The sequence below is a fragment of the Loxodonta africana genome, chromosome 22 (genome assembly GCF_030014295.1).
Source record: "Loxodonta africana isolate mLoxAfr1 chromosome 22, mLoxAfr1.hap2, whole genome shotgun sequence".
NCBI lineage: Eukaryota > Metazoa > Chordata > Mammalia > Proboscidea > Elephantidae > Loxodonta > Loxodonta africana.
The window spans coordinates 56,436,475-56,559,707 of NC_087363.1; the positions used below are offsets into that span (position 1 = coordinate 56,436,475).

The 123,233-nt window shown below is 40.2% G+C and overlaps 1 protein-coding gene and 1 long non-coding RNA gene across 8 annotated transcripts; both read right to left on the reverse strand.

Annotated features, from left to right (window-relative positions):
* Nucleotides 1-31,772: 31,772 nt before the first annotated feature.
* PPP4R2 (protein phosphatase 4 regulatory subunit 2) lies at nt 31,773-109,799 on the reverse strand. 7 transcript variants are annotated; one of them, XM_064275009.1, is made up of 10 exons: nt 109,669-109,798; nt 108,606-108,687; nt 53,659-53,829; nt 40,446-40,539; nt 38,406-38,443; nt 37,238-37,312; nt 36,841-36,984; nt 35,834-36,123; nt 35,424-35,579; nt 31,773-33,711 (listed from the first exon to the last, which is right to left on the reverse strand). In XM_064275009.1, exons 1-10 carry the CDS (start codon nt 109,700-109,702, stop codon nt 33,698-33,700), a joined length of 1,098 nt encoding a protein of 365 aa, XP_064131079.1. In that variant the 5' UTR covers nt 109,703-109,798; the 3' UTR covers nt 31,773-33,697. The 7 variants fall into 7 exon arrangements, with proteins under 7 accessions (XP_064131079.1, XP_064131080.1, XP_010588349.1 ...); XM_064275010.1 differs by having other exon boundaries at nt 31,773-34,374; XM_010590047.3 differs by having other exon boundaries at nt 35,404-35,579.
* On the reverse strand, nt 54,581-94,699 carry LOC135228497 (uncharacterized). The gene is made up of 3 exons (XR_010319066.1): nt 67,543-94,699; nt 64,294-64,390; nt 54,581-54,683 (listed from the first exon to the last, which is right to left on the reverse strand). It is a non-coding gene; the product is annotated as an uncharacterized LOC135228497 (long non-coding RNA).
* Nucleotides 109,800-123,233: the final 13,434 nt, after the last annotated feature.

Genomic DNA, 123,233 nt, shown 5'->3' on the forward strand with positions numbered 1-123,233 from the left:
AATCTAGCTTATTGGCCAGAGAGAATGAGGCAAGTTTGCCCAGAGCCAAGGTGTTCGGATGAGCTCCAGGAGATACAGCGATATCCTAGCAGTAAAGTTGGGCCCCTTGACCTTGACCAACAGAAGACTAAGCTAAGAAGAAAAGCACCATCCAAGCTTCGGTCAAAACAGGCTCCACCGCAAGGGGCCGCGTGACTCAGCAGGAAAGGGAACTACAGTATGTCAGTCAAGCATCAAGTGCGATTCATATTCTCTCATTACTAGGGTGCTACTGCAATTCTTGCCTTCCACACAGGAAACCCGAGTTCAATTCTCGGCCAGTGCTCCTCTTACGCAGCCATCACCGGCCTGTCACCGGAGGCTTGTGTGGTGCCGTGAGGCCGAACAGGCTTCAGCAGAGCTTCCAGACTAAGACGGACTGAGAAGAAAGGTCTGGTGATCTATGTCTGAAAATTAGCCACTGGAAACCCTATGGATCACAACAGCCCAAACTGCACCTGATCACGGGGGTAGTGCAGGACCAGACATTGTTTCGTTCACTTGTGCGTAGGGGTTGCCATGAGCTGGGGGCCGACGTGACGGCAGTTGACAACAACAGTGCTCATCAATCCCAAAGTCCAAAAAACTCAGTTTCTATTCCCCCAAGTTTTGACCTCTGAGGACTGCAGTTTCTATAACAAGCAGGAAAAAGAAACGGTAGTGGCTTTTCCAGATTTTGCGGAATAAGAAACATGAGTCATACTGAAAAGCATCTTCTAAGGCTCACCAACTTCTTCAAATTTATTCAAGGAATATTTATTGCACCCTTATATGGGTTACTATGAGTCGAAATCAACTCGACAGCAATGGGGTATCACGTGCTAGGTGCCATCTGAGGACTGAGATTAGGGCAGTGAGCTCACAGACAAAGCCCTGCTCTCAGGGGGCTTTCAAATGACCCACTTTGGGCTCTGCGTTACAATGGCTATTTGACCAGACAGAGGTGGTTTCATGGATTAAATTGCATTGCCTCAAAATAATGTGTTGAAATCCTAACACCTATGCCTGTGAATGTAATCCTGTTAGGAAATAGGGTTTTCTTTGTTATGTTAATTAGGTCATGCCCAAGTGTGACCCTTCTGAGTTATAAACAGAGCAGATGAGACACAGGAAGAGACACACACCGGAAAGAATATGCCACACAAGGATCACCTACAAGCCAAGGAAGGTTCAGGACTACCTGCAAGAAAGGAATCGACCCCCTGAGACACTGATTTGAACTTTTAGTCTCCAGAACTGTGAGAAAATAAATTTCTGTTCTTTAAAGCCACCCACTTGTGGTATTTGTGTGACAGCAACACTAGGTAATGAAGACAGAATTGTGTGTGACTAGGTAGATGGGTGAACACTCGTTATGAATGCTCGCTGGGTACAGTCCCTGTGCTAAGCACTTCACGAGCTTTATCTCATTTAGTCTTCACAGCAACCCTATGCGGGCATTCCTACTTTCTCCACTTAATACATTCAAACAGACTCAGAGAGGTAAGACCACTTGCCAAAAGCCACACAGCTGGTTAAGAGTGGTGCTGGCAGGGACTGACTTCTAGGCAACCTGACCCCAGAGCCCACATTCAACCAATCCACAGCTTCCAAGAAAGAAATTGACGTGGAAATGTTTCATTTTTGCTTCTTTCCTTTTTTCTCCAAAATGTGAATGGCTTTAGTGTTCTGAACCCCAAATTTACATAATAGGGGTAATCTTTTTCTGAGTTGTTTTACATTCTTACAATAATCACATATTACCAGAAAAAAAAAAAAATTTTTTTTCCAACAAAGCCAAACCCGTTGCCCTTGAGTTGATTGCGACTCATAGCGACTCTCTAGGAGAGAGTGGAACTACCCCATAGAGTTTCCAAGGACCATCTGGTGGATTCGAACTGCCGACCTTTTGGTTAGCAGCCATAGCACTTAACAACTAGGTCGCCAGGTTTTCCTTTTTTCACAAAGGAGGGATAAACGCTAGTAGTGACAGGGCAGACAGCACAGATAACTTTTTGTGTCCTTCATTCCACAGAGCTCTAAGCAGCTGCTCCAGGCTACGCCCAGCAGATCCAGTGGAGCAAGACAGACCCATCCCCCCTTTTCAGAACAAATGTTGTGGCAAGGGAGAATGGCTGGCATTTCATCTCACTGGGGAGGGTGGGGCTCCAGCAAGACGTTCAGGGGACTGTGAGAATGTATGGCAGGGAGCCTGGCCTGGAGGAGTCAGGGCAAGTTCTCCAAGGAAGTAATCATTGAGCTGAGAAAGCAAGGAGGCGCAGAGCAGTGGGGAGGCGGGGGCTGTCAAAAAGGATTACTGGCAGAGAAAAGAGGCTGTGCAAAGGCCCTGAGGCTGGAAGGAAGGAGGCTGGTTTGAAGAAAGGAGAACCAGCCTGTGGGGCTTCCACAGAAAGAGTAAATCAAGCTGGTGAGACAGGGATGAGGTCAGGTAATGCAGGCCCTCCTGAGTTCATCCTTAGAACAGTGGACACCACTGAAGGGTTTTTTAATTATTATTTTAAAAAAACAGCTGTCAGGCCAATTCTGACTCATGGTGACCCCGTGTGTGTCAGAGTAGAACTGTGCTCCATAGGGTTTTCAATGGCTGATTTTTGGAAAGTAGATCACCAGGCCTTTCATCTGAAGTGCCTCTGGGTAGACTCGAACTGCCAAATTTTTGGTTAGTAGTCAAGTGTGTTAACCATTTATACCACCCAGGGGCTCGTTACCACTATTGTAGTGAAATCACATTAACATAAAATTAACTGTTTTAAAGTGAACAATTCATATGGGTGCTACCATCACCAGCATCTAGTCCCGAAACATTGTCGTCATCAAAATAAAGCTCCTTGCTCCTTAAATAGTTAACTCTCCATTTGTTACGGATTGAATTGTATCCGCCCAAAATGTGTGTCAACTTGACTAGGCCATGATTCCCAGTGTTGTGTGACTATCTACCATTTTGTCATCTGATGTGATTTTCCAAAAAAAACTACCTGTTGTAAATCCTACCTCTATGATGTTTTATGATGTTAATGAGGTTGGATTAGTGGCAGTTATGTTAATGAGGCAGGACTCAATCTACAAGATTAGGTTCTGTTTTAGGTCAATCTCTTTTGAAATATAAAAGAGAGAAGCGAGCAGAGGGACAGGGGACCTCATTACCACCAAGCAAGAAGAGCCAGGAGCGTGCATCCTTTGGACTCAGGGTCCCTGCTCGGAAAAGCTCCTAGACCAGGGGAGGATTGATGACAAGAACCTTCCCCCCGAGCCGACGGAGGGAGAAAGCCCTCTCCTGGAGCTGGTACCCTGAATTCAGACTTCTAGCCTCCTAGACTGTGAGAGAATAAACTTCTCTTTGTTAAAGCCATCCACCTGTGGTATTTCCGTTACAGCAGCACTAGATAACTAAGATTCCATTCTTCCCTGTCCCTCAGATCCTGGCAGCGACGAATCTGATTCCTGTCTCTATGGATTTACCTAGTCTGGATATTTCAAATAAACGGAATTAAACAATATGTGACCTTTTGTGTTTGGCTTCTTTCTCTTAGGATAATGTTTTCGAGGTTCATCCACATTGTAGAATGTATTAGAATTTCACTCCTTTTAGTGACTGAATAATACTCCATTATAAGTATTACAATTTGTTTATGCATTCAACCAGTGATGGACATTAGAATGGTTTCCACATGACTGAAGGGTTTTAAGACAGAGAATGAAAGTATAAAATCACCAGACGCCACCACTTGGAGAAGACAGCTGTTAATATTTTGCTGTGAGTCCTTCAAAACTTTTTTCTAGACCCATCTCTTCAAAAATGTAGAGCCATAAACCTGTTCCAATGTAGAACCATTCCATACAATCTCTTTTCTGGTCTTATTTCTCTTAGCAATGTATTGAGATCATCAGTTCATGTCTTTGGATATGGCACCATGTCATCATTTTCATGGCTGCTTGGTATTCCATTATATTAAGGGGCCAAAATGTAGTCGACCATCTTCTGTGACCATTTAAACAACTTAAATGTTGCTTCCAATTGTTCCTGCATCTATGGTCAACCCCACAGTGAACGCCTGTTCACAGGCACCACCCTTGGTTTTCCCTTCAAACTCAACGTGGGTGCATTCTCTCTTCCTTAACTCTTTAGTCATCCCCAAGGCCTGGCTTGCCCTTGATCAGAAGGTTGGTGTCTGGGAGCCAATTAAGTGAAAAAAGATGTAGGGCTTTACTTGGCAGAGGTGAGGATGGCAAGTTCTAGCCTGATCCAAAGCAGATGGAGGAGCCCAGAGAGATATTAGAATAGAGGGAATTGGCAGCTGGGTCTTCCTCTGGGAATCAGGGGGGCCAGGAACAATGAATTAAATGTTTAAAAAAAAAAAAACAGGTGAAATGAGCTGAAATCCAGCCACAGGCTCGTCTTGCATCTGACAGTGGCGCATATGTCTGGGGAAGCTGGACTCTGACTTGTACAACTTTCCTGGGGAGCAAGATGGCACAGTGACGAAGACCACAGGGTCTAGCAGCACGGCCCAACTCACCCACCACGCCTGTCCTTGTTTGCTGTGCTCCAGCTACCCCGGCCTCCTTGCTGTCACGCACCTGCCACACTGGTCCCCATGCCAGCACCTCTGCACTTGCTGGGTCCTTGACCTGGGATGCTCTTCCCTGTTTATTTCCATTGTTGGAAACTACTTGTCTTAGTTATCTAGAGCTGCTGTAATAGAAAATATCTCAAGTGAGTGGCTTTAAAGAACAGAATTTTATTTTCTCACAGTTCAGGAGGCTAAATGTTCAAACTCAGGGCTCCAGCTCTACAGGAAATCTCTCTCCCTGTCGGTCTTGAGGGAGGATCCTTGTCTCCTTCAGCTTCTGTAGCCCCAGAGTTCCTCCGTTCCTTGGCAATCTTCACGTGGCATCGGTCTTCCCCCTGCTTGTGACTGCTCCTGAGTCTAACCTGCTCTTTTATGACTCAGAAATGATTAAGTTCAGAGCAAACCCTACACTTACATGGCCTCACTAACATAACAAACAAAACCTCTTCCCAAATGGGGTTACACCCACAGGTACAGGGGTTAGGAGTCCAACTTATATTTTGGAGGGACACAGTTCAATCCACACCACTTCTCATGACTCAGATCTATCTGACTGGCCCCTCTCCAGTGAGGCCTTCACCAAGCATCCTATTTAAAGCAGCGCTTCTTCCCTGTCCCCGTCACTGTCTATCCAACCCCCCTCTTTGTTTTCTTTAGAGCACACATCAAACACATCTTGTTTTTTCATTTTGTTTACTTGTTAGAGTCAGTCATCTCCTACTAGAATGTGAGCTCTATGAGGCCAGGCATCTCATCTTCCTTATTCCTTATTTTATTCCCATCACCAAGTACACTGCCTGGAACAAAGGGAACACAATATATGTCGGATGGATGGATAGGTGTGTAGGTGGGTGGGTGGATGGATGAATTCACAGAGAACTGGGTTCAAATTCCAGCTCTGCTACTATAAACACTGGGTAGATATTTAGCTTTTCTAACTCAGACACTGGGCAGTACAAATGGTTAACACACTCCATCGTTAACCAAAAGGTAGGAGATTCAAGTCCACCCAGAGGCACCTCAGAAGAAAGGCAAGGTGATTTACTTCTGAAAAACCAGGCACCAAAAACCCTGTGGAGCACAGTTCCACTCGGACACGCATGGGGTCGCCATGATTTGGAATCAACTTAACAGCAACTAGAACTGGAAAAAAAAAAAAAAAAAGCCAGTTCCTTATTTTTTAAATTGGGATTTGGAAAGGTCTCGCCTTAATAGACTGGGTGCCCAGAGCCCGGTGCCCACTCCCTGCGAGGGGTCAGTGCAGGTAACTGACCAGCAGAAGCCTTGATAAAGGAAACCCAGCTACACCGGGCACCACTGCCAGCTCAGTTCTTCCTGGGTGCCCAAGTCCATAATTCTAAGTAGGACAGGTACAGCACAGGTCTCTTTATGGCTGTAGACAGTTGAAGATAATTATCAAACAGGTTCTGGGGACCAAAATGCTATTAATTGCCACTTGTTTACAATCCTGCTGAAAGATAATTTTTAACAATTAACGAGGCCTCGGAGGCAGGTTCTGGCTTATTCATTAAGGCAGGAAACAAGCCTCTCTCTACTGTCCTCTCATAGCTTTAAATCCAACTGACTGTGGCCAACCAGGCCCAGACCCATGAGCTGACCACTGTTATTAATTATTTACAGAACTTAATGCTTATATTATTGGCCGTGTGCCTCCTGGAACTCTCAGATCCCCAGGAGAAGCCTCTCGCTATATCTCGTTAGCTCTCTCGCATGTGGAAGGGAGATGACAACTTCTACATCAAATTGGGATTGGGAACAAACCAACCAGTTGCCGTCAAGTGAACCCCGACTCATCACGACCCATGTGTGTCAGAGCAAAACTGTGCTCCACAGGGCTTTTCTCAATGGCTAATTTTTCAGAAATAGATCACCAGGCCTTACCTCGGAGATGCCTCTGGGTGGACTCGAACACCCAACCTTTGGTGAGCAGCCAAACACATTAATAACCATTTGCACCACCCAGAGACACCAACCCAAAAATTCATTGCCTTCGAGTCTATTCCAACCCACAGCGACCCTATAGAATTGCCCCATAGAGTTTCCAAAGCTGTAATCTTTATGGAAGCAGACTGCCACATCTTTCTCCCTTGGAGCAGTCTGTGGGTTCAAACTGTTGACCTTCAAGTTAGCAGCCAAGCATTTAACCACTGTGCCACCAGGGCTCCTTCTAGAGACTCCCCCCAAAAACCCACTGCCATTGAGTTGGTTCTAACTCATAGCAACCCCACAGGGTTTCCAAGGCTATAAATCTCTAAAGAAGCAGGCTGCCACATCTTTCCTGGTGGAGTCGCTGGTGGTTTCGAACCACCGATCTTTTGGTCAGCAATCAATCGCTTTAACCACTGCCCCACCAGGGCTCCTTCCAGGGACTCCAAAACCAAACCAAACCCGTTACAGTCGAGTCAATTCCAACTCATAGCAACCCTAGAGAACAGAGTAGAACTGCCCCATACAGTTTTCAAGGAACGCCTGGTGAATTTGAACTGCCCACCTTTTGGTTAGCAGATGTAGGTAGCTCTTAACTACTAAGCCACCAGGGTTTCCTCCAGGGACTCCAGGCCTTCTTGTTTCAGAATGCCAAGAGGAATCGGCTAGTTTTCAAAGCGTCATGCGCCCTCTCGTGGCCATTATTCAACTTGCAGGACCAACATCCACATCATCCCTTCCCTGTTGCTAGTTCTCTTGGAACAATGGGAATTGGCTGTGGGGACACAGAGATGAATTTTTACTCCAGCTGGATGAAGAATAATCACCTCTCACACGTGACTTTTGTTAACCTATATGGAGCAGGGGGAGGGTAATGGGTACAAACCCTTAAAATAAGGGAATCCAGGCTTTTCCTAAAAGGTCACACCAGGAATCCTTTGCTGTGGCTTTCAAAGCAAACTTGAACTGTGAGGGGAAGGACAGGTGGGGGGAAGCGCTTGAGTGTGTCTATACTGAGCAAGAAAGGGCTTCCTGTTGCTAAGAAGATCGGAGATGAACCGTTCAGAGCCTCCTTGGGCTGCGAACATTTCTTACACAAACTACCTTGATGACTCTGGTACAAATTAATTCAAAGGCATGGAGGTGATTTCCCTGGAAATCCACCAGGGGTGGGAATGAAGGGAAGTCGAGGCTTGGGGCAGGAAGACGTTGTTGGGGTCCTGCCAAGCCTGAGACAGATGGCGGCAGTGGGATGTGTGCCTGGCCCCAAATGTGGCCAAAGCCAATCCCGGGTCATTTGAATATGGCTGGAGTGCCAGTGGAAACCCTGGTGACGTAGTGGTTAAGTGCTATGGCTGCTAACCAAAGGGTTGGCAGTTCGAATCTGCCAGGCGCTCCTTGGAAATTGTGGGGTTTGTTTTTTTGTTTGTGGGGTGCCAGTGCTGCTGGTAATTCGATTGCTGGAGTAGCTCCATCAAGTGCACTCCTCTTAACGGTTTTGTTTCATTTTTTGTAGCCATTTTCTAAACAGAAACCAATGTTTCCCTCTTTCTTAATAAAAAATGGAGTTTTCTGTTACTAAAGGTAAAAATGCTGAACTTTCTTCCTTGCCCTTTTCTGAACAGCCAGGCTTCTTGCAACTCCTTCTCATCCCTAACTATCAAAACTCCATTGATTATTCAGCAAACACACAAGAAAAAAAAGGGCCGCATAACAAGAGAGTCCATCAGCCTGAGACCAGAAGAACTAGATGGTGCCTGGCTACCACCAATGACCACCCTGACAGGAACATAACACAGAGTCCTTGATGGAGCAGGAGAAAAGTGGGGTGCAGAACTCAAATTCTAGTAAAGGCCAGGCTTAATGGTCTGACTGAATATGGACCCCAGTAGACATGGCCCCCTCAGGCTCTGTGTTAACCCACAACTCAAACCATCTCCAAAGCCAATTCTTCAGACAAAGATTAGACTGGACTATAAGACATAAAATGATACTCATTAAGAGTGTGCTTCTTAGTTCAAGTAGACACATGAGACTAAGTGGGCAGCTCCTCTCCGGAGGTGAGATGAGAAGGCAGGGGGACAGAAGCTGGTTGAATGGACGTGAGAAACAAGGGTAGAAAAGAAAATTGTGCTGTCACATTATTGGGATAGCAACTAGGGTCACATAACAATGTGTGTATAAATTTTTGTATGAAAAACTAACTTGAGCTATAAACTTTCACTTAAAGCACAATTTAAAAAATAATAATTAAAGGAAAAAAAAAAAAAACTCCAGAGACTGTTTGCCATAAATGGCCAAAACTGGACACTAACTAGGTTGAAACCCATCGCTGGGGGCATAGGTGACTTAGTTATGGTACCCTACTCTATGGAGTATTATACGCTATTAGAAAGAATAAGTACAAGCTACACCTACAGACCTGGGAGCCATGCATATTTCTGAGTGAAAACAACAAAAAAGCTGTAGAGTTCTACACAGAACACCCTGTGAGTGGACACTTGTACTTGGAATATATTCGTATGAAGATGAGAAAGATACACTCTATCTCAGTTATCTAGTGCTGCTATAACAGAAATACCACAAGTGGATGGCTTTAACAAAGAGAAATCCACCCTCTTATAGTCTAGTAGCCTAGAAGTCCAAACTCAGGGCATCAAGTCCAGGGAAAGCCTTTCTCTCTCTGCTGGCTCTGGAGGAAGGTCCTTGTTATCAATCTTCCCTTGGTCTAGGAGCTTCTCCACGCAGGAACCTCAGGTCCAAAGGACGCACTCTGTTCCTGGAGCTGCTTTCTTGGTGGTATGAGACTCACTTCTCTCTTTTATATCTCAGAAGAGATTGGCTTAAGACACTGTCCAATCTTAAAGATTTTATCAATATAACTGCCACTAATCCATCTTATTACAGCATAGTGATAGGACTTACAACACACGGGGAAATCACATCAGATGACAACATGGTAGACAATCATACAGTACTGGGAATCGTGACCTAGCCAAGCTGACAGATATTTTGAGGAGACACAATTCAATCCATGACACACTCCAGACAGTTAACACTGGCTATTTCTGGGACTGCAGTGGTGGCTCAGTGGTAGAATTCTTGCCTTCCACGCAGAAGACCCGGGTTTGGTTCTTGGCCAGTGTACCTCATGTACAGCTACCACCCATCAGTGTATTCTCATTTAACCTCTATGAGGAAATTCTTTTTACAGAAGAGGAAACTGAGGCTCAAAAAGGTTTAAATAACAGCGACAGTAGCTGAGACAAAAGGAAACTCAGACCTCACAAAATCTTCCTTAGCAGGGCATTCCTCCCCATGGCCGCCCTTTAAGAAGGACATTTTCTCAGACTCAAGGGAAGTTCAATGCAAATGAACCTATAAGATCAGCTCCCTCACCCTAGAAGGCAGACTGCTACCTCAGTATTTCTTCTGTTATACCTAAGGTTAAGAAGCCTTGGTGGCACACTAGTTAGATGCTCAGCTGCTAACCAAAATGTTGCTGGTTGAAATCCTTCAGTGGCTCTTCTGGAGAAAGACCTGGCAATCTGTTTCCATAAAGATTACAGCCTAGGAAACCCTATGAGGCAGCTTCACTCGGTCACATGGGGTCGCTGTGATTTGGAAATTGACTTGACAGCACTCAACAACAATATATAAAGTTGCCACGAGTCTGAGCCAACTCAACAACAACCACCGCCTCTAAGACCCCTGGAGTCAACACTAAAACCAAGATAGATGGCATTTATTGGGCTGCAACCTGGAGCTGGGTGCCATGTGGGGTACTAGATGCACATTTCTCACTTAATCTTCCTAGAAAACCCATGAGCTCCATACTGCTCTCCCCATTTTACAGATGAGAAAACTGAAGTCAAAGAAGTTATATGACTTACCTGAGGTCACACCAGGTGTTTCATTTTTTTTTCTGTTTGTAAGTAAGAGTCCCCAGCTGTATTTTCTTTTGCTTGTTTTCCAAAATAAAAGGTGGAATTTCAGGCCCAGGTGGGTCTGGTTCCAGATCTGGGGTCCTCCCTACTCCATTGCACCTGCAAGTGAACCCCCAAACCGTCCCCACTCTCAGGGCTCAGACCTGGGCCCCACACAGGGGAGCTTGGGTGGGAGGGCTTGGTGAGGCCCAAGTGGTCTGGGCAGGAGGGCAAGGGCAGCACGCCGGGCAGCCCGCCCCTCAGGCGCCTGGGAAGATGGCTTTCTCTGCTGCCCTGGTGTACCTGAGCCAGCGCTGTGAAATAGGGCCAGTTGTCTGAGTGCAAATGGGAGGAGAAAAAGGGCCCGTTGGGTCAGCCCACCCTCCACAGACCGTAGAGGCTGCCTCAGGGAGATGTTGCTCAGGCCCAGCCTCAGAACTTTCCCTCATGCCTATGGAGCATCCTGCTTGAATGGCCAGACTTACAAACAGGAGCTTGTGTACAAACACAAGTACATACGTACACATACAGGATGCCCGGTTAAATGTGAATTTCAGATGTGGTTGTTGCTGGGTGTTGTCGAGTCAATTCCAACTCACAGTGACCTCATATGACAGAGTAGGACTGCTCTGTGTAGTTTCCTAGGCTATAATCTTTTTTTTTTTTTATTGTGCTTTAAGTGAAAGTTTACAATTCAAGGCAGTTTCTCGTACAAAACATATACACACATTGTTATATGACCCTAGTCGCTCTCCCTACAATGTGAGAGCACACTCCTTCTCTCCACCCTGTATTTCCCGTGTCCATTCAACCAGGCCCTGTCCCCCTCTGCCTTCTCATCTTGCCTCCGGACAGGAGCTGTCCACATAGTCTTGTGTCCTTGTATGTCTTATAGTCCAGTCCAATCTTTGTCTGAAAAGTTGGCTTCGGGAATGGTTTAGTTTTGGACTAACAGAGACTCCGAGGGCCGTGACCTCTGGTGTTCCTCCAGTCTCAGTCAGACCCTTTACGTCTGGGCTTTTTACTAGAATTTGAGGTCTGCATCTCTAGGCTGCAAGCTTTACAGAAGCAGATCACCAGGTCTTTCTCCTGGGGAGCAGCTGGGTGGGTTCAAACCACCAACCTTTCCATTAGCAGCCAAGCACTTAATTGTTGTACCATCAGGGCTCATTTTGAATTTCAGATAGCCAACAAATGAGTTTTTAGCATAAGTATATTCCAAGTAGTACATGGGATATACTTATACTAAAGAGTTACTTGTTGTTTATCTGAAATTCAACGTTAACTGGGTATCCTGTATTTTATCTGGCAGCCCTATTCACCTGCCTCTCCAGACCTCAAAGGGCTGAGGACTGAGCTCTTGTACAACTGGCTGGGACTCCCCTTAATAGCCTTCACATGCCCCCACCTCCAATCATCGCCTCAGCTTATTAACTGATTTGCTCAGGGTTAACCCAAGCACTGTACTAAGCACTTAAATTCCCATTATAATTTCTTCTTTGACCCCTACGTTATTTAGAAAATGTCGCATTTCTAAACATGTGGGACATTTTTTATTTTTTGATTATTAATTTCTAACTTAATTTAGAATGTAATAATGTGTGTTATGTATGTGTATGTAATGTTACATATATATTGTTGTTGTTAGTTGTCATCTAGTCAACTCCAACCCATAGCAACCCCATGGGACAGAGTGGAACTGCCCTATAGGGTTTTCCAGGCTGTAATGTTTACGGGAGCAGATCACTGGGTCTTTCTCCTGAGAAGCAGTTGAGTGGGTTCAAACTCAACCATTGCATCACCAAGGCTCCTTTATATATACGGTACACATATATAATATATATATATAGTCATTTATTTATTCACGCATTTGCACTCAAGCTTATTTTTAAAAATAATTTAAGGTGACGGTATTGTGTTTTTTTTTTTTTTAAATACAATACCAGTTAGCGGCAGGGTTGGATCCCACCCCTAGCGGCCTCGCTAGAATTTCCTTATTTTACCTCTTCTCTGCTTCACCATCATGTCCTAGGAGCTGAGCTGTTTGAAACAAATGAACAGCAAATGGCAGCCTGCCAGGATGGGATCCTAACCACCAGACCTTGGTGTGGGCCAGGCTGTTTCCACAATACACAGCATCTCTCTTTCATCCTCACAGCAAGGCCAAGGGGCACAGTTATGATAGTGTCCATTTCACAGATTAGGAAACAGAGGCCTCAAGAGGACACCTGATTTGGCTGGGCCCAGGCAGACCTAGGTCACCACATCACTGCTGCCTCCCGTTCCCTAATAGCTAAGCCCACCTGCCAGATGCTGGTCTAAGCCCTTTACATATGGGAACACAGTGAAGTGTCCCATGGACTCATGCAGTAGGTACTATATTGTTTCTGTTTAACTGAGGATTCCCTGGAATAACATGTAGTGAGGCCTATTACGGAGTAGGTATCTTCTGGTGTCTCATGCCATGTAATCCTTTTAACACTAAGTCCTGTTACTGTTCCCATTTTAGAGATCAGAAAACTGAGGCTTAGAGAGGTAAGATATGTGCCCAAGTTGGCACAGCTGCTAAGTGGCACAGTGGAGATTTGAACCCAGGGCCTACCCTTTTATGCCTTCTGCCGTGGACAGTGTACTACCTTCCTCTGGGGAAAGTAAGCTGCCTTAGGCAGGACTCTGGCTTCAGATGCTGTTTAGCTCAGTACCTAGCACAGTGTCTGGCGCATGGTAGGTCTTCAACTTGTCCAATTCAATCCAACTCGATAAGACAAAGGCTGAAGTTGTAAGCCCTCCCCAAAACAAACAATACCAGCCACCACACCTCATCCCCCAGGGCCTGGAACAGGGTTTTACCCACAGTCGGTGCTCAGAAAATAGGCAGCAATAGGCAAGTATGGCTTCCAAGGGAAAGGACATTTTCCTCCTGAGTGTCCTTGAAGAGGACCTACAGAGAAGCTTCTTTGTGAGCAGCCAGGTGGCAAGGCCCAGAGGAGGCTTCAGGCCCTTTGGAGAAAGTAGAGCAAAAGCCAGGCACATAAAATATTATTTAAAAAAAAAAAAAAACAGTCAACAATTACTTTAACACAAAGGTGAAAATGTAAAGGGGCAGGGAAACTAGATTAATGGAATCAGAGCAACCAGAACGAAAATAATAAGAATGTGTGCACATTGTGAACAATGTAACCAATGTACTGAACAACCTGTGTAGAAATTGTTGAATGGGAACCTAAACTGCTATGTAAACCATCACTGGAAACACAATAAAATGTTATTGAAAATAAAAAAGGCTTTTTTTTTTTAAATGACAGAGGTAGGGGCTTCCTTCCCCTTGGGCCACCCTCCCTCAGAGGCAGTTCCCTCTCCAGAGCCAGCAACCCCAGGGCCTTCCCACAACCTCTCCTGCCACCCAGGCAAGTACATCCCCCAGGCTACAGGCTCTGCAGTCTCCGTATTCAGTCCCTTGAAGGGACTCAGCCTAAGCCATGTGGTGTTTCCATTGAGCTCTTTAATGGGCTATTGTCTGTCCTGCCACCTTCCCTGGAGAGCAGGGCCTTCTCAGGTCCCTTGCTTGGCAGAAGATTTTTACCCTTGTGAATGATTTATTTTGCCACTCGGGGAAATCCAACATAAGGTTATGAGGGAGTGTGGTGCCATATGTATTTCAGAGTGTGGGTCTCGAGTCAGGGATATGTAGGTTCAAGTCTCTGCTACTCCGCTCAGATGTGGGTGAGCTTCGGCAAGTCTTGTCTCCTCCCTGGTCCTCAGTTTCCCCAACTGTAAAATGCAGGCAGTGCTTTACTGACCCCAGAGTATCAACACTGTGAGGAAAGATGTATGAAGAACAAGTGGCCCAGGGGTGGGTACAGGGAAAGTGTATGGGCTGAACTCTGTCCGCCAGAAAAAGGTATGTTGAAGTCCTAGCCCTGAGTACCTGTGAGCATGACCTTGTTTGGAAATAGGGCATTGAAGGATGTTATCAGTTAATGTGAGGGCATACTGGAGTAGGGCTGAGTAATCCAATATGAGTGATGTTCTGGAGAAGAGATACAGAGAAGACGGCCATGAGAAGATGGAGGGAGAGATTGGGGTGACCCACAAGCTGAGGAATGCCAAGGGTTGCCGACCACCACCAGAAGCTAGGAGAGAGGCATGGAGAAGATTCTCCCTTAGAGCCCTCAGAAGAAACCAACACAGCCAACACCCTTATTCTGGACTTCTAGTCTCTAGTAAGGACTTGAAGCACTTACTGATGAAGGTCAAAGACCACAGCCTTCAGTATGGATTACATTTCAACATAAAGAAAACAAAAATCCTCACAACTGGACCAGTGAGCAACATCATGATAAACACAGAGAAGATGGAAGTTGTCGAGGATTTCATTTTACTTGGATCCACAGTCAACACCCAGGGAAGCAGCAGTCAGGAAATCAAATCACGCGTTGCATTGGGCAAATCTGCGACAAAAGGCCTCTTGAAAGTGTTAAAAAGCAAAGACGTCACTTTGAGGACTAAGGTGCGCTTGGCCCAAGCCATGGTATTTTCAATTGCCTCATATTCGTGTAAAAGCTGGACAATGAATAAGGAAGACGGAAGAAGAACTGACGCCTTTGAATTATGGCTTTGGCAAAGGATATTGAATATACCATGGACTGCCAGAAGAATGAACAAATCTTTCTTGGAAGAAGTACAGCCAGAATGCTCCTTAGAAGCGAAGATAGCAAGACTTCATCTCACATACTTTGAACATGTTATCAGGAGGGACCATTCCCTGGAGAAGGATATCATGCTTGGTAAAAGAGAGGGTCAGTGAAAAAGAAGAATTGAAGATTCTCACTGAAGAATCCATCTTCAATGAGATGGACTGACACAGTGACTGCAACGATGAGCTCAAGCATAAAGTTTGTGGGGATGGTGCAAGACCAGGCAGTGCTTTGTTCTGATGTACACAGGGTCACTATGAGTCAGAATGGACTCGATGCCATCTAACAACAACAGTCTCCAGAACTGTGAGACAATAAATCTCTGTTCTTGTAAGCCACCCAGTTTGTGGCACCTTGTTACGGGACTCTAGGAAACCAATAGAATAAGGCCACAGCGTGTGGTCATTATCCCATCACCTTTAGCCTTGTGTTGTGGTTGTAACTGATGCTATACCAATGTGGACCTTACTGGCCTTGTTCACATGAGGTGTCAACAAGCACTTGTGTGTCCTCAGTGCCACAGTGGCTGGTGGTTTCTCATACGAAGTGACATTTAGTGAGGGCCTACTATGTGCCAGCCAGGAGTAAGACACACTTCTTGCCCTCTAGAATGGTACAGCCTAACAGGAAGGAAAAAACAGTGCAATAAATGCTGAAAAGACAATTTATGTCTTTGTTTATTGATACTCCATCTTGGTTAAAATAAAGAACAGAAAGGATGGATTTCACTGATTTAAAAAAAAAAAAAGTTTTGGCAAAAGGGAAATGATAATCAGAAAGAAAGATGGCCCCGAATGTGAGCTTGGCACACCACTTGCGTGCCAGGAATCCTCGTGTCAGGAATGTCGGTCACCAGGCCTGCCCGGGGGGCGGATGCCACCACTCAACTGCAGCACTCTTTTGTGCGGAGCCCAGACACAAACTCACAATCCTCAACACATGTCTCAGTGTTCAGTCGAAATTATTTGCCATCCCTGTTCCATACAGTTACTGGCTGAGTCTCCCAGATTTAACTCTTCCTTTCATAACAGCCCGCTCTAAAAGTTGTGGTGGTGACAGGAAGCACAGGAGATGTCAGGCCGTGGGTGTGAGGGAGGAACAGCGATACCTGAGCAGGTCTCACAGGGAGCAGAGGAGGTGACCACAGGAAGAAGGCGGGGAGGGCACTCCAGGCAGCTGGAACCTTGCCATAGGGAATGTGATCTCAGTTGGAAATAGAAAATGACTGCACTGGGTCTTTGTGTTCCAAACCAAACCCACGGCTGTTGAGTTGATTCCGACTCATAGTGACCCTATAGGATGGAGTAGAATTGCCCACAGAGTTTCCAAGGAGTGCCTGGTGCTTCTGAACTGCCGACCTCTTGGTTAGCAGCCGTAGCACTTAACCACTACACCACCAGGGTTTCCGGTTCTTGTGTTAGCTATTTGAAATGCCTAAATTCCCAGCAGCTAAAAAACAGGGTTTCTAAATGGCTAACTGTACATGGACATGGTCCCATCCCCTAGTACAGTATCAGAGCTGTGCCTAGATTATCCAGAATCCCATTAAAGAGTCCATTCAATCATAAATCCAGTTGGTCTTTAAATAACTAAATACATAATCTCACGTTATGGTTTGGGTTTTGTTGTTGTTTGTTTTATTTTTTCTAGAGAAAACATGAAAGTTGAAGTTGTCAATGATTTCATTCTACTTGGATCAACTATCAATGCCCACCGAAGCTGCAGTCAAGAAATCAAATGACATATTGGATTGGGCAAATCTGCTGCAAAAGAATTCCTTAAAGCATTAAAAAGTACAGTCGTCACTCTGGAGGACAGGTTTTAGTAGCGCTTCCAGGCTAAGACAGGCTAGGAAGAAAAGCCTGGCAATCTACTTCCAAAACTCAGCCAGTGAAAACCCTATGGATCACAACAGAATATTGTCTGATAAAGGGTTGGAGCATGAGCCACCTAGGTTGGAAAGTACTAAAAATATACAGCAGCCACAACAATGGACTCGAGCCAACCAGTGATCACGAAGATGGTACAGGACCAGACAACGGTTTGTGCTATTGTACATGGAGTCGCCATGAGTCAGGGCCAACTCACCAGCAACAGCAACAATGACTCAACGTCTCACTTGGTGGTCCAGCCGGCATTGCAAACTTACAGCTTTCAAGACATAACTCCTGACACCGACTGTGTTCGGACTCTTTCTCACTGCAACATATGGCAATAGCTCAGGCCAAAAAACTTGGAGCTACACTGGCTCCTTTTCCTCTCAAAGTCCACAGCCAACCTGTTAACAAATCTCATCAGCTACGCCTCCTCGGAATGTAGCCAGGATTTAATCCCTTCTTTAAGTCTTCATTATATACGTATCGTCCCCAACCTGCGACATACCCCAGTTAAGACAAACCACGCTTACAACCGTCTGTTTTTTTGTTTTGTTTTAACATCTATTTTTTACTAAGGAGCCCTGATGGTACAGTGGTTAAAGCAATAGGCTGCTAACCAAAAAGTACGTGGTTTGAAACCACCAGTGGCGCCAAGAGAGAAAGATGTGGCTGTCTGCTACCCTAGAGATTTACAGCCTTGGAAACCCAGTGGGGTCTCTATGAGTAGGAATTGACTTAACCATAGTGGGTTTGGGTTTGGTTTTATTGTTACTACATACAATGTTAAAATACATCTGTAAGTTTATACGTAATGTTTCTAACCCCCAAAGACAAATAAAGATTGGATCTATAAAGATACTGATAATAAAAGGCAGTAACAATGAAAACTAAAAAAAAGGGGGGGGAGGTGGTATTCGACTTAACGTCAGAACTGACTTACAACGGGGTCGTCTGAATGGAACCCGCTGCAAGTCGGGAACTACCTGTCTGTCTATCTTTAGCTATCTTTTTAGATCACCCTCTGTCTTTCTGTCTGTCCCTGTCTCTCTCATTATGTTGTTTTATTTTCCCCAAAGCACTTACCACTTTCTTAAATTACCTTGTTTATACATTTGCTTATGTGTTTATTTTCTGTCTCAATGTACGCTCCAGGAGACAAGAGACTGTCTTGTTCATGCGTGGCACAGTGCTCAATAAATACGTGATGGATAAATAAAAGAATGAATCACCGAACTTGTATTCTTTAAAAAAAGAAAGCAAACCGGGTAGGAAACTCAGCTTCCAGCATCAGAAAACCGAACTTCTGCTCTGCCTTTTCCTTAGCGCTCTGCCTCTATTTATCAGCTGACTTTCTGCTGGGTCCCTGTCCTAATTCTCTCACACCTGAATGTGACTCACCCCACTTCCCTTTCAGATCTTAGTGTTTATCCTTTAAAATATTTTTGGCACATTTCACTGCAAGGCTCTGTCGACGGCTCTTTAAAATGTTGTCTACGTATCTTCTGTTGTGGTTACTTTGAAGTTTGTTGAATTATATTGTTTTGACAGAACTGTCACATCTCAAAACTTGTTGCTGACTAAAAACATATGCAGGACTTTTTTTCCTTTTCCTTTTTTTTCTTTTTTAAGAAAAACTCCACCATCGCCATGCAACTAATCATGTGGCCACAAGAGGGCACCATGAGGCTGCATTTCTGCTCCGTGTAAAGTGGACTGTGAGAAACGCTGGGACCTTCCCTTATCGTCAATCTAATTTTTTCATTCCAGTGCCTGAGTCTCTCAGTGATAACACACCCTCAGGGAGCAGGCTTGGAAAACCAAACACTGGCACAACATTAATAATATGCAGCAGAACGCCTTCCAATTACTAGGAACTTCACAAAAGTATCACATTTACTCAAATATAACTTTTTTCTCTTTTACTAGGGTTGAGTGAAAAGGGTACAGTTAAACAGCTACAAGCATACAGTGAAGAAATATGAGACGCCAGTAAATGTCAGCCCTCGGGGGGAAAAATTGCCTATAATATAACCTTCAGAGAAGTCTGGTAGAGTAGTTGAAGGAAGACTCCGGAGGTTTTGTAATAAAGGGGGTCAGTCATACTCTGTTAATTTCTTACATTGTGACAACCTCAAAGGAAACTTTTTACCTTCACTAATACTGTAAACAGGATGATTTGATGATTTGGAAGAAGCAGGGAGAGGGTCTTAACAGAAAAATGTTTCCATTGTGCGAGTAATTGGTAAGAGTTGCCCATAGGTAGAGTTGAGGCAAATGAGGAAACTGATACTTTGAAGTGAGAACCCCACTTAACATTTAACTAGCTGTGTGTCATTAGACAGATTAATTTGCCTCTTTGAGCTGTCAACTTTTTTTTTATTTATATAGTGGGGATAATAACTACATACTTCAGGGTTATGAAGATTAGGGAAAGTAACTCTAAATCACCTGGCACGTAATAGATGTCAAAACGGCTATCCTAATCACCAACTATTTCACATACCCGGGTTGTACAGGCTGTATGACTTAAGAAATGCCACTTCTTGGTGCCAATTTAAAAAGAAACGGCCCGTGTTGCCATGAATTCTGAATGGAGTCCTCTATGACATTCTTCAAGAGATGCCAGGAAAGATTTCATTAGTTTTGAATTCAAATAAATGTATTAAAATGATTACAATGCCTTAATGATTGTCATTGGCTTCAGGCGTTCCCACCACAGATGATTAAGATGTATTTTAGCACCTCCTTTTAGGCTTTATTGATTTCAACATCAGGTCAATAGCTGAAATAAAAGCATCTTCAAAATACTTCATGGAGCATTTGAATGATAGGAGTTTCATAGAACATCCAAAACCTGTTTTGTGCAAGGTTTAGCAAGAGAGAGAAGGGGGGTTTAGGGAAGAAGGGAGGGAGGGAAGGAGGAGTGGGGAGAGAGAGAGAGAAGGAAAGAAGGAGGAGAATGAGAAAGGTGGAGGAAGAGAAGGGGGTGACGTGACCCATCTCCTGCTTTAAAGGAACCTCTCCATTAAAAAAGCATGAGTTTAAGCACCAAACCAACAACAAACGATCACAAGAATTCATCGAAAAGTTACATCAGCAGGTTTCCGGTGTCTATTGACCACAAGATTTTGTGGCCAAGGCTGATAAAATGCTACTCGGCGAATCCATCAGAAATTATGCTCGTTAATAAAGTAAAAAAGCTTTTGGAACCAAACAATGTATCAAAACCAAAAAAAAAAAAAAAAAAACCAAACCTGTTCCCATCAAATTGATTCCGACTCATAGCAACCCTATAGGAAAGAGTAGAACTGCCCCCTAGGGTTCCAAGGAGCGGCGGGTGGATTCGAACTGCTGATCTTTCGGTTAGCAGCCGAGCTCTTAACCACTGTACCACCAGGGCTCCAAAGTGTGTTGCTTTTCTTCCATATTCTAGTCTCTTAGTTGGAAGGTGGCTGTTGGTGTCAAGACTTGGGTTACATGTAGGAAGAAGAGGGAAGAAAAGGTACAAACAGTAAAGGGCAGAGAAACAAAGAGCATTCTCCTAGCAAGGACTGGAACTTCTCCCTCTAGCTCGTTGACCAGCGCTGTCACATGGTTGCTCCTGAAGGTAGGTGGCCAATATTTCAGCTTCCCAGCCTCACAATAAAGGTAGACAAGGGAAAAGCACATTGTAATGGCTTTGGGGTAGCCAGTTAATAGACTGCCAAGGGGCCCAACTAAAGATTTTCAATATTTTATTTTACCAATTCAAGAGAGACATTAAAACGCCACAACAAACTCTCACTACCCCCATACTAAAGCCTCAGTGTAAAGATTACACCTCAACATAAAGAAAACAACAATCGTCACAACTGGACTAATAAGAAACATCATGATAAATGGAGAAAATATTGAAGTTGTTAAGGATTTCATTTTACTTGAATCCACACTCAATGTCCATGGAAGCAGCAGTCAAGAAATCAAACAATGTATTGCACTGGGCAAATCTGCTGCAAGAGACCGCTTTAAAATCTTAAAAAGCAAAGATGATGACTAAGATGTATCCAGCCCAAGCCATGGCCTTTTGCAATTGCCTCAGATGGATGCAAAAGCTGGATAATGAATAAGAAAGACTGAAGAAGAATTGATGCCTTTGAATTACAGTGTTGGCAAAGAATATTGAATATACTGTGGACTGCCAGAAGAACAAAAAAATCTGTCTTGGAGGAAGGACAGCCAGAAAGCTTCTTAGAAGCAAGGATGGCTCCTGTACTTTGGACATGCTATCAGGAGGGACCAGCCCCTGGAGAAGGACATCATGCTTGGTAAATTAGGTCAGAGAAAAAGAGGAAGACCCTTAGTGAGATGGATTGACACAGTGGCTGCAACAATGGACTCAAACATGCTTACTATTGTGAGGATGGCACAGGACCAAGCAATGTTTCATTCTGTTATACATAAGGTCACTATGAACGGACTTGATGACACTTAACAACAACACTACCCCACCATTCCAAAAAAGAAAGGACTTTTAACACTGCAAAAGAGGGATAGACAATATCAGAATAAAGATCTGTCCCATACACATTCCCCACATCGCTCTTGCAAGTCTTCACTACCCAGTGAAAAGTTCAAAACAAATTGGTGTCAGTCCTGGGAGCGGCGTTGAGGAACAACTGCACTGCAGGTATCTGCGGTGAGAAGCGGAAACCACAACACTAGAGTCTATGGCTTTTGGAGATATAACACAGAAAAATCATTTTTCAGATTTGTTCCTGCACATGACTGTGGAATAAATTTTAGTGGATTTAAGTCCTATTATAAGCTTTTACAAGCTGTCTCATTCGGACCACACCCATACCATACCCACTGCCGTAGAGTTGATTCCGGCTTATAGAGTAGAACTGCCCCATAGAGTTTCCAAGGAGTGCCCGGTGGTTTCAAATTGCCGACCTTTTGATTGGCAGCTGTAGCTCTTAACCGCTACGCCACCAGGGTTTCCGCCATAGTTGGAGATGTATATTATTTGGCCTAACTAACACATCTGTTTCTGTTCCAGGTGGTGATTAATACTCCATTAAAAGAAGCCAGGTAGGGACCGAGATTCCTGACCCTAGAATGAGGAGGAGGTAAGGTGGGAGGGCGGGGAGATGCCTTCACACAGGGCACGTGAGCAGCCAGCTGTCAGTCATCCCCACAAAGAGAACAGCATATTGTGCAAAGTCTTGACAGAAAGCGAAGACACAGTCACTCCTCTGAGGACAGGGACTCCTGACACTGGGCAAGTGGCTGCTCCAAGCTTGGGTTACTAGAACTTCGGCTGATTGCAACTGAACGAAGAACAACTTGGTGGGCAGATAGCTCCAAGGGGATGTGTTGTTTCTATTCTGCGAGTAGCTTACCTAGCTAGGTAGTTTGAATCTTTCCCTCCTTTCTCCCAAAGAAGATTCTGCATGTCTCACAAGAAAAAATCCCACTTAAAGGGAGAAAGCAAATTTCACCTGGAAGAGAAAACTGAACTGGAACCTCCTGTCAGTGGTTACAGGGTCTTTCTCCACAGGACAAACTCAAGGCATTTCAACACTTGGTAGCAGCCCTTCAATGTTGTTTTTCTGCAAATTTTCCCTCAAGCTAAGTTAGGTTCTGAACTGTCAAAAGTAGGACCAAGCCTGTCTGAGTGACTACGAACTTGGAGTCTTACATATGCATTAAAACCACAGAGTTTAAACAGGGGATTGTAAACTTTTTCTGTAAAGGGCCAAAACCAAACCCACTGCCATCAAGTAGATTCCAACTCATAGCCACCCTATACAGAGTAGAACTGCCCCATAGAGTTTCCAAGGAGCGCCTGGCAGATTCAAATTGCCGACCTCTTGGTTAGCAGCCGTAGCACTTAGCCACTACACCACCAGGGTCTCCTGTAAAGGGCCAGATAGTAAATATTTTAGGCTTTGTGAGCCACGCAGTCTCTGTAACAAATACTGTTGTTACAGCATGAAAAGAGCTGTAAAAACCAAAAACCAAGCCCGTTGCCATCGAGTCAATTCCGACTCATAGCAACCCTATAGGACAGAGTGGAATTCCCCCATAGGGTTTCCAAGGAGCACCTGGTGAATTCAAACTGCCGGCCTTTTGGTTAGCAGCCATAGCTCTCAACCACAACACCATCAGAATTTCCTAGAAGAGCAATAGACAGTATGTAAAGGGATGAGCCTGGCTCTATTCCAATAAAACTATTTTATGGACACCAAAATTGGAATGTATATGATTTCCCTCAGGTCACAAATATTTATTTTTTTCAAGCATCAAAAACGTAAAAATCATTCTGGCCTCGTGGACCATACAAAAACAAGCAGGGAGCCTATAGTTTGCTGACTCCCCGAATTAGAAAGTGAACTAGATAAAGCACCCAAGAGCAAACTTAACAAGAAACATACAAAACCTACATGTGGAAATTTTTTAAAAACTCCTGAAAGTCACAAAAGCAAACTTGTACAAAAAAGAGAAACTATGTTCTTGGTTAGAATGATTTAACATCATTAAGATGTCAATTGCAATCAACATTAAAGTTCCAACAGATCTTTTTTTTTGGGGGGGGGGACCAAAAAAGTTGATTCTAAAGTTCATATGGGAAAAAATAAATAAGCAAGATGAGGTCTGGAAAACTCACAAAAAGAAGAGCAACGAGGAGGAAACAGCTGCACCAGAAAGTAAAACACACAATTAAACCAATAAGGTACTGGCGCACGGTGGACAGATACAACAATGGAACCAAGTGGAAAATGCAGAAATGCACCCAAATACACCCAGGATTTTTTTTGCAGTGAGACTTGAAAAGCACTTGGCAGCATATCAAATCAGTGCAGTAAACATACGCTTCTTAATAAATGGTACTAAGCCATAAAAATAAAGTTAGGTCCAAACCTCACGCTATACACAAGGATAAACTCTAAATGGGTGAAATATTAAATGTAATAAATAAAAGCATATAACTTAAAATGGGAGAAGCCTTTTCAAAATAATTTGAAATCCAGAACTCATAAATTGAACTACATAAAAATATTTTTGTTTGCTTATGATGTTTTTTTCATGCAAAATCAAAAGGAAAAAGACCAACTAGAAAATATGTTTGTCACTCATATCACAAAGTAGAGGTTAATTTCTGTAATGTATTAAGAGTTCCTAGAAACTATGAAGATCAATAACCCAATAAGGAAATGAGCAAAAGGCATGAACCGAAAGGTCACAGAAAAAGAAACACTGCAATATACAGAATATATAAAGAACTTCTACAACTCAAAAAAAAAGACAAAAAGTCCAACTTAAAAATGGACAAAGGACTTGAATAGACATTTCTCCACAGACGCTATGTTGTTGTTGTTGTTAGGGGCCATCAAGTCAGCTCCGACTCCTAGTAACCCAATGTACAAAGAACTAAACACTGCCTGGTCCTGCACCGTCCTCACAATCATTGCTATATTTGAGTTCATTGTTGCAGCCATTGTGTCAATTCATCTCACTGAGGGTCTTCCCCTTTTTTGCTAACCCTCTACCTTACCAAGCATAATGTCCTTCTCCAGGGACTGATCCCTCCTGATAACAGGTCCAGAGTATGTGAGACAAAGTCTCACCACTCTTGCTCCTAAGGAGCATTCCGGCTATACTTCTTCCAAGACAGATTTGTTTATTATTCTGGCAGTCCATGGTATATTCAATATTCTTCACCAACAAAAGAAGATATACACATGGCCAATAAGCACATACAAAGATGTTCAATGTCATTAGTCATCAGGGAAATGCAAATCGAAACCATGATGAGCTATTTCACATCTAGCCACTAGAATGGCTATTAGAAAAACAGAAAACAACAAGTGTTGGTGAGGACGTGGAGAAATTGAGACCCTCGTGCATTGCTGGTGAGAATGTAGAATGGTGAAGCCACTGTGTAAAACTGTGTGATGGTTCCTCAAAAAGTTAAATATAGAACTACCATAAAATATACATATATATAGAACTACCATATGTACCATAAATTCCATTCCTAGTAGATACCTGAAAGACTTGAAAGCAGGGACTCAGACAGAGACTTGCACACCACTATTCATAGCAGCACTATTCACAATGGCCAAAAGGTAGAAACAACTCATGTTCATTAACAGATGAATGCATAAACAAAACGTGGGATGTTGTTCAGCCATAAAGAGAAATGGAGCTCTGGTGGTAAAGTGGTTAAGAGCTTGGTTGCTAACCAAAAGGTCAACAGTTCGAATCCATTAGACTCTCCTTGGGAACCCTATGGTTTACTTTTCTGTCCTAGAGGGTGGCTATGAGTAGGAATCAACTCAATGACTTTTTTTTTAATAAAGAGAAATGAAATTCCGATACGCTCTGCAACAAGAATGAACCATGAAAACATGCTGAGTGAAATAAGTCAAATCATAAAAGGACAAATATTGTAATAATCCCAGTTATACAAAACATGTAGAATAGGCAAATGCAGAGAACAAAAGTAGATTACTGGTTACTTGGGGCTAGGGGAGATGGGATAAGGAGTTATTGCTGAATGGGTACAGAGTTTCTCTTTGGGGTGATAAAAAGCTTTTGAAAATGGGTAGTGGTAGATGTCTACTTGGTTTGTTTCCAGTCTTTGGCTTTGACAATCAATGCTTCAATGAAAAACCTTGTAAACTGATTATGTCAAAGGAAAAGGCTGGAAACAAGCCAAATGTACATCTACCCTTGTTTTATATGTGATATAAAACAAGACGATCTGTATGTAGAATGCAGAGTGATTGCCTGGATATATTAAGTGGAAAACAGCAAGATGCACAACAGTATATTTAGTATACTAACTAAAGAAAGGGAATTAAGACTATGTATTTTAATTTGTTCATATTTGCATGAAGAAACTAATAAAGATGGTTACCTATAAAAGGTTGTCTCTAGGAGCTGGAGTTGACGGCAACGGGTTTGTTTTGGTTTGAATAGAGGCTTGAGGATCCCCTGTACAGTGCAAATGGTTAACGTGCTCAGCTGCTAACCAAAAGGTTGGAGGGTCCAGTCTACCTACAGGTGCCTCAGAAGAAAGGTCTGGTCATGTACTCCATTAGCCACTGAAAATCCTATGGGCAATTTTACTCTGACACACACGGAGTCACAATGAGCTGGAGTCATCAAGACAGTAACTGCTTTGCTAATACAGAGAGTTGGAGGACAAGGGGGGTGAAGACAAGGGTGCGAGAGTGTTATCTTGCCATTTCAATTATTTATGTACTGCCCACTCATAAAAAAGAATCTAATTGGAAAAAAAAAAGGATAATTTTATTTATTCACTTAACAAACATTTAGGTCCCAGGTTCATATAGTAGGAGTTGAGATTTGGGGAGGTAGGTAGATATGTATGGCCATAGAAATGTATATTTCTATATGTTAAAAAATATATCTTGAAAGATCTGCTCTGGTGCAAATGCAAGACAATCAAGTTCCATGATTAAGAAACCAAACCTTGTTACTAATTTTAAGTGCATGGCCATGAGGAACGAAGTCAAAGAATTAGAGACCCCATGCAAGACACAAGCACATTCTCAGAGACGGAAGCCCTGCCTTTGATGGAGCCGAGCTTCTCTTGAGGCACAGCTGCCACAGTCAACAGGAAATGTCATTTCAAAGACACCGTATTTAAAATAGAACTACCCAACCCCTACTCTCTCCTCCTTCCCTGCTGTGTTTAGCTCCATAGCACGTATCCCCAGTTGGCATATATCTTTCCTTGTTTGTCCATCTTCATTAATTGCTCTATCCCCAAGGCCAGGAGCGTATGTATTCCCTTAATAAATATTTATGGACGAACAAATGAGCAGATCACTGCTTGGATTGATGGCCGGCCCTTTCTGGGGTGTTTGATTCCAAGACACTCTCCCTCTTTGATCTCCGGCTGTGTCTTTCAATCCCGTTGGCCAGGTCCTGACAGGTGCCATGCAAGAGCATATGCAAAGTCGGTCATTGCTGGTCACACCGTTGCCACTTCAACTGAGTGATGTGCACGGCTGGGATACAGTATGTGGTGAAATTAATCACTACTGTTAATGTCTTTAAAAGAATTACACTCTGAGTCTGCGTTAACACAAAGAAAAGTTATCATGGCTCTCCAAAAACAATTACTATGTCCTGGAAGTCACAAGAACAGAGCAGCAAGGAGTGAATTTGACATTAGTAAAGCAAATATTTGTCATGGCAAGAATGAATGAAATTTTGTATTTTCTTGCCATGCAAAAACCAAGAGTTCTTCAGAGCCTAAGAAAGGAAAATACTTAACAAATGGATCAATCTGTGTCCTGTTTTATTACATGAGGTTTGGCCTATCACAAGCCAGAGAAATGCAAACATCAGAGAAATTGCCAAATTACTCAGAATAAATGAAAATGCCAAAGCCAAGGAGAGACTGGCTGGCTCATGCAACGTGCAGATGACCACCAAGACGTGAGTCATACGTATCTCCGTCGGCTGTGTATTTTCTTACTTTACATAAAACAACGGTGTATCCTAGTCTTAGATGGCTTGAATGTGGTTTGCCTGCCAGATAATGCCTGGCCCCTCCACCACATCCCCAGAGCAAGGATGTCTGTTTCACACTTTAGTTAATAATTCTTTAAAGAATACTTAGTTTAATAATTTGTTTAGGGTGTGTGTGTGTGTGTGTGTGTTTGGGGTGGTGGTGGGGGTAGGTGGGAGTTGACTTAAAATGTCCTAGTGTCAAACTGCTCCAACTGAGGTGCAACTTTGGCCACGGGTCAAAACACCGTCACAAAAATGTCATCAAAGGGCTACAATGAATGGTTCAGTGGTTTAGAATTCTCACCCTCCATGCAGGAGACCCAGGTTTGATTCCTGGCCAGTGCATCTCATGCACAGCCACTGCTCATGTCAGTGGAGGCTTGTGTGTTGCTATGGTGCTGAACAGGTTTCAGAGGAGCCTCCAGACTAAGATGGACTAGGAAGAAAGGCCTGGCAATCCACTTTCAAAAACCAGCCAATGAAAGCCCAGTGGATCACAACGGCCCAATCTGCAACCCAAGGCGGGGATGGCACAGGACCAGGCAGCATTTCTTCCCATTGTGCGTGGAGTTGCCGTGAGTGGGGGCCAACTCACAGCAGCTCACAACTGTCCAAAGGACTGCGGCAGCTTCTAAGTACTGATGTAGAAGTATGCCAAAGATATGTTAAATAGAGAAGAAAAAACCGCAAGGTGCACCTCAAAGTGTGCAGTGTGCTTCCACTACAGAAAGGAGAGTGGGTGACAAGCACTTTGTGCTGTGAAAGGATATACAGTTATCTCCGGAAAGATACATTTTTTAAAGGCTGTTTTTTAAATTTACATACTTGTAGTGCTTACTATGTGCCAGGTACTTTTCTAATGTTAAATCCTCGAAACAACCCTATGCGGTAGACACCTCATCTTCCTTACAGAGCTCACACACCTAGCAAGCAGCAGAGCTGGGATTCAAACCCAGAAGTCTGGCCCCAGAATCTTTGCTCTTAAACACATCCCATTTGCCTCTGGGGGTAGGGACTATAACTGGGACATTTGGAAGCAAGGGTAGTGGGGAGGTAACAGTCCGTATTCTGTTCTATTTGAATTTTTGCCAAGTGTGCATTATCTAATTTAAAATATAGATGTCCCCAAAATACCTAGCTGGATTTAGGAAGTTTTGCACTGCAAAAACATTGGGTGATGCTTTCAGAAAAATAAGGTAAAAGCCAAATGGTGAAGTACATGGGGTGTGAAACCAAGAGCTTGGGTTTGTTTTAACTGACGAGGGCTCCTTTTGATGTACCTAATGTGCCAAGTCTAAGCGGCTCTGAGAACCTTTGGGTGCCTGAGATGGCTTCCTCTGCTGTCCACCTCATCAGTACACACCCTCGCCCTTCTTCTACGGGCCTTCCTAGACAGCACCTACGCAAAATGTTCAAAATCAAAGGTGTCATTTTGAGGACTAAGATGTGCCTGACCCAAGCCATAGTATTTTCAATTGCCTCAGACGCATGCGAAAGGTGGACAATGAATAAGGAAGACCAAAGAATTGACGCCTTTCCATTATGGTGTTGGTGAAGCACATTTACTATGGACTGCCAGAAGAACAAACGTCTTGGAAGGAGTACAGCCAGGACACTCCCTGGAAACAAGGATGGCGAGATTACGTCTCATGCGCTTTGGACATGTTATCAGGAGGGACCAGTCCCTGAGGAAGGACATCATGTTTGGTAGAGTCAGGGAAAAAGAGGAAGACTCTCAACAAGATGGACTGATACAGTGGCTGCAACAATGGGCTCAAACACAGCAAGAACTGCAAGGACGGCACAGTACTGGGCAGCGTTTCATTCTGTTGTACATAGCGTCACTATGAATAAGAAGCAACTCGATGGCACCTAGCAACAACCTATACCCAGAATACACTTCCAATGTTCAGTATCGAAAATATCAAAACCACCACTACGGACTCCCAATTCAATTGAATTCTGAACCACCAAATATTAAAGATCTATTTAGTAGTTTGTATTAAATTCACAATCCTAGACTGATGTATTTGGTGAGCTGCTGGGTCCTCCCTCACATACCTCCATCTATGGGGTCGTCCCTTCCACAGCTAGAACTGTGGGAGCAGCATTTTTCACCACTCACATTAGGAATGGACCCATTTTCAAATTGAAATGTTATAAATGCTAGACTTAACTGCTATAATTCAATCACATTAAGGACTAAACAGCTTCTCGTACAATGGCCTGAAAGTCTAGCCCCATTTTTAACAATTTATATGGGAAACTGTTCTGAATTCTGACCAACTAACTTAATTGAAAGTGAGATTGCATGCATTCTGAAAAGCACATGGGAATTGTTGGTCACCATCAACTAAGCTTACTCTTCCATTCTGTTAAAATTGCAAACAATGCAAACAAAACCAACATGATCCAAAATGAAGATAGCACAATACTAACCACGTATTTATCCCTCAAATTCTCAGCAAATATATTAAAATCCACTCAAGTCTACTCAGCTGGAAGTTTCTCAATTCAAGCGTCTGTTGACCTAATATCAAATCCCATCATCCCGTGTCTAAAGCAGGACTGGTCACACAACTTGCCACTCCCAGAAGGACCTATCCCCTGACCACCAGGTGAAGGTGTATTGCCTTTCTATAGGTACAGACCAGGGGCAGCTGGTCTTAAGGTCATGCCATGTCTCCTGTTGTTGAGATACACATTTCCTGATGACACAGTCCAACTACTTCCCACGAAAGTCACCCAACAGTGAGTACTGCTCCCAATTCCACAAACCTAGCAACAAAGAAAGCCTTCAAGGGTCAACTCAGCACCCTCCCAGTAGACACAAAATAGACACAGGAGCCGCGGGATCCATAAAATGTGCAGGTTGTTTAGACAAGGTACAATATAGTCCACTTGCTTTTGACTTCACCACTTGCCAGGCACAGGGCTAGCCTGAGAGAAGGTAAAGATGAGAAGTGGAGTCTTCAGGGAATTGCTGGCATTTTTGTATATTCACCATTATTTTCAGTAAAAAAAAAAAAATTGCCTTCACGAGAAAAAAACCTGAAAGCTCACAAATAGACCCGAAGACAAAGCCTCAATGGCTAAATTTTAAACTAAACAAAGGTCACTGCTCTACAACTGTTAGAATAAAAAAGGGAACAGTATTCTCTTCATTTTAGATAAGCAAGTGGACAGAAATCATGTCTCTTATTCCTAGTCCTTGGAAAAATCAGTCTGCCTATCATTAACCCAAAACTTCGTACAACTCTACCATTTCCTAGTTAATAAAGTTAAGTGCGAATAAGTTAGAGATCAGATATGAATGAGAAGCTAAACTCGAAAAGATTTAGCTAAGCCAGCTAACATGCTGATTAGTACTCCCATCTTCAGAGCTGGGAGCCACAGATGCTGCCATCTGCCGTCACCTACTGTGTAACAATGTAGGAGAACAAGAAGCCAGAGGTGAAAACCGGAATATCCTCTCCCCTTGGGGGAATTCTACGCTGCTTACCTTGTAGTTGTGTGAAACGTGGTATTTCAAAAATGACTGTAACTCACATGTTGTAGAACTATGCATGCAAGTGCCGTATTATGCCAACAGAGAAATTTTAAAATGATAAATCTTGATTTTACCAAAAACTAGGTTTGCGTTATCCACAAAGAACCACAACTGTCCACTCAACTCAGCTGTATCTGCTGAAACACCCTGCCGCCATCACTCAAGGAACAGGCATGTTGAAGTCCTGCGCTAAGCCTTCAGCCCCTACAGACTGGAAAACGGCCTGTGGATTCTGACTATCTGAGGTGGGTGGGTGAAGGGGGGAGGGGAGAGTGCCAACTATTATGGCAAAAAAGTAATTCCACACATGAAGATATTCATCTAATTTATATTTTATTGCATTATGAAAATAATACATTTATTTGGCAAAGTAATCTAGGCTCCAAGTTAAAATAAAAGAAAATTCTGAAGTGTATTGAGTATTTTTTAAATGTGAAATATTAGATGTATTCTAACCAATACATACTAGCATTCTTATTAGGCCAATAATCCAATAAACCTAATTTTAATAATTCCATATGAAATTACAAGGTGACTTTGCATTCATCCATTTTACGATTAGCACAAATCTCAAAAGAACTGAGCTTCATATCAAAACCAATGAATTTAAGAAACTCCTGTTGAGAAGACAATTTGAAACACTACCCCAAATTTTTATTTCCTTTGGTTCTATACAAGTTGCAAAATTCATCCTTACCACGAGTTACATTTTTCATAATCAAACATTTTAGCAGCATTAGATTCTGCCCAAGTACCTTTATAAGTAAACTAGTATATTACATTTACATTATTTGAAAAATTGCTGTCTGATTTTACAAATGCAAAAATGCATAAACACATGCCTATCTACACCAGCAAAACAAAGCACTCTGAACCTCAGTGTGTTAACAGGCCATGCTTTCTGACCCAGGATTTCCGGGACCCCTTTTCAAAACAAAAAGGTCATGGTTCCCTGACTGGTAACTCTACTGTTCGGCCCACACTTTTGAAAGGTATAGTTAAGATAACCCCAAATCGAATTAAACTTATCTAATAATCAACATTGAAAATGACATTTCCACTACTTTTTCAGTGCTGCTACGTTTTCAGAATTGAAAAGATCTATTTTCAAAAGCATACTAGGACAATTTGCTTTTACTTTTTTTAAAGAAAAAGTGCTAAAAACACATTAAATATATACTCTTGCTTTCCTCATCAACAACTTGAAATTATTTTTACATTTTGGGTTCAGAGTCTAGAGTCTAACAGGTAAACAATCTGTTCAAGGCCAAAAAATAATATTTTAATCACTGAGGTCCTTATTCTTCATTTAGATCTTTTAATGACTTTGCTTGATGTACATTAAGGACCAAACCAAATATCCACTGCTGTCGAGTCGATTCTGACTCATAGCGACCCCACAGGACAGAGTAGAACTGCCCAAGAGAGTTTCCAAGGAGCACCTGGCGGATTCAAACGGCTAACCGCTTGGTCAGCAGCCACAGCACTTAACCACTACGCCACCAGGGTTTCCATATTAAGAACATGTGCCTAAAATTAGCCTTTCAAAGATTCACAAGAGTCAGTTACTACTAGAACTGACATTTTCCTTAAGCAAAGTCTGTGTAAGTGCACCTATGCATACTTGAGGAAATTTACTTCCAAATGGCCATCAATACCTTAAACCAGTTGAACAAGGTTTCCCAGTTTAACTACAGAGATATCCCACCTATCCTAAAAAAGATATTCCATGAGCATTCAACAACTATCTGTATAAACAACAATAAGTTTGATCTATGATCAACATATGAATATCTAATAAATAGTAAACTATAGATTAAAATGCAGATCTCTCATAGAGTTAAGTGATGGTATTTTGGTACATTTCACCATTATTTTACTTTATTTAATAAAGAAATACATTTGCCCTTGCAAAAATCGTAATTGCAAGTTTACAAATAAAACCACAGACCTCAAACTCATGATGCTAAATCTTCAACTTAAAACCAACAAAAGTCAATATTGGTTTGTTCACAAATGGTCCATGGCACTACAATTAAAATAAAAAATATCAAAAGGTCTCAGAATCATAAAGAATAGGTTTATTGACAATAATTTCATAAATAGTCTAAAGAAAATTTCAAAATTTCTAAACTTAAAATGTTTAAAATCTGTTCTCATTGGCAAAATATCCCTCAACAAAATAAAGTGACAGGTCACTAAAAATGAAAGTCACATTTAAAATTTGCTTCATCTTAACATTTTTGCAAAAATTAAAAAAAATTACAATGTTTGATTTTTCATCTCTCTTGGGTACAGTAAATCAATATGCAGTTTCCATTTCCACTACTAGACGTATTCAGAAAGGTTTCATCTAGCTGCTGTGAACCTGACAGTCAAGTCAGTCAGTAGTACATTACCCTATAAACACAAGCGGAGCCCCATCAGTTTGGTATTTCTTAGTCACAGGAATTGAAGTAGTCAAAATGCAACACTTGTGTTTGCCCCTCAATCACCCCAGCATATGATACAGTGTCAGAAACTGTTTGCATCAGTTTTATAAGTTCATCTGTGTACTTCAGGTATCTGAAACTAAAAAACAAAAACAAAAGAATCTTCTATATTTTGATAAAAATGTACTCAAATATTTCATAACATTAATATTTATTGCTTTATATGAATACTGTATTGAAAGCCCAAGCATTCAGTTTACACACAGAAATTATACAATTATATACCGCTTCACAAAGGCAGTGAACACATTACAGTCTACAAAATCTACTTTACAGAAATTTAAAAATTCTAAATATCAAAAGGTACAGCTGAAGAAACAGGTATAAATTTGGCAGCCAGTAATTTTTGACAGGGAAGTTGCAGCTTGCATGACTTTAAATATGTGAATTTGAAAATATTGAGTTTAGAGTAATCATTGTGCTTTGTGTTCATTTGAAAAATATAACACTGGCTGTCCAAGAAGCATGTTCAAAAATATTTAATTCACTTCAAAATGTCATACAAATTGTGTTGGTTTCTATGTACCCCTAAAGCTTTAGTCATTTAGCCCAGGTACATTACTAAAGTAATATATTAATTCTTCCAGTACAGTGGTGTCTCATACCATTGGCATTTGCATACTCTAGAATAATTTAGAAAGAAATGCGTAATATTCACAATGTTAAGAAAAGCAAGCAAAAGGTCAAGGAACCTGTCCGGTTCTTCTGAGATGGTCTTATGTCAGCTTCGTAAGCATTCATCCTACAAAACAGTAAGCTAATGTTTGAACACAATTTCCAAGATAAAGCACATTTTCTCATAAATAATGAAGTCTTTTTCTCAGGCACCTCAGAAGTATACAAAAGAATTTTAGTTTGAACAGATCTCTTGGAATGTGTTTAACCTGGTATTTTCAACAGACTTAAGATTTCCAGGGTTTCACAAGGGCCAGATTTTATCTGAATTACTCAGAAGAGAAAGAAAACTGTCTTCTGAAAGAGGTGAACTCAATCATTACCAATAAAAAAGTATCCACTGTATTCATCTCTTTATAGAAACAGAAAAATATAACATTTCCCCCCTTAGAATAATATATATATATGTATATATGTGTGTGTGTGTGTGTGTATATATATGTATGTATGTACGTATATATGACTTAAAGTTCCATTGTACAAAGTCAAACAATAAAATCTGGAAACCAACATGAAACCCTATTAATTCACACGTTAAAATGTTGAAACTGTGACCAAAACATGAAAACTGCTAGAGCTGTCAGAAAGAGACAAGACAAAAAGCCTTCTTGCATATGTATAAACTAAATGTGATAATTTCCAAAAGGTTTTCAAAATTATAATTATTACCTTCCAGTTTAAAAACTTTAATTCTAAATTAAAAAAAGAAAAATCTATACACAAACCACTGATTTGACCAGACCAAAAAAAGTCAGCGGTAAGCAGGACCCAGAGGAGCTGATATTCACAGTTCTTACATGTACAACTCTTTCAGGATTTATACCATAAAGTACTTAATTTTACAACCTGCTTCTCCTGTAAAACTAAAGGTCCACTTTATTACATAAAAGTTTTTCTTATACAGTGTAAAACCAGAACTGTATGTAAAATACTGCATCTAAACGTTTCTAAATAGTTAGTCTTGTTCCATGGGTTCATCTGTGACTTCTGTGGCTTCCTCATTTTCCATGAACGACTCTGAGAGAACCTCTCCAGTTTTACTGGAACTGGACCCTACTAACGGTCCTGTTTCATGGCAGTCAGAACCACTACTTACAGGGCCTGTATTTCCACTACCTTCAGAATGTAAATCTTTCTCAGCTTGAGACAGATCAGATTCCTCCATTTGATTATTTTCCTCAGAAGTCTCTTCATTCACAGTTAAGGCATCATCAGATTCTTTTTCTTGATTTTTTCTTTCTGGGACCATTTCTCTTGATGTCATAAAAGACTCTAAAAATAAGCAAACGTTGTTGTAGTTAAATTTTACTTTCAAAATACTTCCACAGTTAAGTTTCATGAATTGTGATATTCTACAGTTCAAATCCTATCCCCTGAAACTCAGCAGCAACTACATGCAGGTAGGAGATAAGCCCCACATCAGCATTATAAGGAGTTCCATTAGGTTAAACTCTTTCACGCACAAATGAAGTACAAGAATTTGAGGATCTCCTTATTCCACCCTTTTACAGATGGTCTCTAAATACCTTCTTCCTCCTCTTCATCCTCGTCTTCATCCTCTTCCGTACAGTGCTGTCTGGCACGGCTACTTTCTTTGTCTTTATCCTGAGATGAAGGTGATGTTTCTGTCTCTTCCACCCTAACTGAAGAAACTTCACCGGAAGCTGTCTGACTGGCTGTCTCTCTTCCTTCACCTTCCTTGTCAAATCTGAGTCTTTTCACCTCACGCCCCTCAGCTTCCACAGCATCTTCATCTGGGTGTTTATTTTTTATAGGGCTCACCGAGGAACCTTCTGATTCAGACGTCGGAGAGTCACTGTAAATGGTTTTTAAAGTGTCATTAATAAGGTTATCTTCCTCATCTCCTACACGCTCACTTTTAAGGACTAATAATTTCTTAAATAGTATTTCAGTGTCAAAGTTAAATTATAACATCTAAACAAAGAAACAAATAATTTTAAGGGAACTCAAATTGTTTCATAAATATTTACCACTAGGAAACAGTCAGCATTTTATACTTTTCTGTTCAATTCTCCAGTAAGTTAAATGTCTTCCTAGAATAAAACTACAAGTCTCCATATGGACATACTCTCTATGGCCTCTTGCTTACTTAACCTTCTTTCCCTGAATGTAATACAGAGAGTTTGAATTAGGAAGTAAATAAAAGGTCAGCTGTTATGATCTACAATGAGAAACTATTCACAAAATTTCAAATTATTTACAAAGCTCTTATCTCAAGTAACTTTCAAAAATAAGAAATAAATAGAATGTAGCATGACTACTTAAACTCCTAAGACCCTATATACAGAAGATCTCCCTAAAACAGCATTTAAGCCTTTTCTAGGCCCATCCTCAGCATGTGCTGAGGCTGCAAATGGAAGCCATAGCTCCTATAACCTCATTAAAATCCTGTTTTGTCCCTCAAATAAAAAATTGTAAATAGTGTACAATAAATGCTGAAAACCACTAATAATTACTTCTGAATTAAAAAAAAAATAAAATATATATATATATATAGAATCACATAACAAACCTGTGATTTTTGTCCTCATTTTGCTGTAGGTTTGACTCTTTGCTGTCTGTGTTCTCAGGCAAACCATTTGTCGTCATGGGGGCTGACAAAGGAACCTTCGGTCGATTAAGTGGCCTGGGTGTTCCAGGCCCATTTATATTAGACCTAGGGTAAGACAAATGTGCATTGTTTTATCATTTTGGTAAAAAGGCATCCCTCCTAAAGTATGTTTATATAAACATGTCATAGAAGTATCTGCTATAATTATGACTTTTCAGGTCTGTGGGATGCCAAATTAACTAATTCTGTTAAATATATCAAATATCCTGCATAAAATGCCTAACTTCAAATACATATTAAACCTGCTACTCAAAATTAGAAAAATGTGAACTCTTCAGATGAAAATCAATAATCTCACCTCTCAGTATAACTTGGTGAATTTCCAGGAAACATGACACCATTCATTCGATTTAAACTATTGGAATTGTTTTTCCTATAAACAAAGAAAAGGCATAGTTATGTATGGTTTAAGTTCTTTAATTTTGATAAGACTCATGGGTTTAAAAGATCTTTTGTAAGGTTCTCACATTCACAGAACTAAACAAGAAGACTTTTGTGAGAAGTAACAGGCATACACCATGAGTATAAAGGGGGGGATTTGACTTTGCACTTCTTTCCAAAATAGCTCACACTCATTAGCACAACAAAAAACATTTTAGCAAAGTTAAATGAAAAATGACTCTTGATTAACTTTCATAAAGTTAAGCAGCTCCTTATCATACACCCTTTCTTAGGAGTTTTTCTGCCAAGAAACACATGACATTATGAGGTTATCTTAGTACCTTATTTAAAAACACAGGTATGCTCTTAAAAGAATTTTAAAAACTAATTCACTGTTGTTCCCATCTTACTTTATGCAATCTCAGGCAGTCTAACTTTAAATTAATGGTTCTAACAGGGTCATTCCTCACTCCCCAGGGGATATCTGGCAATGCCTGAAGACATTTTGGTTGTCACTGCAGGGGGTGGGGTGGGGTGGGTGCGGGGTGCTACCAGCATCCAGAGAGCAGAGGCCAGGGATGCTGCTAAACAATGCACAGGACAGACCCTACAACAAAGAATAATCTGGTCTAGCAATAGTGCCAAGGTTGAAAAAAACCTGTCTAAAATGACTTCTTAATGTCTTATATAAATCTTGATAACTGGAAATACTTTACCAAAAAGAAAAGATGTGTCATCAAGTAGCTATTCCAAACTTAGGAATCATGCCCTAGAGATTCCTAGTAAATGTATCCAGGATAAGATCGCAGAGCTCAGAGTGTCACAGACAGTACATAAATCCAACAATGTTAAGATTAAATTGCCAATCTCTTTAATCCAAATCTCTTCACTGAAGAAACACATAGGTAATAATGTTGGTAATATTCTAGTCCAGAGACTGGGTGATGATAGGTTCACAAGTGTTTACAAATGTTATTACGCTTAATTACATATAAGATAAAAAAAATCTACTTTAATATATTAGGAATAACACAATTAGAATATAGTAAGTATATAAGAAATAGGGAAAAAACCTCCATACTTACTCTGAAGAAGGATAAACACAGCTAACAACCATCACATTCTGCAATAACAAAAATCCGTGATTCAATATGAAAAAAAAAACTACAAACGTAGTTTAATAATTTATTTTAATTTGTCAAAATCATCCTGATGGGTTAAGTTTCCATTTATTATGACTTACTAATAGAAGAAAATGGTTGAAAATAGAAACTCCTTACGAAACAACAAAAAATTAAAACAACTAACAAAAAACCAAAATGTGATATCTTACTAAACCATTTATTTTTTGGTAGTCTTATTTTTTTACCCTAATTTGTTACTCTGGAGACCTTACATTACATACTGTATGTAATAGAGTGGAACCATACTCTTTCATTTTAGATAGAGTCACCCAAAGATGTTTAGAGATTAAAGTACTTATGCCAAGAAAACCTAATTATAATGATTTTCCTTATAAAACCAAACCAAAGGCAGTGCCATCGAGTCGATTCCGACTCATAGCGACCCTATAGGACAGAGTAGAGCTGCCCCACAGAGTTACCAAGAAGTGCCTGGTGGATTTGAACTGCCGACCCTTTGGTTTGCAGCCTTAGCACTTAACCACTATGCCACCTGGGTTTCATTTCCTTATAAAGCAGTACCCAGTTCACAGCTTGATGTGTAGCACCATATACCCCAAGAAAAAAGACTCAAGCCTTTTTGTGATAAAATACTTAAAATCTTCCTGGTAATAACTTTAAACAGTCAATGAAAAGAACCCGCTGCCATCGAGTCAATTCTGACCCACAGCGCCCTATAGGACAGAGTAGAACTGCCCCATACAGTTTCCAAGGAACACCTGATGGATTCCAACTGCCAACCTTTTAGGCAGCAGCCGTAGCTCTTAACCACTATGACGTGACGGTTTCCAGTCAATATTCATTGAAATTTAATTGTACTATGAGCCAAAATAAGTGCTTTATGTTTAATCTTCCTCGCAGCTCTATTATTATCCATATTTAATGGATGAGGAAACTAAAGCTTAGATTAAGTAACCGGCCCAAGGTCGTAACTATGAAGAACTGCAGCTGTGATTTGAACGCACAGCCCCCCGATATAACTACAACGATATACTGCCTCTTCATCCAAAGATCACCAAATTGAAGACAAGGAGGATCAACAAGACATAGTAACCCTCTAAGGCCCTAACAGTGGCACAGTGGTTAAGAGCTAAAGCTGCTAACTAAAAGTCAGCAGTTCGAATCCACCAGCTGCTCCTTGGAAACCCTATGGGGCAGCAACTCTACCCTGTCCTACAGGGTTACTATGAGCAATGGCAGTGGGTTTGGCTTTTTGGCTTTTTAAGGCCCTAAGATTTCTTGCCAATCTCTAAGCAACAGTTTTAGACTCCTGCTCCAAGGACAACAAACTAAATTTAAATCAGAACCTCAAAATGAACGTTGGACTATGTTTTAGGATTAATCACCAATTAAAGGAATTATCAACCCACTGGTCCAATCCTGGTTCCCACAGGGCTCCTTCGTTCCTTCACTCCACGCCAGTTAACTTCTTTTCATTCCATCAAGCACCTTGATGTTCTTGTTCATTAATGCCCTTCCATTATTACTAACAACCCTCTCCCCCTTACCAATTCCCTTTACCTACAAAAACCTAAGGCTATTCTCACTCTTAAATGTGACCTGAATCCTCCAACTCCAAAGCTACTTTATGTAACTTCCCAAACTTGTGTGCCTCGTTTTAAACCCCAGACCTGAGAAAGTCAACTCCATGGGCAAATGAATTCCTGCAAACACTTGAAACTGTAGACCTTCTGAGGACCTTGAATATGTTGATGTGTACCGTGAATTTCCAAGACAGTAATAAGCTGCTTCTCTGAAACTGACCACGCCGGTTCTCCTCTGCCCTCCCTCCTCTCTAAAACACACAACACAATCTGGGGAAACCTTCAGGTAGGCCTGACAAACCTGCCTGAAGAAAAACAGCCCGAAACAGACCTTACTCAGTGTTCTTTTTGCAATCTATTAGGCTACAATTTCATCTAACTCCAATCATAAAATAAATACCTTTTCTACTCCTCTGAGAAATTTGTCTGTTCCTGTATAGTTTCTCCTTGGATCTGTTAGCAGTTCACAGAGTCGCTGAATAGTAAATGGGATACTGCAAAAGAATGTAATTTTATAGTTTGAGGTCATTAATAATCAAGAAAATTAGAAACATTTATTACTCTTGCTATTTAAAGCTTCATCTAGTCACGTGTGTGTTAAACTGCAGAAGTAAAGGCTACAATAGGGTAAATGGATGAGCTGCTTAAAATGTAAGACAATAACCACACCTGTCTTTTTACTTAAAAAGAAAGCCACTGTCCCTTGCCTTAACAAAGTTAATAAAAAGAACATTTAAAATGAACAGAAAACTTGAAAACTGATTATTAAGAAAAAATACATATTCTAAATCCTGATAAATTCATTTTTAAGCTTACAAGAGAGGCAACGCAAATAGTAATCAAGTAAGAATTTATTACAGAAGTTTTCCCCAAATGTTCTGTTACGGGAATAAGACAAATGACTCCAATGAAAAAGTATTTCAAATAAGGTTTACTTTATACTTAAAATCTTATATGCCACCTAAATACTTCATCAAAACTTAAAATACACATGAACATACTCGAAATTTTAGTAAATACCTTATTGCTATTAACTTTATCAAATACTGTCAACCATAATCAAATTTTCACTTGATCACAGCAAATACAAAACCGACACTAATTAGAATTAAAACCATTTTATATGTATAAAAAATAGTTTTAATCTTATATAACTATTAGCACTCACCAGAATCACAAACTGAAAAGGAAAGATCTAAGCATTACACATGATAGCAAGTAGCTAAAAAGTACAAACATAAATGTTCACTCTTCAGTGTTTGCCATACAAATCTACTTATTCTGCTTACAAAGAGAATCACACACAGTGCCTCAGATTAATAGTTAAACATTGACAAAGTCCTTCATTGCTTACTGGCACTGAGGCAATACTCCTACCACAACGCAAAATAGCTACTAAGTAACATTGCCAGTTTCTCATAACTTCAGATCCCGTATCTTCTGCACTATACCACACACTCTCAACAAAATCTTAACAAAAATTATTTATTTCCTAATTAGATAAACTACATTTGCTTCCAGTACTCTTAGCATCAATATTATGTTCTTTATAAAAGTCAAGACAGTATTTACAATGTTTTAACAGGTATTAATTTATTAAAAAAAAAAAAAAACACATTTGTTATTTGAGAAGCCAGGAATTCATCTTTTCTCAATTAGCATCCAAAACAACTGAGGAAACTACTGTTCTTCTAAGAGACAGAACACAAACTAAAACTGAAATGTCTGTCCAACATCGCAAATATTCTTAAGAAGCCAGAAATATAGAACTTCTTGGATGTTCATCATGACTGCTACAGGAAACTCCTTTGGGTTTTTCTGAAAGAATCGTCTTTTCCTTGCTTTTGGAAATAGTCACGATGAAGTATTCTGTCAGAACTATGAAGCTCCGAAATGGAAAAAAGCAGCCCAACCACAGCCACCACTTTACTACAGTAGTCCCCCCTTACTCAAGGGGGGTTCACTCCAAGACCCCCGCGGGATGCCGGAAACCATGCGGGTAGTGCCAAACCCTGTATGTACGTTTTTTCCCATACATACACACCTAAGATAAAGTTTAATGTAGGAATGAGGCAGAGTAAAAGATTAACAATAACTAAAAATCAAATTACAAGTACTTTAAGTTTTTCTTTCACATAACCCAACTGCTGAGGCCACTGTTAAGTGTTACGAGTTACTTGAACATAAGCACTGTGGATGGCAGCTGACCACGGGTGAATGAAACCACGGAAAGCAAAAGCGTGGATTTGGAGGGGGGGGGGCTACCCCAAACAGTAAGCTTCCACACATCTGTATGGTTTACTCTTATAAAGACAAAACTGTAAAATTTATAGCTAATATACAAAACACCTGTAACGCCATTAAAAAATTTTTTTACAAGTGTTTCACCAAGCTACTTATATAATGGAAACCCTGGTGGCATAGCGGTTAAGAGCTACGGCTGCTAACCAAGAGGTCAGCAGTTTGAATCTACCAGGCGCTCCTTGGAAACCCTATGGAGCAGTTCTACTCTGTCCTATAGGGTCACTATGAGTTGGAATCAACTCGGCGCCAATGGGTTGTTTTTTTTTTTTTACATATATAATAAACAGTTTCTTACTGTCTGTCTTTACTCAACACTTGACTGAAAGCCTAAGGGCAGGACTTCTTCATGTATATTTTGCCTAATACTTATTTTTAATATACACACATCTGAAACACAGGATCATCATGGATTTTAGAATATTAGTGGTATGCCTGCACCTTAACCCTTCTTCTACTTCACTCTCCAAACCTAAAACACACAGACCACACCTGTATTATTCCTTATTGAATGTCTCATAAGCCAAAAAAACAAGCTGCCATTGAGTCAATTCTGACTCACAGCGACCCCACATGTGTCAGAGTAGAACAGTGCTCCACAGGGTCTTCAATGATTGATTTTTCTGAAGTAGATTGCCAGGCCTTTCTTCTGAGGTGCCTCTGGGTGGATTCGATCACCAACCTTTTGGTTATTAGCTGAGCACTTCAGCATTTGTGTCATTCAGTGACTCCAAATATTTCATACTGATACTGTAATTAAAACAGTTTATACATTACTCAACAATAAAAAAGCACCAAGTATTCAGATATTCAAATACTTAACTGACAAATATTGCCTACTTATGTTTTTTCTTCCAATTAAAATTGTTTCCTAGGCCAAAAGTTTTTTGTTTTCTTAAATTAAAATTGGAAACCCTGGTGGTACAGTGGTTAAGTGCTACGGCTGCTAACCAAGATGCTGGCAGTTCAAATCCATCAGGTGCTTCTTGGAACCTCTATGGGGCAATTCTACTCTGTCCTACAGGGTCACTATGAGTTGGCATCGACTCAACGGCAGTGGGTTTGGGTTTTTTTTTTTGGTGAATATTTACACTGTTTTTGGGGGGGGGGGAACAACAGCACACGTTCACACAGCAATGCCAGCACTAACAGCTTATGATAACATGAATTCTCATTCCTCAGATACTTCCAGAAACTTCTAATGTCATTTTGCCAACTGTCCAATAGATGGCACTAAAATGTCATACAACACTCCTCTTCCTCACATGGATTGTCTAAAATATAATTAAACATTACCTGTAAATAAAAGTATCCACTAGAAATATTACGATAATTTTCTTGCAACTGCGTTCTTTGCATAGAGTTTGTAGTTTTTAACCTTTTTCATGAACACGAAAGCCTACTATAAGCTTCACCACCACCTGACAGCTCATCCTACTGCGGTGGCTTACATGTCACTATAACGCTGGAAGCTATGTTGCTGGTATTTCAGACACCAGCAAGGTCATTCACGGTAGACAGGTTTCAGTGGAGCTGCCAGACTAAGAAAGATCAAGGAAGAAAGGCCCTGTGATCTACTTTCAAAAATTAGCCAGTGAAAATCCTATGAATCACAAAACAGTGTTGGATATAAGGCTGGAAGATGAGCCCCCTAGATTGGAAGGCACTCAAAATACACAGTGACCACAAAAACGGACTCGAGCAGACCAACGGGTGTGAAGATGGCACAGGACAGGCAATGTTTCGTTCTGTTATACATAGGGTCACCATGAGTTGGCGCTCACTCTACAACAACTAACAACCAGTAGATACAAAACCCCACAACTGCTCAATAGCAGAGCCGACAAATGTACATAATTACAATAACATGTGAGTGAAGTTGTGTACAGGATGCTATGGAGACAGAATAAACCGTATGCCAGGGAAGTAAGCATGAACCGGGCACACTTAATTTGAGTTACGTCTTTAAAAACAATGAGTAAGAAGAACGAACATAAACCAGTCAGAAATAATTTCATTTAGTATAACTTATATGAAGTTTGGCAACCCTGGTGGCGTAGTCGTTAAGAGCTCAGGTGCCAACCAAAGGTCGGCAGTTTGAATCCACCAGGCATTCCTTGGAAACTGTATGGGGCCGTTTTGCTCTGACTTATAGGGTCGCTATGAGTTAGACTCGCCTTGACAGCAAAGAGTCTGGGGTTTTTCTTTTTTTTAATAAAGTTTTGCTCTCTGTTACTCTTTGATTAGACATTGCACACAAAACAGTTTATTCCAACTTCTAAAAATAATAAAGCTTTTCTCAATAAAAATCACTAGCTAGGACACACATATTAATGAGGAAGATATTTAGAAGAATAAAAAGCAAAAATGGACAAAAGATTTTAAACATGCACACTACTAACTCTCAGTGAAAAACCTGAACCATAATCCCTAAATTGGAGGCAGGTGAACACGTGTTAACTAGCAAAAGGGTATAGTAAAATAACCTTGTACAAAAACATTCTGGATTAAAATTTCAAATAAAATGTTCTCAGTTTACTCTGCAGTGAGATACCTGCCCATATCATTAAAAAAAAAAAAAAAAAATTTTTTTTTTTTTTTAAGACAAATACAATTATATAAGGAACGGAAAGAACTAAAAAAAAAGGCCATTATTAGCTGGCATTCTGGGGTCCTTCAGTGGCACCAACTACTAAGCCACTCCACTGCTAACCAAAAGGTCGGAGGTTCAAGTCTACCCAGAGGTGCCTCTGAAGGAAGGCCTGATGATCTATTTTGGAAAAAATCAGCCACTGAAAACCCATGGAGCAAAATTCTACTGACACACCCGGGATCACCGGGAGTCAGAATCAGCCTGATGGCACAGGTTTAGTTTTGGCTTAGCTTTTTTTTTTTTTTTAAGTATTTGCCTACAGGATTGAATAAAAACAATTTTTTTAAATTGTACTTTAGATGAAGGTTTACAGAGCAAATTAGCTTCTCATTAAACAGTTAGTATACATTTTGTTTTATGACACTGGTTAAGAACCCCACAACATGTCAACACTCTCCTTTCTCACCCTTGGCTTCCCTATTACCAACTTTCCTGTCCCCTCCTGCCTTCTTATCCTTGCCCCTGGGCTGGTGTGCCCCTTTAGTCTCCTCTTGTTTTATGGGACTGTCTAATCTTTGGCTGAAGGGTGAACCTCAGGAGTGACTTCATTACTGAGCTAAAAGGGTGTCCTGGGGCCATAGTCTTGGTGTTTCTCCAGTCTCTTGTCAGGCCAGTAAGTCTGGTCTTTTTTTGTAAGTTAGAATTTTGTTCTACATTCTTCTCCAGCTCTATCTGGGACCCTCTACTGTGATCCCTGTAACATTTTTTTTCTTTTTTAAGAGAAAGAGACCATTAAGTAAAGGACCCAAACGTAACAGGTACTGTCAAATGATATTACTTAGAAACACTACAGACAATTGTCAATCAGTCCACTTTTAATGTACACATTTATAAGGCAGTATGGTTTGGCTAAAAGTACTGGTTAGCCCACTGAGAAACCTTGGCGAAGCTGAATTTTTATCTCTATGCCTTCATGCCTTCATCTGGAAGACAAGGATTCCATTCTCAAAATGCACTCCTCATTAGGATTATCATGAGGACTAAATGTGACAATGAATAAGGAAGACCAAAGAATTGACACCTTTCAATTCTGGTGCTGGCAAAGAATAATGAATATACATACCATGGGCTGTGAAAAGAACAAACAAATGTGTCTTGGAAGAAGTACAACCACAATGCTCATTAGAAGCAAGAATGGTGAGACTATGTCTCACACACATATTTTGGACATGTGATCAGGAGGGATCAGTCCCTGGAGAAGGACATCAAGCTTGGTAAAGTACAGGGTCAGTGAAAAAGAGGAAGCCCCTCAACAAGACAGACTGACACAGTGGCTGCAACAAGGAACTCAAGCATAAGAACGGTTGTGGGCATGGCGCAGGACCAGGCAGTGTCTCATTCGGTTGTACACAGGGTCTCTAGGAATTGGAACTGACTGGACAGCACCTGACAAGAAATGTGACATAATGTACAGAAACTACTTAACAGTGTTTGAAGTATTTTAGAAAGTGCTCAATAAATCTAAGTTCCTATACCTATCATCCTAATCCCATCTACCATTTAATGGAGATGGCAGGAAGGCACAAATACACCAAAAACCAACTAGGGCAAAACAAAGCCAAGTGTCTCTGTCTTTAAAAATATTCCTTTTAATTAGAAGGACGTCACCTCACTTGGGAAAGAGCAAAGAGTCTGGAATTGGAATTCCTGGATTCAAGTCATGTTCCTGCTCCCTTACTCATCTTGTATCCTCAGCAAAGTCCCTGAACTGAATAATAAACAAGGAAATACTAGTCAAATTACACATACACACACAAAAAATCCTTTTAATTCCACAAAAAGCAATTAGCCCCGATTAATAGGAACACATGTTTTGCATTGGCTATATATCCAAAACCGACTGTATTCTGTCCCCATTTAATGATTTAAAAAATAAAGTCCAAGTCTTGTGTATGTCAAAGGAATTCAAATATCATCAAGAAAACTGAGTATCAGAGAAACATATCCAGGCATAAAGTAGCAATTCAATGTTATTTGAAAACATACGAACTTTAAACAGTAAAGCTAAACACGAAATTATTTCGTTTTGTATTTTAACCTGAGATTATAGTTTGACTAAAATTTCTTAGTCTGTTTAAATGTTTTATCATTAAGATACACAAATATTCTGAATATATATATATTCAGGTATTAAGTTAGAAAGAACGCCCTAAAAAAATAGACATGTACATCATTTCATTTAGATTCTAAGCTAAAAAAATCAATTAACTACCTCAAGTTCCCTCATGAAAAAGATAAAGGAAAACAAAATACAACACAGAGGCTATAAGGGCAAAAAGCTAAAGAGATGACCATAAACTCAGAAATTCTATAAGAAAATTAAAATAGCCAATTTTTGTTTTGTTTTATGCATAAAGATTTTTTTACTTTGGCCTGGGGACACGTCCTTATTTTCTGACTATAAAGGGCCACACTAGCTGTTTCTCAGTTAAAAGAAATACTTAGTCTGACCTGAACTATTTAAGTGGAAACAAACTTACACATCTGTTATCAAAGGCTGACTGGACTCATAGTTTTGCTTACTGTTAGGTCTTACAAAATCAGAAATGCCACTGCAATCTTATAATATTATCTTCACCTGAAGTGATATGCCTTTTCTGCACTCAGGTTCAGGTCATAACATTTGTATAAACACACACACATAAATATTCATATGCACACACTTCAAGTAAACTAACGTCTATACCAATCCCCATTTCAAAACAAATCTACAGCAACTGTCAAAGTTTTTAATCAAGTTAATCTCCTCTTCAAGTGCCTACTGTAGTCTCTTTATTTTACTCACATCAAATAAAGAAAAAATTAATTAGCTTTCTGCTAGTTTCAAAAATTTTATTAGAGAGCATCATTTCAAACCATATTACTGCTGAGCAAGGCAAGGTGGGAGTACAGGGGGAAGCTACTAAATAATGCCCATTTTCAATTAGCTATGCTAAGAGAAAGGATCCCTTGTGGTACTGTGGTTAAGCAGCTCTGCTGCTTACTGAAAAGTCGGCAGTTTGAACTCACCAGTCACTCTACAGGAGAAAAGACTTGTACATCAAAATAACTTTAGAGAAGAAATTGGTCAGAAAAACCACCATACCAAAAAATATGCAGTCCTCTCAGCTTAACTGACTACCTGCCTTAGAGATAATTAAAAGATTTTTAGGCATCAAATCGTTGCGCAAATTAAAAGCTAAACAAACTTTTTCCAAATCCCCTTATATATACATGTTGTTGTATGCTGTCGAGTTGATTCCAACTCATAACGACCCTGTACGACAGATCAGAGCTGCCCCCATAGGGTTTCCAAGGTTGCAATCTTTACTAGAACAGATAGTCGAGGTTTCTTCTCCCCTGGACCAACTGGTGAGCTTGAACAGCCAACCTTCTGGTTAGGAGTCCAGCTCTTAACCACTGTGCCATCAAAGTTCCTTTAACATATACAGCTAGTCCCTGACTTACAACGGGGTTCCTGTTCCAATGACTCCATCGTAAGTAGGTTCTGATGTAAGCCGAATACTTTTTAGTCTTTATTATTATTGCCTTTTATTATAAGTATCTTTATAAATTCAATCTTTGTTTTGGGAAGTTGGCATGAGAATGACGAAAAATCAGCAAATTACGGGGTACAACATTGTATGTAGTACATATTACTAAGATGCCAAAAAAACAAAAAAACAGACAGTCCTAGGTATGGTCCATCATAACTCAAATACGTCGTTAAGTCCAGTCGTATTATACCCGTATATCGTTGTTTTGTGCCGTCAAGTCGATTCTGACTCATAGCGACCCTATAGGACAGAGTAAAACTGCCCCTTAGGGTTTCCTACGCTGTTTACAGAAGCAGATCTCCAGGTCTTTTCTTCCACTGAGCTGCTGGTGGGTTCAAACTACTGATCTTTCAGGTAGCCACCGAGCACACTTAACTGTCTACTTACCCATGAGTATGACTTACTGCTTATATTAGGGAGGTCTCAGATCTAACGGCATTGTCAAAAGAGTGGCACAACTTAAGTGATTAATTTTAAATTCATTACTCTTCCATTCTGAATAATTCACGGGGCATCAAATGATACCGTCTTAAAACTACTAGGAATTTAAGTGATCTCTACCCCCCAAAATCTCTCTTTGTGTGCCATTACAGGAATGCGTCACCTAGCTACTAAAAAAAATATATATACTCATGGTATCTATGATAGGATCTTCATAAAGAGTCCTAGTCTGAGTAAGCCCGTATACTCAGATTTATTACAGTCCCAAGCAGAGGGCATAAAATGGAAATAAGTATCTTTTAATTGACCACTCCATGAAAGCTTTTAGTTTGTTTTGTTGTTGATTTTTTTTTTTTTTCAGTGTTTCTCACCTAAGAAAATGTAACTTCAGTTCTGGACAGTAGCTATAATCCATCTTCTCCTAAAAAATGTTTTAAAGTTCAAAAGTAATTTTAAAAAGACAAGAAAATATGACTAAATCAAAACTTTAAAGAACTTAAGTATTTAACTTATATAATTCTTCTGTGCCCATTAAACAAAATACAGAATTAGAAATGTTTTTATTCCTTTCATTCATTTATTCATATGTGCACCCAATAATTATTTGTTTGAGGACCTATAATGTTCAGACACTCACTCTTCTAGACCTTGTCTGGAAAAGACAGTTATTTATCCCTTTTCTTCGGAAGCTTACAGTACAAGAAATCAAGCAAACAAGTGAATAATTACAGCTTTGATGGGAGGAAATTTACATACTGACAGTAGGCTAAAATTATTTTAGAAAATGGATACTTTTTTCATGGCAAAATGCTATAAATCATTTAATACAGAGGCTTTATAAATTAAAAGCAAAACAACAAACTTACCAACGAGAAAATCAAAAGATAATGGAAGAGCAATTCATAAAAGAACCAATTAACACATAAAAAAGATATTCAATCTCACTTGCAATCAAAGAAATACAAACCCTCCACACACAAAGATACTAAAAAATACACTATCCAATATGTAGATATGCTGCATTTATATCCACGGAAGCATAATAAATTTTGTAAGATCAATTTGGCAGAGTCAATAAAAATTTTAACTGTGCATGTACTCTGATTTAGCAATTCCATTTCTACAAATTAAAAAAAAAAAGCAACAACCAATCTATAATATGTTCAATTCATGAAATTCAGCGACACAAGGAGATATGTACAAGGATGCTCATTGTAAGCACCGCTTCTATTACCCAGAAAAATAATTCCCACCATTGATGGGGACTAGCAAATTATAACCTGTTCATGTAATAGAAAAGAATGTGGCCATTTCAAATTAACAGACAAGTAAAAGTAGCAGCTTTGTTGTTGTTACTTGTCGTCAAGTAGATTTTAACTCATGGTGATCACGTGTATGGAGTAGAACTGTTCCATGAGGTTTTCAAGAATGTGAACTTTCAAAAGCAGACTGCCCAGACTGTCTTCTAAGGCTCCTCTAGGTGGATTCGAATTGCCAAACTTTGAGCTAGTAGTCAAGTGCTTAACCATCTGGGCCAACCAGGGCCTAGAAGTAGCTTTAAATGTAATGATGTAGAGAAGATGTCAAAGCTCTTCTAAAAGGGAAATACAATTAGCATATAACATGATCCCACTATCATTCTTATCACTGTATGACTCTTGGGGATTTTTTAAAAAATACGAATACACATGTCATGGATTGAACTGTGTCCTCCAAAAATAATCTGTCAACTTGGCTAGGTCATGACTCTCAATATCTGATGACTGTCCACCATTTTGCCATCTGATGTGATTTTCCCATGTGTTGTAAATCCTATCACTATGATGTTAATGATATGGATTAACGGCAATTATGTTGACTAGATCTACAAGATCAGATTGTGTCTTAAGCCAATCTATTTTGAGATATAAAAGACAAGTGGGCAGAGAGACGGGGACCTCATACGACCACGAAAGTAGTACCAGAAGCAGAGTGCAACCTCTGGACTGGAGGTTCCTGTGCTGAGAAGCTCCTAGACCAGAGAAGATTGATGCCAAGGACCTTACTCCAGAGCCGACAACGAGAAAAAGCCTTCCTCTACAGCCAACGGCCTGAATTTGGACATGTAGCCCACTAGACTGTTAGACAATAAATTTTTCTTTGCTAAAGCCATCCATCCACTTGTGGAATTTCTGTTATAGCAGCACTAAATGACTAAGACCATATATCACTTTTGCAGTTTAAGATGCTCTAATGGGTGTACCAGAACGGATAAATACTCAAAGTAGCTGAAAAAGAACAAAATGCTACTTCTACTCACTACTCTCAGTAAATATTTTTTAAAAAAGAAAAAAAACTATGACTAATCTATACATATTCAAGACATGAAAATAAACTTGCAAAAGATTAGATTAGACACATTTCAATGTATCAATACATTATCACACAGATCAAAAAAAAAAACTCTTCATGTATCACTGATAAAAACTTGGATTTTGCATGATCGAGGAAAATTATAAACTACTGTTCTGAAAAGTCAAATTAAAAAAACCTAAGAAGTTAAAAATACTTATGTTCAAAGATGAAGAATCTTTTAAAAGTAATTACATTTAAGTATGCTTAGGCATTTAAAAACTACTCAAATCATTTTCTGAAGTAGGTCAATTATCTGTTTTACAGATTAAGAAATCACAAATATTTGGATTTATTTAATAACCTACATATCTGTGTCTAGTTCAACTTAATTTGAAAGTACTGAAAATGGTAACTGCTATTACTAATTCAGAAACACAAGTAAATTAGTATAATATTCACAAAAACCAAAACCAAATCAAACCCAATGCTGTAGAGTCAATTCTGACTCATGGCGACCCGACAGGACAGGGTAGAAATTTGGCCTGTTTCACTTTAACTCTATTGGTAGCCATAATTTATTGAAATAAAAGATGCATCACTATTAAATTCTAAGTACTACCTAATAGCAATTACACTATTTATAAACATCCCTAAGAGAAGTCATCTTAAACACATTTAGTTCAATAATAAGTCTTATGTAACACACTTCTAACATATAGCATGCAACTTCCTTCTGGGTTTTTTTTTTTAATTAACTAGTATTGAAAAGGAAAGGTATGCATATGGTTAAATAATTTTTGACAGTAGAAGACGGTACCCAATGAAAATTAAGTCTCCTTCCCATACCAGACCACAGGGGCAACTATAATTGATGGACCTTGAAAAGGGAGCTACGATTTTTCCTAAGTATCTTGTAACAGACCTGCAACCAAAGTATACAAATTGATATTTTAAGCAAGATTCCTAACCTTAGAAACAGAAGAATAATATAAAAGAAGGTTAGTTTTATTACTCAGTCCTGTTGCTAATCCCATGTGATTAAACACCTGAAGCAAAAAATCAGGCCATTTATGATAGTTAAAAATACTCACAACTGAAGCCCCTTCCAATGAAATCTACCCCTAAGTATGAATTCGGAAACCCTGGTGACGTAGTGGTTAAGTGCTACTACAGCCGCTAACCATAAGGTCGAAAGTTCAAATTCACCAGGCACTCCCTGGAACCTCTATAGGGCAGTTTCTACTCTGTCCTATAGGGTCGCTATGAGTTGGAATCGACTTGACAGCAACGGGTTTGGTTGGTTTTTTTTTAAGTATAAATTCGCGGTTAGCTATCCCCCAATCCATTAAATTTAGCACAGATAGTCCCTGGGTTACAACAGGGTTCCGTTCCCAAGACTCCCGTGTTAGCTGGTTCTGACGTAAGTTGAATATCTTTTTTTTTTTTTTTAAGCTGTCATTATTATTGCTTTTTATTACCCACATCTTTACGTATCTGATCTTTATCTGTCTTTAGGGGCAGGCATGAGAACGATGACATCAGCAAATTATGTGCTGCAACACTGTATGTAGTACACGCTACTAATGAGAAGGTGTACAAAAGGCGGGGAAGGTGGGCATAGGTCCTAAGAGCAATTCATCATAACACAAATAACGTCCTAAGTCAGGGACTACCTGTATGGTAATTCTATACTCCACATTGATAACACCAAGCTCAATACTGAACAACTCAATTTCACAAATTTTGTTTTTCATCAATAAAGGAAATCCTAAAAATGCAAAGTCCTAAAAAGAAAGTATTTCAAATGACACAGTATGAGACACACCAACACTTTTTAAAAGATCAGCTTTATTTTAGCGAGGGCTGTCTTTCCAGTGCAATGTTTTACAAATGGCTAAAAATGATTACTCATTGAGGGGGAAGAGGGAAAGTAAAAAAAATTTTTTTCAAACAAAAACTTTCTAAGTAGAAAACTTTTATAACTTGGTATTTTTCATTTAAAAGAAATGTAACATCTCTGTTGTAAACAGGTTCTATACAAAGTATAAACACATAATACCATTAAAACATTTCCTGAGAAATGAATGTTTCCACTGTCATACCCACTTAGTCTCAATGCCACTGACAACCAAAAGCAAGTAATCAGAAACAAACAACCTGTAAAGATTTTAAATACTTGTAAGCTAAAAATCAGTAGATACTACACGTCACTAAAGACACAGAACTTAGCCTCTGATTCTAAGGGATAATCAATTATTAAAACAATGAAACACATCAAAGCTTTAAGAAAAAAAGAAGTATAATGTCTTGCTAAAATGTAAACCTTTAAAATAGTATTAAGTGCATACCCATTAAATCCAGTGACAATTTTCAGTATTCTTTCCTTCATTTCATCAAAGGGAATATATTCGACATTAGGGTTGGGAGGGCCTCTTGGTTCAGGAGCTGAAGTTCTGAAATCATCCATCACTTTCTCCAGTTTGAAAATAAAATAGCCTTTAAATTGGGACCACTGAATCCTACAAGCAAAAAATTAAGAAAATATAATTCCATGTAGTTTTACAATTCTTGAGCACAAAGCATAAATACAGAAAATCTGGCTTCATTTACCATGACGTAATGCTAACCAAATTAACACCTGAGTAGGCAGCACAGGTAGGAGCCCTGGTGGCCTAAGGTTGGCAATTAGAAACCATCGGGCAGCTCTGTGGGAGAAAAGGCCTGGCGATCTGCTTCTATAAAGATTACAGCCTAGGAAACCTTCTGGTTAGCAGGCTGCCCTTACTGTGCCCACCAGGGCTCCTTTAAGATGAACTACCTGTGTGCTAGGTACCATTCTTAGCATTTTTAAAACATTATTTCACTTTCACTTTCTCCCTCATAACAAACCTAACCAGGGAGGTGTTACTGTTCCGTTAAAAATGGATTATTAAGAAACTGGCCTATGGTCACATTTATAATTAAGTGAACAGGTCAGAGTTATTTCAAAACCCAAACTCTTTAATATCCAACCTATAATGTTTATATATAATAGTAAAGGCTTCCTGTCATTTATCTGTTAATAGCAAAATAAGCTTTAATTTTTCCTTTATTCTTTCCCCTTTTAGATAATTATTTTCTGGCCCAATGTACCTCAACTGTAGCCACCGTGCATCTGTCACTGGTAGTCTGCATGTTGCTGTGATGCTAAACAGATTTCAGAGGGGCTTCCAGACTAAGACAAACTAGGAAAAAGGCCTGGCAATCTGATTCCAAAAATCTGCCAATGAAAAAAACCCCATGGATCGCAACAGTCTGATCTCATTGTGGCTTCCGGCAACTAACAACAGGTCACTTAGAAGGTACGTTATCATAGGTTTTATCCAACAAGCACCTGCAAGTAACAACACATTTTCTTTTGTGCTTTCATGTCTATTCACTGATTAAATTAATACAAACAACTTTTTATCCTCTCTCTTCACATTTTATGACTAAAATAAGAGGGAATTTTGTGATACTTGCCTGAATATCCTACATTACAGAAGACAAAAGTGTCAGGAATGCCAATCATTTCCCCAGGCAGAAAGTGCAACCTAGCAGCAGTAGATAGAGCTCTCACAGAGGTAACTCCTTAAAATTAGACAGGGTACTCTGGATGAAGGTGGTGCCAATCTGCAATCACTCTTCCATCCCCACCCAGCGATCTTATAAACTAAGGCAGTAAGTAGTGCCCAAAGTGTCCAAAAGGTCAAAGCTATTTTTGTAAGAATGACTCATTTGCCTTTTTTCAGTGCATGAATGGTACAAAAATAATAGTGGGTAAAACTGCTGGCCCTTTAACATGAATCAAGGCAGTAACAACAAAGTGTACCAGGAGTCATCATTTTCTTCACACCACAAACGCACAGTAAAGAAGTCTATTTCACTTAAGTTAAATGTCATCGTTAGCTGCTGTTGAGCTGGTTCCAACTCACAGCAACCCTATGTACAACAGAATGAAACACTGCCCGGTCCTGCACCATCCTCACAATCACCGCGAAGTTTAATAAAGCAATAAAAATTATAATTTTAAAAAATTTCGACCCTTGAATAAACATCTTTTTCATATTCTGTGTAACAAAATAAGAGCATGCACAAAGTGCTTCCGCTGCTTGCCAAAGTGCTGTGAAGTCTCAAGAAACACTTAAGAATTGTTTGGTAGACAGTTTCTCAAAAATGAAAGAAGCGAGCCTGTTATTTCATGAGAAACAACTGATGGTATGCCGCCAATGATAAAATTTGAAATTTCAAGCAAAGGGTTAATTAAAAGTCTGGAAATTTTTTATTCTCCACTGTGAGCTTGCAAAGCACCCAATACTTTCCCAGGACATTTCTAACGCAACTCATTCGGATATAAAAGACACTTGGATTTTTTTAATATGGTACAGTGAGATGCGTCAACGCTAGAAAGATCTACTAGCTCAGTGACCTTAATGATCAAATCATACAACAGTACAAAAGATCCATTCAAAGTGTAAGACAGACCAATAGATTTTAATGTAAAGAGAATGAAAACTTTATTGATATATTTCAGATTCTACATTGTGCTTCATCTTTTGAAAAACCACCACTTGTGACTCTTGGTGCAGTACTAGAAAATATGCACAAACACCTGAAAAGGCCGTTAAATTCTCCTCAACTTTTCCAACTATATCTGTGTAAGGCTGGGTTTTCTGTATATACTTCAACCAAAACTCACTGCAAAAGATTAGATGCAGAAGCAGCTATGAGAATCCAGCTATTTTCTATTAAGCTAGACATTAAACATATTTACTGAAGTGACCTCTCCCCCCAAAGAAAGCCAGTTTTTTCACTAAATTTTGTTTCAGTGGAAATATGATATAAAAATGTTATTTGTGTATTATTGTTACTTTAAATAGGCATTTAAAAATTGTCTTGGCTTTATTTGTATTGATAGATACAATCCACATAAAACTGTGCTGGGGTTCTCATTAATTTTTTTTTTTATGTAAAGGGATCCTAAGACCAAAAAGTTTGAGAACAGCAAGTGAGAGAGTAATTCCAAAGATTCCCAACTGCACTTAAGCAGAGAAAGGCATGAGTCCCTTTACTTACAAAAATAAATTATATAATCAAAATGTAAATCATGAGGGTTTACTAACTGCAGGGGAATAATGTTGCTGCACACACACTTAAAAAAAAGAAACCTGACCAGCTGCCTCCAAGTTCATTCCAACTAATGTCAACCACATGTATTAGGGTAAAACTGTGCTCCATTGTTTCAAATGGTTTTTCAGAAGTAGATCGCCAGTCCTTTCTTCCAAGGTATCTCTGGGACAGTGTTAGCCATTTGCACCAACCAAGGACTCCAAGTGTCTGTCGGTCTGTCGTACTGTGGGGGCTTGTGTGTTGCTGTGATGCTGGAAGCTATGCCACCGGTATTCAGATACCAGCAGGGTCACCCATGGAGGACAGGTTTCAGCTGAGCTTCCAGACTAAGACAGACTAGGAAGAAGGAACCGGCAGTCTACTTCTGAAAAGCATTTGCCAGTGAAAACCTTATGAATAGCAGCAGAACACTGTCTGATATAGTGCTGGAAGAGGAGCCCCCCAGGTTGAAAGGCACTCAAAAGATGACTGGGGAAGAGCTGCCTCCTCAAAGTAGAGTCAACCTTAATGACGTGGGTGGAATAAAGCTTTTGGGACCTTCATTTGCTGATGTGTCACGACTCAAAATGAGAAGAAACAGCTGCAGACATCCATTAATAATCGGAACATGGAATGTACGAAGTATGAATCTAGGAAAATTAAAAATCGTCAAAAATGAAATGGAACGCATAAACATCAATATCCTAGGCATCAGTGAACTGAAATGGACTGGTATTGGCCATTTTGAATTGGACAATCATATAGTCTACTATCCTGGGAATGACAACTTGAAGAGGAACGGTGTTGCATTCATCGTCAAAAAGAACATTTCAAGATCTATCCTGAAGTAGTACGATGCTGTCAGTGATAGGATAATATCCATACGCCTACAAGGAAGACCAGTTAATACGACTATTATTCAAATTTACTCACCAACCACTAGGGCCAAAGATAAAGAAATATAAGATTTTTATCAGCTGCTGCAGTCTGAAATTGATCAAACATGCAAATCAAGATGCACTGATAATTACTGGTGATTGGAATGCAAAAGTTGGAAACAAAGAAGGATCAGTAGTTGGAAAATATGGCCTTGGTGATAGAAACAATGCCAGAGATCGAATGATAGAATTTTGCAAGACCAACAACTTCTTCATTGCAAACACCTTCTTTCACCAACATAAACAGCGACTATACACATGGACCTCGCCAGATGGAGCGCACAGAAATCAATAGACTACATCTGCGGAAACAGACGATGGAAAAGCTCAGTATCATCAGTCAGAACAAGGCCAAGGGCCGACTGTGGAACAGACCATCAACTGCTCATATGCAAGTTCAAGCTGAAACTGAAGAAAATCAGAGCAAGTCCATGAGAGCCAAAATATGACCTTGAGTATATCCCACCTGAATTGAGAGACCATCTCAAAAACAGATTTGACGCACTGAACACTAGTGACCGAAGACCAGACGAGTTGTGGAATGACATCAAGGACATCATACATGAAGAAAGCAAGAGGTCATTGAAAAGACAGCAAAGAAAGAAAAGACCAAGATGGATGTCAGATGAGACTCTGAAAGTTGCTCTCGAGCATCGAGCAGCTAAAGCAAAAGGAAGAATTCATGAAGGAAAAGAACTGAACAGAAAATTTCAAAGGGCAGCTGGAGAAGACAAAATATTATAATGACGTGCAAAGAGCAGAACACGCTCGGTGTTTCTCAAGCTGAAAGAACTGAAGAAAAAACTCAAGCCTCGGGTTTCAACAGTGAAGGACTCTATGGGGAAAATACTAAATGATGCAGGAAGCATCAAAAGAAGGTGGAAGGAATACACACAGTCATTATACCAAAAAGAATCAGTCGATGTTCAAACCATTTCAAGAAGCAGCATATGATCAGGAACCGATGGTACTGAAGGAAGAAGTCCAAGCTGCTTTGAAGGCAGTGGCGAAAAACAAGGCTCCAGGAATTGATGGAGTATCAATTGAGATGTTTCAACAAACGGATGCAGCACTGAAGGTGCTTACTCGTCTATGCCAAGAAATATGGAAGACAGCTTCCTGGCTAACTGACTCGAAGAGATCCATATTTATGCCTATTCCCAAGAAAGGTGATCTAGCTGAATGTGGAAATTATAGAACAATAAAAATATATATTTTTTTATTTTTTATCATTAATATCACACACAAGAAAAATTTTGCTGAAGATCATTCAAAAATGGCTGCAGCAGTATATCGACAGGGAACTGTCAGAAATTCAGGCCGGTTTCAGAAGAGGACGTGGAACCACGGATATCATTGCTGATGCCAGATGGATCCTGGCTGAAAGCAGAGAATACCAGAAGGATGTTTACCTGTGTTTTATTGACTACGCAAAGACATTGGCTGTATGGATCATAACAAATTATGGATAACGTTGCGAAGAATGGGAATTCCAGAACACTTAATTGTGCTCATGAGGAACCTTTACACAGATTAAGAGGCAGTTGTTCAGACAGAACAGGGGATACTGATTGGTTTAAAGTCAGGAAAGGTGTGCGTTAGGGTTGTATTCTTTCACCATACCTTTTCGATCTGTATGCTGAGCAAATAATCCGAGAAGCTGGAGTATATGAAGAAGAACCAGGCATCAGGGTTGGAGGAAGACTCATTAACAACTTGCGTTATGCAGGTGACACAACCTTGCTTGCTGAAAGTGAAGAGAACTTGAAGCACTTACTAATGAAGATCAAAGACCACAGCCTTCAGTATGGATTGCACCTCAACATAAAGAGAACAAAAATCTTCACAACTGTACCAATGAACAACATCATGATAAACAGAGAAAAGACTGAAGTCGTCAAGGATTTCATGTTACTTGGATCCACAATCAACAGCCATGGAAGCAGCAGTCAAGAAATCAAAAGACGCACTGCATTGGGTAAATCTGATGCAAAGGACCTCTTTAAAGTGATGAAGAGCAAAGATGTCACCTTGAAGACTAAGGTGCGCCTGACCCAAGCCATGGTATTTTCAATCGCATCATATGCATGTGAAAGCTGGACAACGAATAAGGAAGACCGAAGAAGAGCTGACGCCTTTGAATTGTGGCAATGACGAAAAACACTGAATATACCATGGACTGCCAGAAGAACGAATAAATCTGTCTTGAAAGAAGTACAACCAGAATGCTCTTTAGAGGCAAGGATGGTGAGACTGCGTATTACATACTTTGGACATGTTGTCAGGAGGGATCAGTCCCTGGAGAAGGACAGCATGCTTGGCAAAGTACAGGGTCAGCGGAAAAGGGGAAGACCCTCAACGAGGTGGAATGACACAGTGGCTGCAACAATGGGCTCAAGCATAACAACGATTATAAGGATGGCGTGGGACTGGGCAGTGTTTCGTTCTGTTGTGCACAGATAAGAGTCGCTATGAGTCGGAGCCGACTCGATGGCACCTAACAACAACAACAACAGGGACTCAAGCACACAAATAGAGGGTAAATTTCATTCAGCGAAGTTCCAAATATGACAGAATAATGAGAGAAGGATTTGGTTTTGTTGGTTCCATGTCTCCTGTATATATCTAATGTATACATCTGTTGAATGCAGGAAACTTTAAAAGACTCCATAAAAATAAGTATACATTACTACCACTCTCTAAAATAATCTCCATTTCCCTTTACTGTCTTGTGAAGAAATATTTTTAAGGAAACATTTTAATTTTAACTCAATAGATGAGGTTTTAAATCTCAGAAGAACAACTGTGGCATTACATGACTAAAATTAGCAAGAGTCACCCTCAACACACACTCAACAAACTAACAATATAGTCATGCTGGTAAAAGGACATTTAAGACATCATACTTCTTGGTAAAAAGCTAAATGCCTTCTCCCTGAGAAACAAGAGAAGGATGTCTGCTTTCATTATTTCTGTACTAGAAGTTCTAGCCTGGACAATCAGGCAAGGAAATGAAATAAATGGCAACCAAACTGAAAAGGAAGCAGTAAACAATCTCCACATCCAGGTGACACACTGAAAATCCTAAAGGCTCCACAAAACTAATAAAGGAGTTCAGCAAGGCTGCACGATTGTTAATATACAAAAACGCACTGTATTTCTTTACAACAGTAATGAACAAAACCAAAAACAAAATTAACGACTACATTTATAATATACATCAAAAAGAATAAAATAATTAGGAATAAATTTAACAAAAGAAGTACAAAATGTATACTCTGAAAAGTACAGAACACCGTAGAAAGAAATTAAAGAAGACCTAAACACACCTACTCCTCACTTCGACTACCTCATTATTCAACATTTGGCATCTACGACAATAGTAAAAAATCTCCTGAGTATTTTGCACACTAACAAGGCAGCAAGCATGGTGAAAATGGCTTGGCATGTTTCTTCCCTCAAGGAGGGTCTCTGGGCGGCCTCTGGAAAGCTGGGCTGCTCTGTGCGGCGCCCTCAGCTCCCTCCTGGCAAAATAAATCCTCACATTTACTGTCAACTGATTTTAGATAAGGGTGCCAAAACAAAAACTATTTGAAAAACAGTAGTTTTTCAACAAATGGTGCTGGGACAACTGGACAGGCCAAAAAAAAAAAAAAAAAAAATGAAATTAACTCAGAATGGATCAAAGACATAACTAGAAGAGCTAGAACTATTAAAAACTCTAAAAAAGAAAACGGGTAAATCTTAGTGACCTTCAATTTAGCAAAGGTTTCAAAGACATGACAACAAACAAAAAACAAACCAGACCATCAAAATTAAAAACATTTGTGCTTCAAAGGATACCCTCAAAAAATGAGAAGACAGTCCATGGAATGGGAGAAAATACTTGCAGATCACGCACCTTATCAGGGGCTTTGGTCTAGAGCACATACAACTCTGAATATACCCAAGAACGCTGAATTGTGCACTTAAAGTGGGTAAATGGTATAGTATGTAAATTTTATCTCAATGAAGTTGTCATCCCCCCAAAACCGGTGAGGGTGATTAGTAAAAACTATCTGCATGATGACCATAGAGACGCAAATGGTTAACTTGTTCCATGGCTAACCAAAAGGTTAGATATTCAAGTCTTCCCAGAGGTGTCTCCAAAGAAAGGTCTGGCGATCTGCCTCCCAAAAAACCCGCCACTGACAATTGCACGGCCCGGAGATCGACGGAGATGCACACGGGGTCGCCAGGAGTCAGAGCCGACGGCAACTGGTTTACTCGTTTATTTCCAAGATTCCTTCTTCCTTCCTTTCCCTGTTTCTAGAGGAATTTAAAGCTTTATGAAGCAGAGGCAGCACGTTATAATTTTAGATGTGCTGAATATTAATTTCTGATTAATATATAATTGTCAATAGTTCCTAAAACTTGCCTTTCAATTCCCCTGTACTATCCACATGCTGGTAGAAGGTCGGCAAAAATGAGGGCGACACTCTGTGGGACGGACTGACACAATATCCACAACAATGGACACCTGCGTGCCAACGATCACGAAGATGGCACCAGGACCATCTCTGTTCTGTTATCCATTCTGTTATCCATTGTCCTGCCAGAAGTCTGAACCAAATCCACAGCCACTAACAACCACAATCCACATGTATGTATTTAACTAATACTAAACCCACCAGGGAAGCTCGTACTGACAATCATCAGTATAACAGAACGCCTACGCTTCTCATTTCTTAAGAGTTCTTAGCAGTTTGAATTATCGCCCACTAATTCATAAGCTGTTAATTCATAAGCTGTTTTATGAATTAGATTTTCCACATACACAGGGTATTTTTTTAACCCTATTTTTGCACTATTTGCTAATCCATCTGTGATATTGAAAAATAAGCACATGAACAAGAATAGCCAGACAACAAAAAGTGAACAATGCCTGGTAAGGAACACTATGGGAAGCTTCAGAGAACCTATGACACTAACTCATGAGACAGGATCAAGCCCCATCAACTGAAATGAATGATGTAAACACTGTATTATAAGTTTCAAATGGAACAAGCATACCAAAGCCAAAACCAAACCCACTGCCGCCGAGCCAATTCCAACTCACAGTGGCACTAAAGGACAAGGCAGCACTGTCCCACAGGGCTTCCAAGGCTGTACATCTTTAAGGAGGCAGACTGCCACGTCTTTCTTCCCAGGAGCCACTGAGTGGGTCCGAACCATCAACCTTTCGGTTAGCAGCAGAGCACGTAACGCTGCGCCACAAGGGCTCTTCACACCATATATAGATTAAAAAACAAAAAACCCTTTCGTAAAAATTGAAAGACATAGCTTTCTGGTAGAACAAAACTATTTGACAAAAATAAAAACAGAAAACGCCTCCCTGAAAACTATATAATTCAGGAACAAACACAGGCTATAAGCAGATCAACTAAATATTTGGCAGCAAAAATAATTTTCTTAGGAATGTATTCATTAGATGAGTAGAAACTAAAAACAACCAAAAAATCCTTTTTTTCAATATGGAAATGAAATTACTCTAAACAGATGCTCATGAAACAAAAACATTTTCAATTTTAGAATTAACTCCTCCATGGAAAATCTTCTAGTAGAAATAAAATACATACTCGGAATTTAAACCAAAAATTTACTGAAATTCTTTTCCATTAGATTTTTAAGCAAGCTCACCCCTTCCTTTTCTTCTCTTTCCCTTTTTGCAGTTTCTCTTCTAGGAAGGTAAAACAAGTCATCTCATTAGTAAATACAGCCTCTTCACACTGGACTCTCTCTCTCTCCACAGACACTCATGAGTCCACACTAAATCAAACATGCTTCCCTGATAATCCCCTAAAGGTTAAAGATATTTATCAGGGACTCAAGGACAGAAAACCCATCTTTTATTTTCCCAGCTGGTTCTAGAACATGTTAGTGACCACTGGCCAGCACCTCAACTGGTTGTCTGTCTCCTACTGTTCCAAATTTCATTAGGGTTATGGGAGTCCTTCAATGCCTTACTTTCCTCTTCATATCTGGTCTCTGTCTACTCTCAGCCTAATTGCATTCCATACAGAACGTGTGTGGAAAGCTGACACAAGAGAGCCCTACTACTCCCAAACCCATTAAACCTGTTGCCCATCAAGTCGATTCGGACTCATAGCGACCCTACATGACCAAGTAGAAATGCCCCCTAGGGTTTCCAAATTGCCGATCTATTGGTTAGAAGCCATAGCTCTTAACCACTTCATCACTTGTAAATACAAAAGGGGAATATGGGAAAAATGAATAAATAAAAACAGGAAGAAATCTAATGGGACTGATCACTCCGGCAAAGGGACAGGCTTATAAAATGCTTAATCTTCAAAAAACTGGTACTGAATCAGGAGACTTACAATGTCATAAAGATTTGGTTTTAATTATATGACTGAAGCAAACAAGTAATTTAATCTGAATACCGAATTGAGAAGAAGATTGGTAAAAAGTCAGAACGCATTATGAATTGTTTACACAAATCATTATAACATTTTTAAGAACTAATTTTAAATACAAATTACTAGCTCAGAAAACCTCTACAGAGAATTGGAGAATGTTCCTTTCACATTATTTTACATTAACATTGTCATATTACACTACATATATATATATATACACATACACACACGCATATATAAATAAAATCAACTAACTGACCAAACATTAAAATAGAACAGTGAACTCAAACACAGCCCAGAGGCAGACACATACATATATGGAAACTCGGTATATGGGAAAGGACAGCTTATTCAGCAAATGGTTAGAAAACCAAACCCACTACTGTTGAGTCGATTCCGACTCTCAGCGACCCTGCAGGACAGAGCAGAACTGCACCACAGAGTTTCCAAGCAGCACCTGGTGGATTCGAATTGCCACCGTTTTGGTCAGCAGCTGTACCTCTTAACCACTATGCCACCACTGTGTTCCATGGTATGTGCGTATATAATAACATCTGTTTTTTTTCTGACTGCATCACTGCAAAAAATGGAAGATACTGAAAGATAAAAACAAAATGGAAATTATCCACAATCTGCCTAGTTAACAATTATTGAAGTATATTTTAGTGTATTTCTTGCCGATATTTATTCCATTCTATATATGTTTATTAAAATTTGATGTCCTAATTTAATATCCTGCCCCCTCATGTGATTTACAGTGATATTTTTCAAGAGTCAGTCTTTGAAAGCAAGATTTTAAAAGATATCACCTAGTTATACCATAATTAGTAATGATAGCCACCATTTTCCCCTCAAAATTTAGTTTGCTCCCAGCTCTCTGCAATTAAAAACAATTTTGTGGTTAACATCCTAATAATAAATTTTTGTATGCATCTACTTATCACCTTAGCATAGATTACTCAAAGTGGAATTACTGAGTCACAAGAATGAAGTACATATAACAAACCTCTAACATAAACTTTCAAATGCCCTCCAGAAAAGCTGTACCACTTAATACAGTCCCGTCAGCAATGTCTAGAAACATTTACTCTGTTCGAGCAGTATAATCTTTCAAAAATTTTGTCAATATGACAGTAGAAAACCTTTACTTTAATTTGCATTTCATTCACTGCTAATGAAATTGAATATTTTTACCTGTGTTTATTGGCCGTGAGACACTTGTATGTTTGTGCAGAGATCTTTTGCAAGCTCTCCCCCCAGGGTTTCTCGTCCTTGGCGCTACTGCTATTTTAGGCCAGATAATTCTTAGTGGTAGGGGACGTGCTGTGGATTGTAGGAAATCAACCAGCATCTCTGGCCTCCTCCCACAGCAGCCGGTAGCAGCACCACTTTCACCCCCACTCCTACCACACCCCCATGCTGTGACAACCAAAAATGTCTCCAAACATTGCTAAATGTTCCCGTGAAGACAAAATTACCCCCAGTTATGTCCCCCAAATTGTCCCAATGTGCCACCCTTACTCCTTTAAAACGGCTTGTCTGTTTCTTATGCTCATGTATTATTGAGAAGTAAATTACTACGTGACACAGTATGAATGTAACTTTCAGGTTCTCTTTTTCTACTGGCTGCCTCAAGACTGAAAACTTCTTTTTGACACAAATTGTGAAGTGACACTAAAACATATTAGTCTAACTGTTTCCATTTTGAAACTACCTTTGAAATATTACATATTTTCTTACTCAGAAACTCCTGTCTAGCTATCTGAAGATGGCACGGTACCTGCTCCAAAGCAATGAAGTTCTGACACAAAAAGGGAAAGTATCTGCCTCTGAAAGTCTATTTTTCAAATTAGAGTGCTAAATATCTAATGACGGCTATACACAAAGAATCCAATCAGTCTCAGCTGATAACACTAACTTTCAGATGATAGCTCACTGTAAACTTGGGTTTCTTTTTTGGCAACTTGTATATTCATGATAAGGATTCTAACATGCCTAAAGATTCCAGTTACTATCCTCCACTCACCTCCCTACCAATTAAAAAAAAAAGTTCAAGAAATAGTGTGCCCTGGTTAACCTGACTTATGCTTAACTCCTCGCTAGCCTTTGAGCCCTTGTTGAAAATCTTTCTCAAATCTATTAATATACCAACATGATCACTTCCCTTCCACATGAACAGCTAAATCAAAGATACATTTCAAATGGCATGGCTCAGGCTGACAACAGCCAACTGAGGGGGTACTTACTGGGCACCAGCTAAATGGCTGAGGCCGATCTACTCTCCTCCCTGCTACTAGGGAACTACTGCATTTCCTCCACAATCCGGTTGATACCAATTCCAACCAGCCAACCGACCCCGCCCGACCCCCTCTTCCCTTCCTACCCACTCCTTCATTTTACCAGAGCCTAGGTAGGGCCTGGAGCCCTGGTGGCATAGTGGTTAAAAGCTCGTTTGGTAACCAGAAGGTCAGCAGTTCGAATCCACCTGCTGCTCCTTAGAAACCCTAGGGGGCAGTTCTACTCTGTCCTATAAGGTTGCTATGAGTCGGAATTGGCTAGACAGCAACAGGTTTGTCCTCAGTTTTTTTAGAGAGGCCCTGGGCCCTTTTTTCATTCTATTAACTCACCCCATAACATCAAGGTCAACAGCAGTTAGAAAGTACAGAAGATATATAAGATATATGGTCCTTGACTAACAAAATTAGTTTGGAGAACAAGAAGAAAATAAGACATCACAGAATATTAATTATAGAGATTTCAGTGATAGTACAATAGAACCAGAAGATCAATATAGGTTTAGAGCCATGAAGGAAAGGCTTCTGGACAAGTTGGGACTTTAAGCTGAACTTAGACGAATAGATACAAAAAAAAAAAAGGTAAAAAGGTAGAGAAATTAAGTAAAGGCAGGAGGACCTGTTGGTGTGCACCAAGTCGATTCCAACTCATAGTGACTCTATACGACAGAGTAGAACTGCCCCACATGGTTTCCTAGGCTATAATCTTTACGGGAACAGATTGCCAGTTCTTTTCTCCCACAGAACTGCTGGGTAGGTTTGAACCAAGGACCTTTCAGCGAGCAGCCAAGCATTTAATCACTGTACAGTCAGATTTCCTAAAAGACAGGAGAATAAGCTTCATGTAGACAACTAATGAGTTTCTCAAACTCATCACTTTTGACATTTTGGGCTGATGAGTTCTTTGTTGTATTGGGTTGCCCTGTGCACTGTAGGACGTATAGTAACATCCCTGTCTTCTACCCACTGATGCTAGTAGCACCTCCCAACACCAAGTTATGACAAACCAAAAATGTCTCCAAACCAAACCCACTGCCATCGAGTCGATCCCTACTCATAGCGACCCTATAGGACAGGGTAGAACTGCCCCATAGAGTTTCCAAGGAGCGCCTGGCGGATATGAACTGCCAACCTCTTGGTTACCAGCTGTAACACTTAACTACTACACCACCGGTTTCCAGACACTGGCAAATGAACCCAAGGAGGAAAACTGCCCCTGTTGAGAACCACTGCAATACACTACCCTTTGTGTTGAGGATTACTGGCTCCTGCAAAGTGGTGAGGCTGGCCAAACAGAATTTCAAGACCAAAGTCTTACAAAATTTGAGGAATAAAACAGCATATATATATATATATATATATATATATATATATATATATATATATATATATATATATATTTTAAAGTGGAGGAGGAGTCTAAAAGACAGGTAATTCACAAAAAAAAAACTTACCTGCATTTAAAAACTGTCTCATAAATCACTTACAGGTGTTCAGGAAAATGCGATGTGGAAATCTGACCTAGAACTGTTTCCTTGGGTGTAATCTTCTCTGTAGTGAGAAAGGAGGAGTGAAAAAAAACTCCTTTCTGAACCAACCGAGAGACCAACTCATTTGGTTTTACAGCAAAGTAAACACTATTGTTCAGTTTTTTAAGACTGAAATGTCTATGCATAAATGGTTAGGGCTTTGTAATTTCTGTTACTGAAATACAAAAATGAGTCTGGCATAGCCAAAGGTGGTGAGAGATTACTAACTATACAGTTTAGAGCACAAGTTGCACCCTAGAAATTCTGGAGTTTGAAGGTGAGGCCCCAAGTGTCTTGAACAGTACTTATAATACTGGTTTTTAATATTCCACTATTTGTCTATTTTGTGTTATTTTACATACAGACTATTTTTTACCTGTGTCTCAACATGTACCCCAAAGTTATATGCTAATTTTAGATTATTGATCAAATAAGGACATACTTAGAAAGTATTTTTTCCATATCTACAGACACTCAGAAGGAAGAAAAAGTAACAATTATTCAGACCAAAGCAGAATCGTTTGTACTCTAGTCCAAAGACTCTCTGAACACATGGAAAATGAACATGTCAACACTGAAACCAATAACCCTTCCAGGAAATCTGCATCTATATCTACATATGATGCAATAAAAAAGACAAACTGGAAACATTTTGGAACAAAACTTCAGTTTGCTATTAATAAAAAGACAATCTCTGGTCTCAACCCACCTGGATCAAAGGAGAATGAAGAACACCAAGGACACAAGGTAATTACGAGCCCAAGAGACAGAAAGAGCCACATAAGCCAGAGACTACATTATCCTGAGACCAGAAGAACTAGATGGTGTCCAGCTACAACCGACGACTGCCCTGACAGGGAAGACAACAGAGAACCCCTGAGGGAGCAGGAGAGCAGTGGGATGCAGACCCCAAATTCTCATAAAAAGACCAAACTTAATGGTCTGACTGAGACTAGAAGGACCCCGGTGGTCATGGCCCCCAGACCCTCTGTTGGCCCAGGACAGGAACCATTCCCGAAGCCAACTCTTCAGACATGGATTGGACTGGACAATGGGTTGGAGGGATGCTGGTGAGGAGTGAACTTCTTAGATAAGGCGGACACTTGAGACTATGCTGGCATCTCCTATCTGGAGGGGAGATGAGAGGTCAGAGGGGGTCAGAAGCTGGCAGAATGGACACGTAAAGAGAGAGTGGAGGGAAGGAGTGAGCTGTCTCATTGGGGGGGAGCAATTAGGAGTATATAGCAAGGTGTATATGAATTTTTGTGTTGAGAGACTGACTTGATTTGTAAAAACTTTCACTTAAAGCACAATAAAAATTTAAAATTAAAAAAAAAAAAATCTCTGTAGCCCCATTCTCCCTCCCCCAAAAAAGTTGTTCAAAAATAACTACTCAGTGTCATCAAATAAGAGGTGGGATTATTGAAGATGACAACTTGGAGGAAAATATGCCCAATTAGTTTATAGCAGTCTCCACATTCTATGTAAGGTGAGATGGATGGCTTTTGTGTGGCCTTTCTCACCATGGTCTTGTAACTCCCATGCAAGTGACTGGGTGAGACTATGCAAATAGGGTAATTGTGGCCCATCAAGGGAACTGGTCAGTTTTGCCATCCTGCTGGACCTGGAATGAGCAAGGAGAGGATTCCAGAGCACATCCTTTGGACAGGGATCCCTGTGTTGAGAAGCTCCAGGCATCAGGAGGAGGAGAGAGAAAACAAGGAAGGCAGTCAGGGGTGGCGGGGGGGGGGGGGGGGAAGGAGGGAGAGAGGAGATGGCAGAGAAATAGCGGTGGGAGAGATCAGCAGGGGACAGTGAGGACTGAGAAAGACAAGTGCCTTTGGACAGGAGGTTTGCTAGCGGAGTACAGCTTTGTAACACTTGCTTGAGCAGGGCAGAGGCCAAGGGCCAGGGAAAGGTCTGCCTGCAAGCACCGCTGGGAAAAGGCTGTCCTAATCGAAAAGTTTTTCCTGTGTGTTCCTGAACCTAAATTGTAGCCTGTTACTTCCCTAATAAGCCCCATAATAATGAATATTGTCTTTGATTTCTGTGTGGCCACCAAAACGAATTACTGAACCCAGCAGAGAAGTAAAGAGTGCCACGAGAAGGACGGCTGGTGTAGAGGGTGGAGGCCAAGTTTGACGGGCGCCTCGTTAAAATCAGCCTTCTCACCCCTGAAGTTACAGGAGGTAGGATGCCACCTCCATGCCATTTTGACACAGTGATAATGGTTGGTGAGTTTTTAATCTGGAAAATACTGCACAAAAAGATTACTGATTCAATAAAGACACCATTTAGCACACATTTAAAAGATGGCACATTGTTTAATAGAACTTTTATTTTCAAACACTTGGTTTATTTTTTAAGTAATATATATATATATATATTTTTTTTACCATACTGCTACCAGAATGGCCTTTAAAAAACATATCCTCTATGAATTTTAGAAAGAGACTGGGGGTAGAATGAGAAGTTGGGGTTGGTGGTTTAAGTCAATCACAAAAAGCTGAATGGCAGAAATTCTTTTTCTGAACAAGTTTATAAAGAAGGCATAGACAGTACCCTGAATTTAAAAAGGCATACAGAATGAAGTCTGATTATTTGAAGCTTCTGGTGACGATATAATTTTGTGCTGTACAATCTTTAGAACAATTATGCACACTACACTCTTGTTTCTCTACATATTCTGCAATGGGCTGGTAACATTCTCTGACGTCCTTCAGGCCTGAAATTATTTCCCTGATTTTTTTCCTAGCCTTATAAATAGATGATGCTAATATCTACACTAATATCTAATAAGGGTAATTATTAAATCTAACGAGGGCAACATCTTTGAGGAAGTGACATATTTAAGAAGTGCAAAGTATGTTTTAAAATCTGTTAAGGGTGGTAGATAAAACCAAAACACATACACATGTCTTGAAATAAAGACTGGGTAAAACAACATAAGTTTTTTCTTCAATGTAAAATGATCAAACCCAATTTGAAGAGACAGTAAAATGGTTCAGGCACACCAGCATTGTTTGATACTGTTTTTGTATTAAACAGTATCAGCAATAATTGAAAACCTGATGGAAAAACATAGTTATTATCAAAATTTTTCTAAAATTAAACCAAAGAAGAAATGTAACAACTCAATCCTTTAAGCTGCCCAAGCCTCATCATTTTTTATTATAAATGAATGTTTAAAGTGGCCCATTAATACTCAATTATCATTTAAATTTACTATCTGACATCTGCCCAGTGTACTAATAATTACAGTGCTATTAATAGTAAAAATTAATCAGACAATTCACTGTACATTTTAAGTAAAACCACCTAGTCTTTATTATAGAATTTATTCTCAATAAGTACAAAGATGAATTTTCTAAATTCCACATTTTTAAAAGAGAAAAGCTTGGTTTTGATCGAGCAAATAACATAAAGATTTTGAAGGGTCTGCTACCCAGGAGGCAATAACTGGAAGTGATGGGATTCTGTCTAAAGACAGAAAATTCAATATTGGGGGAGGAGAGTAAGAGAAATATCCATTCCTTCTAGAAATTTCATTAAAACAATTCAAAGGGGATCTTTTCATAAAAGCATAAACCATAAGAACAAAGACAACTTGGGGAACAAAACTGCAACATTCTGGAAACAGAAGGGGACCAACGTTCAATCCTTCAGTAGTGGAAAGAGCAGACAAACAAGCGGATTTTCATTACAAAATCTCAAAGGTACATGAGTTGGGAAACTCGGTAGAAGTGAAAACAATCAATTCCGATTCATAGCGACCCTACAGGACAGAGTAGAACTGCCCCATAGGGTTTCCAAGGCTGTAATCTTTAAGGAAGCAGAGTGACACATCTTTTTCTCCCTCAGGGCAGCTGGTGAGACAGCTGGTGGGTTCAAAGAGCTGACCTTTTGGTTAGCAGCGGTGCATTTTAACCATTTTGCCACCAGGGTTCCTAAAGTAGACGTGAAGGTGGGGCTAAAAATAAAAGGTTTGGTTAGGCTTGAGCAGTCAAAATCCCAAATCTCTTCCACCAACAACACAGCAGGAAGACTGCTCCTTTCTTCCATTCCCTACCCCTCTGGAGTTTTATTCTCTAAAGAAGATAAAAGCATTGAAAATGGGGGAATGTGCTAAAAATAGGAAGGGATTAAGTGACCAAAAGGAGGCCTGGTGGCACAGTGGTTAAGCATTCAGCTGCTAACCAAAAGGTTGGTGGTTCAAACCTACCAGCCTCTCCCTGGGAGAAAGATGAGGCAGTCTGCTTCTGTAAAGATTACAGCCTTGGAAACCCTATAGGACAGTTCTACTCTGTCCTGTAAGGTCACTATGAGTGAAAATCAACTTGATGGCAATGGAATATGACCAAAATTAAATGCTGAGATCCCCAGGTCCCAGAAGATAAAGAGCCAGGCAGATATCCAACTAGCAAAGGCTAGCCACAGACCTTCTAATCAGTTCTTTGGGTGTGCCTCTCTTAAAAATGAGCTTGCAGTCAAGGAGCACCAGGTAATTCTGGAGAACATCTAATATAACAGAGAACCAAAACAAATCAATAAAATGAAGGCAACTTGAAGGAAACCAGATTATGCCAGGAGAGAAAACCTCAAAAGAAACTAACACTGATATCATCAAAGAGATGTAGGTATTTCACCTATAAACAAGATGACACAATATAGGAAATTAAAAAATAACAATAAACCTCAGAAATTCAAAATACAGTAGCAGAAATTAAAAGTTTGCAATTTAAATATAAACTTAAGAAAATGTTAAGTACAGTAAAAAGGCAGAAGACAATAAGGAAAGCAATCTTAAAAACAGAAAAGCTGTACAAAAAGTCTAAAATCTAAATAACCCAAGTTAAAAAAAACAACACCACAGACATCAATAATTAAAATAAATCAAAAAACTTTCCCCAAATTAAAGGACATTAGTTTTCAATTGGAAGATCCCTAGGTGGTGTATTATGATTACAGGGTCTCTATGAGTCGGAACTGACTCAAGGGCAGTGGGTTTGGTCTAAGTGTCGCGAAAGGCCTGGCGATCTGTTTCCATTAAGGTAACAGCCAAGAAAATCTCAGGAAGCAATTCTGCTCCGTAACACACGGGATCGCCATGAGTTGGAACTGACTCAACAACAACAGTTTTCAAATTAAGTCAACAAGAGTTGTTGAGAGTGGTCAACACAGGGTTAAAATACAGACCTAAAGCAAGGCACATCATAATTTGGGGATCAAAGGGAAGACTGCACAAAATTTCAGGGATCTAAAACAGGTTACATATAAAGAGGGCTTCAGATTTCTCAATAACACTGTACGAAGAAAGCAATGCAGAACTGCCTTCAAGATTCAAAGAGACAATTATTTTCAGCCCAGCATTCCATACCCAAACTACCCGTTAAGTGGGTAGAATAAACACATGTTCAGACACTGAAAATATTTAAAAAATGTATTTACAATTATGTCTTCTCTTAGGAAGCTATTGGAGGCTGAACTCCACCAAAACAATGAAGTAAACCAAGAAAGAACACAACATGGTATCTAGGAATCTGAAGACCCAATAAGAAAGTGAACTCCGGAATATGGTGAACGGAGACCCCCAAGATAATTAAGGCAGGTCTGGAGATCAACCAGTTGAGAATACAGTAGATAAGGTGGATCCGGAAGAGATTTTTCAAAACATGAAATTGAGAGAAGACCTAATATAGCTCAATATATTTCAATGACATGCATGATGGTGCAGTGGTTAAGAGCTCACCTGCTAACCAAAAGGTCAGCAGTTCAAATTCACCAGCAGATTCTTAGAAACCTTACAGGGCAGTTCTACTCTGCCAACAGGGTCAATATGCATGCGAATCTACTCGACAGCAACAAGTTAACCCACCACAACCAAACTCACTGTCCTCTGATCAATTCCAACTCACAGTGACCTTATAGGACAGAATAGAACTGCTCCATAAACTTTCCAAGGCTGTAAATCTTTATGAAAGTAGATTTACACATCTTTCTCCTGCAGAGCAGCTGGTGGGTTCGAACTGCTAACCTTATGGTTAGCAGCCAAACGCTTTATCACTGCACCACCAGGGCTCCTTTGGTGATTTCCCTAACTCCCCTGAATTACACAACTTCCCCAGGGCAAAGTCCTAACTTATTACTCCCCTGCTCAAAAACCTTCAACAGGCGCTTCCTTAAAAAGCTAGAAATAGAACTACCATACGATCCAGCAATCCCACTCCTTGGAATATATCCTAGAGAAATAAGAGCCTTTACACGAACATATATATGCACACCCATGTTTACTGCAGCACTATTTACAACAGCAAAAAGATGGAAGCAACCATGGTGCCCACCAACGGATGAATGGATAAATAAATTATGGTATATTCACACAATGCAATACTACGCATTGATAAAGAACAGTGAGGAACCTGTGAAACATTTTATAAGATGGAGGAACCTGGAAGGCATTATGCTGAGTGAAATTAGTCAGTTGCAAAAGGACAAATATTGTAATAAGACCACTATTATAAGAACTTGAGAAACAGTTTAAACTGAGAAGAAAACATTCTTCCGTGGTTACAAGACGGGGGAGGGAGGGAGGATGGGAGAGGGATATTCACTGACTAGATAGTAGATAAGAGCTACTTTAGATGAAGGGTAAGACAACACATAATACAGGCAAGGTCAGCACAACTGGACTAAACCAAAAGCAAAGAAGTTTCCTGAATAAACTGAATGCTTCGAAGGCCAGCGTAGCAGGGGCAGGGGTTTGGGGACCATGGTTTCAGGGGACATCTCAGTCAATTGGCATAATAAAATCTATTAAGAAAATATTCTGCATCCTACTTTGAAGAGTGGCATCTGGGGTCTTAAACGCTAGCAAGCAGCCATCTAAGATGCATCAATTGGTCTCAACCTATCTGGATCAAAGGAGAATGAAGAGCACCAAGGACGCAAGGTAATTACGAGCCCAAGAGACAGAAAGAGCCACATGAACCAGCGACTACATCATCCTGAGACCAGAAGAACTAGATGGTGCCCAGCTACAACCGATGGCTGCCCTGACAGGGAACACAACAGAGAACCCCTGAGGGAGCAAGAGAGCAGTGGGATGCACACCCCCAATTCTCATAAGGCCAGACTTAATGGTCTGACTGGGACTAGAAGGACGCCGGTGGTCATGGTCCCCAGACCTTCTGTTGGCCCAGGACAGGAACCATTACCAAAGCCAACTCTTCAGACAGGGATTGCACTGGGCAATGGGTTGGAGAGGGATGCTGGTGAGGAGTGAGCTTCTTCGATCAGGTGGACACTTGAGACTATGTTGGCATCTGCTGCCTGGAGGGGCGATGACAGTGTAGATGGGGTTAAAGGGGTTAGAAGCTGGCAAAACGGACCCAAAAAGACAGTGGAGGGAGAGAGTGGGCCGCCTCATTAGGGGGAGAGTAACTGGGAGTGTGTGGCAAGGTGTACATGGGTTTTTGTGTGAGAGACTGACTTGATTTGTAAACTTTCACTTAAAGCACAATAAAAATTATTTAAAAAAAAACAAAAACCTTCGATAACTTCTAAGGTCCTTCTAAATTTAAAAATCTATGTCTCCCCATTACCTAATTAATAAACCGTAATCGGAAACCCTGGTGGCATAGTGGTTAAGTGCTACGGCTGCTAACCAAAAGGTCGGCAGTTCAAATCCACCAGGCACTCGCTGGAAACTCTATGGGGCAGTTCTACTCTGTCTTTTAGGGTTGCTATGAGTCGGAACTGTCTGGACAGCAATGGGTTTTTTAAATTTTTTTTTAGTCTGCGTAATACCACTACCAAGGCGCACTCTGATATATCCCAAATCTAGCTCCACAGCCCTGAACTTTTTCCTATTTCTCTGCTCACTGCTCCTTCTGCCTGGACTGAGCTGAAATGTCTCTTGTCCCATGGCCAGTATACCAGCTGCCATCTTCCAACTCATTACCATTTACCCTTACCTAATCAACTTGCCAGAAATCAACTCACTCTGCTCTCAAAACTCTGTGTTTGTAACTCCCTTAAAGCAACTATTATACTCTGCCCATACCATAGTCAGTAGTTCTGTGGCTTTTTTTCCTTTATAAAATCAGATTCCATGAAGCCAAAAATCAAGTACCAGAATTTCTCTTTGGAAGGGAACTGTCTTCGTCATAAAAACACTTTGATACTAATTTTGCAGAAGTAGTAGTTTCAAGGAATGTAAGCTTTTCAGCAATTTGTAGAGACCTTGGTAACAGCATTTAATTTCCCACAATTACAGCACGAGGGATTAGAAGTAATTTATTTAGATTCTTGAAGGTCAAGGTGATTTCCTGCTGACATCAATCAGTTTTAACTTTCACAATGGTTTCCAAACAACAATTTTAATACACGTGACCTGTATGATGAATTGGGAGTATTGTATAGACATATATATTCTGGTTAGAGTACACCAATGAGGTGGTGCCCCAGCTCATGGTTCCCCTTTCCCAGAAAGAGACCTAATTCACAAGCATGGGTCTGCAGTTGCTAGCTCTGTTTCCCTGCTCACTCCCTGCCCCTGCAAAAGTAAATTAATCCTGGGGTAAGCCAGATATTCCTCCCATAAATGTGAAATATGGAAAGAACCCAATACTAGAATTCATTGGAGCCAAATCACCCCTCTGTCAACAACCTAAAGAAATAGTCTAGCTACTGCTAAGGCCCATGAGGTGCCCCATCCCCATATCCTTGGCTTGTCGGTATAGTTCAACCCTTGATTCTAAGCGCTACACCTCAGTATCCTTCCAATAATTTTTTCTTTTTGTTCATTTTTGACTTAAGTGAACCAGAATCCATGCAAGCCAAAAAAAATCAAACTACTTTGATGCTTTTAAAAAGCAAAATTACTCTTCTGTGATTAAATCTTTAATGTTCTAGCTTTAGTAGGTATTTGAGCCTTGGAGGGAGGACAAAAATCCTCTTTTGGACTTTCAAATTACAACTTAAAAGTTTATCTCTTATAAATTAAAATGTTTTGAGACTAGTAGATTAATTCAAGGCTGAGTGTGTATTCCTAAATGAGAATATACAGTCTAGCAAACGGCTCAATGCCTAAAGTTCCATCAAGGTATCCTGAGAATTTGGGTAACCCTCCAGAATGTCAAAGGTCCTCTATGTTGTAATACACAGATAATGTATCATGTACCACTGCAAATGAAGTTAATTTTATTGCTATTTTCCTTTATTAGAGCTTTATCCACTGATTACAGTTAAGTGAATTTTATCTTTTTCCAACATAAATATTCTAGGTCTTCAAAATATAGGACTGTTCCTGCACCAGACGATAAAGCTTGATTTTCCTACATTAAAAATTGAATCTGAATTTATAAATATGTATTTCTATGAATTTGAAAGTTTCTAGTCTGAAGGCTATACATTCCAGCCAATCACATCTACAAAGCTATTCTCTTTTTAATAACATGTCACTTTACCTTTTAAGAATACACACAATAACTGTTTACACTCAGTGAAATTATAAATTGAGAATTAAAAGTTAACTGAAACTTTGTAATTCAGAAATAAAAACATTCAAACCGAATACCAAAAAGCAAAAGTTGATCAAAGTTTAAGGGGCTATGTGGGTGGTAACTCTTTTTCAAGTATATTATGCCTGAAAAACCTAAATTTAAGTTTTTAGAACACAAAGGGTCATTCAAGTATATCTTACTTTTTTCTGGTGACCTTTCTTCTCCCCCCACCCAAAGCTATTTATTAAATGCCAACCTCCATTTTGTATTTTACTGACTACATAAAGATACTGAGCATGTTCAAAATTAATATGCTAAATTACCCTGGGGAATAGAAATGGAGAGCCGGTCCCGTCTTTGATGAAATCTGCCATCATTCAAGGAAACCCTGGTGCTGCAATAGCTAAGTGCTACGGCTACTAACTGAAAGATCGGCAGTTCGAATCCACCAGGTGTTCCTTGGAAATTCTATGGGGCAGTTCTACTCTGTCCTATAGGGTTGCTAGAAGACGGAATTGACTAGACAGCAACAGGGTTTTTTTTTGGGGGGGGGTGGCATCATTCAAATTATTTTAAATAAAATATTCTTTTATAATAAAAACATATTTAAATATCTGGTCACATTTTTAAACTCTCTATGCCTCATCTCAATAACAAATCCAATAATTTCAAAATTACCACATTTAGAAAACTGCATTCCACTAATGCGGTTCAATAATTTTTTTGTATTGTTTACAAATTTTCAAAAAGTGAAATCTTCAAATAGGCAGAAATCAAGGGTACAAGTTTCTTCCACAAATCCTCATACTGACCTGAACAACTAAGAAAGGATACTTTCTAAATATAAAAGCAATGTATTAAAATATTTCTTAAAATCTTTTAAGTGAAACATGCCATCAATCTACTTACACTGAATACTCAATAAGTCACTCCTTCAAGAGTGAACGAACAACTCTTTTAAGCAGTCCATACTAGCTATCCAGCACATTTAATTACCTGCGCCTCCTAAACCTTCAAAGAGCTAATAATACTGTATTTATTAAATCATACTTAGCATCAATTGTAAGATTCGCCATTATTTTATGAACCACTAAGAAATTAAAATGCTGCCACCTATAATTCTAGGACACTAATGGTGATTTAAAGTCATTTCAGTTTCAAAGATATTAAAATGTAGAAAAATAAACATATGCAGATAATGCAAACTTACTAACATTTTAAAATGTCTTTTTGGGTATCATATCAAAGGGAATCTGGGGTTAAAGTTTTATTTTATGAAGTTTGTAATTCTGTCAAAATCTTAAGAAATCGCTATAATTTATAAAAATATTTTTTAAAATTCTAGGAGGCAAAATTTAAAGCAATTTCCGTTTTATTCCCATCTAATCTGACCAAGTTCTCCCTACTGCACTCTACACAGAATAACACTAGTATCACCTGACACAAAGCTTTCACTCCCCCCACCAAAATTTAAAAAACAGAAATAACAAAAATAATCATTATTCCTTGATTCCCTTCTATACATGATTAGTCCTGGGCTCAAAGCACATGCTGATTAAAGAAGCACCTGCAAAACTATTACCCTCTTAAGGAACTACAGGCAGTCCCCAGGTTACCATCAACAACTGTTCCTGTGTCCTTAGGTCGCATCTGTAGGTAAGTCGGAACAAGTGCCTATTTATTTAGCCTAACTTTAGCGCAAGATGGTTAACCCACTCAACTGCTAACAGAAAGGTTGGTGACTTGAAATCACCAGCAGCTCCTCGGAAAAAAGATACGGCGATCTTCTCCCCCTGCCCCCCACCGCAAGATTTATAGCCTGGGAAAGCCTATGGGGTCGCTGTGAGTCTGCACTGACTCGATGGCAGTGGGTTAGCGCAGGAAAAGGCTCCAAGACTTTTCACTGATTTAAAAGCCGCACGTGCAGCAAGTGAAGGTGATCGTGATGATGACTTTGCTTCAAGCAGAGCTGGTGCAATCAGTTCAAAGTGAGGGCAAATCTACATAACATTCAAGGGCACGCGCCAAGCTGTCCCCAGGTCAGATGTCGGGAACCTGGAGACTGTAGAGTTATAAAAGTTTCCTCAGTCCTAATTTTTAAACTGAACTTAACACACTTGGCACAGGCAAATGCTGATAAAAGCAGTGGGCGACATATTAAACAAAATAATATTAAATAGAGGAGGCAGAGCCAAGATGGCAGAGTAGTCAGATGCTTCCTGTGGTCCCTCTTACAACAAAGACGCGAAAAAACAAGTGAATCGATTACATATGACAATCCAGGAGCCCTGAACATCAAAGGCAAAGCTGAGGAATCGGACTGAACGGTAGAGGGAAGGAGAGACAGTTCAGAAGCAGTGAGAAGCTGACAGACCTGACCTGATGGGAACCCGCACCCCACAAGCCACATCCCCTGGTGCGAGCACAGTGAGGCAAGCAGTGGCATTCAGGACACGTTTTCCACATCGGGACAGACAGAGCACGGAGAGCCCACTCACACCTCCAGAATCAATGAAAAGTGGCACTCAATCGGCAAAAGATAAGTACTTGTGCCTAACCTACCACGTGGATCAAAGAATACCCCTTTGGGGAAAAACCTCTCTCCTATTTACCTGCCCCCTTCCCGCTCTGCACTGGGTCAGAACTGGCTTCAAAGACTGCTGCAACCCCTGGGCCGAAAGTAGGACCCGTCATGCACCGTGAGCTATTCTCCAAGCCTTGGAGAGGGAATAAATTAACAAACAGGAAAAAATAGCCCGCCGGCGCCCCGAAGCTGACAACTCAGGGCAGAAACAGCTCCTTTGCCTGGGCACAGGCGTAAGAGGTCCAGGGACTTTGAATACCTTTCACCCTTAAATAGGCAAGTGTGGGCCCATCACAACGGCGTAGGCCCTCATTAGCGCAGTACAACAGGGTATATACCTGAAGTCTAACCTCAACCGTATCAGTTATATGGTGGAGTGGTAGGTTCATGATATTTGACACCACTCTGCCTATGAAGCAGGGTCCTCACCTACCCACATCATCGGAGCCTCAGGACTGGTGGTTCCACTCACGCCACCTAGTCACCGGAGACAGGGGTCCAAGAATAAGTACACTTAAAATGTTTCCTTCACAAAACTCAACATATAAGTTTTCAAGAATACATCTACATAAAGTAATCCACATCTGAATTTACTTAGTAAATACAAAGAGAGATGAACTCATTGCACAAATCTTTAGTTACTCTATGGTTTTCAAGGAACACTGATACAAGACACATATGGATATAATGATCAAAAAGAAATAATATTTACATTAAGATATCCGTAACACAGAATAAAAAATGATAAAATGAATTTAGAGAGATACTATTTTCTTTGAAAATCTGCGAAGGCTTAGATAAGAACTAAGTTGACACTTAAAGGATAGACAGAAATCTGTAAATACAGAAACTGAAAGGGAAAAGAGAAAGCAAACATACCTCACTCGGAATATTTACACGCAGCAAACAAGCTAAGGATTCTGATACCAACTAATAAAGTTAAAAAAAAAAAATTCTTTGCAGAACAGAATTTCAAATTCTCATGGAATCCAGACTTTCTGGAGTCAGGGTAGCTGGATGATCCCCCAAAACTCCTGCCCTGAGATAATCTTTAAACCTTAAACCAAAAATATCCTCTGATGCTTTCTTAAAACCAATCAAGAGTTTAGCTTAACTAGTAAAGAATGTCTGCCTTGAGCACTGTGGTCTTTAGGATCTATGTTGTTCTTAGGTGCCGTCAAGTTGGTTCTGACTCAGTGATAGAATGAAACACTGCCCGGTCCTGCACCATCCTCGCCATCCTCACAATCACTGTTACGTTTGAGCCCACTGTTGCAGCCTCTGCATCAGTCCATCTCACCGAAGGTCGTCCTCTCTTTTGCTGACCCTCTACTTTACCAATGATGTCCTTCTCCAGGGGCTGGTCCCTCCTGATGACATACATGTTCAAAGTACAAGAGGCAAAGTATGCAAAAAGCTATGGCAGAACACACGACCAATGCATATCAGAAAAACGGCATTTTCTATGGAAAAAAAGGGTTTTATTAGGTTAGTATGTATTATGAATGGCGTTGTCTGGGCAGTCCTAAAAGACAAGCTGTAGTTATCCCATGAGGAAGAACTTCTGAGGCAATGCATGGCAAGATGCTATTAGGATGTAACACCAGCAAAATAGAGTACTAGTTCAGTGGACTGCAAGTAATTTGGGAAAGTTAGGGGCAGTAACAGGAGACAAGTCTGGAAAGTTAAAAAGCCCCCAGATCACGAAAGCATGTTAAATAAGACAGTATTTGTTTCACCAATAGGAGAAAAGTTTAAGAAGGAATGAATGGTATTAACTCCTAATGCTGTACAAAGAGACTTCAAAGGGAACAATTAGAATGGTCATTCATAGTCTGCCCAGGAATGTTTTGGTCTACACCCATACAGCTTACTGCCTGTACCAGATTTAACAAAGTGTTATTAATAGCTGCATTAAAATATACTGGTATATTAATAGTTGTATTTCTAACTTTTACCATGGTCTTGTCATGTTGTGTGAGATGTATGTATGATGAAGAGTCCTCACTTTAATGTGCAGTTACATCTGAAAGATGACAGAACCAACCAATCTCTTTCTTGTCCTTTCCAGACACAATGTATCCAACCCTTCCCCTTTCAAGGACAGCAAGCAGGGGTATTGCCAGCGGCCAGAGTAGCTAGCTCCTTTGGGTCCTGACTGGAGGTGAGAGAAGTGGTCAGTGTTACTGCCACTAATGGCCCATTAGCATATTAGCCAGTTGTGTGGTGGTCTGTGACTTGGTCTGTGAGATACACATAACTGCCAGCTTTCTGGTGGGCAGAACTGACAGGAAATTATGTTAGGTGTATGTGGAGTCGCTAATGAAAACACAACTAATCCATCAACAAAGTGAGGAATCAAAGGTTCTCTTTCCCATATACATATATACACACACACACACACACACACACACACACAGGACTGGTACAGTGAAGGCAGCTAACAGAGATCATATTTGATTAGATAAAAGGCAAAACATCTGGGACTTTTCTCTTTACTGAAAAGCAGGAAAGATGGCATTTACAATTAATGGGCTATGAATTTTCAACTAGTATTTATTTCTCGAATTAGACTTTTCTAAATTTCTCAAGTAGAATTTTGAAAAGTAAAACTACAGACCCTATTAAAGACCTGAATGACTTTATTACACTTGCTATTTTTTTATTTCAAAAGTCACAGAACAAATGAAGTATAAGATACTTTCTAAAACCTAAGTATGCTTTTTCCTATTAAAAAAAGGATTGCTCAACCTCAGCAATACTGGCATCTTGGACCAGATAATAGTTGTCCTGTACATTACAGGATGTTTAAAAGCATCCCTGATCTCTACTCACTAGATGCCAGTAGCATTCCCCAATTTTAACAACCAAAAATGACTCCAGGCTTTGTCACCCCTAGTTGAGAATCACTGCATCTTTGGGTATTGAAAAGGATACTCATCTAAGTACTGAATAGAAAAGTGATAAAGAATATTACAGAATTATGTGAATTTTCCAGAAAAATCTTACATCTCAAACATCTTCAATTAACTGCCAACAAATCTGGCAATTATCTTCGAATTTGCTGCTAAGTCTTATTAACTTAAGTAGACTTCATAGGTCAAATTAAATATTTTATTTACACTTAAATAAAAAATTTATCCACAACTAATTTTAAGATAGTAGAGAGCAATCTTAAGATATGCCATTTTTCTGTGTGTAGTATTTTCATTCCTTCAAGCTTAAGAGGACTTTATGACATTTCTGAGATCTCAGAGAGGTCCCAGTTTTCAGTCAACCTAAGAGCAGAATACAGATTCTTTGTTCACATCTTAACTGGCTTGCTTTAGCTTATTGCCAAATAGGCCAGGACTTATTTAAAAAAGGATTTTTTTTATTTAAAAAAGGAGCCCTGGTGGCGCGGTGGTTTCAAACACTCAACTGCTAACCAAAATGTCTGCGGTTCAAACCCACCATCTGCTCCACGGGAGAAAGATGTGACAGCCTGCTTCCTTAAAGATTAAACAGCCTTGAAAACCCCATGAGGCAGTTCCACACGGTCCTATAGGGTCACAATGAACCAGAATCAACTCAACAGCAATGGGTTTGCGTTTCTTTGGGTGAGGTCATGTATTTTTAAAAATTTTTTCTACAAGGACAGAATTTCAAGTCCTGTCATAAACACAAACAAATTTAAATATGTTACTCATAATTTGGAGTGAAGGCTACAGAGCTAGTATATACAACTATTTGTCTTTGGAATATAATTGAAAAGATGAATATATGCCAAAATAACATTTCAATCTACCAAGCATTGGGAAGACTATCCTTTGCTATGTGATCATGTCCATCCTTTTTAAACAACTTGCAATATAAGACTGTCTTAAACTCAGATTATTCCTAGCAAAAGTATAATTTATTAAAAAGTAACATTATCAGGCTATTTTTTTGTTTTTATCAATAAAAACCAAACCAAACCCAGTGCCGTCGAGTCGATTCCGACTTATAGTGACCCTATAGGACAGAGTAGAGCTGCCCTATAGAGTTTCCAAGGAGCGGCTGGTGGATTCAAACTGCCGACCCTTTGGTTAGCAGCCGTAGCACTTAACCACTATGCCACCAGGGTTTCCATCAATAAAAAAATAGTGAAAAAAAAAAAAATTTCAAAAAAGGAACAACTCATAGGTTGATGAGTAAAGGACAGAAAACTACAAACGGCAATTAACAAATGATAAGATGCCAGCACAAAATTAAAGAAAGCAAACTAAAATGAGATGCCATTTGCACCCATGAGAATTTCAGATTTAAAAGTCTAATAATGTTCAGTGCTTACATGGATTAGCGATAGGTATCATACACTGTCAGCAGAAACGTAAACTGAAAAGGCTTTTTTGGCAGGCCAGCTGGCAATCTCTGTCAAAAATAACAATATACGTATCTTCACTCCTTAATTCCCATTGTCCTGTCTGTGCCAGAGCAAATACATCACTTAAGCATTGTTCCTAATTGTTTTTAACTGTCAACAGCCTAAATGACCAACCAAGAAGGTAGGTATACCTTATGGTACCTTCTTACAGTACCTTGTGCTACACTCAACATGCAGCCCATAAAAACAAAGATGGCAAATAGATCAAAAAGGCAAACTGCAGAAGTTTGATACAACGTGTACTTTAAAAAAAAGGATTAACATATATACACTTTTATATGTGTAGAAAAATTTTGTAAGAATATACAAGCAGGTAGAATAGCAGTTTCTCCCCGCCAAGAGCACTTTCATAATAAAAAACTCATCCATAAAAAAGAGGCAGAATTTTCTAAAGTAGTATTAATTTCAGTAATCTCTGTACATAGGAACTTTTTCATGTTATGAGCACAATATTTAAACTATGTGATCCATTACACTCAAAATGCAGTTATTGTCCCCGAAGAACTCCTTAACTAAAATGGAGAAAAAGAAAAGGCATGTATATGATATTCTCCATATTTAAGAACCTTAAAACTATGACAAAAAAAAAAAAAAAAAACTACATTCTACAGCAACTAGGAAAACTTGGTAGTGTAGTGGTTAAGTGCTACGGCTGCTAACAAAAAAAACCTGTGACGCAATTCTACCCTGTCCTACAGGGTCGCTACGAGTTGGAATTAACTCAGCGGCAATGGGTTTGGTTTTTTTGTTTTTGTTTGTTTGTTTACAGCAACTAGGATAGCAAAACCAAAGGCCATAGAAAATATTTACAAGAAAGCTAGGTGACAAGGTAACAAAACATCCCCTCCATGCACTTTCTAATATGAACAGCTGGAGCAAGATAAGAGAGACATCAGTATCTCTGTGGGAAGAGGACAAGTTGGCTTGCAAGGGCCCTGTGAACAGGAAAACCTCGAATTCACCACCAGTACTGACTGGGGGGGGGGGGTGGGGAGAGGGGGAAACTAGGCCACATCTACCCACATCGCTTCTTACAGAAACACTCTTGTGTGCAAAGGTCTTAGAAAAAGTGAACCAGTCTCCAAGCACTCAAAGAACCACTCTATTTTTGGCCACAATCTCAAAAAGCCTCCTAAGAATAACTGCAGACAACAACGTCCCTAAAAGAAGATGGGAATAAAACAGTCTCCAAAAATATTAAATTCACTTTAGCAATTCTGAATATAAATGCTCTATGTATCTATTAGTATACTGCCAAAAAGCTACCTCAGCCTTACTCCCAGAGATAAACCAAAAAAAAAAAAAAAAATCCATTGCCATCGAGTCCATTCCGAATCAAGCGACCATACAGGACACAGTAAACCGCCCTGTAGGGTTTCCAAGGCTGTAATCTTTAGCAAGCAGACCACCACACCTTTCTCCTGCAGAGTAGCTGGCAGATTTCAGTTGGCAGCCAATCAATTAACCACTGCACCATCAGGGCTCCTTCAGATATACAACAGTGCAAAACTTATAAATGCACTCGTATGAAGAGATCTATCATATCCCTTAAATTTCAAATACCTCTACAGTATGTATTTCCGCCAGTTCCATCATCTGTAAAATGGGAGTATCACCATCTACCTCCCAAGGTCGTTATGAGTGTAAGATTTTTGGTTGACAGTGAATAACAAATCTAAGATGCAAATACTAAGGAGATAGCTAGGCTCCAGCTAAAATATACACATCAGTCTCACTGCCCGTATGGTTCAAATTTATGTCACTGCAAAATTACAATTACTGAAAGTTTTTACCCTTTGAGGTCACAAAATTAGAAAAGTTAAGGGTACATCAGTCATCTATCTTACTGACCCTTCTGGTAAATATATAACAAAGCTTTTCTTAAATCGCAACCCACAACCAACCCCTTCCCCAACTAAGCGACACAGTACAGTGCAGTGAACTGCTATTATATGACCCTTAGCTCTAACCATGGTCATTATAAAAAATAATTCCCACAAAATGACTGGGTAAGACTACACAAATAAGTGCTTACAGCCCACCAAGGGGACTGGACAGTTAAGCCATCCCACTAGGCTTAAAGGAAGCCAATCCCAGAGTAAGGAGGGACCTCACTACCAGGAAGAAGAGGAGCCAGAAATGGAGCAAGTCCTTTGGGGCTGGGGTCCCTGCAGTGAGAACCTCCCAGACCCAGAAGACAGAGACAGATGTAACACTGGTGATGGCTTGAGAAGCAACAGAGCCAGACCAGCGCTAGACAACATGATGGGCTTCCTGGCCCACAGAGCCAGGCAGCTACAGTGGGTTGACTGAGCACCTTCAGGCAGAAGGCTTCCTGGTGGGGTGACGTGCCTCCAAGCACTTATCGGTGGAGAAAAGATCTTTGTAACACTTGCCTGAGCAGGGCCAAGGACCAGAGCTAAGTCTGCCTGTGAGTATGGCCAAGAAGCTGTCCTGATCAAAGAACTGTATCCTGAGTAGTTCCTGTTACTTCCAAGTTGATCCTGAACCTGAGTTACAGCCTGTTACTTCCCTAATAGACCCCCATAATCCTGAGTATGGTCCGTGAGTTCTGCATGGCTATTGAAACAAATTACTGAACCCAGAGCGAAGCAGAGAGTGCAGTGAGAGGGACGGATAGCATCAGGATTGGTAAAATGTTTGGAGAGTGTAGGATGTCTGACTTCCACCTCATAGGAATCAGCTTTGAGCTTATGTTGATTATCTTCTCCCCTCATGAAGTTAGAGGACCTTTGACACATCATTTTTATACACAGCTTAGAAGGTCACACTGTGTTGGGCCACAACAAAAGGAAGGCCGGACAGGTACGTGAGGTCAGGTTTAGGTAAGCAGCATGAAGGTCTCAGATATTACAGAAATAATAGTGATAAGCTACACTCCCATCAAAATGCATAGCTTCAAATTCTAATGGAAGTTTTGAAAGAATTCTGAAACCGCTACAGTAAAGGGGAAAGATGTGAAAAGGCAACTGAACAAAGGACACAAGCTATAAAGTACAGGTTATGAGAGGCTCTAAAATTAGACGCCTGAGTCTAAATCTAAATTTCATCACTCACCAACTGCACAACCTTGAGCTACTTAAGTTCGGTATGCCTCAGTATCCTTATTTTTAAAAGAGAGAGATACATATTTCAGAAGGTACTTGTAAATTAAATTTTGCTATGCATTTGAACATCTGATAGTGTCTGGTACAAAACAGATGTTCACTAAATGTTTGCCTCTTAGATTAGGGTCATGATCTTATGGGACAATCCAGTCAATGGGCATAACATAGATCTTGAAATTTATGTGCTACCTTCTAGTATGGTGAGCAGTGGCTGGGATCTTAAAAGCTTGTAAGAAGCCATCTGCAGTATAAACTAGTGGTCTCTATTTGTCTGGAACAAAAGAGAAAGAAGGAAACCTAAGAATCAGAGAAGGAACTGGACTATAGGACAAACTGTATTCATAAACCACTACCTCCTCTACCTTGAGGCAAGAAGAACTAGATGCTGCCCAGCTACCACTACTGAATGTTCTGATCAGGGACACAACAGATGGATCCATATAGAAAGGGAGAAAAATGTAGAACAGAGCTTCAAATTCTTAAAGAATCCAGACTTTCTGGACCTACTGAGGCTGGAGGAGTCCCAAGACTACTGCCCTAAGTTATTCTTCAAACCTTCAATCAAAACTATTCCCTTAAGTCACCTTTAAACTAAGTAGCAGTTTAGCTCAAAAAGCAAAGATTGTCACTCTTGAATTTTTTTTTTTTAAATATAAAATCACATGGACAAGAGCTATTTTAAAGCACAGGCAAGAAGTTTGGCGGGGTGAGGGCAGGGAGTTTAAGTCAATCAGAGTGAAACAACTAGAACAGAATTAATGGGGATGTTGACACAATGTGAAGAATGTAACCAAAGATACTGATTGTGTCCAAGCTGAAGTAAAGTTCTGACAAAGCAAAATGATTGACTAGCTTATCAGCCATGAGTATATCAAGAAACTTGATGAAGCTTAGGCAAGTACTGGGCCTGGACAGAAATCACTATAACCAGTCAACGTTTTCATTCTTAAAACTTCATTTCGGTGAGGTCTAAGATTTTAGGTACCAAAGTTGGCATTAAGTAAATGTTTTTTTTAATAACCTATGAGTGACTGGAGTACCAGAACAGGGAGGGATAAGAGAAAATTGTTGAAGATTTATTGGCAGAAAACTTCCTTAATATCGTGAAAGTTGAGAAGATATCTATCCGAGATGCTCATCGACTCCACATAAAGTAGATCTGAAAAGAAAGTCACCAAAACATATTATAATCAAACCTGCCAAAACCAAAGATAAAGAGAGAATTATAAGAGCAGCAAGAGATAAACGAAAAGTCACCTACAAAGGAGAGCCGATAAGAATAAGCTCGGACTACTCAGCAGAAACCATGCAGGCAAGAAGGCAATGGGATGACATATCTAAAAAACTGAAGGAAAAAAATTGCCTGCCAAGAATCATATATCCACCAAAACTTTATCTTAAATATGAAAGTGAAATAAAGACATTCCCAGATAAATACAAGTTGAGGGAATTCGTAAAACCAAACCAAAACTACAAGAAATACTAAAGGGAGTTCTTTGGTTAGAAAATCAATAATACCAGGTATCAACCCAAGACTAGAACACTGGGTGGAGAAATTAGAAGTCACCCCAGACAGGGAAATCCAAAAAAACAGAGCAAGAATAATAATAATAAAAAGCTCAAAACAGGTAACAGTGATATTACTATATAAAAGAAGACAACATTAAAATAATAAAGAGGGACTATGAAATATAATCATACACCTTCCATATGGAGAGGAAGATACAGCAATACAAAGAAATAAAAGCTAGGTTTAAATTTAGAAAAATAGGGGTAAATAACAAGGTAACCACAAAGGAGACAAACCATCCTACTCATCAAAATAAAACACAAGAAAAAAATAGAGACTCGGTAAAAACAAAATCAACAACAACAAATATGAGGAAAGGACAATACATGATCAACTCAGCACATAAAATTAACTGGGAAATGAAACTGTCAACAACACACAAAAAAAGACATCAAAATGACAGCACTAAATTCATACCTATCCATAATTACCCTGAATGTAAATGGACTAAATGCACCAATAAAGAGACAGAGAGTGGCAGAATGGATTAAAAAACAAGACCCGTCTATATGCTGCCTACAAGAGACACACCTTAGACTCAGAGATACAAACTAAAACTCAAAGGATGGAAAAAAATATATAAAGCAAACAACAATCAAAAAAGCGCAGGAGTGGCAATATTAATTTCTGACAAAATAGACTTTAAAGTTAAATCCATCAGAAAGGATATGGAAGGACACTATCTATTGATTAAAGGGACAATACACCAAGAAGATATAGCCATATTAAATATGTATGCACCCAATGACAGGACTGCAAGACACATAAAACAAACTCTATCAGCATTGAAAAGTGAGATAGACAGCTCCACGATAATAGTAGGAGACTTCAACACACCACTTTCAGTGAAGGACAAGACATCCAGAAAGAAGTTCAATAAAGACACAGAAGATCTAAATGCCACAATCAACCAACTTGACCTCGTAGACACATACATAACACTCCACCCAACAGCAACCAAGAATACTTTCTTTTCTAGTGCACAAGGAACATTCGCTAGAATAGACCACATAATTAGGTCATAAAGCAAACCTTAACAGAATCCACAACGCTGAAATATTACAAAGCATCTTCTCTAACCATAAAACCGTAAAGTGGAAATCAATAACGGGAAAAGAAATCAAACAGCTGGAAACTGAACAATACCCTCCTCAAAAAAGACTGGATTATAGAAGACATTAAGGATGGAATAAAGAAATTCAGAAAATCCAATGAGAATGAAAACACTTCCTATGAGAACCTTTGGGACACAGCAAAAGCGGTGCTCAGAGGCCAATTTATATCAATCAATGCACACATACAAAAAGAAGGGCCAAAATCAAAGAATTATCCCTACAACTTGAACAAACAGAAAGAGAACAACAAATGACACCCACAGGCACCAGAAGAAAACAAACAATAAAAATTAGAGCTAAATTAAATGAAACAGAAAACAGAAAAACAACTGAAAGAATTAACAAGACCAAAAGCTGCTTTTTTAAAAAAAAAAAAATCAACAAAATTGATAAATCACTGGCCAAACTGACAAAAGAAAAACAGGAGAGGAAGCAAATAACCCGAATAAGAAATGAGAGGGGCGATACTACAACAGACCCAACTGACATTAAAAGAATCGTATCAGATTACTATGAAAAATTGTACTCTAACAAATTTGAAAACCTAGAAGAAATGGATGAATTCCTAGAAACACACTACCTACCTAAACTAACACAAACAGAGGTAGAACAACTAAATAGACCCATAACAAAAAAAGAGATTGAAGAGGTAATCAAAAAACTCCCAACAAATAAAAGCCCTGGTCGGGAAGGCTTCACTGCAGAGTTCTACCAAACTTTCAGAGAAGAGTTAACACCACTACTACTAAAGGTATTTCAGAGCATAGAACAGGACCAAATACTACCAAAAAACTCATTCTATGAAGCCACCATATCCCTGATACCAAAACCAGGTAAAGACACCACAAGAAAAGAAAATTATAGACCTATATCCCTCATGAACGTAGATGCAAAATTCCTCAACAAAATTCTAGCCAACAGGATTCAACAACATTATCAAAAAAATAATTCACCATGACCAAGTGGGATTCATACCAGGTATGCAGGGATGGTTCAACATTAGAAAAACAATTAACATAATCCACCACATAAATAAAAGAATCACATGATTTTATCAATTGATGTAGAAAAGGCATTTGACAAAGTTCAACACCCATTCATGATAAAAACTCTCAGCAAAATAGAAATAGAAGGAAAATTCCTTAACACAATAAAGGGCATTCATACAAAGCCAACAGCCAGCATCACCCTAAATGGAGAGAACCTGAAAGCATTCCCAATGAGACCGGGAACCAGACAAAGATGCCCTTATTCAACATTGTGTTGGAGGTCCTATCCAGAGCAATTAGGCTAGATAAAAAAATAAAGGGCATCCGGATTGGCAAGGAAGGAGTAAATGTATCTCTATTTACAGATGACATGATCTTATACACAGAAAACCCTAAGGAATCTTCCAGAAAACTACTGACTAATAGAAGAGTTCAGCAGAGTATCCGGACACAAGATAAACATACAAAAATCAGTTGGATTCCTCTACACCAACAAAAAGAACATCAAAGAGGAAATCACCAAATCAATACCATTTACAATAGCCCCCAAGATGATAAAATACTTAGGAATAAATCTTACCAGAGATGTAAAAGACTTATACAAAGAAAACTACAGTACACTTCCACAAGAAACCAAAAGAGACTTACATAAGTGGAAAAACATACTTTGCTCATGGATAGGAAAACTTAACATTATTAAAATGTCTGTTCTACCAAAAACAATCTATACATTTAATGCAATTCTAATCCAAATCCCAACCACATTCTTTAATGAGATGGAGAAACAAATCACCAACTTCATATCGAAGGGAAAGAGGCCCCAGATATATAAGGCATTACTGAAACAGAAGAAAAAAGTGGGAGGCCTTACTTTCACTGATTTTAGCACCTACTATACCACCACAGTAGTCAAAACAGCCTGGTACTGGTACAACAACAGACACACAGACCAATGGAACAGAATTGAGAATCCAGACATAAATCCAACCACATATGACCAGTTGATATTTGACAAAGGCCCCAAAACAGTTAAATGGGGGAAAAGACAGTCTTTTTAACAAACGGTGCTGGCATAACTGGATATCTATCTGCAAAAAAATGAAACAAGACCCATACCTCACTCCATGCACAAAAACGAGCTCAAAATGGATCAAAGACCTAAATATAAAATCTAAAACGATAAAGATCTTGAAAGAAAAAATAGGGACAACGTTAGGAGCCCTAATGCATGGCATAAACAGTACACAAAACATTATTAAGAATGCAGAAAAAAAAACTAGGTAACTGGGAGCTCCTAAAAATCAAATACTATGCTCATCCAAAGACTTCACCAAAAGAGTAAGATGACTTACCTACAGACTGGGAAAAAGTTTTTAGCTATGACATTTCTGACCAGTGCCTGATCTCTAAAATCTACATGATACTGCAAAAACTCAACTGCAAAAAAATAAATAATCCAATTAAAAAATGGGCAAAAGATATGAACAGACACTTCACTAAAGAAGACATTCAGGTAGCTAACAGATGCATGAGGAAATGTTCTCGATCATTAGCCATTAGAGAAATGCAGATCAAAGCTACAATGAGATTTCATCTCACTCCAACAAGCCTCGCATTAATCCAAAAAACACAAAATAATAAATGTTGGAGAGGCTGTGGAGAGACTGGAACACTTACACACTGCTGGTGGGAATGTCAAATGGTACAACCACTTTGGAAATCAATTTGGCACTTCCTTAAAAAGCTAGAAATAGAACTACCATACAATCCAGCAATCCCACTCCTTGGAATATATCCTAAAGAAATAAGAGCCTTTACAAGAACACATATATGCACACCCATGTTTACTGCAGTACTGTTTACAATACCAAAAAGATTGAAGCAACCAAGGTGCCCACCAACGGATGAATGGATAAATAAATTATGGTATATTCACACAATGGAATACTACACATCTATAAAGAAAAGTGAGGAATCTGTGAAACATTTTATAATATGGAGGAACCTGGAAGACATTATGCTGAGTGAAATTAGTCAGCTGCAGAAGGACAAATATTGTACAAGACCACTACTACAAGAACTTGAGAAATAGTTTAAACAGAAGGAAACATTCTTTTGTGGTTACAAGAGGGGGGAGGGAAAGAGGGTAGGAGAGGGGTATTCACTAATTAGACAGTAGATAAGAACTACTTTAGGTGAAGGGAAAGACAGCACACAATACAGGGGAGGTCAGCACAACTGGACTAAACCAAAAGCAAAGAAGTTTCCTGAATAAACTGAATGCTTCAAAGGCCAGAGTATAGCAGAGGCAGGGGTTTGGGGACCATGGTTTCAGGGGACATCTCAGTCAATTGGCATAATCTATTAAGAAAACTTTCTGCATCCCACTTTGAAGAGTGATTTCTGGGGTCTTAAATGCTAGCAAGCAGCCATCTAACATGCATCAACTGGTCTCAACCTGCCTGGATCAAAGCAGAATGAAGAGCACCAAGGACACAAGGTAATTACGAGCCCAAGAGACAGAAAGGGCCACATGAACCAGAGACTACATCATCCTGAGACCAGAAGAACTAGATGGTGTCCAGCTACAACCAATGGCTGCCCTGACAGGGAACACAACAGAGAACCCCTGAGGGAGCAGGAGAGCAGTGGGATACAGACCCCAAATTCTCATAAAAAGACTAGACTTAATGGTCTGACTGAGACTAGAAGGACCTCAGTGGTCATGGCCCCCAGACCCTCTGTTGGCCCAGGACAGGAACCATTCCCGAAGCCAACTCTTCAGACATGGATTGGACTGGACAATGGGTTGGAGGGATGCTGGTGAGGAGTGAACTTCTTAGATCAGGCAGACACTTGAGACTATGCTGGCATCTCCTGCCTGGAGGGGTGATGAGAGGGTGGAGGGGGCTAGAAGCTGGTGAAATGGACATGAAAAGAGAGAGTGGAGGGACAAAGAGGACTGTCTCATTAGGGGGAGAGTAACTGGGAGTATGTAGCAAGGTGTACATGCGTTTTTGTGTGAGAGACTGACTTGATTTGTAAGTTTTCACTTAGTGCACAATTAAAAAAAAAAAAAGAATGCAGTGACAGGGGTCTTAAACGCCAGCAAGTGGCCATCTAAGATGCATCAATTGGTCTCAACCCACCTGGAGCAAAGGAGAATCAAGAACTCCAAGGACACAAAGTAATTATGACCCCAAGAGGGAGAAAAGGCCACATAAAGCAGAGCCTACATTAGCTTGAGATCAGAAGAACTAGAATGGTGCCCGGGCACAACCGATGACTGTCCTGACAGGGAACACTGCAAAGAACCCCTGAGGGAGCAGGAGAGCAGTGGGATGCAGACCCCAAATTCTTGTAAAAAGACCAGACTTAATGGTCTGAGACTAGAATGACCCCGGAGGTCATGGTCCCCAGACCTTCTGTTAGCCCAAAACAGGAACCATTCCCAAAGCCAACTCTTCGGACAGGGACTGGACTGGACTGGACTATGGGATAGACAGTGATACTGGTAAAGAATGAGCTTCTTGGATCCAGTAGACTCATGAGATTATGTTGGCATCTCCTGTATGAAGTGGAAATGAGAGGGTAAAGGGGGTCAGAAGCTGGCTAAATGGACACGAAAAGAGAGTGAAGGGAAGGAGTGTGCTGTCCTATTAGGGGGAGAGCAATTAGGAGTGTATAGCAAGGTGTTTATAAATTTTTGTATGAGAGTTCGACTTGATTGGTAAACTTTCACTTAAAGCACAATAAAAATAAAAAAAAAAGAATACAGTGCCAAAAAAAAAAAAGCCAGACTTAATGGTCTGACTGAGACTAGATAGAAGGACCGCAGTGGTCATGGCCCCCAGGCCTTCTGTTGGCCCAGGACAGGAACCATTCCTGATGCCAACTCTTCAGACATGGATTGGACTGGACAACGGGATGGAGAGGGATGCTGGTGAGGAGTGAGCTTCTTAGATCAAGTGGACACTTGAAACTATGTTGGCATCCCCTGCCTGGAGGGGAGATGACAAGGTAGAGGGGGTTAGAAGCTGGCGAAATGGACATGAAAACAGAGAGTGGAGGGAGGGAGCGGGCTGTCTCATTAGGGGGAGAGTAATTGGCAGCATGTAGCAAGGTGTATAAAATTTCTTAGGTAAGAGACTGACTTGATTTGTAAACTTTCACTTAAAGCACAATAAAAATTATAAAAATAAATGTTAGTTTTACTATTAACTAATTTTTTTTTTTTAATCACTGAGTATAAAGAAAATAAGAAATCTAACATTTGTTGAATGCCTGCTACTTCACGAAAAAAAACCATGAAATAGGTATTGTTATCTACACTTTTCACTTGGGGGGCTGAAAAAAGGTTAGGTACTTGTTCCATCATGGTCATTCATACAGGTTATGACAAAACAAGAATTTTAACCAGGGCTTTCTTCTGATCTAGGGTCAAATGGACTTTAAATGTTGAGGCGACAGAAATACTCTAACATATACAGTACCAAGTGGCCACAGAGCCTCTCTTGTAAAGTTTTTTCATACCAATTATGACAACAACAACAACAACAAATGTCCTATTTGCACTACCACATATGTGGGACATTTTTAAAAACCACTGGGGACATTATTACACCTACTCCTCATTTACAGACTACCTCATTATAGGACATTCTGCATTTACAACAATAGTAAAAAATCTACTATCCGACTGTTTTGCGCACTAATGAGGCAGGAGGCATGGTGGCAATGACCATGGAGCATCCCCTCCCTTGAGAAGAGTATCCTGGCAGTTTCTGGGAAGGCAGCTGCCCTGTGCCCTCCGCTCTATCCTGCCAAGTGCAGGCTGGGCCTCCTCCATGGCCTAGGCCTCCGGGTAGAAGCACAGGCTGCACCAAGCAAGCAGGTGCTTGTTCTAGGTTCCCAGCTCCTCCTATGCGGCCTGAGGCCCTGCAGCTCAAAATTGCTGTGGGGTGGGAAGGGAGGAAAGAAAAAGGCATGGGGAAATGTGCACGAGTTTAATGACATCCCAAAGTGAGCCAAACTGGCCCTGAAGCGTCCACCTCGCTGCAGCCCAGTGCCAGGCCAGGCACCCCACACTATCACAGGAAGTCCACGCCTGGGTGACTTGCCAGGCCTGGAGGGCAGAGCAAGTTCAAGCAGGATCACAAAGGCAGGGCTTATACGGGTGGGGATTGAGCCCTGGAGGCGGCTCTGCTGGGAAGGTCTAACCCAGCACAGGAGGAAGGTGAAGTGGTTAAGCCATGGGCCCTCCAGTCACACAGCCCAGCTTTATCCAGTTTTGTCTTCTCCAAGCCTCCTTCTCCACAGAGGAATAATCTATAACTGGAATCCTCAGAGTTATGAGTGTTATCAGTAAATCTTAGCTGTTACTGTTTCTATATTTTCCAAATTAAAAAAAAAAGACACATATGAATGGTTTGGGGGGGAAAAAAAAGGTCTGGAAAGAGAAAAAAAATAATAAATCCTCCATTTTTGCATAACGCCGGCTTTCACAAAATGACCTGGTCTTTGAAACCTAACCACATTGATGTATCAGGAGTGGGAGTACTATTATTTTGTATTATTACTAATTTGAGACAAATTAGCTATTTTTCACTTTACAGTCAGCGGTTTGAGTCCTCAATAATATTTAATACTCAGGCAACAGGTTACCCAGGCTATGTGGTAGGGATGGAGTGTGGTGATGCTTAACACGTGGCTATTACACAAGGTGGATTCCATACACACACATTACAAGCAGTGCCAAATCCAGGCAGCCTGGTATGTGAAGAGGATTCCAATGGGTGCAACCAGAGAGGAAGACAATCAACTATGAACACATCTTAGGGCGTAGCAAAAAAAACGAAGATCTAATATACATTTCTCAGAATTAATCATCTATTTTAAGGAGCCCCGGTAGCACGGTGGTTATTTCAAAGGCACGTGTTTAAATGAAGTAAAAGTCAACATTCTCCTCTTAAACTGTCTATACTTAGTAATTAAAGTTTTTTGCTATTGATACTAAAACTCAATGACACACCCATGCTCACCTCAATATAAACTCCCACATCAGAAAGGTACAAAGACCTACGATTCACCAAACAGGAAAAACACAGTAATTTGTGAGCCATGAATTTCTTATCTTCTCACTAATGTTTTGAAGCTTCTGATAGGTTTCCAGTAATAGTCCATAAGTATACATAAACTCACATATTCACTGGCAGGCATAAAGCCCATCTCTGGATATAGATAAAAACCACACATGTACATACAGGTAACACTAAGACAGGCAGGCATTCTAGGAACCTCTGTAAGGCTCAAATGAGTTTAGTGGTAACAGCGATTGGTCATTCTAATCCAAGAATAAAGGACTGATGCACATTTTTTTTTTAACTGTCTCTGCACCATTCACCTAGGCAACATACTGGCAACAGTAACATCTCTCACCACCACCAGATACTGTAACATAAATCACCGTCATCATGCCCCGTTCCCCACCCCAATCACTACTGCTATGATATCACCCCCAGATAACTAGTGCTACAACACAAACTCCTATCAGTTTTTTCAAGTTGGACGAAACCTCGGAAAATATTTAGAACATCTACTAGTAGCCCTCATTTAGTAGCTGAGGAAACTAGCCCATAGCAAAATAAACAATTTCAATCATTGAAGCCAGAATAGTTATAGTAGCAACCATCTGGGGGCACTCGTACGTATAAACTTATTTAATTCTCACAATATCCTTTGAGACAGATTTATTATTCATATTTTAGAGACAAGGAAATTAAAGTGCAAAGAAGTCAGCCTTGGTCACACAGCAATCAAGTGGCAGAGATGGGAATGCAAACCCAGGTCTGTCTGGTGCTCTTCTGGTTCTTAAATCAGAGCTCTTTCATCAAGATTAAGCACCTAAACTTGCTTCATGTGCCAAATACACTCCCCATTTATGCCCAGAATACAGACAGGTCTAATTCTTACTACCATCCCCCAACAATTTTCATACCTGGAGTTATATACTTTATTCAATCCTCACAACTGTTGAGACAACTATAAAAGCATAAATCCCATTTTTCAAATGAGGAAACGAGTTCACAAAAATAATTTGTCCAAAGTCACACAAAAGTGGCCAAGCCAAATTCAAACTTGGGTCATGCTACTTCCAAGATATGACAATACCTCCCCTGCCCCCAACATGCTAACTCGAAAAATTAGGGGCCTAGACCACCACTAGTAAAAATCTGAACTGAACATGGAAAGCATGAGCTCATGGGCACCAAAAGTAATGAAAATTAGGAAAGTTACTTATACCAGCCAAGAAACTGCTCTCAGTCAGTACATTCTGTGCAGTGTCCACGACTATCAGGTTTACGGCATCATGTGATGACAGAAAGGAAAACAACTAATTTTCTTCACGTCCACACCTTAGACAGTGTAGTTAGTATTTAGAACAGAAGGGCATACATTCAACTAGTATTTTCTGAAAATCTACTCTCTGTTCCCCAAATTGTGATGATCATACATGAGAGGGGTTTAGGTGGCACATGAATAATTCATATTAATTACATATTTTAGTATTCATAGGCTTTAAGGTGACTTAGAAAAATACAACTAATGCACGGACCAACAGGTTCAGATCTTACTACTTACAAGACTGTAACAATCGACATAATGGTTATACCTCTGAGAAGAGGTAAAATGGGGGCCTGAACTCTATCTGCAATATTTTTCCATTTAAAAAGAAGTAAGCTGACTTAAAGAAAACTATTAGTTAAAAATTATACAGATCAATTGTATGAGATCAAAAGGGCATTATTTGCCCAAAAACAGAGATAACAAGACAAAAAAGGGTAGAAAATAGGACAAAAGAAAATGAGGAAACCAGGGCAGAAACGGGGAAAGTGCTGACACATCGTGGGGAATGAAACAAAAGTTATGAAACACTTATGTACAATCATATTGGAAACTAATTTGCTCTGTAAACTTTCACCTAAAAAAAATTATACAGATGTTACAAGGATACGACAAAAATCATGAAGGTGGTATGTGACTAACATTTTAGAAATAATGTTCACGGGTTCAGTTAATACTAGGTTGGACAAAACAAAGTTCCTTCCTTTAAGAAACCCATAAACCAAAAACCAAACCCACTCACTGCTGTGGCGTCTATTCCAACTCACAGCGACCCTAGAGAAGGATCTAACAGCTTCATTGGCTTAAGGGGATTTTGTTTTCAATAATGCAGATCTTAGCTATTAATAAGAACTACTTTTAAAGCAACCAAACTTGTATTTTCTCACTGATAACGTCAAACTATCTAAACATAGGGAAACTGACACTGCAGGGAGAAAAAAGCAGAATCAAAACGAGCATTATGGACAACATAATAATGGCTAATGTTTACTGAGCACTTACTATAGGGTTGCCATGAGCTGGAATACAACTCAACAGCAAAGTGTTTGGTTTTTGGTACTGTGTGTACCAAGCACTGTGCTGAGATGTCTATATATTACCTGCCCACACTGTGAGGTACTATTATTATTCTCATTTTATACATGAGGAAACTGGCTTAACAAGGAATAAAAAGTTTTCCTAAAAAGTGGAATTTTGAGAGAATGGCAGTGGCGATAGCTTTCTTCATCTCTCCAAAACCCCACAGCCCAGACATGACAACTAGACAACAAAGCCAAAAAACCAGTGAACAACATTTACAACAAAGCTACTTGACAACATAGTCCCAGAAGCTTCAAAAAATAAGTCTGTGACGAAAAACCACCAACGGCCAAATGTTCTGTGTATTTTCAGGATCTGTGCAAGAGAAAGCAAAGGGCATGCCTGAAGGGCCTGAGAATAAGAGAACCACAAAACAGCCAAAAGGTATTCACCGAAAATTATGGTTGGCCAATTTGAGAAGAGCAGCTAAAACTGAGAGGTGTTCTGCCCACACCAATAGCGAGTGAACAGAAGATATGCGGTGAGATCTGAAAGCCTTGTTCCCATGAGTTCTTGAAAGAGACCCACCAGAGTTCCCATTCAAGTGAGCCCAACAATGAGGAGAAACCACTGGGATTAAAGTCAAAGTTAAGCATGACAGGGACAATAAAGAGGAAGGAAAGACAAGGTCCAAATAAAAGTAGAAGTGGAAACCAGAACCTGGAAACTCCAGAAAGCAAGCTGTCTTGTTTTTAAACACTTCACAGAAACAATGAAAGAGCTCTGTGAATTTAGAAGAGGAACTCTGAACCATACCTCCTCCTAAATGTTCAGGAAAAGGAATTTCAACTACAAATGAGCAACAGCAAAATATTACGGTCAAATCCAACATAAAATTTTAAGAAAAACCGAGAATAACATACCTATGGACAATGAAAGCAAGACAGAAAGACATGTTCGACAACAATCAAAAAAATGGTATCATACTTTTTCAAAATGGCTAACATGCTCAGCTGCTAACAAAAAGCTTGGAAGTTCCAGTCTACCCAAAGGCACCTCAGAAGAAAGGTCTGGTCATCTACTCCTGAAAAATCAGCCACTGAAAACCCTATGGAGCACAGTTCTACTCTGACACACATGGGGCTGCCATGAGTTGGGAGTCAACTTGATGGCACCTGGTGGGTATTTCAAAACAAACTAAAAGACACTGAAAAAATGATACACAAGACAACATAAGTCGGAGTTAGAGAAACTCAGAAATGAGGTGACAGATTTTTAGGAAGACTTAAAACAAAAAAGTACTTCAGAAATAAAGACTATACTAGAAAGTACACCAAAACAAATGCACACAACAGATGATGCTTGAAAAGAAATGAAAGGAAATTCTTCCTGCAAAGGAGGAAACTTTTAAAAATCAAAATGGAATCAAATTTAAAATTTCCCTTCAAAAGACACTGCTAAGAGAATGAAAAGACAGCACAAAGTGAAGCAAGTAGAGGTAGTCCCAACTTACGAGAGGATTCTGTTCCAATAACTCCATCGTACACGGGTTTTGACCTAAGTCAAATACCTTTTTTCGTTTTTACTGCCTTTTATTATCAGTATCTTTATAAATCCAATCTTTGTACATCTGCAAGTGAACATCTGAGGATAACATCAGCAAATTATGTACTGCAACACTGTATGTAATATGTATTACATACGATAAGATGTACCAAAAAAAAAAAAAAATAAGCAAACAGTCGTAAGCGCAGTTTGTCGTAACTCAAACACAGCATGTACCATATACAGGACCGGTACCCAGAACATATAAAGAACTCCCAAAACCAACAAGAAAACAAACAACCCAATTTTAAAAACGGGTGAAAGATTCAAACAAACACTTCACCAAAGAAGATACACAGATTCAAATAAACACATGAAAAGATGGTCTACATCATTAGTCACCAGGGAAATGCAAATTAAAACCATTACGTAATATGCATCTATTTAGAATGGCTAACGTAAAAAAGACCAACCATACTAAGTGCTGAAAAGGATGTGGGGAAGCTGAGCTCAGTTCCCATACTGTCGGTGGGAATGCAAAATGACACGATTTTAGAAAACAGGCAGTTTCTTAAACGTAAACTTACCATATAATCCAGCCATTTCTAGTTACTTATCCAATGCATTATGTCCACCCAAAGACTTGTACACGAATGTTCACAGCAGCTTTATTTATAACAGAAAAAACTGGAAATAGCCCAAATGTCCACCAAAAGATGAAATGTACAAAAAATTGTGGCATATCCATATAACAAACACTACTCAGAAATAAAAAGGAATAAACTGTTGACATCGCAACATGGATGAATCTCAATTACGCTGAGTAAAAGAAGTCCAACAAAGTACATACTGTATGATTCCATTTATACAAAATTCTAGGACATACAAACTAACGTAGAGTGACAGAAAGCAGATCGTTAGTTGTCTGGGGAATAGGGAGTGGGGGTACAACCAGGGAAGAACAGGAGGAAACTCTGGGGGATAATGGATATGTTAATTATGGTGATGGTTCCATGAGTACAGATGTCAAAACTTATCAAACTGTACATTTTCAATAAACATAGTTTACTGTATGTCAATTATACTTCATTCAATAAAGCTATTTAAAAAAAAAGGGAAGAAAAAGTACTCAAGACAAATTGGCAAATATTGAAGATATGCAAAGCAGATTCAACACAGCAATTACAGGAGTCCCTGAAAAAGCCAAGTAGGAAAAAAACACATACTGAAAACTTTTAATTCAAGAATTGCTTTCCTGAAACTAAAAAAAAAAAAAAAATAAAACCACATATTGGAAGAGCAGAGCACATACCTGAGCACGCTGACCCAGAATGACCCATACCAAGACAGTCTAGAAAATTTACTGGACTTTATGGAGGGGACGGGGAAACACTTGATATCCATCCAAAAAACAGTGGATGACATATAAGGTGAAGAAAATAGTATTATCAGATTTTTGGCAATAACACTAAATTCACAGAAAAAAATGGAGTTAAAATATTTAAGATACTCAAGGATAGAAAGTATGAGCCAAAGATTTTATTTCCAATGAAAACGACCTTCAAGAACAATAGGACACAAACAGACAACCTAAAGACTGGGGAAAATCTTTGGGAATTATATAAAGGATAAGGGTTTATATCTAAAATATATTTTTAAAAAACTTCTAGAACAAAAAGACAAAATAATCCAATCAAAAACTGGGGAAAGAACATCCTCATCAAAGAGGATACTCACATGGCCAAAAGACACACAAGAAAAGATACTCAATATCATTAGAAATGCAAATTAAAATCACAATGAGGTACCACTTGACTCCCACCAGGATGGCTAAGGAGAAGCCCTGGTGGTGCAGCTAACCACAATGTCAGTTATTCCAGCCCACCAGCTGCTCTGTGGGAGAAAGTGTGGCAGCCTGCTTTCTTCAAGATTTACAAGCCTTGGAAACCCTATGAGGTAGTTCTACTCTGTCCTATAGGGTCAGTATGAGTCAGACTTCACATCAACGAGGACAGCCAAGATCTAAAAAAAAAAAAAAAATTATAGGGATGATAACAAGTGTTGTAGGGGATGTGAAGAAATTGGAACCCTTATCCATTGCTGTGGGAATGCAAAATGGTACAACCATTGAGGAAAAGTCTGGCAGCTTCTGTAGTTTGGAGAGTAGTGTCTAGGGTCTTAAAAGCTTTCAAGTGGTCATCTGAACTACAACTATTGATCTCTACTCATCTAAAGCAAAAGCAAAAGGAGGAAACCAAAGATTCAAATTAGAAACCAGTCTATTAGGACTTAGTCTACACAAACTATGGCCTCATCTACCCTGAGACCAGAAGAACTAGATGGTGCCCAGCTACCACTACCTACCATTCTGACCAGGGCCCCAAAAATGGACCTTACAGAATGGGAGAAAACTGTGAACAGAACCTCAAATTCTTAAAAAATCCAGTTTTACTGGACTGGTTGACTGGAGAACTCTCCAAGACTATTGCCCTGAGATACTTTTTCATTTAAACTAGCCCCTGAGGTCATCTTTTTAGCTAAATAACTGATTGTCTCACAAAATAAAGAATATCATCCGTGAGTACTGTGCTCCTTAAAAAAAAAAAAAAAACCCGTATGAGACCAAACAGTCAACAATTACTCCAAAACAAAGATGAGAACATTAAGGGGGAAGGGAAAACAGATTAATGGAAATGGAACACCCAGAACAGAAATAAGAATATTCACACACTGAAGAATGTAACCAATGGTAACCAATGTCACTGAACAATTTGTGCAGAAATTGGTGAATGGAAACCTAAACTGCTATGTACATCTTCACCGAAAACACAATCAAATATCGGAAAAAAAGAACAAAGGGCACAAACAGTTATCAATATATAAAGACCTCAAGAAATACTGTTCTCGTGAGCCTTGCCTCAAGGATCTACACTGGAAGATGAGCTTCAGACAACCAAACTTACTAGAGATATTGCCATACGGACTGGTGTTAGACATACAGCTGCTGTAGAACTAAGACTATATGAGAGACAGGAAGAGTATTTTATGGAATAGCTATACACACTCAAATAACATAGACACAAGTATTGTTTTTTTAAATACAGGCTAGAACTGGGAGAGTGTATGTAAAAAAAATTTTTAATGTTCTTAATCATATTGGTGGCAGTGGTAGTAGTATTAGTATCCTTAAGACTTTCTGGTGTGTAATGTTAGATACAGTGAATGAGAAATTATGAGATCATCATTCCCCATGTTCTTGAGAACCAGGATTTTTGGTGTGAAAGAAGTTAAGCAAAAAACCTGTAGTCCTGATTTTGATTTGTAAGTATCAGTATGAACTCATGAAGCATTTCATTTAGCTCTGTCCATTGAAAATGCTACAAACAATGACAAACTCAGTAATAACACACATCTCCAGCATCCAGATTGTAGTCTTTAAAAATCATTTCCCACTAAAAGAGGATAGGGTTTCTTAAGAAACGGCTGACAGCAAGTCACAGCTGGAAATGACCTTGGAATATCTCATAGAAGACAGCAAGAAAGCTATCAAAGACTACTAGGGTCACATCAAAAGGTCTCAGGAGCCAACTGGAAGAGGCCACCAGTGGCCAAAGATGGTACAATGTGGCTATCAAAAAGGGCAGTAGTTGCAACTAAAACTCATCAAAAATACTTAAATTCATGACTGAAAACCATCACGTTTCTGTTTATTCAGCACATACTATATATTTAATTACCATTACATGAGAAACTATATTACCTTTAAATAGTGTTGCCCAATCAAAAAAAAAAAGGCAGAAAAACAACAAATGCAGGCAAGGTTGTGGGAAGACTGGAACGCTTATACACTGCAGGTAGGATTGTAAAATGGTACGACGACTATGGAAAACTGTATGACGCTTCCTCAAAAAGCTAGAAACAAACACCTTATGATTCGGCAATCCCTCTCCTAAATACACATCCTAGAGCTAAAGAGCAGTGATATGAATAAACATATGCACGTCTACGTTCACTACAGCATTATTTACAATAGCGAAAAGATGGAAACAATCTAAGCGTCCATCAACTGATGAATAAACAAATCGTGGTACATACAAGAGAATGGAATACTACGCAACTATAAATAATGAGAAGTCTATAAAACATCTCATAACAAGGATGAATTTGGGGGACATTATGTTGAGTGAAATCACAAAAGGACAAATACTGTAGGGTCCCACTATTACAAAAAGAATTGAAATACACAGAAAGCAACATTCTTTGATGGTTATCAGAGATGGGGCAAAGAGGTAGGGGGAATCACCTCCTAGATAGTAGATACTTGTTATTTTTGGTAATGGGAAGAGCAATAACAAACATGAATGAAGTCTGTACAACTTGACCAAGGTAAATGAAGACACTAAGAAATACACAAGAAAAAGGGACAATTCCAGTAACTGCTATCAACCTATACAATTTTGCAACAGTAATAACAATCAAAAAATATGTGTATGGTTACACAGGTAGATATGTATGCTATATCTGTATAGGAAGGCATATTCAAGTACACACACATGCACGTATAGGTGTACATCTGCAGGTGTATGTATAAACATGTATGTGTGTGCTGCATATGTACCCGCATATATATAATAAAGCACATAGTGGGCATGGTTGGAGACTTTCTAGACATATACAAACAACTCTTGGGATTGGTTTACTGGGTTGAAAGGCTTAGGTCCATGGTCTCATGGAACGACTCAGTCATAGTTCATAAAGATAATGTTCTACATCCTAATTCGGTGAGCAGGATCTGGGGTCTTAAAAGCTTGTGAGCAGACATCTAAGAGACAACTATTGGTCTCTACTCCTCTGGAGCAAAAGAATGAAGGAAGCCAAAGACTCAAAGAAGAAACTAGTTCAAAGGACTAACCGCCCACATGAACCACAGCCTTTTCTAGCCTGAGACCAGAAGGGCTAGATGGTGCCCAGCTACCACTAGAGACTGTTCTGACCAGGGACACAATACAAGGTCCCTGATAGAATGAGAGAAAAATCTGGGACAAAATTCAAATTCATAAAAAGGCCAGACATACTGTACCAATAGAGTAGAGGAACCCCTGAGACTACCACCCTAAGGTACCCTTCAAACTAGGAATTGAGGCTATTTCTGGAGATAATCTCTCAGAAGAGTAACAGACGGGCTTAGAACAGACGTGAGTAAAGTGCTCCCTTAAACAATCAACTATATGTGACCAAACAGTAAACATTTACCCAAAAGCAAAGATGAGAAGCCAAATAGGGGAAGGGAAGCGAGAACAATGGAAACAGAACAAACAGAATGGAAATAATGAGAATGCTGACACATTTTACACATTGTGAAAACTGTAAGCAATAGTACAGAACAATCTGTATAAGAATTGTTAAATGGGAACCTAATTTGCTCGGTATACTTTCAACTAAACACAATACTTTAAAAAAAAAAAAAAAAAGGCACTGCCCAATTTCAGGATAAAGTTATCAACATAAAACCAATTTTTCCAAGTGGCCAGAAACAACTAATTTGGGGATAAATTGTTTTACATACATATATGTTGTTGCTGTTAGTGTCCATGAAGTTGATTCCAACTCATGGCGACCCGACATATAGAGTAAAACTGTTCCACTGGGTTTTCATGGTCGTGACCTTTTAGAAGTAGATCACAGGTCTGTCTTCTGAGGAGCCTCTGGGGGTCAAACTCCAACATCTTGTCTAGTGGTCAAAAGCTTAACCATTTGCACCATACAGTACTCCTCTGTATAACAGTTTAGAATCCCACATCTTGGCATCTTTCCTAACTTCCTACAAGCACAATTCTAAATCTTCCCTAAAGCTAAAAACACAAGTATTAAATCAATTTTATTTTTAATGTACAAATAGATATCCTAGGCTGTGAATGATTTTCATAAATAAAATTTCAAGTATTCTTTCTGTTAATGCTTTCTTGCTACAATAATGTATCGATGAAAATAAAAATGGTTAAAACTACAGAATTCGTACCTTAAGCAACCCATCAATCCTAAAACATCAAAGAGATCTGAACTCTCACTTTTTATATTTGCATTCTCCCATGACAATCTTAGAAATTAGACAAAGCTCCATTTAGCCATAAATGGGTAAGAGAAATGGCAACTTTCACTATCAAAAGGCATGCCCACAGTTAAAAGTAATACAAACTTCATTAAATGTCAAAAGATGAATTTGAGAACACCAATCATTTTAACACAAAATGCTCTCAGTAAATATAGACCTAACTTGACAAAAAAAAAGAAAAAAATTGTTTAAGTCCTCTATCAAGACAAATAATTGTTCAGAAAAATCAGATTAAATTTCTCAGCTGCTGGTGATCCAGTAAGGCAAGATATTAAAAAGCTGTATTTATTAATGGTGATGATTGCACAATATTGCAAATACAGTTAATGCCACCAAATTATATACTTAGAAATGGTTAAAATGACAAATTTGTTATGTGTATTTTACTGCAATAAAATTTTTTTAAAATTTTAAACCTGTCTTTTAGAAACTTTTGACTGTACATTTAGAGCCACTGTTTTTTTATCAAGAAGGAAAGGCAGTTTGTACAGAGCTGATTAGCTGATGAAGAGACAAGGTTTTAAATATTTTTTTCTTAACTTTTTCTAAGTTTAAGCGTTTTTCTCATTTCTAAATTTGGTTATCAGAGGACTATACTACAACCATAGCAAAACTTGTGAAAATGAACACTTGCTAATAAAACCACAGAAATTACGTATCACTTGAAGCTCACACTCTTCTGTTAGGCCTCAAAAAGTATTTTGAAAATAGGCATGAAGTAGGGGAGCCACGTATCACTTGAAGCTCACACTCTTCTGTTAGGCCTCAAAAAGTATTTTGAAAATAGGCATGAAGTAGGGGAGCCAGGAGAGCCCGTTTATTACCACTGCACCCAAAGAAATCTTTCTCCTTCCTGTTCCCCCACCATTACCCAAAGGAAAGACAACAAGGAAGTCATCGAAGCTGCGTTGCTCTCTACAAATTAACTTTGCCCTCTACAAACTAACTTAGCCAGAGTGTGAAAACAACTCCTGCCACACAAACTACACACAATGGACTTGAATATTCCTTTTGAAAACAGCCCTAATTTACAAGTTTCAAATTCAGAACATTTGGAAACAAGCCTAATAAAATGGTAAGCGTATGTAACAAGTTAGCTATCCTAGAAAGTTTACAGGACAGTCAAAACTTATCATCTGGAATTTGTCAGATAATCACCCCGAGTACTCAAGAGAATAGAAGTCACACACTTCAAACATCTACATCTATGACAACAAAAGCTTGGATACAGACAATAAGACAAAATACGACCAACAAAAGAACATGAAACAATCAAAGCCACAAAACCCTGGGGATAAAGCTGTTCATTATGGCCAAAAAGGGTCATAATGGAAAAGACAGTCTTCCTTTCTCAGGCCCTTTCAGACTAAGAAGTTCTAAACAGGCCTAAATGTAGATGTTAAAAAAAAAAAAAGGTAAACAATTTTTTAAAATGCATTACGGAGCATGCATAAAATAAATAAAAGTATATATTTATTACATGCTTTAAATGATAGTTTTTAAACTGTAGGAATGACATAGATTAATAATTCTTCCAGAATATACTTTTTTCTTTGTCCTATGCAATCCTGAATGACATACGTTTATAAAAATGAATACATGTTTCAACTCACATTGTTTCTCCAGTCTTGGCTACATGACAAAGAAACTGATCCAGGACAGGACAAACTTCCTTTTTCCCCCTCTTCTCAAAATCTAGATAAGAGAAGAAAGAAATGTTATTAGTATTTCCCAAAGTCCATCAACCATTCCCAACACCTTAATACAAACTTTCCTCCCAGTCCTTCCCCATACTAAGAAACAATAATAAAATAAAAATTAAAAAATCATCTTCTCAACCAAACAGCCACCTCTACCCTCCCAAGCTCCACTTCCAAAATGTCACCCACTTCACTGGTATTCACTGGTAACAGGACGCCTCCAAAAGGGGGCACTCGACTTCTCCAAAAACTAGCCTGAATACAGTGTTTCCCAAAGTGGGGTCACGGGGAACACCAGCATCCGTCTCACCAGGGAATCTGGTTAAAATACAAACCTCCAGGCCCGACCCCATTAATTGTTTATCTAGGGGAAGTTCACAAGTCTACGTTGTAACGAACACCACCTACTCGACGGAGCCACCCCCAAACGATTCTGAATTGTCAAAACATAATTCTCAAATCCCTGAAACCATGATATTCCAAGTTTGGGAACCACTATTCTCAAGCCTGTTGCTTGGAAGGCGACCACCTTAGAATTAGGGCGCGTGCAAAGATGCCTCCAGAAGCCCTGAAAGGCTTCGTAAGACAACTTAAAAGTTGCTTTGCCAGCGCCGCCCCCCCACCTACCCTTTTACTTTTTCTCTCACCCCGATGCCCGGCATGCGGGAGCCTGACGGCGAACCGAGCCTGCCTGCGAGGGGCTACGACCTGTCCCCGCCGGGGTGGGAGAGGGGCTGGAGCCCCTCCGAGAGCTCCCCGACTCCCCTCCCCCAGCCCAGACGCCGGCGGCAGACACAAAGCCCAGAGCGGGGCGGGAGGGAGCTGCCCACAGGGCTCCCCGCCCCTGGGAGGTGGGAGGGGGAGGGGAGCCGGAGACGCGCCCTCCCGGGCCCGGGCCGCGGAGCCACCGGCCCGGAAAGGAGAAGAGAGAGGGCCGCAGAAGGAGGGGAGAAGGGAGAGGGGCAGCCACCCCCACCTTTCAGCGCCTCCTGCAGCCTCTCGACGTCCATGGCTTCCCGGAGTCCCTCGCAGCCTCCGCCTCCCGCCGCGGGTCTCCCCGAGACCGGAACGCCTCCCCCCACCCCCCCGACGCCCTCCCCCTCCCTCGCACACACTCCGGCACGCAGGCGACCGGGGGGGGCACCGAAGGGAGCCGGGGGAAGCGAGCGAGAGAGCGAGACCGACAGAGCGAACACCTCCCCGAGCCGCTACCACCAGCCCTCCAACATGGCGCCCGGCACGTCACCGCGCGCACGCTCCCCGCCGCCGTCCTCGCGCCCGCTGCGCGCCCCGAGCCGGGAGCCCGAGAGCGCGTGCGCGGCGGAGGCGTGCCGCCGGGCGGTCCCGTCGACCCGGCCTGGTGGCTGGCGCCGCATCCTCCGCCTGCGTGGTGCTCCTCGGCGGGCCCCCGCGGTACTGCAGACAGCACGGTAAAGGAGCGGGTTGGGAGCTGACTCGCAGGATTCGAGTACCCTAGCTAGCTGTGTAACCTTGAGCAATTTACTTCTCCTCTCTGAGCCTAATTTTCCCAATCTGTGCAATGAGGGGAAACCCTGGTGGTGTAGTGGCTAAATACTGCGGCTGCTAACCAAGAGGTCAGCAGTTCGAATACGCCAGGCGCTCCTTGGAAACTCTATGGTGCAGTTCCACTCTGTCCTATAGGGTCGTTTGGTACAGTGAGGGCACTGGTTCCGACCACCCTATCTATGCAGTTTCTGTGAAAATTAAGGAAGAATGTGTACACACAGCGTTCAGAGTATGAATAAAAAGCACTCTGTATTACAGCTATTAGTAGTGACAAGAATACCTCTGCCCCTGAACTCGACGTTCACTCGTCACTGACCCACCCGTGAAAAGAAGCAACGCATACAGCAAAGTGATTCAGAGCTCAAGCTTTGGAATCAGCTGAATTCAAATCCCACTCCACTACTTACTCCCTCTGTGGCCCTGGACAAGTTACAACTCACAGAGCCTCAGTTTCCTTGTCATAAAATGGGAATTGTAAAACAGGATTGAGGATTGCGTGAAACGGTGTGTATGAAGCACTACAGGACCTGGCACTTGGTGAGCACTTAGTTAACAAGGCTCCTGCTGTTTTTAGTATCATTGTGATTAAGATTACATTGCCTAGGCACCCAGGAAACTAAAGAGGGGACCGCAGAATCCTTCTCCAGCGCTGACATTTAACAAACGGGAAAGCTGAAGCATACAGAGCAAGTCCGGCAAAACAGCAACTGAAACTGGGACATCTGGCTCCCAGCCTTTGTGTGGACATTTTTGTGCTCTTGTTATGTCCGTGAACTTTTAAAGGAAAAGGCACTGGACTGTTGCACCTTCTCTTCCCAAAGCCTAGCAGAATGTCATGAAAGAAAGGAAGAAAGAGAAGGCAGTTTCTTGGCTTGTCTTGTTGTTGTTAGATGCCGTGTCAATTCAGATCCAACTCATAGCAACGCTGTGCACAGTAGAACGAAACACTGCTCTGTTCTGTGCCATCATCATAATCGTTGCTATGTTTGAGCCTATTGTTGCAACCACTGTGTCAATCCATCTCTTTGAGGGTCTTCCTCTTTTTCCCTGACCCTCAACTTCACCAAGTGTGATGTCCTTCTCCAGGGACTGCTCCCTCCTGATAACATGTCCAAAGTACATGAGACAAAGTCTCTCTATCATCACTTCTAAGGAGCATTCTGGCTGTACTTCTTCCAAGACAGATTGTTCATTCTTCTGGAGTCCACGGTATATTCAATATTCTTTGTCAACACCATAATTCAAAGGTATCAATTCTTTGGTCTTCCCTATTATTCATTATCCAACTTTCGCATGCATATGAGGCAGTTGACAACACTGTGGCTTGGGTCAGGGACACCTTAGTCCTCAACGTGACATCTTTGCTTTTTAACACTTTAAACAGGTCTTTTGTAGAAGATTTGCCCAGTGCTACACATCGTTTGATTTTTTGACTGCAGCTTCCATGGGCATTGATTGTGGACCCAAGTAAAATGAAATCTTTGACAACTTCAATCTTTTCTCCATTTATCATGATGCTGTTTATTGGTCCAGTTGTGAGGATTTTTGTTTTCTTTATGTTAAGGTGTAATCCATACTGAAGTCTGTAGTCTTTGATCTTTGGTTTGTCTTCCCAAACAAAACCAAACCCACTGCCATCAAGTCGATTTTGACTCATAACAACCGCATAGGGTTTCCAACGCTATAAATCTCTATGAAAGTAAACTGCCTGTGGAGCTGCTGGTGGTTTCAAACCACTGACCTTTCAGTTAGTAGTCAATGGCTTCAACCATTAGGTCACCAGGGTTCCTTTGGTTTGTCTTAGAAAGCACAAATTTGTATGCAGCCATTACGACTGTTGACACTCTTAAAAGGTAGTGGCTGTGATTCTTACCCTAGGTTACAGATGCAGGCAAAAGTCTTCCACACCCAAAATACCTCTCTGGAGTGTTGTAGTTGGAAAACCAGTTCCCTTCCATTGTCTACAGCATTCAGCTCAATTACAAATAGCCTTGTAGGGGTGGCAATAGGGTGTCATCATCAAACACTTGGTCAGCACTTATGATGCACTAAATTTAGTTTTTCATGGCCCCTTCTAGTCTGAAAGGGCCTACTGTGCCTACATAAAAAGCCTGTCCTGCACTTCTGACACCCAGTCTTTTTTTTAGGCAGGTCACTTGCTATACAAAGGTCCCTGGGTGGCACAAGCAGTTTCCACTCAGTTACTATCTTAAAGGCTGACAGGTTGAATTCAACAAATGATACCGCTGAAGAAAGGCCTGGTGATCTACTTCCATAAGGATTACAGCCAAGAAAACCTTATGGCTCTACTCTGCAACACGTGGGGTCACCATGAGTCGGAAATGAATCAACCCAACAGCAACAGGTTTGGTTTTGGTGTCTCAGTGTAAAAGCTGGCTGTGTAATACAGTTCCACTAACCTCATGTGACTGTTTAAATTCCAGTAAATTAAACAGGAGTAAAATTGAAAATTCAGTTCCTTAGTTACACTAGCCACATTTCAAGTGCTCAATAGCCTCGTGTGGCTAGTGGTTTTTGTATTGTGCCTTGCAGATACAGAAAACTCCATCCTTGCCCAAAGTTCTCTTAGACAGTGCTGTGTTGGAGGAACTCATTGTGCTAATTTCTTCCTCCTTGCTTTGTCCCTTTCATCAGTCATTCCCCTCACTTGGGCATGCCTTTCATTTCCAAACTGGATAAGGTCTGTGACAGGAAATAAAGTGGACACAGCAGTGACAGCCTAAGGGAATCAGGGAAAGCTTCCTGGAGGAAGTGGTGTTTAAGCTGAGACCATTGAATTATGAGAGGAAGGGAGCGAAGTGAAGCAGATAGGAGGAGAAGAGGAGCTATCAAACAAAAAACCAAGATGCCTTGAAATGAAAGAGAAGAGCCAGGTGCATTCTAAAGATACATAAGAAATTCAGTCTGACTTGAGCTGAGAATGCAAGGGGAAAAGAGGCAAAAGAGGAGACTGAACAATTATTTCCTTTGGTTCATTAGTTCTTTCTTCCTTGGATTTTTTTCCCTAGCTAGCATGTATCCCAATGTCAGTGATCCCTTAAGCCTCCTATTAGTACTAATTCCCGTGGAGGATAACAGCATACAAATGTGGTAGCCAACCTCCACAATGGCCCATCTTAGTTACCTATTGCTGCTGTAATGCAAATACTGCAAGTGGAGGCTTTAAAGAACAGAAATTAATTTTCTCACAGTTCTGTAGGCTAACAGTCCCATTCAGGGTCTCAGCCCTGTCGATTCCTTCCTTGTTGGTAGCCCCGGGCATTCCTTGGTTCTTGGTGATCCTCACATGCCATCTCTCTTCCTTAGTGTCATGGATTGAATTGTGTCCCCCCAAAATATGCATCAACTTGGTTAGCTCATGATTTTGTGTATTGTGTGGTTGTCCTCCATTTTGTGATTGTAATTTTATGTCAAAGAGGATTTGGGTGGGATCGTAACACCCTTACTAAGGTCCTGTCCTTGATCCAAGGTAAAGGGAATTTCCCTGGGGTGTGGCCTGCACCCCCTTTTATCTTACAAGAGGTAAAAGGAAAGGAAAGCAAGCAGAGAGTTGGGGACCTCATACCACCAAGAAAGCAGTGCTGGGAGCAGAGCGCATCCTTTGGACCTGGGGTCCCTGCGTGGAGAACCTCCTAGTCTGGAGGAAGATGAGTAGGCAGACAGAGGGAAAGCTTTCCCCTGGAGCTGACACACTGAATTTCGACTTCTAGCCTACTCAACTGTGAGAAAATAAGTTTCTCTTTGTTAAAGCCATCCACTTGTGGTATTTCTGTTATAGCAGCCCTAGATGACTAAGACACTTAGTATGTGTTTGTTTCTGTGTCTAATCTACTCTTTTTATAACTCAGAAGTGGTTGGGTTTAGGACACTACCCTGGCGTGGCCTTATTAACAGAACATTAGGTTGCATTATGGAAGGTGTTTATATTACATCCACAAGTACAGGGGTTAGAATTCCCACACATATTTTGGAGGGTCACACAATTCAATCCATGACAGCCCCCAATGATCTTTGCCTCCTGAGATTCATTAGGAGGCCTGGTGGCACAACAGTTAAGCTCTTAGCTGCTAACCGAAAGGTTGGAGGTTCACACCCACCCAAGGCTCTCCGCAGGAGAAAGACCTAGTGATCTGCTTCTGTAAAGATTACAGCCAAAAAAAAAAAAAAACCCAATGGGGGCAGTTGTACTCTGTCACATGGGGTTGCTATGAGTCAGAATTGACTTGATGGCAAACAACAACAACAATGCATTGTAGACTTCTCCCACACTGAATCAGAGCTGTCTGTGTGACCAAAAAGAGTATAATGGCAGTGATGGCGTGACTTCTGAGACTAGGTCATACAGGGAACTGTGGCTTTTGCCTTGGGCTCTTTGATTGCTCACTCTGGGAAGCCAGCTTCCATGTCAAGAGAACGTTAGAGCAACTGGGTGGAAAGGTACACCTAGAGAAGAACTAAGGCGGTGGAAGCAGACCTGCAGCCCCAGGAAATCCTTCAGATAACTGCAGCCCCAGTTGACTTCTTGAGTACAACCTCATGAGAGACCCCAATTCAGAAGGCCCATCTAAGCCACTCCCAAATTCCTGATCCACAGAATCTATGAACAATAATAAATGTTTATAGTTGTTTTAAGCCACTAAATTTCAGGATAATTTGTTACATGTTGTGTGTCACTGAGTTGATTCCGACTCATAGCACCTACTCCATGTGACAAGTAGATGTTATGGATTGAACTGTGTTCTCCGAAAATGTGTATCAACTTGGCTAAGCCATGATTCCCAGTATTGTGTGGCTGTTATCCATTTTGTGATCTGATGTATTTATCCTAAAAAAAAAAAAAAAAAGTGTTATAAATTGTAGCCTCTACAATGTTAATGAGGCAGGATGCAGTCTACAGGATTAAGTTCTATCTTGAGTTAATCTCTTTTGAGATATAAAAGAGAGAAGAGGGCAGAGAACAGAGGGACCTCATTAGCACCAAGCAAGAAGGTCCAGGAGCGGAGTGCATGCTTTGGATTTGGGGTCCCTGCACTGAGAAACTCCAAGACCCAGGGGAAGACTGATGACAAGGACCTTCCCCCAGAGCCAACAGAGAGAGAAAGCCTTTCCCTGGAGCTGGCACCCTGAATTAGGACTTCTAGCCTCCTAAACTGTGAGGGAATAAACTTCTGTTTGTTAAAATCATCCACTTGTGGTATTTCTGTTACAGCAGCAGTAGATAATTAAGTCGGTAGAATTTTCCCCACAGGGTTTCCTAGGCTGTAATCTTTCTTCTGCAGAACTACTGGTGGGTTTGAACCACCAGCCTTTCGATTAGCAGCCAAGTGCTTAACCATTACACCACCAGGGCTCTTTAGTTTGTTAAATACCCATTGCCATGGAGTCAATTCAATTCCGACTGATAGCGACCCTATAGGACAGAGTAGGACTACCCCATAGAGCTTCCAAGGAACGCCTGGTAGATTCAAACTGCCAACCTTTTGGTTAGCAGCCATAGCTCTTAACCACTATGCCACCAGGGTTTGCAGTTTGTTGCACTGCAGTAGGTAAATAAAGCAACAAATAAGAATATTGATAGTAACAGCTAATATTTATTAAGGGCTTTCTGTGCTTCTAAGCACTTCACAAAAATATCTAATTTAATCCTCATGACAATCCTACCAGGTAGGTGATATTATCCCCACTTAACAGAAGAGAAAACTGAGGTATATGAAGAGGTAAAATACCTTGCCCAGAGTCACACAGCTACACTGGCAAGTGACTGAGCCAGGATTCAAACTCTCGACTAGGCTCCAGAGCTTTCCAATGCTTTCCCTCTCTTCAGGAAGGTTGCAGAATACTCAGAGAGATAAAATGGGAGTTCAGGATCCTGAGGCAAAATAGAAGGCAAATATGCAAATCAGGTGTTCAGAGGCCTACAGAACCTTTCAAGCGGGGATAAAATTGCTTTTTTTTTTTTTTAAATTTTTTGTGTGCATTACGTGAAAGTTTATGGAGCAAGTTGGTTTCAAAGCATTCCATGACACTGGCTTCACTCCCCACAGTGTGTCAGCACTCTCCCCATTTCCATCCTAGGTTCTCGTTTCCTTTCGTCCTGGTTTTCCACCCCTTCTTGCCTCTTCATCCTTGCATTTGGGAAATGTGGCCCTTTTGAGCTTGCATAATTGATTGTTCTAAGAAGTGTGCTCGTCTGGGGTATTATTGCTTATTTTATGGGCCTGTCCATCGTTTGGCTGAAAGGTGGTCCCTGGGAAGGGCTTCAATTCCAGGTCAAAAGGATGTCTTAGGGTCATAGTCTCAGGGATTCCTCCAGTCTCTGTCAAACCAGTAAATCTGGTCTTTTTTGTGAATTTGATTTTTTGCTTTAAATTTGTTTTCTCCCTCTGCTTGGGACCCTCTGTTGTGATCCCAGTCAGAGTGGTAGGCTGAAGTTGCTTTTAAAGACGAGAAAAGATTTGCATCAACAGGAAAGGGCGTTAACTAGGTAAACAGTCCACCAGTGTCTTCCAGGTGCTGGGAGAGAAGACAGTGCGTGGCCTCTCTTTCCCCTATAAGCGCATGGTTTAGTGGAGGTGACAGACCTTAAATAAACATGAACATGCAGGAAGAGGGCTAGCCAGGGGAAGGCCCACTGCTCTGGGTATGTATGTTGGTGGTAGTGGTGCTGGATACCACGGAGTTGATCTTGACTCATGGCAATCCCGTGCATTACTGCTCTGTAGGGTTTTCTTGGCTGTTACCTTAATGGCAGCAAATCTCCAGGCCTTTCTTCTGTGGCACTGCTAAGTGGGTTCAAACCACCAACCTTCAGGTTAGCAGTCAAGTGCAAACCATTTGCACTGCTTAGGGACCTTCGGGCGTGTATGAGAGAAGAAATGCTAAACTTAGAGAAGACAGAGTAGGAGGTGGAAGATGGAGACAGAAAGAGAAGTTGGAGAAAGAAAACAGCTAGGACTATGCCAGGGAAAAATGTGGGCAGATCTTCTTATAATGGTGGGAGCATTACTGAAGTTTGGCAGCCTTCGAAGGTAAGTCTGTGGGAAGGGACAAGAAGAGGGATTGATGAAAAAAATCTACAAAAACCAACACCCATTCTACAAGGACTGGAGAACAGGGAACTGGCCTGGGTTAAAATATCACCATATAAAGCCTAGGAGGTTCTTTGACTCTCAGGCTTTTTATTCATGCCTGTACATCTTCATTTGTATATCACCATGGGTACCAGGCTGAAGCTGAGGTAGAAAGATGGGCAAATTGAGGTGAACACAACATTCTAAACAACTTCAGGGTAGTTTCGCATATCATCAGGGTCTACTTTCACCAGAGACTTTCGAAAACTAACAGTTCTCTTAGTGGTAAGGAGGGTAACAAAGGGCTATGCAAAAAGATCTGGGGTTGCTTTCTGTGGTGCCACAACTAGCCTGATTGCTGTTGCCTGCCATGCTGGGTTTGACAGCAGCGTCAGAGGCGGAGACTGGAAAAGAGTGGTACGTACTGCCTAGGTGGGATATCTCAAGTTTGACTGCAATCGTGGAAATTCGCTTCAAGTTGTATGAAAGACAATGGGAACTTACTAGGAGACGAGGTTATGCTGAACCCAACAGCTATTTTCTTCTTCAACTCTGCACATTTATCTCTGTCCAGTCACTCACTCTCTCTCTTTCTCACTTTCATGGAGTAAGCTCCGACTCATGGTGGCCCCACATAAAACAGAAAGAAATATTGCACGTTCCTGTGCCATCTTCATGATCATTGCTATGCTCAAGTTCATTGTTGCAGCCACTGTGTTTCTTGAGTGCTTTCCAGCCTAGGGGGCTCATCTTCCAGCACTATATCAGACAGTATTCTGTTGTGATCCATAGGGCTTTCACTGGCTAATTTTCAGAAGCTGATCCCTAGGCCTTTCTTTTGAAAGCTCTGCTGAAACCTGTCCACCATGGATGACTCTGTTGGTACTGGAAATACTGGTGGCATAGCTTCCAGCATCATAGCAACATGCAAGTCACCACATTATGACACAAAAATAAATGTCCTCATTCCAAATGGCTTGTTCAGACAACTGACCAGCACCTCTCAGTCACCACTGGAGTACTTGATTTGTCCAGCTTGGGCCAAGTGCCCACTCAACTATGGCCTAGAGCACAGAGTCTCCCAGTGTAATCCTGCCTGCTATAGCCATGGGTGTGGGGGCAGCCAGGCTAAGAAGTAGAGTTTTCAGAGAAGAAGGGGGAGGGGCAGTAGAGATCCAAAAAGATGACTACAAGGGGTCTGATTGACCCTAAACAAACACACAAAGGAGGCAGTATGGTGCATAGTGGAGCCCACACACATGAACAATCTGAAAGAAAGTTCATCCAGACTGTGGGTGTCATTTAGAAACAATCCCATTCACGTGAGACCACAGCTCTCCAGCGTTTTGCAAGAAACAGTGTGCCTAAGATTTATTTTCAACACAGCAACCAAGGTCTTTCTAAAAAGGAGATAAACCCATATCCATTGCTGGTGGGAAAGCAAAATGTTATAGCCATTGTGGAAAACAGTGTGGCAGTTCCTCAAAAAACCGAGCAATTTCACTCCTAGGTATATACCCAAAAGGCTTGAAAGCAGAGGCTCAGAGACTTGTAACACACCAATGTTCATTGCAGCACTATTCACAATAGCCAAAATGTGGAAACAACCTAAATGCCCATCGATAGATAAATGGATTAACAAAATGTGGTCCATACATACAATGGAATACTACTCAGCCAGTAGAAGAAATGAAGTCTTGATACATGGCTACGGTATGGATGGGGCTTGAAGTCATTATGTTGAGTGAAATAAGTGAGAATGGTTACACAACTCAAAGGATGTAATCAATGTCACTGAACTGCGCATGTAGAAACTGTTGAATCAGTGTATGTTTTGCTGTGTATTTTCTCAAAAACAACAACAAAATAAATTTTAAGAAAGGAAAAAAAGAGATGGGATCATGCCACTCTTTTGCTCACAATGTTGTCATTGCTTCTCATTTAACTTAGAGTAAAAGCTACAGCCCTTCCCATGGCCCACACGGTGGCCCACTGGCATAACCTACCACTCCCCTCCCACCTCTAGCCTCACCTTCTACCACTGCTCCCCCACCCCCACCCCGTCTCGGGTTGTTTCAGCTTTATTGGCCTCCTTGATGTACCTTCAAATCACCAGTCTATTCCCTGCTTAGGAAGTTGGCCCAGCTCTTCCTTCTGCCTGAAATAATCTTCCCTAGGACATCCAGGTGACTCCCTCACCTCCTCCAGTACCATCTTAAAATGAAGCTTACCCTGACCACCCTAATTCATGTGGCAGCCTCTACCTTTGCCTGCACTCCTGACTGCCTCTTACCCTGCTCTATTTCTTTTGTCCACAGCACTTTTCATCTCCTAACATATTATGTAATTTACTTTTTAAATTATTTTTGTCGTATGTCTCTTCATCAGTAGAACATAAGCACCCCGTATTTTGTTCACTGATTTTTTTCCCCCGGGGGTCTTGAACAATGCCTGTACACAATAGGTGCTCAATAAGTAAATACTTGTTGCATATGTATATGTTGAAATTCTCTGAGGCTTCAATTTCTCTTTATCTTGATCTTTTTTTTTTACATAAATGGTATCATACCATTCTGCGAGTTGATTGTTTTTGACTTAACAATATGCCTTGGGATCATTCCATTTTATTTTACAGATACTAATTTAAATCTTATTTTGCATAGCACTTCAGAGTATGGGTGGAATTTTATTTAACTAGGCCCCCTTGAATGGATAATGTAGGGTTATCCAATTTTTCCCTATTAGAAACAGTGATCTCAAATAATTCAACTCTCCATGTCCTCGTTCACAAATGAGAGACAGTATTTACCTTATAGGAGAATGTGTATTAAGTGAAATCTTACATCAGTGCCTGTGAAATATTTTATTATGTTTCTGTATTACTGTGATTACTTCTACTAGCACCACTACCACCAGCACCATCACTACTATTGCTATTACTACTTGCCTCTTTGTGCCTATTTATACCATGTCTCTACGAGGGGAATTGCCAGATATGTGAATTTTTAATCAACATTGCCAGTAGACTCTCCCTAAACATTTCTGTTATCTTCCTGAAGTCTGTAAGCATACACACACTTTTGGACTCAGTAATTTTTGTCAATCTGATGGGTTAAAAAAAAAAAAAAAAGCCTCTGTGTTGTTTTGATTTTCATTTCCAAGATTTATCGATTAGTTTGGTCATTTTCCCCATGTTTTTTGGCCAAGCATATACTTTCATTCTTCTTTATATTTCACTCCCTAAAGGCTGTTGAGCAAGTTTTAGAGTCTCTTCTGACATCAGTTTTGGTCTTTTCTTTCTTTCCTGTGTTTTTAATGACCTTTTGCTTTCTTCGGGTATGATGTCCTTCATAACCCATACCTCATCTGGTCTTTGGTCATTAGTGTTAGATGCGTCGAATCTATTCCTGGGATGGTCTCTAAATTCAGGTGGGATACACTCAAGGTCGTACTTTGGCTCTCATGAACTCGTTTTAATTTTCTTCAGCTTCAACTTGAACTTGCATATGAGCAATTGATGGTCTGTTCCACAGTCAGCCCCTGGCCTTGTTCCGATTGATGACATTAAGCTGCTCCATCGTCTCTTTCCACAGATGTAGTTGATCTGATTCTTGAGTTTTTCTTCCAGTGAGGTCCACATGTATCATCACCGTTTATGTTGTTGAAGAAAGGTATTTGCAATGAATAAATCATTGGACTTGCAAAATTCTATCATGTGCTCTCTGGCGTCATTTCTATTACCAAGGCCGTATTTTCCAACTACTGATCTTTCTTCTTTGTTTCCAACTTTTGCATTCTGATCACCAGTAATTATGAATGCATCTTGATCGCATGTTTGATCAATTTCAGACTGCAGAAGTTGGTAAAAATCTTCAGTTTCTTTATCTTTGGCATTAGTGGTTGGTGTGTAAATTCGAACAATAGTCTATTAACTGGTCTTCCTTGTGGGTGTATGTATATTAGCCTCTCACTGACAGTGTTGTACTTCAGGATAGATCTTGACATGTTCTTTTTGACGATGAATGCAACACCATTCCTCTTCATTTGTCTTTTCTGGCATAGTATTCTATATGATTGTCCAATTCAAAATGACCAAAACCAGTTCATTTCAGCTCACTAATGCCTAGGATAGGAGCCCTGGTGGCGCAGTGGTTAAGAGCTTGACTGCTAACAAAAAGATCGGCAGTTTGAATTCACCAGTTACTCCTTGGAAACCCTATGGGGCACTTCTACACTGTCCTATAGGGTCGCTATGAGGCGATATCAATCTTTACACATTCCATTTCATTTTTGACGACTTCCAGTTTTCCCAGATTCATACTTCATACATTCCAGGTTCTAATTATTAATGGATATTTTCAGCTATTTCTTTTCATTTTGAGTTGTGCCACCTCATCAAATGAAGTCCTTGAAAGTTTGACTCCACCCACGTCATTAAGATTGACCCTACTTTGAAGAGGCAGCTCTTCTCCAGTTGTATTTGAAGTGCCTTCCAACCTGGGGAGCTCATCTTCCACACTACATCAGACAAGAAAAAAATGGATGTTGGAAAATACTCAAGCTTGCTCTTGAATGCAGAGTAGCTAAAGCAAATGAAGGAAGTAATGACGTAAAAGAGCTGAAGAGTAGATTTCAAAGGCTGCTGGAGAAGACAAAGTAAAGTATTATGGTGAAATGTACCAAGACCTAGAGTTAGCAATCCAAAAGGGAAGAACACGCTCAGCATTCATCAAACTGAAAGAACTGAAGAAAAAATTCAAGCCTCAAGTTGCCATGCCGAAGGATTCTATGGGCAAAACATTGAATGAAAAAGGAAGCACAAGAGAAGATGGAAGGCATACACCGAGTCACCATACCAAAAAGAATTGGTTGACATTCAACCATTTCAAGAGGTAAAATACAATCAGGAACTGATGGTACTGAAGGAAGAAGTCCAAGCTGCACCAAAGGCATTGGTGAAAAACAAGGTTCCAGGAATTGATGGAATACAAATTGAGATGTTTCAACAAATGGAAGGAGCACTAGAAGCACTCACTCGTCTATGCCAAGAAATTTGAAAGTCAGCTACCTGGCCAACTGACTGTAAGAGATCCATACTTGCACCCATTTCAAAGAAAGGTGATCCAACAGAATGCCGAAATTATCGAAGAATATCATTAATATCACATGAAGGTAAAATTTTGCTGAAGATCATTCAAAAACCATTGTGCAGTATATCAACAGGGAACTGCCAGAAATTCAAGCTGGATTCAGAAGAGAACATGGAACAAGCAATATCATTGCTGAAAGCAGAGAATATCAGAAAGATGTTTACCTGTGTTTTATCGACTATGCTAAGGCATTTGACTGTGTGGGTCATAACAAATTATGGAAAACGTTGCAAAGAATGGGAATTCCAGCGCACTTAATTGTGCACATGAGGAACCTGTACATAGATTATGTGGCAGTCCTTTGAAGAGAACAAGGAGATACTGTGAGGTTTAAAGTGAGGAAAGGTGTGTGTCAGAATTATATCCTTTCACCATACTTATTCAATCTGTATGCTGAGCAAATAATCCAAGAAGCTGGACTATGTGAAGAAGAAAGGGGCATCAGGATTGGAGGAAGATTCACTAACAACCTGTGATATGCAGATGACACAACTTTGCTGAAAGCGAAGAGGACTTGAAGCACTTATTGTGAAGATCAAAGACTACAATCTTCAGTATGGCTTATACCTCAACATACAAAAAAAAAAAAATCCTCACAACTGGACCAGAAAGCAACATCATGGTAAACAGAAAAAATTGAAGTTGTCAAGGATTTCATTTTACTTGGATCCACAATCAACACCCATGGAAGCAACTGTCATGAAATCAAACAATGTATAGCATTGGGCAACTCTTCTGCAAAAGACCTCTTTAAAGTGTTGGAAAGCAAAGAT

Bases quoted from the DNA above. Each gene is read 5' to 3' on its own strand.
- PPP4R2 (XM_003409995.4), bottom strand. From the start codon at position 109,702: ATGGACGTCGAGAGGCTGCAGGAGGCGCTGAAAG. The intron at 53,830-108,605 runs GTGAGTTGAAAC...TTTTGCTTGTAG, and splicing joins GCCAAGACTGGAGAAACAAT to GATTCAGTGGTCCCAATTTA. The intron at 37,313-38,405 runs GTAAGTATGGAG...CTTTGTTTATAG, and splicing joins TGTGTTTATCCTTCTTCAGA to GAAAAACAATTCCAATAGTT.